The sequence below is a fragment of the Pristis pectinata genome, chromosome 10, assembly GCF_009764475.1.
Source record: "Pristis pectinata isolate sPriPec2 chromosome 10, sPriPec2.1.pri, whole genome shotgun sequence".
NCBI classification, from domain to species: Eukaryota; Metazoa; Chordata; class Chondrichthyes; order Rhinopristiformes; family Pristidae; genus Pristis; species Pristis pectinata.
The window spans coordinates 49,356,752-49,500,930 of NC_067414.1; the positions used below are offsets into that span (position 1 = coordinate 49,356,752).

Genomic DNA, 144,179 nt, shown 5'->3' on the forward strand with positions numbered 1-144,179 from the left:
GCAATATCAAAAACATTTACGTATTTCTCCATGGATATTTACAAGGATCACTGTAGACAGTTCAAAATCTTTGGGATGCAAAGATGTTACGGTTAGCCAGCTTCAGTTTGCATGGTTTATAAAATTTCAAATTCTGTGATATTAAACATTTTATTACAATAAAACATGACATCATGACAGTAATATTTTATTGTACCAATTATTAAGAATTTTATTCTTACAAAAATTGTGTACTATTTAAGTTGTTAATATTCTTCATTAAAAATGCTATTTTTGATTGAGTGAAGCTTTAGTGATTATAATATTTTATGAGGAACCTTGACTTAAATTAAGCCTGACAAAATTGATGAATTCTGCACTAATTGACCTCATTCCTCATTTATACTGTCAAATTAATGCCAGGACTAATCTGATACAGATTCCACCAAGGAGAAATTCTGGCAATACAAATCACATCGGAATAATGGAGATAATATTCTGACTGGAGGCAGTACTTATACTGACTGTCACTATAAAGGAAATAGTATTGTAGGCATAGAAGATCATTTCGACAACACTAATGTTAATTTACATTGTGGCTTGACTTTGCACTAAAGCTGTTGTGTTGTGGAATAAGAACGTCATTTACACAAGTTCCTAAACTTACAGATCTAGTTTTGCCAATGACATACACAGTATTAGCTGAGCCTTAAAACTATCAGGATGCAAAGGGATATGAATAGATGAAGTGAATGTAAAAGATCTGGCAAATGGAGTTAAATCTGGGAAAATGCAAAATTATCCATTTTAGCAGAAAAAATAAAAATGTTTATTATTTTAAAAGTGAGAGGTTGCAGAGATCTGAGATAGGGAGGGATCTGACTGTCCTCATGCATGATTCACAAAAGACTAGTATAAAGTTACTGCAAGTTATTGCTTCAGTTCTGTAGGGAATGCAGTTATACAGCATAGAATCAGGCCCTTTAGCCCACCACATCTATACTAGCCATCATGTCTATCTACACATCCCGCTTACCTGCATCAATTCTATATCCCTCTATGTCCTGCTTATTTAAGTACCTGTCCAGATGCCTCTTAAATGTTGTTCCTGTTCCTGCCTCCACCATCTCCTCTGGCAGATCATTCCAGATACCAATTACTCTGTGTGAAAAATTTACCTCTCAGATCCCCTTTCAACCTCCTCTCTCTCAACTTAAACCTATGCCCTCTAGGTCAATGACAACCTTATCATGGGAAAAAGACACTGGTTATCTAATCTATCTATGCCTCTCATTATTTTATTTCCCTCTATCATGTCACGTCTCAGCCTCCCCTGCTGCAGGGAGAACAGTCCCATCCTATCCAATCTTACCTGATAACTCAAGCCCTCCAATTCAGGCAACATCCTTGTGAATCTTTTCTGCACTCCCTCCAGCTTCTCCTTCCTGTCATGTGGTGATCAGAACTGCACACAATATTCCCAGTGTAGCCTAACCAACATTTTATATAACTGTAACATGACATCACAACTATTATACTCATTTCCTTAGCCAATGATGGCTAGCAAGCCATCTGCCTTCCGTATCACCCTGTCTACCCGTGTTCCCATTTTCAGGGAAATATGTACGTATACCCCAAGATCTCTCTGTTCAGCAAAATTCCTCAGGGCCCTGTTATTCACTCTTTCTGTCCTGCTATGGTTTAATTTCACTTCACATTTGTCCACGTTAAATTCTATCTGCCATTCCCTTGCCCACTTTCCCAGTCGATCTATATCCTGTCGTAATCTTTAGACAACCTTCTTCACTGCCCCTATACCCACCAACTTTGGAATCCTGCAAACCTGCTATCTCACCCTGGATCCCAAGTGTTCTAACTTCCACACCAGCCTACCATGCAGGACTTTGTCAAAGGCCTTACTGAAGTCCATGTATACACTGTCTACTTTCCTGTTCCATTCAATCCTCATGTTCACCTCTTCAAAAAACTCAGTCAAATTGGTGAGACATAATTTCCCATGCACAAAGCCAGATGATTATCCCTAACCAGCCCTTGCCTTTGCAAATGCAAATAAATCCTGTCCCTCAGAGCCTCTTCCAATAACTTTCCCAACACTGATATAAGGCTCAGCTTGGTTCCAAATATCTGTCAATCTAATTCCTGAACCTACTTATTAAATGAGCATCCACAACCTCTGGAGCTGGAGGATTCAAGAAGTTACAGTCTATTGGATGAAATAATTTTTCTAGGAACTACTTCCCCAGATTTAGATTCCATCTAGAAAGAAGCAGACTCTCATTGTCTGATGAAGGGTCGTTATCCTGAAAAGTTAACCGTTTCTCTTTCTACTGATGCTGTCTGACATGTTGAGTGTTTCCAGCATTTTATGTTTTAGATTTCCAGCATGTACAGTTTGTGACTCTAATCAACTGATCAATTAATTCCTTCCAGAATCTTATCAATGAGATCATTTTCAATTCTTCTCAACTCCAGTGAAAAGAGGCTTATTATAATTCAATAAAATTATAAATGCTGCAAGTATTCAGGAAATCAGTCAGCATCTGGGAAGGGAAAAGCAGTGTTAACTAACAGTCTCTCTTTTTAGGAATACCTGCTCATCTCAGGACTCAATTTGATGAAGCCACACTACAATGTATCCAAGGCAAGCATATACTTTTGTTTAAGTAAACAGACCAAAAATGCACCCAGTGCTCCAGATGTACCATCACCAAAGCCCATACAATTGCTGCTAATCTTTTACATTCTCATGTTCTAATCTACTTAGTACAAAGTTGAATCTTGCATTTATCTTCTGAGACACCTGATGTGTGCAGAAGCTAATTTTCTTGTAGATAGAATAATGTCAGAGCTAATCCAATACAGATTCCAACAAGGAGAAATTCTGGCAATGGAAAGAGGCCAGTAATGGAACTAGAGCCAGCTGTGAGAAGCCCAGACTAGGGATTTTTAGTAAATGACAAGAAACAGAATTCCTTGTTCTGTGGTGAAATACCATTACTTGATGTTTAAAGGTTGTGGTAATCTTAATGTACCAGATGACACCAGTACGCTTTCCTTTCTCCCCCCCCCCCCCCCCCCTCCATGCAAAGATATGACTTATTCTGGTCTTTAATACTTCCTTTACTGACCTTTGTTTTTAAGCCATCAGGATCTGGAGCTCACTGCCTTTAAGGTGGTAGAGTCAAAATCCTCACTCCATTTGAAACATATTTGGATATGTCTTGATGTATTGCAACTTGTAAGATTACAGACCAGGAGCTGAAAATTGGAAAGCTGTGTTCCTCTTTCTCAGCTGGTTCAGACATGATGGGATGGATTTCTTTAATTCTACACCACCAAGTAAATTACTAGAAACAGTATTAATATCCTTAATGTATTGGCTTCTAATTGCATTGTGTCACTTCGGTTTTACGGAATATTATTAAGCAAATTTATAGTGGAGGCCTATCTAATTTTTAGTTACTGATAAAAACAACTCCATGAGCAGATTGAGAGCTTTGATTCATTTATTTACCTAGTTCTCCTTAATTTGAAAAGGTTTGTGAATCCTCCACTCGTGTATATAGTTTGACAATTGAATGGTTTATTCAGGACTGTTAGAAATGTATCAAGAAATGTAACAAGAAATATCAAGAAGTGCCACAATATCTTAATATTCAGTAAATTATCTATTATTTCATGCTTATAATAATTAAGTGTTTTCTCTTTCCTTTTTAAACTAAAACAATATCCAGGACTTACCTGTTCTGCATTTATGAAGCAATGTTAAATTCTTCTGTTGTTTAATGCGTAATAACACCACCCAGTATAACGTTGAGCTATACAAAGCAGAAATGTGCAAGCTTCAAATCCTGGTTGGGCTGAGTTAGCTGAACTCTCTCAGAACAGCTGTTCAGTTGTTAAAACTGGTCCCTTAGGATACAGAGGAAAAATAGCTAAGATTCCCATTTCTAATCTTGTTGGAAAATGGATGTGTGTAGCTGTTGGAAGAAGAGGATTGCACTCAGCGATAGTGTTCTCCAAGATAAATAAATCTGGTGAAAAGACCTATTTGGGCAAGATAGTGGAGGATTGTTGGTGCCCATGGAGCCGTATACCAGCAAGAGTCAATGCCTTCAGGAGAGAGGGGAAATATTAGGGTGGGAGAAGCAGCATGAAATAATGGCATCAAGTTTCAAGGAAAAGCAGAGGCAGCAATTAAGGTCTTGTCCATGTATGATTTGTGTCTGCTCTTTGCTGATCACCATTTGCTGGTATTTTGCATGCTGTGTTACTTCATTGTATCAAATCGCAAAGAGCAGGTCAGGCCATAGACAAATGCGTCTAATGGCAGGCCACCATGGCAGCATGAGAGGATCTGCACTTTAAAACTTAATGCAGTGTTAAGTGAGTCCTGAGCAACTCTTGCTGGTATCCATTTCACAGCAATCATGGTTTATGTTACAACCCTTTTTAAACTTCTAATTGCCCTGTTTTGCTGACATTCATAGACATACCACACTTGAAATGAAAACACAACAGAAGGGTCAAGAGGAGGTTTTGAGTTAACAGAGATCTTCAGGTGAAATATTTAAGCTAACACATTAACCCTTTGAAGCCACCTTTTGAAAACAGAAAAAAGATTTCAAGAGGTGATGTTTTCATGAAACTGTGCATTTGCAATTCTATTTTTTTACAAGAAGGGAGATGAGCCATGTGAATTTTGCCTCATTTTTTCATCTCAATTTCAAATTACAAAATTATAATTCTTTTACATCATCATTTTGGGGCAAGGACCACTCTTGTCACTTTTGTGAGTTCATCTGTGTTGTGATTGTATAAAGAGTTTCACAGCCCTCCCATGTGCATATAAGTAAATGAGGAAAGGCCTTTTTCTTTGAATGAACATCTTTGTAGATTTAACTGAACACATAGCTTCTTACAAGACATTCTCTCTCAGATAATGTCAAAGAACAAGTATCATTCTGTTATCTTTCCAGAGGCTATAATTAAATATGGGATAATAAATAGCTGGCAGTTAACTCCTTGGCTGTAATTCAATCAATGAGCTCTTGTGACATCATAAACAGTGAATGTGAAATTTGAGTGGTTTATGATCAACAGCAGAACTCCTGTGGTTGAATTAGAGCCTGAAACTCACTGACAGCTGTTGGTTGCAATATAGACTGAATGGGTCCTTTTTTAATAACATTTGTTTTCTACTTTCCCAGCCATATGCACCCAACATATGCAATCTCTCAGCAGAGGTAGCATGATGTTGGTTAATGAAGTTAATTGAAACGTTTGACCTGAAGGTATGTGGAATCATGTGACAGATACCTTAAGTACATTTTGGCAGCTGCATTACTAGTAAGCAAACCATTGAGCAAATGATGTATACTATTCAAAATTAAAACTTGATAAAGTATATTTTTAAAATATTATTCCTATGTATGTTTTCTGTATTTGAATATAACCAAGTAATTTCTTACATAGCACAAACTTTTTATCCAGTAACAAAGATTGTGTGACAAAGTTGATTTAGAATTTAAACTTTTTGCTAAATGTGTCAAATTGGTTACAATTCATATAGCAACTAACCAGAACCAATTGCATTTCCCTCTAAATCATATAACATCCTCAAATGACAGAAGTCTCATCTGTTCTACACATTAAAATGTTTCACTGCACGTGATGTTGAGCCAGCTGAAAAAGAAACAAGGAAATTCTTTCGTGCTTTCACAAAGAAGGAAGTGGCACAAAACAAGCCAATCTAATCAATTAATGAGATGATCAACTGCTGTCTCCTTTCTTTACCCAGAGAGTGGGCTTTTTGCTGCATAACAAGGAAAATCTTCTTTCTTTCACATAAGTTGATCTTACCTGGGTGGGCCCAACTCTGTTTCTGAGTTCTGCTGGATTGGGCAAACTGAGAACTGGGCAAGATTATTACTTTAGATCTGAGGCATGCCAAATTGGGGCATGGAACCTGTGGCTGGATTTAGAATTTAGGGGATGAAATTGGGTTAAGGTTGAGAGTCCAAGCTGAATGCAGGGAATGATCCTGAAAAGTACACCCAAAGCAGATCTTCAGTGAAGCAAATTTCAATATCATTCAGTTGCATAGCCAGTGGCATCTCTCAGCTAGCAATTGTCTTTGAGACCACTCTGAAGCCAAGATGAGCACTCCTTCCTCAGGTGAACATTTTTAAATGCTGGAAGTACTCAGCACTCAGGCCGCCAGTTCTGATGAAGGGGTCTTCGACCTGAAAGGGGTCTTCACTCTGTTTCTCTTCCACAGATGTGGTCTGACCTGTTGGGTATTTCAAGTATAACCTGTATTTATTTCAGATTTCCAGAATCCACAGGCTTTTTTTATTTTCATTTATTTTTAAATCTACCTTTTTATTGGCTTCATCACGGTGACTACCATCACAGGAACAGTATACATGCTTTTGTCATTTCCAGAATCGACTACTCCAGCACTCTCCCACTGGTTTCCCATCTACCACCTTCTATACTTACAACTTTGACAAAACTCTATCCTACATGTCCTGCCCTAAACCCTGCTCCAATCATTATGCTGTAAACCTCCACTAACTCTAATTTTTCCAACTCATTATGTTGAATGTACATATCCTCAACCATCTCTATATACACTGAAGGCTTTTTAATATCAGCTGGTGTTAACAAGTGAGAACATACTTTAGGAAGTATGGATATTATGAGTGACTGATTATAATATCCAGAGGAACAGATGGACCCACATCTTGAGAACACAAAGAACTCTTCGTGAAGCATGAGTCCTGAAGGAAAATAGCCTATAAACACTGTGCAATGCATTAATAATGGATACAGCTGAAATGAACTTTGAACAATGCAAGCTGGAACAGAGAAAAGCAAAGATAGATGGAATTTACATTAACTCCCTTGTGTGCCTCAATGATACATGAAGATTGATAATGCAAATGGTCTCATCCATAAGTTCACTTATAGACTTGCTCCAGAGAAACAAAGGACTGCAGATGCTGGAATCTAGATGAAAAACATGATGATGCTGGAGGAACTCAGCAGGCCAGGCGGCATCCATGGAGAAAAGCAGGTGGTCAACATTTCGGGTCAGGACCCTTCTTCAGGACTGAAGATAGGAAAAGGAGAAGCCCAATATATAGGAGGGAAAAGCAGAGCAGTGATAGGCGGACAAAAGAGGGAAGGCAGGGTGGGCACAAAGTGGTGATAGGTAGGGTCAGGGGAGAAGGGAGAGCAGATCCACAGGGGGATGTGTCAAAGGTAAGGAGGAAAAAAAGAGGGTAGAAAGAAGAGAGATAGGCTAGGAAAGGGAAGAAAAAAAGATGCATGGTTGGGGGTGAGTGTGGAGATTACTTTGTGGGAGAATTCAATGCTCGAGCTGTTAGGAGAATGAGGTGCTGTTCCTCCAGTTTGCACTGACATAGACTTGCTCCACCCTACTTCTGTAATCTGTGTGGAAGAAGCCTGCTTCTTTTAGCATGGCAATGCTTTTTCAAACTGGGTAACACGTGATCTTTGGAGAAAGCTGAATTGGAATCCATCAGCAAGGGCATACCAAGAGAGACAAAGATTCATCCACCAGTCCAGCCACTGAGAAGTGAGCCCTCTCCTTCTACCTGCTTTGTCATTAAGTCAAATTATTACTCATCAGCCATTATTGTACACTCGCATTCACTGGAAGAACAAATAAAGCAATATCAGTGTCCTCTCCCAGGCTGATATCCCCTGTATATCTGGCACTGAGTGTAACTAGGCCCTTGAGGCCCTAGTTACAATCAGTGAGCTACATTTGCACTCTTAACATCAGACTCCAAAAAAAAAGAAACTCCATTCCAAGCTCTGTCATGGGAAGAAATTACCAGAGGAGAAGATTCATGGATGTGCTCAAAGCCTCCTCGAGGAAATGCAACAGCCCTATTGACTTCTGGTGATCTCTAACTCATGACATCTTACAGCATTGAGAACAACAAGGCTAATCATTGGGAGTACATGGAGGCCCCTGCATAAGTGGTGGAAGGAGTGGGTCTCTGGTGCTGTAATAACGTTACACTAACTGCTACACTACCATGCCTGAAGGTTGTCTGATGTTACAACAGGATCTCGATCAACTGGGAAAGTGGGCAAAGGGAATATCAGATAGAATTTAACTCAGACAGGTGTGAAGTAATGTATTTTGGGAAGTTAACCCAGGACATGACATACACAGTGAATGGCAGGGCCATGGGGAGCACTGTTGAACAGAGAGACCTTTGGGTATAAGTGTATACTTCCCTGAAAGTGACAACAGGCAGACAGAATGGCAAAGAAGGTGTATATTGTATTTACCTTCATCAGCCAAGGCTTTGAATACGAGAGTTGGGACCTTATGTTACGGTTGATCACACATTGATCAGGCCACACTTGGATTATTGTGTGCAGTTTTGGGCACCACACTGCAGGGAAGATCTGTTTAAGCTCGAGAGGGTGTAGAAAAGATTTATAAGCATGAAGCCTGGATTGGAGGGCTAGAGATATAAGGAATGTCATAGGGTTATAGTGTTATACAGCATGGAAATAGGCCCTTCGGCCCAATTCATCCATGCTGACAAAGTTGCTACCTGAGCTAGTCCCATTTTCCTGCATTCGACCCATATCCCTCTAAACCTTTCCTATTCATGTACATGTCCAAATGTCTTTAAATGTTATAATTATATCCACCTCTACCACTTTCTCTGGCATACCCACCACCCTCTGTGTGAAAAAATTGCCCTTCAGGTCCCCCTTAAATCTTTCCCTTCTCACAAATCTATGCCCTCTAGTTTTAACTCCCCTACCCAGGGAAAAAGACTGTGACCCTTCACCTTATCTATGCCCCTTACAATTTTATATACTTCTATAAGGCCACTCCTCAGCCTCCTACGCTGTAGGGAAAAAAAAACCCAGCCCTTCCAGTCTCTCCATATAACTCAATACTGCAACCCCGTTAAACCTTGGCAGCGATCACACGCTATTGCCCCTAAAGGGAAATGAAAAGGCTTAGTATAACTGTTGTTCAGGGCATGCATGCAGGTTATTTTACTGGGGGTCAGCACAGCTACCGTTAATTCTAGGAAGGTGAATGATACCATTGAGTGGGAAATCTGTAAACCAATTATTAATAATAATGATCAGAAAACTAAGACGTGAACTCCCAGATTTAACTGCCCGTCCTGCCTTTGCAAGGAGCAAGTCTTTATAAGAACAGGAATGGGCTTTTCAATGCTTTGAACCTGTTCTTTTGCTCAATTTCAGCATAGCTGATTTGCTTGTCAACTACCTTTTATCTGCCCATCTTCTACATTCTCTGAAACTTCTACATAATGAAAACTTAATGACCTCAATCTTGATTATTTGTATTGATAAAGCATTCACATTCTTCTGAGAAAGAGAATTCCTGACTTACTTTGTAAAAAGAAATTCCTGATTTCTCTCCTGAACATCCTATTTCTAATTTTAAGATTGTTTCACTTTGTCCTGGATTCATCATTAAAGAAAATAGCTTTTTCATGTCAATTGAAAATCCACAATGAAGTTCCCATACGATCTTCTAAATTTATTGGGACGTAACCCATGTTCATATAATATATCCCCTTAACATAACCCTTCAAGCCCTGGTATTATTGTAGTGAAGTCTTGGGTGCCTATTGATCTTTCTTGAGGTGTATTTCTCAGTATTGAATGCAATCATCCAACTGAGGTTTGAGTTAATCTCTGTATAACAGAAGGAGAACTTCCTTCCCTTTTATATTCCAATTCCCTTCAGATAAAAAGACATTACATTAGCACGATTGGTTTCTTTTTGTGCCTCAGACAATTATATCCTTGTATACAATGAATACCATTGACCCAGCTAAATTAAGACATTGGCTAGGGGATTAAAAATCTGGGTAGGAAGGCACAATGCTTTCGTTCAGACGATGGTATAAAACCCATGATATTGGACTGGCTGCCTGTTATGATCAAGCATAGTTTTATGAAAGTTTTATGAAACATTTTATGAAAGTGAAAAGCAAAATAATGCAGATGTTAGAAACCTGAAATAAAAACAGATAATGCAGGAAAATATCAACAGGTCACGAAGCACCTGTCACGAGAGAAACAGAGCTAGCATTTCAAGTCAAGGACCTTTTATCAGAACTGAAAGAAAGATTGAAATTAATCTTGTTTTAATATCCAGAGAAAGGGCAGAACAATGGATGTGTCTGTGAGAGGGCAGGAACCAAGAGAGACTGTTGACACAAGTCGTAGTGGTGTCAGCTAAAGAGGGTTGTCTATTGAAAAGCAAATACTCTGTCTGCAGGACATATAACTAGGAAGAGACTAATTAAAATTCTAGGGAGTTGAGAGGTAAAAAACAGAATGCTGGAAATATGAGTTACAAGTTTGAAATTGCTGACTATTTGAAATTATTGAATTTATTGTTGAGTTGGGAAGGCTGTAAGATGCCTGATCAGAAGCTGAGTGCTGTTCTATAAGATCATAATGGGTTTCACTGAAACAGTGTATGAGGCCAAAATCGGAGAGGTAACTATGAGAGAGGGATAGAGAATTAAAGTGACAGGAAACCGGAAGTTCAGAGTCAACAAGCAGACTGAATGGAAGTATTCTGCTATCCACATTTCTGGACACTACAACATGAACACCAAATGCAGCACACTAAATTGGAAGATGTTGTTTTACATAGAAGAGGTGTTGGGTCCCCTGAATGGAAAGGCAGGGTGTTGCATCTCCCATGGTTGCATAAGAAGCTGCCACAAGAAGGGGAATGCGTATTGATGTGGATGGAGGAGTTAAGCTGAGCATCCAGGATAACCCAAAGTGGCTACAAAAATATAAAGACTGATTAAGTGATTGGGCAAAAGGTGGAAGATCAAGAAAAAAGGGAAAATGTATAGTTATCCTTCTTTAGGTGGAAGAAGGAAAATCAATATTGTTTTAAAAGATAAATGGCTAATTAGTGTTTATATTTAGAGGGATATGAAGTCTGCAAAGTATTCACAGAAAGTTAGAGATAATGCAAATGAAATGCTAGCCTTTACTGCAAGGAACTGAACTACTGTAGATGATTTTGATCTCCTTACCTAAGGAAGAATATACTTGCCTCAGAGAGGAATAAAGGTTCAGTAGTTTGGTTCATAAGAAAAGGGGGATTTCCTATGAGGAATGATTGAATTGGACTTCTCTGCGGTTTAAAAAGAGAGACAACATCATTTAAATGTTTAGAATTTTAGAGGGGTTGACAGAGTAGATGGAACAAGGCTGTTCCTCTGGTTGGAAAGCCTAGAAGATAGTCTCAGGATAATAATTTACAACTGAAATAAGGAGAAATTTCTTTATTAAGAGGGTTTCTTGTCATTAAAATGCTTTATGCCAGAGTGTGTGGTTGCTTTGTGATTGAGTATATTCAAAAATAAATTTGATATATTTTGCAACATCAAGGAATCAAAGAATTGTAGAGTTTGCATGTAAGTTCTGTCATGACTTACATTGAGTGGCGGAGAACGTTTGAGCAGTGAAAAGGCTTTCTCCCAATCCTATTTGTTTTGTTCATCTATTATGATATTTCCACTTGAAATGAGAAAAGAAAAGCTATGTAAGTGGGCTTCTGAGCCAATATCACATAGTTACACTATCATCAAAAATCAAACATCAGCCAAGGTAGAAAAGTAAATTTTGTGAGATGCCAGTTTTAATAGAGTCAATATTGGTGAGAAGTCCAAGTAGAAGAATCAAGAATAGGCTCGTGTGCCCAATTAACAGCACCTCTGCTTTCTACTTTGTACAATTTATACTTTGAAACAATATTGGTTTGAGATAAAATTGCATTCACCCAGAGGAATGAATAAATGCCTTTACATATATTGCAGAACCCAAGTGGATTGTGACCAAAGGACTGAAAGGAAAGACGATATATCTGGTCATTATAGTAACTTGTACTGATGCTATGAGTTCAGAGCTTTCTCTCCATATTATCTCTGTTACTTATTTATCTGTTGCTCTCACACTCTGTTCTTTACTGTCACCTTTCAAGGCACTCCCTAGAAATTGTGTCAAGGCAGCCTAAACTAATTTCAAGTAGAACTTTCGATCCTGCTTTAATTCAGTGCCAGGTGGAACAGCGCAGCCCTTTGTGTCTTCTCAATAAATTACCATGTTTACACAAATTATTTGTTAATAACTTGGGACTTTATATAGCTATCATTATTTGATTTATGTCACAAAATTCTCCAAGCTATTATAAATTTGTTAATAGAAAGGAAACCAATATAAAAAAGTAAAGAAGTCTCAAACCTACTTTGGAAAATCAACCCAATTAGCCTTTACAGGAGTTTAAGCCATATCTGTTTGTTGCAAGCCTAAAGCAAAATAAACAGACTGGAGCATTCATTGCCCAAAAGAAATAACATACTGAAACTAAGAATACACATCTATCTGGAGAAAGTATAAAAGTACCTGTTCAGTAGCCACTGCACATATTACGTTTGTATAAGAGCTCTGTTAGTGTGCTGCCACCATAAAAATAAAGTCAAGGAAACAATTAGATTGCTGACTGCAGCTTTTTTAAAGATCCCCTACTCTCCAACTACTGGATTAAGACCAACTTTAAATTGTAACTTCTTACTTTACAATGCAGCATCCAGAAAAAATAATTAAAGGATCACCTTAAGCCCCTGATTCAGAAACAATGTGACAGCCTCACCCGAGGAATCTGATATCACTAGGATTCTGCAGACAGGAATTTCTAAAGAAACACCATCCATCATAAAGGTTTTTCCAACAACAATAATGGTCTACTGTGTAAAATACATTCATATGTGTTGTATATCGCTTGCAATTTTTTTAAAGGGCCTTAGTAAATTTCAAAGTTCAATTTCTGTCTCTGTTAACGTTTTCTCAGAAATTGCAGCCAGAACAATAGGGAAATGAGCAGTGAAAGTGATTGCGAATATGAAGAAAATCTACACAGGTATTATTGCTATATACATTCCCCTGCAACCAACAACCATGAAATTGAATGGATATAATTCACATCTTTTCAGATTGAATGAAGCCACTTTGGAAATTTGATCAGGGATGTCCTGTTGCAAAATACCAATGCAGTTGAGGGAATTTCTGTATCTTTTGCATAAGCCATGAGATCATTCCCCAAGCAAAATTCTTTGGCGTGTCGTCTAGGAAGCACATTGTTCTGAGGAGTGCTCATCATTTGTCACTCCCCAAATAACTGATTAGTAGCTGCTTATGTGAAATAAACATTCGTATCTCTGTGTTTGTTTCTATAAGTTCCCATTTCATCAAAATAAAATGGATCTGGAATTTTTCAACACCAGTGAATACATGTTAAACTGGTGATGTGCAGAGAGCCAACACATATTTTATATGTGGGTTCTTATCTACAAAATATCATTGCGCATGAGGACTTGTGTGTTCTTGCTCTTGCTTGATCAGTGGGAGTGGAGCAAGACTGGATTGTTTGTTGCAGGTGACAGGTTGCAAGAGGTCTATGAGGGGTAAGTGGCAGGGGTGGGGGGCGGGGGGGGGAAGAGAGTCAGTACACTAGTCAAAGACAAAGGGAATGTGGACCTCTCTGGTTCAGTTTGAATATCAGGGATAAGTCACCATGATCTCCTGGTGGAATGCGTAGGGTTTGCAATCCAATGATGGGGGCTTGAGATTGACTTGGTAGCGGCAGGGGATTAGCTGGGGTTGTGATCAGACCGTGATAAATGACAGATAGTTGTGGGAAACCCACAGTGAAGAGTAAGTTCTTAATTTAAAGAACAGCAACCTACAGCCAGTTCTAAGCATTGAATTCCATGGGTTGGGACTTGCTAGAGCAGGTCCCCTTTAAGGTTTACCAAAGCAGCCCACACATTCATAATGAAGGGTGCTTCTGCCTGAGTTGCCATGCATAGGCAAATGAGTTTCCTGGAAGTGGTGTCCACTCCTGTGTAACACCCAACTGGAGGCCACAATGAGAATCTCAGCACCCTTTGTGCATTAGTGCATCATACTCATGGAGAACCAAGCAGTAATTTCAAGCACTTTGTTATCAATGTGACAGGTATCCAATCATATTCAGTGATTGGTTTTCTGATATAATTATAAGACATAATGAACATAAACATTACCTTATCTGATAGGATTCCTGGCCAAGTTGCTTCAGTGAATAAATGTTATCAAAATGAAACATGGCAACTAATCTTATTGCTGTCAGGAACTACGGTTAACTCCCTTGGGTACTTGAAGGCTGGTAGGTTTATTTTCCTCTGTGACTGTATAAGTGTTCAATTGTATTAAACAGAAACAAACTAAACATTTTATGTGCACTGCAGACCTGTGTTTCATTTGCTGTCAAAAAGACCAAAAATAAATCTATTTTAGGCATGGATTTCTACAAAACTCCACAGCTGCAACTTTGTAACTTTACTGGGAGTGGGATAGAGAAACTATTTAACTCAGCTACCAGAAAAGATTCAGATGTGGAGCAACACTGAGAAAATTTCTTAGTCAAACCTTCTTATTCGATACTTGCTATGGTCAGCAAAAAGCTGGTCAAAGGTAAGTCATAATGAAATTGTACAGGGTTGTAAATTGAATTCTAAATTTCACTAAGAATGCAACTTCATTGCAATCAAGAAATTCCTATATGGATGTGCCAGCAGCGTTGGTAGTTACAAGTGAAAGGGAAGCAATTGTGGATTGAGGCAGTCGCTCATCGCTCTTATGAGACCAAAACAGCTAGCTGTCTTGACCTGACCTAACTGGAAGTAGGATCACAACTTGACAACTTGGTAGCTGTGGCATGACCTAACTCTCATATCTAACATTTAACCATCTTCTATGGCAAATCAAATGTCAGTGAAATTAAATTTAATACAGCCTCTGCAGTACTGATAGAAAGAGGATGAGTATATAGACAAACAGCCATAAGTTTATTCATTTTAGTGTGTATTTCACCACATTCCTATACTTGGCGACAAAAAATTGGCTGCTCCAGCTTTCATCATGCTCGAAAATGCACTTAATTAAAATGCCAGATATTCAATTTGACCAGCAAAATACTCTGCCTAAAAGAGCAAATGAGAAGCTGGATATCCTGCAGGGAGTGAATCACTCCTTGACCCCCCAAAGCCTTTATACTATCTACAAATCCAAAGTCAGATGTGTGGTTGAATAGCCTCCACTTGCTTGAATATGTGCAGTGGCAACAACTTTAAATAAGGTTTGACAACATCCAGAACAATGCCACCTGTTTGATTGACATCCCATCAACCACATTGAACATTCATTCCCTCTACCAGCAGAGCACAGTGACAATATATACCATTAACATACTGCATTGTAGTTACTCATCCAGGCTACTCTAACAGCAACTCTGCCATCAAGAAGAACATGGACAGCAGTTTCTTGGAAACCACCACTACCTGCAGACTCCCCTCCAAGACATACACTATTCTGACTTAGAAATATATTGCTAGTTCTTCATCATCACTGTGTCTTTATTCTGGAAATCTCTGCTCAACAATACGTTGGAATACCTTCACCAAAGTACTGTGGTGCTTCAAGAAGGCAGCCCACTGCCATCTTCTCGAGGGCAATTAGGGAAGGGTGATAAGTTCTGGTCATGCTGGCAATGGCCAGATCCTGAAAATGAATATCAAAAAAAACAAGGTGATAATATGATAGAACAGGTACATTTTTCATCCATTCCAAATTTCATTCTATTAATTTCAATGAGATGAAAGGTGGGCAGGTTTAGTAACGGTAGCCAATCTGCTCTGCCTGATTACCACTCAAAGAGGAAAACTGGAAAGTTGCCCCTATGGAAATAAAAGAAAGTATAGCTGTTTACAAGTTCTCTGGAATTAACAAAACTAAAGAGGATCATAAGTGCTTTAGTGAAATGAAAGTTGTCCTGTTTTCTAAAAACTAACTAGGAAGAAATTGGAAGTTCATTTATCCTTGGCCAGAGTGACTGGTATACCAGAGGCAGTTAGACAGACACAGAATGAAAGCATTCAGAAATAACTGACATGAAATAGAAAATGAAACAAAATTTGCCAAATAATGAAAAGAACATGAAACTAAAGAGTAAAATTCAAATTTCTGCTAAGTGATTTTCTTTATCTTGCACTAGTGTTGCTAATTAGCAATACCCTTTCTCTTGATTTCAGTTTTTAATACTCAGGTTTATTGGAAAACTGAATTTGATTTGCAAGAACACTCTGAAAAGACCTGTTATCTTTAATCTCTAACATATTAACAGATCTGGTTCATGTCAGTAGAGGAGTTCAACAAATACAAAAAAAAACAACAAAAGTATAATATTCTTTCTAGTATTCATCATCCAAAATGTCCCTAAAATGATTAGTGAGAAAGCAAGTCATGGCTCTATTTACATTAAGCTCTGCTGAGCAGCATGAAGGAGACTGTAAATATAATAATTAAATTGTGCTAAAGATGGTGCACGCAGGATGATACACAGTTGATATGTAAAGGCCTTCCCACATTCACACCTGACTGCTTTTAATTTCATAATGTAAAAGAGCAACAAATATGAATAGTGAATAAATCTACTAATAAAAGTCTAATTCATCAATCTGACATTTTAAATTTATTTCAAATACTATTCAATGAGGGTAGAAGGCAGGAAGTCTCAGATCAGTGTTTATTGTGTACCATGTCTGTCTTTCTTCCTTGAAATCCACAAGTCTAAAATGTTATACTTTAAAACTCTCACAGTGTTGACTGAAGGGGGATAATGACTAAACATGTCCTTGTGATTTGTAGGATGATAAAGATTTAGGTACGTTTTGCAGAATTCCAAATACATGCAGTATGATTCAGGTAATCAGTAGGACAATGTGCATCAACCTGATTGTGCTAAATCTGCGCTGCACAATCTTGCCTGTTCATGCCAATGCAATCAAGATGTAGTATTCATTAAGAATTTCATACTCTGGGTTTGGAAGGGCGGACGCAGCATAGGAATAATGGGTTCAACAAACCAAATTGGAAAGCTGCCACTAAGGACAAGCACAAAGGTGACTAGTACATACAATTGTGTAGTTTGAAATTTATTTTGACTTAGATGTCAAATATTTACCTTTGTTTAAAAGTTTGCAACCATTAAACCTAATTCACTCTCTTCAAGGAAATGTGCAGATTGGGTGAAGAAGTAAGGCTCAGAAGTATGGAACTCTGCATGGAAATATGGTCATTGTGTAGGCTACCTTTATTCTTTAATCAATGTGTGATTGTAGGATAAGATAGACTGTGAAGGTACTTTTTTTTGTGAAATTTGTATGATGGCAGGAAGAATGTTAGAAAGCCCACTGGATCAAATTAATCAGGAGATGAAGCTACCCACTCATGTTATGGTAAACTCATGTTCTTTATCAAGTCTTCATGGTAAATATTCATTTTGGTGAGCACTGTGAAATTATTGCCAGTTATACCTCAGAACACGTTTGCTTCTCATACTCAGATTTCTGCAACGTTTTAGTATAGATATTGATCATGGCTTGTGGAAGACAAGATGAGGTCTACTGCAAATGAAGTGTGTGGCCGAGTCACATGGTAAACTGTCACCACGGGACCTTGGTCTTTCAATCCTCACACCATATGATATCAGTCCAGGCTATCATTGCCCCAGTTATTGCCATATTGCCAAGGCAATGACTCGGAACAATAAATTATACCCAGATGGCCCGTCCACAGAGGGCAACTCTACATCGCTGCCTGCCACCATTCCCCCACCTCATTCTCCTCCCACAGAAGGGCTTAGGCAAAGGCTGAGCCCTTGTGGTGACAAAGTTACAGAGTGTGCAGCAACAGCAGATGATAAAGTCTCCAGCCATCTTTGCAGATCACCCACAGCAAAGGAAATCTCATTCTGAGGACCCTGAACCACTCGGCTTCTGGTTGTCCCTTGATTATGATAATCACCAGGCAGAGCATGGACAGAGGTCATAGAGGAAGGAATTAGCCCTGTCCACCACATGCCACCCCTCTACATGGCATGTTACTGAGATATCATGGGCATTGCAGACTGCCAAAGAATAAGGATCATGATATCTCCTTGGTGGAATGGATTTCACCATGGGAATTTTCTTCTCATGTTCATAGATGAATGTTAACATAATTCTAGAGTTCTTCATCCTCAGGGAACATGAAACACCACAAGAATGCAGTGTATCTCTCCCTGAACCTTTGGAAATCCCACAAACTTCACAAACCTGTGTCCCCATTCTGTTCCACTGTCTCTGCCAAAGGAAAAAGAGATAAAGTCCCCTTTCCTTCAGTCGAGGCCATCCTATTGCTGCAGTAATAAGCAAAGTGGGATGTAAGGTCAGGTCAGGTCACAGGTCAGCTGTCACTGTCTCAAATAATCCAAAGCTTGGAGGCTCGTGTTGACAAGGACCTTGATCTCGACACGAGCAATAGTCCAGGATCCAGGCACAGTTATGTAGGCAGGACTCTACCTGCAGAAAGTCACTGATCTTTTTCATCACTTACTTGAAACCATTAATACACTGCTCCTCAGAGAACTGGAGACAAGTGTTGGGTCTTTCTCTCCTCCTCCTGGGAAGACTGCTATGCCTCCAATGTCTGTCCCTTAGCTCCATCTGGAGCAGCATACTTAGCAATAATAGAGCACTCAGTGCTAACAAGGGATAACTGGACAAAACAGTGTAACTTACCCATGCATCTGATACAGTTTATAGTTGCTTCCAAGATTGATGCAGCACAATGAAAAGTGTCTCCATAGTCCTTTAAATAGAGCTATGAAAACCTTGTTCCTTTTCAACACTTCTTGATGTTTCCGAAGCAGATTTTAAAGTTGAGAGCACCAACTTTACAATCATTTTTGAAGAAAGTTTGTGACAAGAGAACTATTTGCAAATGTTTATTTTATACAGGAACCTAGACTGTGGCCAAGAGTAGCCAGGTAAATTGGTGGAACAAGAAACAGAGAAAAGCAGGACATGTTTTGATTTAATAAGTAACTTTTTCATATCTCCAGGATATTCTAAACTACGTCACAGCCAATTATTTACTTTGAACTACAATTGCTTACAGATAACTGTGGACACAGGAGACCAGTAAGATGCTAAACGTTGTAACTTGTGCTTACTATTGTCTTCTGAGACTTTGAAAGGAGTTTCCAGAATTGATTTTCTCTGAATAGCCTAGGTTTTTTCTGTCTGATTTCAGTTCTATCGTCAGGAGATTATTTTGATATTTGCAGACATTTGCTTGTGTAAGTATTTGGCCATAGACAGGGATTGTATTCCAGGAAAGGGTGCCTTTAGCATAAGGGTATGGTTGCAAATTAATGTCCTTTTCATGTCAGAAGCCACTGTCTGTGAGGTTGAGAAATCTTCAGCATTGCTGGAAAACCACCAGCAGGCTTGCTGTGGCCAATATCAGGAGATAAAATGTTTACCAACTGACTTGCTTAAATTTCAGGAAGAAAGAGATTGCTCCAAGACCATCAGGTGGTCAATGTGTAAAAGGTAAGAAAGAGTCCTAAAAGATGAGTTGCAATATTGATTTTCTACTTAATGTTACCAGGACTCATTTAAAATTGAAGTTGGCCACTTACAGCACCACCAACAGGTGTATCCGGTACTGCTGGCATAGGTTAATAACTTTTAGAGTGTATTTTCTTGTGGAAAAATGTTGATAAAAGAACTTGAATGCACTTTTAAATTGACTATTCAGATTCCCTTTTAATATTAATACTTGGCCAATAGTGAGAAAAAGTGCAAAGTAACAATATTCCTGGTAAACTTTTGATAAATGCACCATTGCTAAATTATTTCCTGCTGATTTAGTAACAATAAGACCTGGGAATTTGAAATTTCCAGGGGAGGACATATGTCTTAGAGTATATATCGCAGCTGTTTAATTGGTTAATAGGAAACTAAGCCCTCAGTCATAACCATGAAATACCATACTTTAAGTTGATGAGAGTGTATCATAATATCAACGCCTTCTCAGTTTTCACATAATCTTTTAACTTACAACAGAGAACATCCGTTATACATCAGCCTTTACATATCTTTAACCATTGTACTGACAGAGGAAGATTTCTCCCAATGTGCTGGATGAGAAGAACTGCTAATGTTTTCAAAAGTACTTCTTCTATTCATTTCCAATTAGTCATTTAATTATCTGACCTTTTTAACATTAAAGGTCTTCTCTCACTGCCTCATTAAGCATCATTTCCTTCACTGGAATGTTTAACTGTTCAGTTCAGCTGTGATTAGATCCTGAAATACTCAGGTACCCATTAGGGTGTGCAGGAATGGTCCTGATGTGGTGGACCCACCACCATTTTTGTCATTGGCCCACCAGAAGAAACTTCATTTAAGCCTAAGGTGAAAGGCTGGGCTAGACATGTTGGCCATGACAATGAGTGGGAAGGATAAAAGGCATAATTTGTCATGAATCAGAGGGAAGGACCAATATTCTTCACTGGGGATCAGAGGGGAAGGATTGACATGCTTCATCAGTGGTTGGAGGTGAAGGAGCAGCATCCTTCATCAGGGATTGGAAGGGAAGGAAATGTTCTGCTTGTAGGAATTACAGGGTCTGGAGTCAGGGAGTGATCGGATGGGGAATTCAGACTTTGGTACTGGGATTGGGCTGGAGACCAGGAGATGTTGAGCTGCATATCAGTGCATGCAAGACGTGGAGGTGGGGTTGGCCCAAGTATACTTCTTCATGGGCACCCTTAGGAAAGCATGCTCCAGGTGAAAAATTAAAAGGTGTGTTGCACAATGACTTTAAAATTTTTTGTTATGGAAGTCTCATTGGGATTATAGTGGTGCTCATGACAAGAAGTGCAGATCAGATTCTCAGTGACAAAAAATGAATAGGAAATTGTCATTATCATGTTTCACTCCAGAAAAAAAATCAATGTTGAAGAATATAATACTGAAAAAGCATCATTTTCAACTGCATTTCCAGGCAACTATATTTTATTCCGATGGTAATGCAAGGGGAAACCTGCTATGTCACTTTAAAACCAAAAGTTATTATTGACTTTTTTTTTGGATCTATTGATGAATAGGACAGATTAAATGACTTTCTTTTGCTCATTTTTTTTACATACAGCTGATTAAGCCATAAAGGGTGTGTGGAAAATCAAGAAATCAGGATTAGATTGACAAGTTTTTGAGAAAATTGGTCTTGATGTGATCGTCTGAATAGCCTACTTTTGTGCTATAAATTTTAATAGTTTTATCCCTTTGTTGAATGGGCAGAAACCTTGACGAAGAGTAAAGCACAGACACTGACAGATGGGACAAAGCTTTTACAACGTAATTTGATTAGTTTAGTTTGCAACAAACACATTGCTTTCAGGCTTGTAATTAGTCTGAATTGCTTCCAGTTACGCTTTAGCAACTTACGGATGTGTCCTCTTTTGTTGATCGATGTTCACTTTCTCTATTTTTATGTACATTTTAGTTTGTCGATGTGATAGTCATCCCCTTTATTTTAAATTGACTCTGTAGTTCAAAATTTCAACTGACTATTTATGTGATAAAAAGACCAGGCATGTCCACGTATGCATAAATACCAAAATATTCATATAACTTTTATGATGCCTGAAAAAATAAAGTATGAAGTTTCAAGGAGAGATATATTGCATAGTATGTGCATGTTGAGCAGTAATGTACAGCTCATTCATTCTGCCCTAACTAATAATGTGAGAAGAACTTACAGAATATTGTTATATACTCTATGTAGTTTGTATTATTCTTTCTGATTACAGAAAGCAAAAAACTGTAAATTGATTTATGATGAGAATGCAACTTGCAATAAGAATGATTGTATACCTTTTGTGCTAAGATGTTGTCTTGATGTGGGTGGTAAAGAGAAATAAGTGAAATGGAATATAGCAAAAAAATTCTGACTCCTTGGGAGCTAAAGTGGGAAGGGCCAGCTTAAATCACATCATTGCTGTGTTAGTAAGAAATTATTATGTTTCTGAAATAAAATAACAGTGTTGAAATAGAATATGCCTCTGGAATGTGACCATCTGTTGACAAGTTGTAAGAAGATCAAGGAGAATTTCATATTGGACCTCCTGCACCTCTTGGATCCTACGTACATGACTATATAATTCAACCACAAACAGGAAGACCTGGGCTGCAGATGGTGATGCTATTGTGCAGCTTTGGTAACTGTCTTCCAGCTGTGAACAATAAAATGAACAAAAGTAGAAATAGCTGTGCCTTGAGTGAGCAACAGTTAGAAAATTAACAAAGTTTGAATTGAGCACAATTATGTTAATGCTAATGTGATTCCTTCTCATAAATAATGTTTTAGATATTTTGTGAGAATGGGAAATTTGAATTTCATATTTTGTATGAAGCATTGAATGATAGAAATTCACATTTAGGCACTTCTCAAAATTCTTATTGCAACAAGCTTTCTCTTACAAGTTAGCAACTTTATTAAAATAGCAGACAAACTAATTTTGAAAGTGTATGTAAACATTCAAGCAGGGTGTAATTTCTACAATCATGAATCCACATGCTCATCATTAAAGACCATGGGAGTGATTTCAGTTTACAGATAAGTTGGACATGCACCCAAAGGAAATGACTTGGGCTTCAGGCAAATTTTCATGGTTGCCACTGGTTTCAATTTGGCTGGCGAACTATCAGATTGAAACTTGCTGATTAGTGAAGCAGATCATCCTTAAAGGACATAATACAAACTTTCCAAGAGGACAGAGAGCACCAAAGTGGGACACCAACCGACAACATGACTTCGCCTAATGCCTGAGTTTCTGCAATGCATTGATAGAGATACCAGCAGACACTTCCATTTGCAGGTGCCAAGAGACCTTTTTCTAAGGTACATGGTATTCTAACAAGAGCCTCCTTATCACAAGTTGCACCTTCTTCTGATCTGGGTGTTATCATTCTGCAACCTTTGACTTTCTAAATGGTCTTTGTTCATGTAATTCTTCTTTTTCCATATTTATTGTCTAGTTAGATAATTAAGCAAAAATCGTGGGATATTCTGACCTATTTTAATATATTCTAACATTACCTGATGGACATGGAGCTAAGGGGGCAACTGGTGCATTCCTTCTATTTTATCACCATTCTGCATTTTCACTCATTTATCATACTGAAGATGCTCTTCCAAAACTGGCCATTTTGGTGATTCTGAATCCGGCGCAGTATCCCAAGATGTGTGTACACATTGGATTTAATACCAAGCATGCATTCGCTTAACATTCTACTTCACCTCCAGCATTTGATATCCACAAAACATAAACTGTGTTTGGCTCTCACACTTTGCCAGGCTTTGAAGCAGGAACTAAACTACTTTGTCTTGATGATGAAGTAAAAACACATGCAATTTCCCAACCTTTAAGCTTCCAGTTGCATTTCCATAGATTAATTTGAAACTGTTCATTATTTTAAATGTTTGTTGCATTTAGTTAAATTTAATATCTTCAGTGCTAAGAAAAACCCTCAATTCTAAAATCCCTGGGACTTCTAGCCATTACACCATTGCAATTCTCCATGACTACATCAGCTCCTTCCAGTTATATTAACACAGAGGCAGAATATCCAAGGAAATTCAGATATATTGAAAATCAATTATAAAACATTGATAATGACAATAGCTTGGTGTCCTGAATGAACTCCTGCACACTAGTGTTGCGGTTAGTGTAATGCTATTACAGTGCCAGCAATTAGAGTTCAATTCCCACCACTGTCTGTAAGGAGTTTATGCATTCTCCCCATGACTACATAGGTTTCCTCGGGGTTCTCAGGTTTCCTCCCACATTCCAAAGACGTACAGGTTAGTAGGTTAACATGAGTGTAATTAGGCGGTGCGAACTCATTGGGCCGGAAGGGCCTGTTACCATGCTGTATAAATAAAGTTTAATGTTTAAGTTAAGTTTAAAGTTTACAACCATTACTTATTCCATTTTACCTCATGCTATGAGTGATGTTGTCCTGCTCTTTGATTACTAACAGTTCAGGTACATGGTTAATCCATTTTACATGCAGATTAACAAATGGAGAAAACCACAAAGCCTCCTCCTCTCTGCAGTATCTATTTTCATTTTCCCTGTGGTTTGCTGCAGCTTTTTATATCAATGTCATTTTGAGTAATTAAAGCATACTTATCCTACAGTCTGATAGCATGCAGCTAGCCAAGAGATCAGTCAAGTTCAATAACTCCATAAATGCATCCTCCCAACATCAGAGTCATGCATCATTATCACACATGCTCAATAGATTTATATCTCACATATGAGTAGCAGATGTTCTGAAACTCAGTGTGCTGTCCCCTAATAAGAACCACGACACTATCGCGTGGAACACCATTAGTGTTTCCCTAACAGCATACAAACGGTAACAATAAAATTCTTCCCCTAGTTTAAACAGCTGTTTATGACAATCAAACCAAATGGGATAAAATCTTCAATCTGCCTTATTGTCAACTAATTTAGCCTCATAATTTGCAGTCAAAATAATTGTGAGGGTAACAGCATTCATTATTATTTATGTGAAAATGTCACCACAACAAGAAAGGGGCTAATCCACAGTTAAACTCAAATATCCAAATATTGCTGTCTGAGTTGTGCTGATTTGACATTAGATTTACAAAAATGGTATCTCACTGGCTCATCATTGAAATGTATTGAATGGTGTGGTTTCTTCATCTGTACTGTAGCTGTAAATTAAACTCATCACATAACACAATATCTTTTCTAATGTCTTGATAATTATTGTCTATAATCCTTCTCCAGCACTGAAGATTAACAATGACAAGTATGGAATTCAATTCTTTCAGGTATTAAATTCAGATGGAGATTTACAAATACAAAATCCTCCTAGAAAATTTATATAAAATTTTGTCTATTTTTGCTCTCAGTCTTAATCCACATTTCACTCTTTTTATTTTCCTTTCTATACTTAACTTTACATTCAACTCATTTTTATCAGTAGCATATTCAGAGATATTAAACTTAAGTTAAAGTAACAAACAAAAGAACATACAGAAAGGAATAGAGTATATTTTCCATGTGTACCAATCCCAGATAGATAATTGTTCTAGCCAGTTCAAGAGTCACAATGGAATCTTAAAGCAGTACATGCACAAAATTACATGAGTCAAGTATGTTGCATCTCTTCTTTGGCAATGAAAAACAAAAAAGGAGCAAATATATATTCAAATAACTGGTTTCTGTGTACAAAGTATTCCAGATATCTGGGTCAATGGACTATCTTTCTGGATCCAACCCTGTACCTGTTCCTCTGATCTTTCGCCCTCCTCCTGCAGGACCTTATGTGATCTGGGGGTGTGTTGTTGATCAAATCACCACCACTGTGTGTCTTGCTTGGTGTCAGTCTCATGGACTTCATCCTCACTGATGTACTGATAAAAGGTCTTTTACCTGAAAGAGTATTTCTCTTTCTACAAATGCTGCTTGACCTGCTGAGTGTTCCTGGCAGATTCTGTTTTTATTTCAGATTTTTGTTTTTCATCCTCACTGTTCCTTTGACTGTGTATGGTGGCAGTCTTTGGCATTAGCGTGCTAGTAGTGTGCCTGTCTTCTTTTAGGCACTTAAGGATCCTGCCTTGGTATAACATTCATCATTCCCATCTGTTAAACTGCATTACTTCCAAACATGAGCATATGCAAGGAATATCTCTCTTATGGTCTTATACATCAATAGCACTTCTTGATCATTTTCACTGCATAGCCCTGAGATTGATTGGTTATTTCAGGAGAACGTTATACAATACTCCTGAATAAAATGACCTGTTACTTGACGCCCATACACCAAATTCTTGGTGTGAGTACATCTATTCAGTGTTCCTCCTTTAACACCATGTGTTCAACTGGAATTTTGAATCGGACCCTGTCTCTGTCACTGAATGTGCCATCTTTCTTTCTATTGAATTTTCAAGATCTGGGTGTTTCTGAAGAGGGCAATATTTATATCCCATCCATAATTGCCCTTGAAAAGAAGAGGTTAGCTCTTTCTCAACATCCTTTTGATGAAGGTAGTCCCACAATGCTGTTGGACAGAGGGTTCCAGGATTTAGACTCAGCAATAATGACGGAGCAGAGATATGTTTCCAAATCAGAATAGCTTGCAATCTGGACAATCCCTGCAGGTATTGGTGTTCCCTTGCACCTGCTGCCCTTGTCTTTCTTGGCGTAAAGATCATTGTTTGGGAGATGCTGTCAAAATAGCCTGGGCAAACAGCTGCAGTGCATTTTGTAGATGGTACACACTGTGCCGCTGGGAATGAACATTTGTCATGGTTGATGAGGTGCCAATCAATCTGGCTGCTTTTTCTTGGATTCCATTAGGTTTTTTGTCATTGATGAAGCAGTCGCAGATGGTTGAACCCACAGCAGTCCCCTAAGGTTCTCCAGCAATAATGTCTCAGTGTTTGGATAACTGATCTCTGCTGGAGCTGTACTCATCCAGGCTAGTGAAAGGTATTCCATCACACTCCTAACTTGCATCTTGTAGGTGGTGCAAAATCTTTGGAGTGTCAGAAAGAAAATTGTTCACCAAAGGATACCCAGCCTCTGACCCACAGTAGTTACGTAGCTAGTCCATTTCAGTTTTTGGTCAACGGTGACGCCCAGGATATTGATGCTGGGGAAATCAGCAATAGCATCAAGTGAATATCAAGGAGGAGTGATTATACTTGTCTGGCACTTCTGTGGTGTGAATGTTTTGAATCCATCCATCCATGTTGTTCAGGCCTTGCTGCATGTGGGAATGGACAGGTTCACTCACCGAGGAGTTGCAAATGGAATTGAACATTGCAATCAGTAGCGGACATCCCTACTTCAGACCTCCCTTCTGGAAGGAATGTCATTGATGAAGAAGTTGCAAATGGTTGAACCCATAAGAGTGCCCTGAGGAGCTCCAGCCATGATGTCCTTGTGCTTGGGTGATTGATCTCTGACAACTACAACCATCTTCCTTTAAGTGAGTTATAACTCCAACCATTGAAGTGCTTCCTCTTGATACTCATTGATTTCAGTTTCACCAGGTTTCCTTGATATCTCAATCATCAAATGCCTTGATATCAAGGGCAGCAATCTCACCTCGCCTCTGTAATTCAGCTCTTTGGCCCACGTTTGGACCAAGGCTGAGATGAGGTCCAGAGATGAGTGATCCCAAAAAATCACTGGTGAGACCCAAACTGAGCATCAGTGAGTAGGTGCCCCTTGATAGAACTTTAAAAGTAAACTGGCCTGTAATTAGTTAGATTGGATTTGTCCTGTCTTTTTCATGATGTGGAAATACCTGGGCGATGTTGCATATTGTTGAGTAGATGTCAGTGCTGTAGCTGTACTAGAACAGCTTGGCTAGAGGTACAGCCTGTTCTGGAGTGCAGGTCTTCAGTACTGCAGCTGGGCTGTTGTCTGGTTCCATAGCTTCCACTGTATTGAGTGCTTGCCACTATTTCTTGATAATCATGTGGAGTGAATTGAGTTTGGCTCGAAAATGGCTCTGAGATGGTGGGGATCCCAGGAGGAAGCCAAGACGGATCACCTATTTGTCACTTATGGCTGGACAAGGTTGTGAACGGTTCAGTTTTTCTTTAGCAGTCACATGCTGGGCCCTTCTATAAATGAGGATGGGGTGCCTCTTCCTCCCATTAGCTGTGTAATTGTCTTCTGCCATGGGAGGACTGCTGAGCTTCGATCTAAACCATTGATTGAGATTGCTTAACTCTATCTATTGCTTCTGTTTTCACTGTTTGGCACACATAGTCCTGTGATGCAACTTCACTAGACTGGTATTGGTTTATTATTGTCACGTGGACCGCAATACAGAGAAAAACTTTTGTTTGCGTGCCATCCAGGCAGATTATGCCATACATAAGTACATTGAGGTAGTAAAAAGAGCCTTATTTTTAGGTTTGTACAATGCTGCTGGCAAGCCCTTCTGCACTTATTGAACCAGGGTTGATCCCCTAGCTTGATAATAAAGGTAGTGAGCAAGCCACAAGGCTACATGTTGTGGCAGTGTATATTTCTGCATATATTTCTGTATATTTTGGTGTATATTTATGTTTTATTCAACTTAAAAACCCACTCTGAGGGACTGAACATTTTCTTTTCTGTGAGTATCTACTCTATGACAGCTAATTAGTTTCAGCCCACATAGTACTCACAAGGCAACAATATGTACATAAAGAATAGATGGCCACATGGTATATTTCTTAAAGGGATACACACATAGTACAGTAATATACCACAAAACACAACACAACTTGCTGGGATTTGAACTCCAATCTCTGGACTATTGGTCCAGGCATCTGGATTACTACTTGGGCAATGACCACTGAACTACCACTGTACCTGTATCTCATCCACTCAGTGGGATTTTGATGCACTGTTTGTAGAAACAACTTTTAAATTCAATCCATTGCCCACAGATTTTCCCATATGTAGGTCTTTTCTTTCTCAGCCTCTCATGTTACCATTCACAGTGTTTGCAACATCTAAGCAAGCTTGGCTGTACTCTCCTTAATTTGCTTTTTGGTTCATGCTTCACTGCATGCTTCTCCTTTTGTTGTCCATCCAACATTGCTGGCTTGGTTTTGGATAGCTCTACAGCATTGCATATCTGTGTGCACTTTCCTAGAGTTAACTCACTCTCACATGGTAGCTCGTCCCTTGGGCCTCTATATCCCACAAACAATCTGATCTTTTATAATCCATTTCTGCAAATCTGCAAAATTACAATTATCTGCTGTTACCAAAATAAGAAGTACTTTCTCTGCTCTGGATTGCAAGAAGAGCATTAATATCCAACTGTTTTGTTCTTTGGTGGGTTGCAAAGTGCTTCTAATACAACTAATATGTTCTACAGGTTCTTATTTGGAGGCTTATAGTATGGTACATTTCACTGCCCCTGTGGTCACTGATTCAGATAGATTCAGATAGATTCAGATTCAGATTAGTTTATTGTCATATACACCAGCGTGCAATGAAATGCTCACATGAAGCTCACAGTGTAAACAGTGCACATGATGATAATAAAAACTAACAATAAATACAGCGATGAGCTCAATAACAAGGGAATGGTGCAAAGTGTAGTTGTGCAAACTGAGGTTGTGCTAAAGTGACAGAACTGAAGAGGTAGAATAAATGGTTTGAGAACGTGTCAGTACCACCGGGAAGGAGATCTGAAAGAGCTTACTGGTTCAGAAATCTAATAGTAGTGGGTTCTTTATATTTGTCTTTTTTGCTTTATCTTCTACAGCCAGCTCGGTATATAGTGTAAAGTTTTATCTCCATTTTCTCCGTTCATTAGACTGCCTGGAATTCCAATGGTTTGGGCGAATTTATTTACTTCATGATGTGCTATTTCACATGAATCAAACAGCTTGTTGGCTGTCAGTGTATGTGCATATGCTGTCCTTATTTTCTGGTAAGAAGTCTAAATTGCATAGTTTCTTTAACCAAAACTTCTAACACCATACATCAATACCACTTTCTAAGATATTGGAGGACAACTGTTAAGATAAACAAATAAATTGTGTTATTAAACATAAAAACCCACTGTGAGGGACCAAACATTTTCTGTGAGTACCTACTCAAGACAGCTAATTAGTTTCGGTCCACATAGTACTCACAAGGCAATAATATATACATAAAGAATAGATGGCCACATGGTATAATTCTTAAAGGGATACACGCATAATACAGTAAAGCTCTCATAATTTGCCATGTGACCATTCAGTAACCCACAATGACTCAGCATTTGGCTCACCAGGCAAGCTTGCCTTGTTCCCATCCACTCACATAGGCCCTGGCACCCCTTCCACTCACTAACGCTCCAGATCCCACACTCCCCCCCCCCCCATCCACTCATCCGGGCCCTGGTTTTTGTGCTCCCCATCCATTCACTGGGGCCCCAGTTCCCACGCTCCCTTTAAACTCACCTGTTTCTATTTGCCGCCCTTCGTTTAAACTTACTAGGTTCCCTGGAATATTACTGTGTAACATCTAAAAAAATGAGATTTAAAATTGTGTTGGAGTATTAATAAAATAACATCCAATAGTTCAGAAAATCTACCAGTTAAACACCACCAAAGTCCTGGGTGTTCTGAATTAGCAGAGTCATGTGTATTACGTCACCCATTCTAACTTGCATGTTCTACTTAACCCTTGTGTTATTAATTTTGTTATCTTCCATTCTGATTGGCTAAACAAATGCACAGTTGCTTGCTCTATTCACCAAGGTTTCTGTTGCTGTTTCATTAATGTAACACTTATTATTTTCCTTGTTCACAATATTTTAATAATAACAGAAAAGTCATTGCACTCATATTAAAAGTGCTTATTTTAAAAGAGAGCTGACAATAGCAAGCATAATAAGTGAGAATATATTAAAGGTATTGCCACAACTATGAGAGAAGTTAATAATAAAGTGCATGGGGCTTTGCAAGCACATGTCAGTGAGGGAAGGCAAAGAAAAAGTAACTTTGAAGCATAATGGAACAAGGCACATGATGCCCGCTAGCTATAACTCCAAGCACTAGCTGTACCACAACAGATTTATTTACCTCAGCAGGACAGAAGAGTATGAGCAGCTTTGAGGTTATAATATCAGAAGGTAACCTGTGAGGATTTGTGGCAGACTGGCCACATTCAAGGCAAGTGTTTTCTTTCTTCAGCAAGCAAATATCCAAAGGGATGTATGTTGGAAAGAGGAATATCTGTTACTAAAGCAAAGTACTGAGGATGCTTGAAATCTAAAAGCAAAACAACAAAATGGAAGAAGTCAGGTCAGGCGGCATCTGTGCTGAGAGAAACAGAGTTAATGTTTCTGTTCTGATGCAAGCTTATTGACTTTAAAGGAAGGACTCATCGCTGAGTCCAGCAACAAAGCACTGATGTGCTGGAGAAGAGGGCCAGATGCATTTCACATATGGCCCCTCAGTTTTTGCCTAAGTCAGCTACAAACTGGTAAACAAATAAGCAGCATTGATTTGAGTGGAACAATCTAGCCTATGTAGAAAGATAAGTTTAGGAGAGACTTTACCTTTTAATGTGCTTTATTTGATTATTTCAATTATTTATTGGTACTTTAAGATTTTGTTAATTCTTTATTGATATCTTTGCGACTATTTTTTAATTGTCTTTGACTGTCAGAGACAGTTAAAACTAGTCTGAAAATCTTTCAGAGTGGCAAGCTGTAAAGAGACTATCAGGTTAATACAGGAGCAGGATGCACCACCTGAGACTGACAAGCCACTTGCAGCCTGCTCCACTACCAGGACACCACCCAGGTGCAGGGGATGGTCAGTTCATTCAGCCCTCACATCCAGAAAAGGTAAATCTATGTGAGGACTGCAGGAAGTGGGTTCAGGCAGCTGGCCAGGTTAGCATGAAAACTGTTTCCCTTACATCCTTACTTTTGTTTGTTCCTAAAGTGTCAAGGCCACCTTCTGGGAATGTTTGAAGGTGCAGCATTGGGTATCATATGCTGGCAGAGTGTTTGGTGCCTGGCAGTCACTATGCTTAATGGGCCAAAACAGTCAATGCGTTTATATGGTAATATTACAAAGTACTCCAGAACAACATGTATGCATTTAGATAGAGGAACTATTGGCAAGGCCTGTAGGGCATTTGTGGAAGCATGACCTATTAAGGATGTGAGGAAAGACATGCAGATGGTGCTTTGTTTTATCTCTGCTTGTCTTTGGTTCCACTGCTACACATCTTTTGCATCTGTCTATCTGCCTGTTTGTGTTCCACTGCTTCATAGATCTTGTTAATGCACCCAGAACCAACATCTCACAAGAAACTGCCTGTATTCCATACCATACAGGGCTCACACAAGCAGCATTTTAGGTTATTTTGCAATTCATATGTTTTGCATGTATTTTCAGGAGAAGGCAAGTAAATAACCATGGAGGGAGAATTTAGACTGAGTAAAAAAAGGTCTTCGGGCCCAAATACTTGGAACTACTTTTGAGAACAGCAAGCTTGACCATTTAATGAACACAATCTCACAGCAAAAGTATGACATGCAATAACCATCATCTTACCTCTATTGGGAAGCATCCTATTTTTAAACTGTATTTTCTTTATTTCTAGGGGATTTACTGAAGAATTAATTGAATCTAATATACTGAAGAACTTCATAACATTTAATATATACACAAGCATCATGAGATATTGAGATAACATTTTGGAATGGAATACAGGGTGAATCAAACAACATAATTGTGGGATAAACTCGGGCATCATTGGGTAGATCGGAAGATGCCAGCAATTGAACCAGTCCTAGAAGTTCCACAGTTCTGTGGACCAGAGAATAGTTTCTCATTAGTTATTGTTGGGAAGATTCTGTGCACCCTTCAAAGACTGCTGGGAGCCGTGGTAACTCGACACCTCTCCAGTAATACATGACATATGCCACAGCCACAGTGCACCCTGAAGCAAGTAACAACTACACAGTCATCTGCAAGAAAACCACTGAGGTGAGATTGCCCAGACACTGTATTTGTGAGCTGGAGTTATTGAACCTTAATATTGTGTTTACTGGAGGTTCTCTATTCCAGATTGCATTGGCTGGGTGATTGTCATGAAAGCCAGGTGATTGAACCTGTAATGTTACTACAAGAAAGTTTTATTGTACCTGTATCTCATTGTCCATCTCAAAGCAGCAAAGGGACCAAGGAAATAGTCACTTCTCAGAGTAAACACCACATCTGTTAAGCATTAACAAATCTGTCACTAAGTTCACGATTTCTGCAAATATATGTGGAAGTCCTGACCTACTGATGTTAAGTGGCAAATGCCACTGGTACCATTCTGAACCACCAGCATTAGGTTGCAGAATTTGGCCTGCTAATTCTGTTTCTCTAACATACAGGTTACGTCCAGCATTTTCTATGTTATTTCAGATTTTCAGTACACACACTACATTTTTCTTGAGCTTGCATGTGACATGGTGTTGACTGAGCCATGACCAGATTGGGAACTCTATGTGGAGAAACTAGAGGCTGTAGATGCTGGAATCTGGAGCAAAAAATAAACTGCTGGAAGAATTTAGCAAGTCAAGCAGCATCTGTGGAAGCAGAAGGGATGCGTCGATGTTTTGAGTCAAGACCCAGTGCCATGACTGGGGTGGGGGGGGGGACAAAAAATGGGACAATGTATTCTTTGACAGTTTCTGGCAGACTCCCCTTACTGACTGTTGGGAAGAGCACAGAATTCTACAAGACCCATATGCTAAAAGCGGTCTGGGTACCTTTTTTTACGAGTGCAATCTCCCTGATTTAAGTGAAGACTCAGAGAGAATAGACAGACGGCTTTTATGAGACCAGCAGAGCTCTTCATCTGCCCCAGATAACAATGCCCTGGAGAAATGCTAGAAACTGCAGCCAAACAGAACTACAATGAGGTAACTTACTTAATCATAATTACACTTGAGGTGTGATAACATCTGTCTTGCTTGTTTCCTCATTCTCCTGCAAATTCCAAAGCATTACAGAAACTCCCAAAGGAATTCCCATCCCAAGAAAATAGATCTTGATTTTATACAGAACAAGTTAATGCCATTTTACACCTTGTTATGGTAGGTATGTAGCTAACAAGTTTATAGCATAACGAGCCTTCTTTTCCATGTTTGTTGTCTGTATTTAAAAGGGTGCTGTAATGTTATGTTAAGCCTTCTAACTAGTTCATTGATTATATAGCGAGATTTATTATTTCTTTGTATCTATGCTTTAATATCTCTCAGAGAATTGTCCAAGAGGTTTGCTGGTGTCACATTCACTTTTCAATTGGAAAACATATCAAATTCCCCCATCCACTAGCAACACAGAGAGGGCAGGAGGCCTTTATTAATATCCACGATATTAATAAAGGCCAAAAAAGGCTGTGCCCTGGATCCATGCCTGAAATACGCTAGGCCCTTTTATCGTTCTTATTAGGTCATCTTGTGTCTGTCTGAGGTTACATTGACAAAATTGGGCTGCTCCAGAAACCCTGGACAACCAGCGCCAAGCCAATTGAACTCAAAAAAACGTGATCTATATTGGACCATCCAATCATCCTTATAAATACTTAGCTAAATGTGGAACAAGAAGAGGGTGCCTTGTTAAGCTGACAAACATTGCTGGCCTCCACTTTCCCACCTCTTGATCACCCACTCTCCTAATTCTAAACCTCAAAATCAATCAATTTCCCCCAGTTCCCAGGAACTCCCAGTCTCCCTCTTAACTTCTTTTTCCTGATCTACCTTTCCTACCCAATCACTGCCCCCATCATACAACTGTCCACTCCCTGCTATTAGGGAGGGGAGGTACACCAGTCACCCTTCACTTTTATTCAACCCCCCCATTTTTTTCTTACAGTTTCCCCACTCCCCCACCCTTCCTTTTAATCCTTTCTCTCTCTTTGAAGGACTCATTTCTTGAAGGTTTCATTTTCAGCCAACAGTAGCTGACAATTGAAATTCCAGCAAGAACTAGGAGCTGCCCAGTAGGAAAATGCAGATCACAAGGTCTTGTATGGAGGTGAGGTTTTTCAGATCATTCACAGCCCTCAGGTTTTGATGAACCAATTATTCAGTCGTTGTTAGAAATCCTGCAAAGGCTTCAAAATTCTTTGTCAAATGCAAACTAATTTCTTCATATTCCCTTCACACCATTTAACTGTAACAATTGTATCTCCACTTGATTCTCAGATCTCTTAGGTGAGTAAAAGTCCCAACACATAATTTTAATTACATCCACCCGCAATAATATCAATTATTTTGAGTGAATGCATCAAAGGAGCAAAGGAATGAGAGATTTGTCTTGGTCCCAAAGATGGTGGAGTGTTTGCTCCATGCACCAGTCCTTGCCTGTATGAAAACTACTCATAATGTGACACAGTTTCATTTGAATGTAAACAATGAGCCACAGGTGGTCAAATGGATGTCCAGTCGTTCCTTGCTGCTTAAGACATGTGAAATCATACTTTGGCAGAAAGCTGATCGGATTTATTGTTTTTCCTGTAATTCTCCTTCAATGCCTCTTTACAGTGAGTAGGTAAGTGAAATGGAATAGTTTTCTCCATGTCATCGGACCATTTACTGAACTTAGGCTCCATCTAAATACCTACTGTAGCTAACTACTCCATTCTTTATTTCATAGTCATTTCTGGTGTGTGAATTGACTTTATTCAGATAATTGATTATGATAACCTCACTCTGCATGAAGAATGCCATCTTAACATGCCACCTTGACAGTGACATCTTAACAGGGCTAAGATGGTAAAATAATTAGTCAGAGATAAGTTCGTATGAAGGGTCTCGACCCAAAACATCAACTATCCGTTTCCCTCCACAAATGCTGCACGACCCACTGAATTCCTCCAGATGTTTGTTTTTGCCCCAATCCCAGCATCTGCAGTTTCTTGTGTCCCCACTTAACAGAGCTAAATATTGGCCTCGTCATTAACTCCCATTCTCTTCTTCATTCAGCGTAGACAGGTTCTTATTTTAACATCTCATCCTAAAGACATCACTTCCAAATGTAGGCATTCCTCAGTATTTCACAAACATGTCAGTCTGGATTTCTTTTAAATTTGTCAGCCTCAATGAGATATGACACTTTCAATCAATGTTACTGTTATTTCAAGAAAACACAAAAGGGCACAGAGTAAAACGCAAACACAAGAAAGGATCTTCACAAATTTCTATAGATAGAAATACAATATAAAAAACTCCATCAGTAATATGAGGATATGTTGTGCCACTATGGGGTCACGTCTCTTATTTTTCTAGCAGGTCATTTGTTCCAAGGCCTGGATAGTATTGGATGGGAATCTAGCAACTAACATCAACCGCTCACATGGACACAACCTCTATTTTAGTTTTAGTTTCTCCTTCTGGATTGAATAAATACCATCCTAGTGGGTTAGAAGATGTTCTTGTTTGTAAAAGGCATGTATGAATCTGTCTCATGTATTTTCTGTAACTATTGGCTCCCCCTCTAAAGGGCAGAGCTGATAGACTCTATAATAAATCTTAGCACCCTGCGAAACTCTTACTCTCCAGCTTTCACTGCACCAATTTCTTTGTCCAAATTGTTACCCCCAGTTAGAGATGGATAGTTCTCTGATTTTCAAAAGACTTATTCCACCCACAATCTTGGTTCTTCAGTCAGCCTTTGCCACCTTAACTGTTTTCTTATAACCACAGCAGTCCAATCCTTTTACACCTCTGGACCAGTTTGAAATGTTCCCTGTAGAGAAGTTAAGTTTTAAGTCATAAAAAGAAAAAATGATCCCCCCAGTTTTATGGTTCTGAAAACAAAGCCAAAAACCCAAACATTAATATCGATTTGCAGGAGTCAATTGCTAATTCCACTATAAAAGTACTAGAAACTGTATATACAAGTTTTAAACCTGTGCTCAGCTGACAAAGAAACCATTCATACATTGTTTGTAATACAAACAGGAGCCACAACAGAATGAAAACCATATAATTTAGCTTCTATTTATCACTTATTAACATGGGTAATTTATATTCCTTATACTTCTGCAGAAGCACGGCTTCCTTGTGAAATCATTGATGAATACCACATTTGAATTTTTGGAAGTGAATTGATTTGGTCTTGGGCCCAACACATTGATGCAATCATGAAGAAGGCACGTCAGTGGCTCTACTTCATTAGGAGTTTGAAGAGATTTGGTATGTTACCAAAGACTTGCAAATTTCTAAAGATATACGGTGAAGAGCATTCTGCCGTTCCATCACCACCTAGTATGGAGGCTCCAATGCACAGGATCAAAAGAGGCTGCAGCGGATTGTAGACTCAGCCAGCTCCATCATGAGCACAACTGTTCCCACCATCGAGGACATCTTCAAGAGGCGGTGCCTCAAGAAGATGGCATCCATCATTAAGGACCCTCACCACCCGGGACATGCCCTTTTCTCATTACTACCATCAGGGAGGAGGTACAGGAGCCTGAGGACCCACACTCAATGTTTTAGGAACAGCTTCTTCCCCTCCGTCATCATATTTCTGAATGGTACATGAACCCATGAACACTACCTCGTTATTCCTCTTCTGCACTATTTATTTATTTTTGTAATTTATAGTAATTTTTATGTCCTGCTGCCACAAAACAACGAATTTCACGACAGAAGTCAGTGATAATAAACCTGATTCTGATTCTGATTCCTTGTTTCTCCTTCCATTTTATGCTCTCTTTCATCCAACAGAGCAACTTTTCAAGGCTTCAAGCACAGCTAGTAGAGCCACTGCCTCACTACACCTGAGACTCTTCAACCTGACGTCAGGTGCTATCTGTATGGAATTTGCGCATCTTCCCTGTGACTGTGTTGGTTTCCTCTGGGTGGTCTGGTTTCCTTCCACATTCCAAAGACATGCAGGTTAATAGGTAAATTGGCCACTGTAAATTGTCACTAATGTGTAGATGAATGACAGCTTCTGGGGGAAGTTGATGAAATGTGGGGAGAATAAAAAATGGGATTAATGTAGGATTAGTATAAATGGGTGGTTGATGGTCAGGGCAGATCTGGTAGGTTGAAGAGCCTGGGTCCTTGCTGCATCTCTATCCTATTCTATGACTCCTTCAAGATGGATTGATGAAACTTACTTTCTGTTTGGTTCCTTCTTAAACTTGAATAAATCAAGGAACAAAGCAAAATGGATCAAGAAATGTATAAAAGAAATTCTACAAGCACGGCATATACAACAATAAAACAATTTATATTTCTATAGCACCTTAACAGTCTGACATAGCAAAAGCTCCAAGGTGCTTTACGAAAGCATTATTGAACAAAATTAGCAACTGAGAGGCTTATGGCAGATGACCAAATACTTTGTAAAGAGGTAGGCTTTAAGGGGCATCTTAGGAGAAAAGAGAAGTGGAGGGGCAGAGAGGTATAGCAAAGGAATTCCAAAACAGGGGGTCTTAACAGGTCAAGGCAGTAAATTCAAGCATAATCAAGAGGCCACCATTGAAGAAGTGTAGAGATCTCAGATAGAGGAGAATAAAAAAGGGAAAAGCAAGGCCATTGAAATTTATGGAGAAAAGCATGAGAATTTTTAAAAATGAGATGTTGCTCAACAAAATGCCAGTGCAAATGGGAATATAGAGTTGAGGTTACAAACAAATCAGCCATCATCTTACTAAATGGTGAAGCAGGCTTGAGGGACCGAATGGCCTGCTCCTGCTCCTAATTCATACATTTGTATGTAAGTCAGAAAATATAAGGGTGAATGGAGAAAGAGATTTTATGCAAGTTAAGAAACAGGCAGCCAAGGTTTAGATAAACTCAAGTTTACTGTTTGAATGAGGGAATCCAGGCAAGAGTGTATTGGAACTTTCAAATCAAGAGTTAAAGAGGTATGGATGTGGATTTCTGTGGGATATTAGCTGAAGTAATGCCAAATAGCCAGTGGTGTTGTTCAGAGGTAGAAATAGGTGTTCTTTGGTCAAGTATGATGCCAAGTTTGAGAACAAGCCATTCTGTTTCAGGCAATAGCCAGGAAGAGAGATGAAAACAGTGGTTAGAGATTGGCCACAAATAACCTCTTCCGTCATCCCAATGTTTTGCTGGAAGAAATTTCTGATTGTGTAATGCTGGATTTCAGACAAGCAATCTGACAACTTAGAGAGAGTGCAGGTGTTGAGACAGTACATGTGTCAACAGTGTACATCTGGAAATCAACAACTGTTTTGGATGCTGTTGCAGAGAACAGCATGTAGACGAGAAATAGGGTAGAGCCAAGGATAATCCTTGGATGATGCCACAGGCCCAACAGAATTTAATGTGAATTTCTAAAACAATATGTTCTTTTTGTTTAACTCACAGTTCAAATTAAACTGAAAGGAACTGGACCAAAAGAAACATGGCTATTTCTATCTAAAATAATATGGCCATTTTCCACCAGACTGATGAACTAATCTAAGCTGAAAGAGTTGGTACTTCCCGAGACTCAACAGAAAATGAGTCATAATAATTTATTTGCTTCCACTCAGAATGCTTATGTTCTCCAGAGAGATGAGGGCAGTGGGTTTGAGTGTAGATATTCTCCATCCACTATGTCTGCAGTAATGTGCACATAGTGAAAGCAACAGCATTAAATGCACTGTTATATTATTATACATCATTCACAAAGGAAGTTTGTTAATATCAAGCAATGTTAGGTCATTTTACATGAGATAAGATATAATTTTCTAAATGTAGAATTGTCAATGTTTGCACAGATAGGGAGGAGGTAAATTTTTCTGAGATTATTTGAAAACGAAACAAAAGAATTGCAAGTCTGAAAATACAGTTTGCAAAACTTTGCAGTTTTAGTGAAACTTGTGAAAGACTATTCTCAGCAGTAATAAGTATAAGAAGAGAGTTATAGGATCTTTTTTAAGGATGTTTTCAAAATGGAAAAGAAATCCTTGCACATAAAATAAAAGCCTAAAAAAGTATATATTCACTGAATAATTGCAATAAATGAATAATGATAAAAAATAGATATTTATGCTAGTGGATTAAAAATGATGATAGGTTTTTACTTCTATATCAGTTTGTATTAATTAACAACATTATTTCTCCAATATTCCAGTTGCTTAATTTCAATTTGCTTACCTAAAAATCCATAAAGCATATTTTTCAGGAATTCTACATTTCTGATGGACTCCGGGAATCCAACACTACCTTTCTTTAGATCACCTTGTTTTTGATGATGTACCGGGTGTAAACCTACCTAAGCTGATGTACAAAGTATTTTTATGTGTTGTTACCATCTAAATTCCAGACTCCCATGTTCTGTCGGGAACTTTCCACCAATGTTGGAATTTCTCCTGGTATCAAATACAATAAAAGAGAAGGATTGAGGTAACAAGTCTTCTCAACAACTTATATTACTTATATTGCTTATATTCACTACCTCTCTTCAATTTCGGTACAATTTCTCACGTTCAGATTTTAATTGTCTGTTTTTCATAAGTACACTTTAACATGTGATCAAAATTCAGAAAAGTATGAAAACAGAATAAAATCCCTTTGTTTTAGTGCGTCTTGCTTACCTACTTCTGATAATCTACTTTTCCATAAAAAGGTATGCACATGAAGAAAATTACAATCCCAATTATAATTTAATAGATGATATTATATGTTTTATTTCAGCAAATGTTACAGTTCATTCTCCACCTCTATGTTGATTTTGAAGCACTGGTTTGCTTTAAAAGAATGTTATTGTTTTATTTATTGAGGTATAAAGATGTGATAAAACAATGTAATATGCATTACAGGAATCAAAAAGGAAGTCTATTAAGTGGATGAAATTTGTCAGTTAGCAATTCAGGCCAAAAGTGATCATAGAATTTATTTAGGTTTATTATGTTGATAGCCGTGGTTATATTTTCTCCATAATATACAATGATGGGAGAAGGAATTAAGTAGCAGAATTAATAGCAGTTCCTATAATTTATTATAACCCACAAATAATGGAAATTGTCAATATGTATGTTCAGTTATTTAAGAAAGTAACATGAGAATGATAATTACATAAATATCTTAATTAAAAGGAACTAAGAAAAAATCTGTTAGGGGGTTGCTTTGCTGGAGGATGAGTAGGTTAGCATGGGTTTGGCCCCAATGCTGCCATACATTGCAGAAGTTGGGTTATGATAATCTTCAAGAAAGGAGGCAAGTCTAATTGCGGCTCAGAGACATCTCCCTACTGTCGGCAATGGGGAAAATCATCATGATCCTCCTCCACCACCTCCTCTGTGTAGTTGAAGAAATAATTGTAACGTGGTTTCTATCCACCTGGAGTTACACTGCACGATAAATCCTAGAAAAACTGAAAGCAGACCCAACCACTGTACATGAGATTTTTCAACCTGCTTAAGAGAAGAAGAAACGGACCTAATCTAAGTCAATCTGATTTAAATGTTATCTTAAAGTCTTGGGAAGGAATTTCAGCAGTGCCCATCCCATTGCAGCCCTGTTAAATGGAACAAAAAATGTTAGATGAAAGTGCACCCAGGACCTCAGATTAAAAATGAACATCACAAGTCTAATGGAGCAACTTTGCCTCAAGGCATGAGCTAATCAATCCTGTCTGGGTCACAAGTGGAATCCCACTGGGATCTGTATTAGGTTGGTTGCTCTTTTCCAACTTTATAAATTCTATTCATAAAAGAATCCTCACGAGCTAATGAAACAAGTATATGTGTACGAGTTTAGATGACAAATAGTTTCCAGGTGCCCAATGGGGATTAGTTCTGTATCTGGCAGATGTCTTTCAAGCTGCATTTTTCATTTGAGGAAGTGCAATTCCAACATTGCAAGGTTGCATGGGAGTAACCCTTGGGATTGTAGCTCATGAATTATTGAAGAACAATGGCCAATGTCAGAAGGCTGTTGCAAAAGTGAATAGTGTATAAGGATGTGTGGCAAGGGGAGTTCAATATAAAACAAGGTTTTGACCTTTGATAAGGTGTCAATTTGGATTTCCTTATATGTTAAGAGTAGCTGCTAAAAGTTCAGACAGGGGTCACTCAATTTTAAGGGATTTTTATTACCAGGCAGGGAGTTTATAATTTGGAAAAGTGCAGAGTTTGAGGGAATCTTATTGAGATTCTCTTATTGAGAATCATAGGATTAGATTTATTTCCCAAAGACAAACTAATTGGGCTACATGGTCAACAGGAATTGAGAGCTTCAGTAAAGCAAGACTCCCAACACAAAAACAGAACTGTGAAAATTTGTGCAAGGGACCCAGACAGCTGCCACAAGGTATTTATTCTGTAACCTGCAACATCCACCCCCACCCTTCTCCACCACCACTCTATTAAACATCTCAATAACTTGGCAGGATGGATGCTGGGGCTGATGGATACCCCAGACAGGCACGGCTATAGAATTTCATCACACCTGAAGAAGAGAGATATAAAAAAGGCCAGGGGATCATAGGGATGATTACAGAGGTATTGACGCTGAGTTTCAGGTGTCTGGAGAAGCCAGTATGCGCCTTCTGAAGAGTCTTTTGCACTATAGCAATAAAAATAATTGCTGGAAATAGACAAAAGGTCTGTGGAGAGAGAAAAGTAGAATTAATTTCTTGGGTCAACAACCTTTTATCAGAACTTCTGTGAAGGTCTACCTACAGACTGCTGTACCTCAGCCACTGCCTGGACAGCCTGTTTTAGCTGACTTGTTAGCACCAAGACAGCTATTTCTTTTTTAAAAATGTAGATGTGTTGACATTTTGAAAGAGGGGAATATATACTGCTCCCACTAAGATACTCAAAAGAGGTTGGTTCAATGCTTCCACTAGGTTAGATGGTAATTTATTTGGTCCACTATTCTGTCCACGATGAATCCCCGTGTTTTGAAAGTGGAACCCAAGGTCTGCGTGCCAGCCTTATCAGCAGGACTGGTAAGGAAGGCAACAGTGATCCCTGTTGTGAGGGCCTACCCACAGGATCCATGCAGCAGCTCAGTGCAAAATAACTCCAGACTTTCTGCTGTGGGAGTGAATTTTCTTGATGGCGTCAAAGCTGTTCGTAAAAGGCAAATAGTTTCCCTCTCATAATCAGGCCCATGAGATCTTCATCTCTGCCCTACTCAGGCAGCTGAGGAGGGAACGTTCAAAGCAGAGTTCTCTTCCTGGTCATTCCTCCCACTTTCACCTGCTGATTCTCACTTGTGTTGTTCCTCAGTCTCACAAAGTAAGCCAAGCAAGTTGCCAATCTCCACTGGTGCTTAGAAGGGACGGTCTATGTGACTATTCATCCTCAAGAGGATTGCCAGTCTCCAGCTGTGTTCTTCTGTCCAGTACAGACATTGACATGGACCCAAGGAAAAAGAGAAAGCAGGCAGGAACTCTGATATCACCAAGAATCCAGTAAAATAAAGAATTATATTTAAACAGCAATTTATGCTTTCAGGACATCCCTACACTTTTAACAGCTAATAATGTACTTTAGAAGTGTGGATACTATGCTGATCTAGGAAATGCAGATCTCTATTTACACACAGTGCGGTCCCACAAACAGCAATGTCAGAATTACCAGGTAATCTGTTTCAGTGATATTGATTGAGGGATAAGTATTGGGCAAGATGCTGTGAAAAGCTCCCCTGCTTTACCTGGAAATAGTGTTTTGTAACCTCTCATGTCCATTGAGAAAGCAAACTGACCTCTGTCGTCTTTTGCTCAAGTTCAAGTTTATTGTTGTCATAGGCACCATACACAGGGTACAAACGCCAGGAAAATTCGCTTTTGCCGCAGCAGTACATTACAAGACAAGGACAAACATAGGTTAGCATAAACTTAAATTAACATAAATTATACATAAACTTACGCATGTGCAAAATAAACAACAAAATAAACATAACGGCACGAGAGACACAAGAGATTCTGCAGATACTGGAATCTGGAGCAACGCACACAAAATGCTGGAGGAACTCAGCAGGTCAGGCAGCATCTATGGAGGGAAATAAAGGTCGACTGTTTATTTCCTTCCATAGATGCTGCCTGACCTGCTGAGTTCCTCCAGCATTTTGTATGTGTTGTGTAATGACACTAGTGCAAGATTGAGAGAGAGAAAAAAATATATAGTCCAAGGTTCAAGAACCTGATGGTTGCTGACTGTCTTGAGAATGCAGGTTGATGTATGAGGACTGATGAATGTTTCCAGAGGTGAATGAAGAGTTTACAAAGTCTGCTGGTTTCCACGATTGTGTCCTGTGCTTTGGTGCGGATGAGAGTTATGGTGTTGGGTAGTTTAGTTATATAGAAAGAACATGGGATAACTGGAAATGACTAGGGATGGTGCAGTTAGAAGTGGAGAAGCCCCTCAAACAATGAAAGGGTGTATTGTCCTAAGGGGCCACATGGGTGGCAATGGTGCTATGATGCTATGGTTACAAAAAAAGTCATTGAAATTAGAACATAGAACATAGAACAGTACAGCACAGAACAAGCCCTATGGCCCACAATGTTGTGCTGATCTAATTAAATTAGTAATCAAATGCCCAACTAAACTAATCCCTTCTGCCTAAGTATCCATATCATTACATATCCCGCACATTCATGTGCCTGAGAGCCTCTTGAATGCCCCTATTGTATTTGCCTCCACCACCACCCCAGGCAGTGCATTCCAGGCACCCACCACTCTCTGTGTAAAAAAACTTGCCCCTCTCACCTTAAATGCATGTCCTTTGGTATTAGACATTTCAACCCTGGGAAAAATATTCTGGATGTCTACTCTATCCATGCCTCTCATAATCTTATAAACCTCTATCAGATCTCCCCTCAGCCTCCGCCACTCCAGAGAGAACAACCCAAGTTTGTCCAACCTCTCCTTACAGCACATGACCTCTAATCCAGGCAGCATCCTGGTAAATCTCTTCTGCACTCTCTCCAAAGCCTCGACATCCTTCCTATAATGGGGTGAACAGAACTGAATGCAATACTCCAGATGCGACCCAACCAGAGTTTTATAAAGCTGCAGCATAACCTCCTGACTTTTGAACTCATTGCCTCGACTAATAAAGGCAAGCGTGCCATATGCTTTCTTTACTGCCCTATCAACCTGTGTAGCCACCTTCAGGGAGCTATGAACTTGGACCCCAAGATCCCTCTGCTCATCAACACTGTTAAGGGTCCTGCCATTAACAGTGTACTATCTCTTTACATTTGATCTCCCAAGGCATAACACTTCACACTTGGCTGGGTTGAACTCCATCTGTCATTTCTCTGCCCATATCTTCAACTGGTCTATATCCCGCTGTATCCTTTCCCAGTCTTCTACATTATCCACAACACGACTAATCTTCATATCATCTGCAAATTTACAAACCCACCCATCTAGATTTTCATCCAGGTCACTTATATACAACACAAACAGCAGAGGTCCCAGTACGGATCCCTGAGGAACGCCACTCGTCACAGACCTCCAGCTGGAATAAGTCCCATCGACCACTACCCTCTGTCTTCTACAGGCAAGCCAATTCTGAATCTAAATGACCACTTCATCATGGATCTTCTGGGTGAGCCTCCCATGAGGGACCTTGTCAAACACCTTACTAAAATCCATGTAGACAACATCCACAGCTCTATCTTCATCGATCACCCTCGTCACCTTGTTGAAAAACTCAGTCAAGTTAGTAAGGCAGGACTTGCCCTGCACAAAGCCATGCTGACTGTCCTAAATTAAGCTATGGTTTTCCAAATGCTCATAAATCCTATCCCTAAGAATCCTCTCCAGTAACTTCCCTACCACTGACATGAGACTCACCGGTCTATAGTTACCAGGATTACCCCTGTTTCCTTTCTTGAATAATGGAACAACATTAGTTACTCACCAGTCCTCCAGTACCTCGCCTGTGGCTAGAGAGGACACAAAGATATTAGTCAAAGGCCCCAGCAATCTCATCTCTTGCCTCTCTCAATAACCTGGGGTATATCCCATCAGGCCCTGGAGTCATATCCACTTTAATGCTCTTTAAGAGACCCAACACTACCTCCTTCTTTATTTCGACGTGCCCGAGTATATTAGCATGCTCCACACGTCCTGCTCCTTGGTAAATACTGATGCAAAGTACTCATTTAGGACCTCACTCACATCCTCCGCTTCCAAGCACATGTTCCCTCCTTTATCCTTGAGTGGTCCTACCCTCTCCCTACTTATCCTCTTGCTCCTGATGTATGTGTAGAATGCCTTGGGAATTATTGAATGATTTGACTAAATGACAATAAGAATGTAAAGAGTTTTGCATTGTGTTTTTTTCTTCTGTATATATATTTTTTCTTATGAATTAAGTTTATTTTTGAAATTAAAAAATAATAAATAGTGGTTAAGCAACAAGGTGGCATGAAAATGTGAAGATCCAAGGCTAGTGACTTTGATGTGGTGAGGAAAAAGTGCTAGGAGGTGTTACAACAAGCTAATGGTAGGCCGTGAAAAGAGAGTGGTGTTACTGTATGGTGTGAAGAAACAAAGGAAGAAGCAAGTGAAATGATAAAGAGAAGTTCTGCAGATCAAGGGTAACAGAAGTGTTGTCAAGTGTTGTTGACAGCGATGGTGAGATGAAGAGCTGTATTCAGTCCTGCTCTTTTGAATCTAAACTCAAGTCCTTGTGATAATGCACAGGTCATTGACATCTTGAGCCACCTCAGTCCAGCCCTGTTGTCAGTCATGTGGGGATGCTCCTGTGGCTGTGGGAGTAAAGTACCTTCCTCCTTGGTTTGACCTTCTTGATCAGGACCTCCAGGAAAACATCAGAAATAATGGGGAACTTCCCACCTTTCAGCAGGTCAACAATGAACTCTGACACCATTGTAAGGTGTGCACCCAGCTTTAAATTGAACATAGAACAGAACAGCACAGGAACAGGCCCTTTGGTCCATTGTCTCCCAACCATGACGCCAATCCAAACTAATCCCATCTGCCTGCACATAGTCAATATCCCTCCATTCCCTGCCTATTCATATGTCTGTCTAAATGCTTCTTAACCTTCCCTGGCAGAGCCTTCCAGGAACCTAGCAGTCTCTGTGTAAAAAAAGCTTGCCTCACAAATGTCCTTTAACCTTTCCCCCCTTGCTTTAAAACTATGCCCTCTAGTATTTGACATTTCCGCCCTGAGAAAAAGACTCTGTGACTATCTACTCTATCAATGCCTTTCATAATTTTATATACTTCCACCAGGTTGCTCCTCAGCCTCCAACACTCAGAGAAAACAATCAAGTTTATCCAGCCTCTACTTTTAGCTAATATACACTCCTATACAGGAAACATAAGCCAGGACATTCTCTCTTCTCTCCTCTTCCATCGGGTAGAAGATACAGGTGCCTGAGAGCACCTACCACCAGACTTAAGGACAGCTTCTACCCCACTGTGATAAGACTATTGAATGGTTCCCTTATACAATGAGATGGACACTGACCTCATGATCTACCTTGTTGTGACTTTGCACCTTATTACACTGCACTTTGTCTGTAGCTGTGACACTTTACTCTGTACTGTTATTGTTTTTACCTGTACTACATCAATGCACTCTGTACTAAATCAATGTAACTGCACTGTGTAATGAACTGACCTGTACGATCGGTTTGCAAGACAAGTTTTTCACTGTACCTCGGTACAAGTGACAATAATAAACCAATACCAATACCAATACATCCTGGTGCAGCTCTTCTCCAAACCCTGCACATCCTTCCTATAGTGAGGTGACCAGAATTGCACACAATATTCCAAATGTGGCCTAACCAAAGTCTTATACAGCTGCAATATGACATTCCAATTTGTGATGAAGCCGAGTGTGCTGTGTACCTTCTTTACCACCCTATCTACTTGTGTTGCCACTTTCAGGGAGCTATGAACTTGCACCCCATGAATCCTCTGTACATCAACATTCCTAAGTGTCATGCCATTTATTGTATACTTTCCTCTTGCATATGATCTCCCAAAATGCATCACCTCACTGTCACCTGGATTAAACTCCATCTGCCAGTTCTCCACCCAAATTTCCAACTGATGTGTATCCTGCTGTATCCTTTGACATCCTTCCTCACTATCTGCAACTCCTGCAATTTTCAAGTCATCTAGTGAAAGAGAGCTACTTTCTCATGCAATTTAGTGGGCGGCTCAATTAAGTTCAACATTTATGAATGGGCATGGGTTGGGGTAAGTAGGAGTAGGGGTGGGGATGGGGCGGCGGGGGGTGGGGGGGGTGGTAAATCCAAATTACCTGGACCCGTGATAGAAATCTGGGTGAAGTAAGACAGAATCTTACAATAATAATTGAGGACTTGCCCAACCACCCATCCCCCAACAACTTCCCTCCTGAAAAACACTGAAATACAATACATGCACATAAAGATGAATGAACAAAAATTTATTTCAACCTAGCATTCCAAGTAATCTGGATCATTTCCTGCTTCACATTAAAGCTTCTTCAATTTTTTTATAATATCTCCTTTCTCATGGGCCCAGTGATGAGAAACTAAAGAAGTCAAGAGCAAATTGCTCAAAAATTATTACCATTTAGCTCAAAACCCAAGTGGCAAGTGATAGAGACAATGATTTCTGTATTCTGGGCGTGAACTGAAAGATATCAGTGAAACTTCAAAATGAATAGACTACTTCCAAATGATTTCTACCAAATCATCAAGATATATTCCACTGAGAAAATCACCAAAATTGTTTAACAAAGAAATGGAAAACAACCTAAAAAAATGTTGTGGAGATGAGAGATTGAAAAATAATTTTTATCAGGTTATTTTTCTCCTTGCTCTAGAATTTATATAAGATAGTAATAGCCACAGGTTGAAGAGAGCACTGCTTCAGGTGGGACACCTCTGCAATATTACAGAAGTAGAAAGAAATATTATGAATATTGGAAAACTAAATATGCACCTCCCAAGCTGCTATAGCACAGTTACAACACTGGCATCATGAACCAGGTGAAAAATTGCCCAAGTATGTCCTGTGCTATCCAATCTGGGTAATGACTACCCAATCAATCAGTCAATTGTCCACAAAGTGATGGAAAATGTCATGAACAAGGCAATGAAATGGAACTTACTCACCAAGAACCTGCTTTCTGATGCTCTGTGGGTTTTGCCAGAACCACTCAGCCCCAGCTCTCATCATAGCATTGATCCAGACAAGAAATAAAGTGGGGTAAGACTGATTTTTCTTGGTATCAATGCAGCATTTGACTGAGTGTGGCACCAGGGAGACTAGCAAAAATGATGTCAATGGGCATTAAAATGAAAGACCAGTGCTTGGAGTCTTACCTGGCACAAAAAGAAGATGGTTGTGATCATTGCAGGTTAATCATCCAAACCCTAGAATATCACTGCAGGAGCTCCTCAGGGCAATGTCCTGGACCAAACCATCTGCAGCTCCTTTCTCAATGTCCTTCCTACAATCATTGGGTCAGAAGTGGGGATGCTCACTGATGATTGCATAATGTTCAATTTTCATTTGCAACTCCTAGAAAATAAAGCAGTCCATGCCTGCATGCAGCAAGATCTAAATCACTTTCAGCTATGGGCTGGTAAGTGGAAAGTAATGTTTGTGTCACACAAGTGCTGGGCAATGACCAACTCCAACATGAAAGAAGATGGCTACCAACACTTGGCATTCAATTGCATTACTATCACTGAGTCCCCAACAATCAAGACCCTGGGGATTATTATTGATCAGAAACTCAACTGAATGAGCAACATTAATATTGTGACTACAACAGCAGGTCAGAGACAGGGTAACCTTCAGCAAGTGACACACCTCTGACACTCCTGTCTACCATCCACAAGACACATGTCAGGAATGTGATGAAACACTCTCCACTTGCCTGGATGAGTGCAGCTTCAGAAAGCTCAACACTGTCCAGGACGAAGCAGCCCTTCTGATTGGAGCCCCATCCATCACCTTAAATAATCATTCCCTCCACTGCTGCCACACTGTGGCTGCAGTGTGTACCATCGACAAAATGCAGTGCAGTTACTTGCCCAGCCTACTCTGACAACATCTACCAAACCCATATCTTCTAACACCAAAAAGACAAGTGCAGTAGGTGCATGGGAACACCAGCACCTGCAGTAAAAATGGAAAATGCTGGAAACACTCAGCAAGTCATGCCGCATTTGTGGAAAGAGAAACAGAGTCAATGTTTCAAGATGTTGAAGACAACTTTGTCAGAACTGTGCAAGCTCTCTTCCAGCACACAGCTTCCTGACTTGGAACTGTTACGCCAATCCTTCACTGATGCTATAACTCCTGGATTTCCCTCCCTGACAGTATTGTGGGAGTATCTTCACTGAAGGACTGCAGTGGTTTAAGAAAGCAGCTCACCACCACTATCAAGGGCAATTGGGGACAGGCAACATATATTGACCTTGCCAACAATACCCAGATTCCAAACAAAAAGATATACGAAAATGAATGTGGATTTGAGAAATGGGGAACTACAGATCAGTGAGCCTGATATCTGTTCTAGGGCAAAATACTGGAATCCATCATTAAGGATGCAGAAACAGGGCACTTAAAATAATATGATTATGATTAAACAAAATCATTATCATTTAATGAAGAGAAAACTGTGTTTGACCAATTTATATTTTTGAGGTGATAGGATAAATAAGGAGGAACCTGCAGGTGTTGCATTTCTAAGAGTAGGAATAAACTGGTTGCTTTTAGTTGGCAAATGGTTACTACTGGGGATCAGTTTTAGGTTTTTAAGTATTCACAATTTATCTTAATGATTTAGACAATAAAGCAGGTTGTAAGGTATTCAGATTTGCTGATGGTACAAAGATGGGAGAATGAGCCTTCAGGAGGACACAGAGTTTCAAGACAATATAGTGGGTAAGTCAGTGAGCGAGAAAATAGCAAATCTATAATGTGGAAACTTGTGAGGTTATCCATTTAATTGCAAGAACAGAAAAGGGAGTATTTTTAAATGGTAAGCACTGGTGTACAGGGAGATTGATGTATGCTGTTTCATTAGACACAGAAAATGAACATGCAGGTACAGCAAGCAATTAAGGAGGAAATGGCATGTTAGCATTTCTGAAAAGGGGGCTGGAGTACACAAGTAAGGAAATCTTCCTGAGATTGCACAGGACTATGCTGATAGTTTAGTTGGAGAGCTGCATGCAGTTTTGGTATGTGTAATCTGCGAAGTGTAGATTAACCAAATTAATGCATGGGATGAGGGATTGTCCTATGAGGAGTGTTTGAGTAAATTGAGCCTAGAGTTGCAGGAATTCAGAAGGAGGGTGAAAAGTTATTGCATTAAAACATACAAGGCTATAAAAAGAATTGAAAGGATAGATGCCAAGAGGTTGGTTCCTCTAGCTGGAGAGTCTAAAATGGGGAGCATAGCCTAAAGATAAGAGCATAGCCATATAGAATTAAGGTACAGAGAGATCCTTCAAATTCTCTATCCTGCAAATGGTCAGTGTTTGAGTATATTCAAGGCTGAGATTGACACCAAGGGAATCAGAGGAGTTGGGAAAGTGGACGAGGCACTGGTCACTCAGAATCTATTGAACAACATAGAAAGCATGAGGGACCATATTACTTATTTTATATGCTAGGGTGTTATATTTTTAAAACAAGTTTTTTATAAGTTGCAGGTATTGGAAATTTGAAATGAATGAAGAAAATACTAGTGTACTTAACAGATCAGACAGTATCCATGCAGAGAAGAATAGAAACACCAGCCCAGAGATACAGGCTAAAATAATGCCACACAGGGGACCGGAGCCAATTCGTTTTGATATTGTTGGGGGATGATTTCTATTGGTAGACCTTAGCAAAGCTTTGTCGATGTAAGAATGTAATTCATCATCTTATCTACAGTTGTATGTATCAAGGCATGATAACAGAATGCTTAATTTACCAGAGCAGTAGCTAGAGCTCTGTACCATTGATCAAGAGAGTTCAAATCCCACCATAGAACAAGGGAATTTAAATTCAAGCAATTACATGAATCTGGACTTTCTACAAAAAAGTTAACCTCAGTAACATTAACCATGAAATTACTGCAATGTCATTAAAAACCTATCTAATTCACAGGTGTCTTTGAGGGGAAGAAATCTGCAATTACTACCCTGTCTGGTTTATGTGTGACTCCAAACCCATTAATATGATTGACTTTTAACTGCCTCCACAATTCAAGTGCAATTAGGGATGGCCAATAAATTATCAATGTTCTCTATATCTGATGAACAAATAATTAAACACACACAGAGGCAGATACTCGGCGGAGATCTGTCTGAACCTACTGACAGATATCCTGTACTCTAAAGCTTAGGCTAGGATGAGGCTTCTGCTTGGCAGAGCACATCTCTCTCTGGAACCTAAGCTACATTGGTAGGTTTGCTCACTACTGGAGTCCAATGGGGCAACACCAACTTCTTCAAATTTTCCAGCTCTCATTGTGGGAAATCAGAACACTTAACCCTTGCAAGATTGGAACAGGGCAGCATTCCCATTGAAATGAATAGGAGAAATTAGTCTCCAGGGAAAACGTTGGTAGAGCTTTTTTATTTAATTTGTTTTTAAGTGTATATGTGCTTTCAGTCATTTATTAACCCGCTAAATAACTTTGTTTTTACCCTCTCCCCCAAATGGTTCCTGAGTAATTTTGAATGCTTGATTGGACAGTCAATAACCGGGACAGCTTTGACAGTTGGTGAGCAGGATATTGGCGCCTTACCAGCTGTCAAAGGTGTTCTGTCAGTGCGGTGGGTTCATTGCACTGGGGAAGATCCTGAATTACTAAACGTTTTGCTGGTCTTACAAAACACCAGCGACCTACACAAAATGAAACACACTGGGGCAGGGGCATGCAGCCATTGATCACTGGGTCAATGGGAGGTCTGCTCTGTAATTTCAAGATACATGCTCAGTATTCTGAACCACCACCATAATGATGTGGCTGGAGCTCTTAAAGTGGCAGTCTCAATCTATCTGTTGCTGGAATTTATTGGATTGCGTGAGGTGAATCAATTGAAAGTGTATTAAGATGGGTCTGGGAGCATAAGGATCGTGGTGGCAAAGGGACCTGAAAGGAAGATCAGCAGGCTCACGGAAGCCCCCAAATATAAGTAGTCCCATGGAGACACAAGAGACTGCAGATACTGGAATCTGGAGCAACAAACAATCTGCTGGAGGAACTCAGCGGGTCAAGCAGCATCTGTGGAGGGGGGGGGGGGAAGGAATTGTCGATGTTTCGGGTTGAATCCTGCATCAGGACTAAGAGTGGAGAGGGATGATAGCCAGTATGATGTGTGGGGAGACAGGGCTGAAGGTGACTGATGGACTGGATGGGGTGGGGGGGGGGTGCCAGTGAAGGATGACAGGCAGATTGAGCCAGGTAGAGGGGGGGGAGGTAGGGGTGGAGGCAGGTGGATGATGGACAGAGGCAGACAAAAAAAAGAGGAAGATAGAGCCAGGAGGGGAGGGGGGAGGTTGAAGGTGGAGACAGCTGCTGGATATGTGGCCCCTCACTTGAATAACCTATCTTGTCCATCATTCCAGATGAAATGACATTATTGATATCTGCTGTAACAAATTCCTCAAGAAAGATCTCAGTAATGGTTCATTACTTCATATCTCAAACAACTGGCGCTCCTGCCTAGTGTTGAGACTTGCTTTTGTGTGCGTGGCCCACACTGTTGCCTTGTCACAGTTATGCAGACCAATGTGGCAGTGCCAGCATCCAACATGCATGTCGTGGTCCTGATGCAGGGTCTCAACCTGAAACGTCAACTATCCCTTTGCCTCCTCAGACGCTGCTCGGTCCACTGAGTTCCTCCAGCAATTTGATTTTTGCTCCAGATTCCAGCATCTGCAGTCTCTTATTTCTAAGCTTGTTATGATGATTGACGTCAGCACTGTGATCCCTAATTGGTTCAGTGACACACCTGAGATCATGCAACCAAAGTCTCACCATATGCCTTGCTGACCACAGGTACCAAATGCATTTGATCATCATTTGCATGCTACAAAATGTGTTATGCCACTTTTTTTTAGGCCATTGCTTTGAATTCTAATGAAACATCATTAACCTGAAACATTAACATGATTTATCTCTCCCTCGGGCTGCCGCCTGACCTGCTGCTTTTTTTTACCGTTTCCTGTTTCTATACCACAAAATTATCAGGTCCCAACAAAATCATAATACGTTGACTGTTATATTGTCAATTCGGTTAAGCTGCTCTTGAATTTGTGTTTTTTTTAACAATGGAAGAGTAAAAGCTTCTTTCCTGTATTAACGGAGCAATGGGCATCAATGACCTTCTTACTCTTAATTTCATGCGTGCAGGACTTCGAGGATACAATAACCACATAGGTTTCATAAGCGTTCTGTAGGCCATATAACCCGTTCATTCATTATATGATTAACAGGCAATTTAAGTGATTGCGGATTGCTGGACTGTATTTGTTCAGCTGTTTGGTATTGTTTTGCTATTACTGCCAACAATTTCCTGTTTCATGAATCCCGACGCATCAAAAGTTCTACCAGGTGTCCCTTTAACTGGTCAATATTCAGATTTTGAAAAAGTACTCGGAAGGATTCCTTTGCACGGGGCAAGGTTACGTTCCCTTCTTCTCAATGTAAGTATGTTGTGTCCACTTTATTAATGGTTCCCCATCTATTACAGCTGGAGGGGGTGGGAGGGAATATTCTGCTGAAGGTGGAACGCTCTGTTAGTTATGTGGCACTCATGAAATACTAACTAATACTTTCTTAAATGTATGAAACGAGGCAGCATTCCTACCAACAGACTTCCAAGAATGAATGTGTGCGGTTTTGGGGGAGTTAATGAAATCAGTACAGAATTCAATCAGCAGAAGGGGCGAGGCCAGTCCATATTTACTGAAAAAAAGACAAATATAGTAGACAGAGCCTTATCCTAGCTAGTGGAGGTTCACTGCGCCCGCTCACGTCATATGATCTGCCGGGTCCTGTTCCCCTCAGTCATATCGCCCTCAAGAGTGCGAAGGACAGCCGCGCTGTGCTGAGAGAAATCTCAGCGCTCAACTGCATACACGCTTCACACCCACTCTCATTGAACGAAAGAAGCAGCAACTCTGTAAATAGCCTACAGATGTTCAGCGATTAGAAGCAATGACTGGGGAGGCTCCGGAGACGTTTAGCGCGGCACCGTAAAGCTGGCATTATCGAGAACCTCTGGCACAAGGAAGACTCCGCAATCCCCGTAATACTGGAAAGGGCTTGGATTGGTTTATGCAGAGTGGGGAAAGTCTGAAGATATTTTCCATTGCCTTTTTCTTTAAAAGTGTTAAGGGGAAATGGCAGAAAACCAAATCTGATAAAAAAAACTGAAAGGCCTGTTTAGTTAAAAAATGGTTCTGTTCTTTCAGTTAGACTGCTGATCTAAGATTTTTTTTCTGTGATTTAAGGATCTGGATGAACTGCAATCAGATAGCTAGAACATTATTCCAGAAAGGCTTACCCAAGTTTTGAAAAAAAAATTGGCATTTGTTCAGACTGCTGAAAACTGGATGGCTGTGAAGGTGTTAAATGTGACAGTTTTTAAGGGGTGTCGGCAGAGCAGATGTTGACGGGACCTGGTCTGGGGCTGTCCAAGGCGTTTCTTTTTAAAGAGGTGAGACCCGGCACTCCGAGTTCTATGAAAAGGGTTCCAAAACACTTGGCTGCAAGATGTTACATACAACTCGGGCCAGTGATTCCGGGGCCCTCCATCAGATCTGTCTACAAGTTGTAGCATTATAGATTTGACTTTTTTTTTGCTCGCATCTGCATCAATAGCTAGTGCCTGCTTGTACGGCCGAGGAATATCCTGGAAGTTCCCCTCCGAGTGTGCTCCGAGTTACTGCAGTAGTTGCTTTCAGGAGCCATCACCCGCAGGTTACTATGCAATTTCAACTGATTTCTGTGGTTCTAATTTTATTAAACTGTATGGAATACATTGGCAGCCAAAACGCCTCCAGAGGAAGGCGCCACAGACGAAGTAAGTTTGATTTTTTTACTGTTACACCTGTTTAAGTTTCCAGCTACATTTATTTTCTTTATTCCCCTGTTCTGTACTCAGATTCCCTTTCAAATTTTGTCGTCTAAATTGAGATTTTGGTCGCAGTATTAAGACACTTTGAGCAACTTCAGTTAACTTTTCTGTCAGTAGACACTTCAATACATTGAATATAATCATCTCTAAACAGCGTGTAATCTTTAAAAGATGCCCTTTAAAAAAATCAGTGTGCATTTAGTTTCCGTTTGCCGTTCTCCCATTCCATTGAAAAGAAATTCCGTGGGTGAGTGAAATTTCGCCTTTCGTTCCAAACAGCGGGATTCCTTTCACAACGAGGTGCTTGTCGATTACAGATCAGTTTCAACGCTGGGCAATCCAGCGAACCAATGAGTCGGGGTAGATGTGAAACCAGCAATTTACTATTTTAGTAACTATAGAAAAAGCAGTTTCGCGAAAAGATGGCAGAGGTACATACACTGAAGTGGGGGGCGATAGACAGTGTGTCACTTTGTTAGAAATGTTTAATTAAATAAAATTAACTGCATATTGTGGGTCCCTGTGCTCTTCTCTGGAAGGTTCGATGGGGTGTGAAATTGAGACCTTCTTGAGTACCTGCGAAGGGAAAATGTTCCCGGTCCAAAGGACAATACACATTGCCACCACCCAAATGCTCACAGCATCCTTTCTCGCCCGATAATATTTAGAGAAAAAAAAACTTGCAGGTCAAGGGTACGGGTAATCAGTTCACCAAATTCGGACCAATAAGCGTGTATTCCTTCATCAGATGGAGCTCTGCGGCTGAGAACGTTTTTGTACTTGACACTTCGCTTATCGCCCTGAGATCGCGGAGCTAATGTGCTTCTTCTGTTTGACTGCAGAGTATTTCTTTGGTCAACTACATGTAATCTGAAACTTACTGACAGACACTCCTCGCAGCTGGACTTCTACCCCTTAGTGCATTGTGGAAACTGAAATAGAATATATCTCGAACACGTTTCCATAAAATTAAGATGTTAGTCGGGATGTTTATTTTCTTTTAGACAAAAATATTCAACACTCAACCTTTTAATGTCATTCAATATCAATATGCCAAAAGGTTGTTGGTTAAACACAAGACATGGTGTGTTGAGGAAGATCCGAAAGAAAAGATTTTGCAGATGATTATTACATATTCAGAAAGGTATTTATAAAAATATTAAATATCAATTTCTAAATAAAGGGTGCGTTGGTTTTATGGATCGACGATTTTAGCGCATCTCCACGCACGGCCCACTGAGGAATGATTGTTGTTACAGATTTTACTAACTGTAGGAAGAAAGAGACCCTTCAGAATGAAATCAGTGATTAAAATCTGGATAAAGTCTTCCGTACTCTTTAAGCTTCCCATCTTCGTGTGATCATCTGTGATCACATGGCCCACCTCGAAAAATAAACTGAGCGCCTTTCTCATGTTGAGACTATCGCAAGAAAACACAATTGTAAAACAACCGGAGCTCAAAGGATGCGGCCATCTAATAGCCTTCACCCTCCCCCACAGCACATTTTGTTTTTTTTTGAAAAAAGACAGTCCATCTGGTATGTGCACGTTATCCTCTGGTAGTGTTGCGTGTGAAGATGTTTTAATTTTTTTTAACATATCTTTGCTTTGAGTGTCTCAGAAACACACAACTTACTAGAATGTACTTACGTACCTAGTTCCACGAAAGAAATAGTCTAGCGTGCCATTAACAGCAAACCAGTTCCACCAGGTAATGGTCTGGGAAGCCAGACCTATAAACTGCTCCATCGTGCTCAGGCGAGCCTCTGTGTTTAAGATCACCCAATATCCTTGTGTTAAAGGGTAACATTGGCATCCGTGTGATTACTGAGAACAACGGGGAAGAAGCAAAGCCAAGAGAGGCGAAGAGGTAGACCACAGAGTGTTGAATACACAAGGCCAGCATTGGAATGTACAAGCATGGGCAGCGGGAGGGAACCCAGTTAAAATATAATTTAACAATCCTAAAACTCAGTTACTCCAAGTGGGTGAACGTTTGAATCTTGATTTCAGTGGGCATGGAATGGGGGAAGGCAGCGCCCGGGGAGCAATTGTTCTAAAGGGAAAGAAGAAGGTTCACTGACCAAGAGAATGTTAGTGAATGAAGCAAAGAGCTGAGATTGGACTCAAGCAGTCCATCCACAAGGAGCCAGTGAGCGATGAGACTAAACCCTTACTACATGTGACATATTAGTTTATAATCCCAGCCACACTTTAATTGCCGTACGTCTGGGAACATCATTCGCCCTCAGGGTTTACATATCATATGCTATGGAACCCCAAATGAGGCTTAGTTGAGAGCACTGATCTGGAGGAACATTTTCTGCCATTCGCCCGTACAAACGAAGCAATTTCTCAGCTCTTTACTGCTGTGGCACCAGTGTTACAACAGCATGCTCAAATGGTGTATGGGACCAGCCGCTGGAGTCCTATTTCACATTCATCGCTCAGTGCTGGAGGTTCTCCCCGCCCATGTGCTAAACCAAGCAGCAGCGAGTCTCGGGAAATTCCTGCAGAAAGAGCGAGCTCGCCTGTTGCTGCGAGACGTTCCAGCGGCCTGGCTCCGCCAGTAAACACCGCTCGAAGGCCTGTCCTTCGCTCTTTCTCATACATATGATACTTTGAAACCAACACCTACTGCGACATCTTGTGTTTGAAAATGTTATTTCTAAACGTGCTTCCGTGACCGCCGAGAGGAGAGCCTGATGTCAGGGACATGTACTATTACCACGTTACTAGCCACTCCCTGAAAAAAAATGATCCGTTTATATAGAAACCTGAAATCCCACTAAAGTGTGTAGGAAGCATTTTGTTTAATCTACTCTATAATTAGTCAATATTAGACCATTGCGATTCTGGCGAGGAAAACGTCATTTTGTAACACAGCTAATAGTTTACCAGAGATTTAGCTGTAATGCCGGTATTTACAAGTAATTCTAACGTTTGTAAAGGTAACTCAACAACAGTCATTATTCGGGATCATTTTCTTGCCACCCTAGCCAGATCAAGTGAAAGGGGAATGATCACTTAAGAAATTGGAAATACATTTAATGTGTTAAAATATTTAGAGTCAGAAAGCGGGTTGAATCTGATTAATCTAGTCTTATTTTAGGTAGTTTAATTCCAGGTTCGACCACATTGTATTTAATTTTCGCGGTGCAGGGTAAAGGAAACTCGTTTTATTTTAGAATTTAAAGCCCAGCGTTCAGCGCTCACACACATCCTCGAAAGATGCTGGTTTTAAAACCCCCTCCTTTATCTGCGTAGGTAATCTCACAGAAGGAAGAACGGGTAGGCACTTCTTTTCCTTTACTTGAGTTAATTTTCTAAACCAAATCAAAACAAGTTTTTGAAATGCGATGGATATTTTGACCGCAGGCAACTCCGGGCACCCCCAGTTATACCTGCGGCTGAAGAGGGCGGGGGCAACCCTCATTAGAAGCCGTGCTCCCAATTCTCTCATCTCATCGTGTGCGAGTTTACCAGTGTGAGGTCGTTCAGCAGAAATAGATCTGTGCTCTTATGTTTCCACTGGAGAACGCAGCAGCTTTTGCTGGTTTCTTTGATTAAATAAAACACTTAATCTTTAAACAATCCAACAAAACTCGCGGAATGGACCGGCCATTTACTAATGTTTTGATGTTAACATGGCCGTTTAATCGTTTCTGCAATGATTAATTGGACGAGGATACCCTCCAGTCCTTGGTATTAAATGGCTGTGCTTGGTCAATGTAAATATAATGAACCTGCGGGCGTTTGAATGATGGCGCTCAGCAACAAGAGGTTAGCCTGGGGGGTAAAAAAAATCATTCCCAAATGGCTGAAGTACTCGATGAGAGGAAATTGTCTCCAATCCCATTGGATTTGCCTGACACTGAGCCGATGAGAAGATACATTAACATCACAGCTGAGATTCAATTGTCTTCAAAGCACTGGGAACCGAAACACAGAGTTACACTGAAATCCCAATCTGTGAGGCATAGTTCCAACAAGAATTTGGTACCGATCTACTTACATCAGGGATGTACCCACATGGTCAAGATAGCGTTTTATACTCTATGGAAGAGCTAATCAGAAATGGGGAGTGAAAGGTTGTGTAAAAGCAGGGGTTCACCTAACCTGCCACTTAACTAACGAGTGGGGGTGGGTCGCACCATCTTCTCCCTCAAAAAAAGCTTTCAAGTTTGTCCATTTGAAACAAGAATATTTACCTCGACGCCGTGTGGAGGGTCTAAGTAAACTTTCCTGGGTAAGGATTTTCGTGTCTGGGTGAGTGGTGCTAGACTTGGGGAGATATTTCTATTAAGATAGAGGGATATGTGGGAGGAAGGGGTTAGATAGTCTTAGGAGTGGTTAGAAGGTCGGCACAACGTGGTGGGCCGAAGGGCCTGTATTGTGCTGTATTGTTCTATGGTTCTTTTCACCTATAAACTCAAGAGGCTCCATCAAGTTTTCTTAAAAAACAAGCGATTTATTTTTCTTCTGTAAGGGATACTGTGGTGTCAACGCTTGCCTAAACCCTGTATACGTTTGCATTTATGTGCTGTGAATGTCAGACGGGTGTTTGAGAAATATTCCCAAGATAACGTCCGTTTTCTGATGGCAAGGTATCCGAACCTTTCCTGGTGATTTAAATTGGGCGCCATTGGCAGGAGAGATGTAGAAATCAGCAGCCCCGCCCAGAATCTCACTTCAACCTTCGATCCACGAACGTTTAGCAATAACCGGCTCATCTTAGTTTGAGTGCAGGATCTAATTCAGATGTGTTCACTTACAAATATGTGTAAACAGGAATGAAAGGCAGATTAATGAAAAGGCACATTCTCTTGTCACCGAAAAAAAACTGTTCTAAGGAGCTGGACTTCATAAATAACATGCCCACAGCTGGTTTGGTTGTGTTAGAAGGAAACATTTGACGCGTGTTCATTTAAAATGTCTACTGTTTTTTTACTTTTTTACAACCAGCGTACAGTGACATTATATGATTCCTAACTTTGTTCAGATGCTATTAGTGATCCGCCTTCTACATACACGGATGATTTAATGTTGGGTTGGGGTAAAAATTCAAACGGATCTCTCCCCACCCCACTCTATGCCCAAGACATTTCCCCGTGGGAAAGACATTTTTAGCCTTTTCAAAACGCAACAGTTGTATCACGTTGTCGTATTTCTTCTTTGTGCTGCGTTTTGATCCGCTTATTGCTTCCACTGACATTTTGGACGATAAAAGTGATTCATAGCTTTCCTCCTCAAGCCCTGGGATGGTGAGGTCCAAACACAACAACAGTTCCTATTACAATAACAACACTGATTTGTTTTGTATAGGCTGAACAGACAGTGTCTGTGGTTTTCGGGGCAACGTTCAGAAATTACATCGACATACCAGGCTGAAATATCAACAACTTTTGTTTTATTCACACAAAAATGGGCTTTGGTTTAGATAAACTAATATCTGGATTTTGAAAAAGCGAGAAAACCACCCAACTGTCATCTTCATACACCTTGAACAAAGCACGTATAAAAGAGGATATGTTCATTCATTAGTGATCCACGCAAATTTGGTGATTCCCACAGCCGCTGTGTATGCAGGATTCAGTGTCCTGAGCTCGAGAATGCGTGCTTCAGATTGAACCCTTAAAAGGTTATTCTCACTTGCTTCTCCCAGAGGGATAGCCACATGGAGTTCCCATTGGTTTAGAAAAGGTAGCCCTAACTCTGATGCCGTAACTTTTGCATTGTTACCGCGTTAATTGTATCATTTTCGCCCGCAAGGTAATTTTAGTGCCAATGTGCTCTATAACCGACCAAAGTAAACAAAAATCTTACGTTCAGAGTTTTCTCCAGTTAATGTAAATTTATCGACGGGTCAAAATTGTGACTGCAGGCATGATGTTTGATGTGTAACTTTTGTTTACATTTGCTCCCAGTAATAAATACACGTGAATCACATCATTTGCTAACAGTGTTGGTGCTTTAAACAACCTCTGCTCTCTGCTGGAACTCGGCAATATAAATGTGATGGGTCCACAGAGACCTGAATCCACAAACCGTTTGCTTACGCTGAGCATTCACTTCCAGATACCGCGCTCTCAATTGCATCGCATGAGATCCCCAGAACAATCGGCCTATTTAAATATGCCTAAGGTTATCCTGAAAAGGGATATTGCTGTATCTGCCTAGTAACTCTTACCGCAGGGAGACAGGAGAGCCTCGCGTCAGGGAAAATTATGGATATTTAATGCAAATCAATTTCAATTGATCGGTACTGTCGCCATACAATTATGCGTGGGAGAGGTGGACGCGAACAGCAGTAAATTTTGAGATTGTGCATTATGAACATCACCCAATTACACCTGATTCAATTGGGACCAGCAAAGTTCAGTTGGGGCCAGCTTAAACCTCAAGGAGAAACGTTGAGCGAAAATTAGTGCACGCCTTTCAGCTTTGCTGAAATTTTAATTGTCATTTTTACGTCGAGACAAAGTGGGAATTGGATACAGAATACTGGGCTGAAACGCTTTCCGGAGCCCACTCAAGCTAAGTCGCGCGAGACCCCTGCAGGAAGCCAATGCAAATTGCTTGAGGTTAGAGCTGAGGGAGAGTCTAACTCCACCGTGATGTGATAAGGTTCTGAAAATGCGCTGAGAGTTGGCTCTGCACTGAAGATTAATAAACCTAGTATTGCGCCTTTTTTTTAAAGAATAGGCCATATACTCCCTGAAGCCTGCTCCGCTGTTCAATAAGACCACCGCTGATGTGATCCTGACTTCAGCTCCGATTTCCTGTCTGTTCCCCATAACGTCGTCTGCCCAATAGACTTGTCTGCCTCAGCTTTGAATATATTCAATGATGTAACATCCACAACTCTCTGAGACAGAGAATTGCAAAGATTCAGGACACTCTGCGAGAAGATGTTCCTCCTCGCCTCCATTTTAAATGGACGAACCCCTTATTCTGACATTCTGCCCCCTAGTTTTAGACTTTACCATGAGAGGAAACATCCTCCCAGCAGCGTTTTGAAGTCTGGACAAACCTATATCTAAGCATGTGGTATGTAAGCATAATGAAAAAGAATTCTTTACTATAAGCACAGTGTGAGATAGTTCCTTCTGGCCTTGAGCAAAAAAAGAGGTTTAATTTTCCTGGTAGTTTTATCACCTCTGTTTCCTGAACCATAGATCTCAGGTGAGAGGATAGGCTATTTACAAACTTCATAATTATTGCCAGTGGAAATTTATGACCAGCCGTTCAAAATGACAAGAAGTGCAAGCTTTTTAAAATTTCCTTTCTTCAGCAAGTTATCTTGCCCTCTCTCTTTGTAGTCCACCAGACGCTGTAAAACTATGTGCCAAGGGCTCTGTGTTTACTACAAACATACTAAATATCCATTTCTTGTTCAATTTTTTAATTTGTCCCTTTGGATTGGATTTCTAAGAGTTGCTACATTATACTTAACCGAGTCTTTTTTAATTAAGTTGAGGCATTATTTGGAAGTTGATGTTCCCAGGAGACAGTTCTAAAATATTAGACTGAACCAACAAGCCAATGTGGAGCTCATTTCATTGAGTTTCTGCGACGAAAGATTTATTTTGGCTTTAATTACCACTTCATCTGTAGGTCAATCTCCAAATTATCCATGTAATTCAAAATAAATTTCAAATGAATAGATGAGATAATTATCTTGAAATAATTTATATGAAAGGGAAGCCAGAAAAGATTACAAAATTCAAAATGTTTTACGTCTTAAATTGGACCTGTATACTATATAGTATTTTTACTATACAGATAACATCTTAGGATATGGTTAGAGCTCCTAATGTGAAGTATGATTCCAACCATCAGAATGTTTTCCTCTGGCTTTCTACTTACTTCTGTTTCACCAGACTCCTCATACTCAGTCAATTGCTGCCTTGATGTCAAGGGCAGTCACAAATCTCAATTCTGGAATTCAGTGTTGTTTCCTGATGTGATGCGATCTGCAGATGAATGATCCTGGTGAACACCAAAGTACACCATGAGCAAATTATTGAAAATGTATCTTGATAGCACTGCCAACACTACCTACCAACACTTTGGTGATGATTGTATGGTAATTAGTTGATTGGACTTGTCTAGCCTTTTGTGACAGGACACACCTAAGCAATTTTCACATTAGAACATAGAACAGTACAGCACAGGAACAGGCCCTTCAGCCCATGATGTTGTGCCGAACTAATTAAACTAGTAGTTAAATGCCTAACTGAACCAGTCCCTTCTGCCTGCACAACGTCCATATTCCTCCATTCTCTGCACATACATGTGCCTGCCTAAGAGCCTCTTAAACACCTCTATCGTACTTGACTCCACTACCACCCCTGGCAGTGCATTCCAGGCACCCAGCACTCTCTGTGTAAAAAAACTTGCCCCGCTCATCTCCTTTGAATTTATCCCTTCTCCTTAAATGCATGCCCTCTAGAATTGGACATTTTGACCCTGGGAAAAAGATACTGGCTGTCTACACTACCTATGCCTCTCATAATCTTTTCAACTCCTATCAGGTCTCCTTTCAGCCTCTGCCACTCCAGAGAAAACAACCCAAGTTTGTCCAACTCCTCCTTATAGCACATGCCCTCTAATCCAGGCAGCATCCTGTAAACCTCTTCTGCACCTTCTCCAAAGCCTCCACATCCTTCCTTTAATGGGGTGACCAGAATTCAATGCAATACTCCAGATGCAGCCTAACCAGAGTTTTATAAATTGTTGAATAGATGCCAGTGTTGTAACTGTGGAGTGTAAGTCTTCAGTACTGCAGCTAAAATGCTTGCCTTAAAGATCATTTAAAATGTTGCCATTGGCATTCAGTAAATAGTTATGGCAGAGATAAGGCATTTTCAGAAGCTACTCTTGTTTTGTATTAGAGTAATAATAGTAACTGTGTTGGATATTTTATCTGGGCCAAAGTAGAGGAAAAGACTTTGCCTAAGACATACATACTTAATAGATGTACTAAAGAGACCAACAGCAGTGAACTAACTATTTTTTGTTTTAATGATTTGTTTAATCTTTCTGTGTTATCTAATTAGGACACGTTGCAACCCCATATTCTTTATGTCACTAAGACTACCTAACTCTATTTCCAGAACTTCAACCGCCTCTACTCAGCCTCAATTCATCTGCTGCTGAATCCCACAATGATGTCTCTAGTTTTGACTGCACCCAAGCTCAATGGGCTGGCATCTAATTCTCCATCCTCCATAAATGTGATGTGAACTAAAACACTGCCGTCTATTTTCTAAAACACAAATAACCTTTCAACTCATAAGAACAACAAAATATAAGAAATAGGAGCTAAAAATATCTCCATCACTTCAATAAGATCACAACTGATCCTCGATCTCATCTACTTTCCCACCCAATCTCTAAACCCCATGATTGCCTTTGTGTCCAATAATCAGTCTCAACTTTGAAAGTACACAATCACTAAGGCCTCACAGGTACAATAATCCAAGGATTCACAACCCTCTGAATGAAAACATTTCCTCCTATGGTCTTAAATGGCTAGCCACTTAACCTGAGACTTTGACCCCTGGTTCTAGACTCTCCAGCTGGGGGAGCTAACTTTGCAATGTTGGCCATGTCAAACTCTCTTAGTACTCTTTTGTTCTTGTTAAATTCTTTTAAACTCTAAAGTAGGCCCATAATACTCAATTTATCCTCATTAGGCAACCTCTTCATCCCTGGAATGAAGCTTCATTGTGTCAAGGTAAGTGCGTTGTTTTCAGTAGGAAGGGTAAACTGCAGAGAGTTTTGAGGTTGTGCACACCAGATGTGGTCTCACTAAACTTTACATAATTGTAGCAAGACTACCTTATTCATTTATTCAAACCTTTTGCAATAAAGACCAACATAGTATTTACATTCAAAATTGCTCATTGTGCCTACATGTTAATTGTGTTTGTGTACAAACAGATCTAAATCCTTTTGAGAACCATATTTCATTCTCTCACTATTTTAAAAATAATCTCGCATTTATATTGTGCTATAACTGCCTCCATTGCTTACTATCTTTACATTGGAACTCAGCCCAATATCGGGTCAGTTTTAAAACTCACACCCCTGTTTTCAGATTATCCCATGGCCTAATTATTCCTACCTCTATTCAGACATAAACATCCAAGATCTTTGCAATTCCTGCATGTTGGTAATTGGTTTATTATTGCCACATATACAAAGGAATAATGAAAAACTTTGCAAGCCATCCATACAGATCGTTTCATCATATCAGTACATTGAGGTAGTATAAGGGAAAAGCAATAACAGAATGCAAAATATCGTGTTACAGTTACAGAGAAAGTGCGGTGCAGCCAGACAATAAGGTGCAAGGCCATGATGAGGTAAATTGTGAGGTCAAGAGTCCATCTTATTGTACAAGAAGTCCATTCAATAGTCTTAGTCTCAAGCTGTCCTTGAGCCTGGTGAGATATGCTTTCGGGCTTTTGTATCTTCTACCTAATGGGAGGAGGGAGAAGAGAGAATGTCCAGGGTGGGTGGGGTCTTTGATTATATTGGCTGCTTTACCCAAGCAGCGAGAAGTGTAGACAAGAGTCCATGGAGGAAAGGCTGGTTTTCATGATGTACTGAGCTGTGTCCTCAACTCTCTGCGGTTTCTTGTGACCTCGGGCAGAGCAGTTGCCATACCAAGTCATGATGCATCTGGATAGGATGCTTTCTATGGCGCATTTTTTTATTCTAAAATAAACTTTATTCATAATAAAAGACAAACTATATACAATTATAAAACAGTGCAAGCCTTTACATTCTTGTACAGATCATTCATTAGTGTTACCTTTTTCTATATAAAAAAAAGCACCGATGCCACACGTGTGGGTCCCTGGGGGCTACCCAGTCCCGTATTTACAATATTTAGGGGCTTTCTCGCCTGACTCCGCCCCTCCCTCTCCAGTGGCAGAAGAACTCTAAACTGTAGTCCTTCCCCACTGAGCCTTTGCGTTGGCTGCACCCAGCTTCAGTGTGTCCCTCAGCACGTACTCCTGCAGCCTGGAACGTGCCGGTTGGCAGCATTCCCCTACGGACATCTCACAGTGCTGGAAGACCAACAAGTTTCAGGCAGCCCAAAGGGCATCTTTCACTGAGCTGATGACCTTCCAGCAGCAGATGATGTCCGTCTCTGTGTGTGTCCCCGGGAACAGCCCGTAGATCAGCAAATCCTCTCTTACGCAGCTGCTGGGGATGAACTGTGACAAGGACCCTTGCATCTTTCACCACACCCTCCTCACCAACCCACAGCCCACAAAGAGGTGGGCAACTGTCTCATCCTCAGCGCAGTCCTCCTGGGGGCAGCGCGCACTGGGAGTGAGGTTCCAACCATGCAGGAAGGATCTGACTGGGAGGGCCCCTCTCACCGCCAGCCAAGCAAAGTCTTGATGCTTGTTGATGAGTTCTGGCAATGATGCATTTTGCCAGATGGTCTGGACAGTCTGCTCAGGGAACCACCCCACAGAGTCCATCGAGTCTTTCTCCTGCAGTATCTGCAGGACGTTCCGTGCTGACCACTGCCTGATAGACTTGTGGTCAAAGGTGTTGGTCTGGAAGAACTTCTCCAGGAAGGACAGGTAGTGCGAGGAACAGGCCACACCTGCGCCAAGTACAGCAGCCCTGAGAGCACCTCACACCTGATGACCAAGTTCTTCCCGGTTATCAACAGGGAGCGCCGTTCCCACAGTCCCATTTTCTGCTTCACCTTCCCAATCCACTCCCAATTTTTGTTGCACGCCCCAGCTCCTCCGAACCAGATCCCCAGCACCTTCAGATAGTCAGGCCTGACTGTGAAGGGGACGTAGGATCGGTCGGGCCAGTTGCCGAAGAGCATGGCCTCGCTCTTCAAGCGGTTAACTCTGGCCCCTGATGCCAACTCAAACTGGTCACAGATGCTGATCAATCTGCGAACTGACCTTGGGTCCGAGCAGAAGACGGCGACCTCATTCATGTACAGGGAGGTTTTCACCTGGGTGACCTCACTGCCTGGTAACGTCACCCCTCTGATGCTCTCGTCCTTCCTGATGGATTCAGCAAAGGGTTCTATACAGCACACAAACAAGACAGGGGAAAGAGGGCAGCCCTGCCTGACTCCAGACTTGATGGGGAAGCTGTCTGTTTCCTACCCATTGATTTGGACTGCGCTACAGATGTCTGTGTAGAGCAGTTGGATCCAATTCCTGATTCCCTCCTCAAAGCCCATTTTGGAGAGCACGTCCAACATGTACGTGTGTGATATCCTGTCGAAGGCCTTCTCCTGGTCCAAGCTGACCAGGCCACTTTATAAAAATTGGTGAGGGTCAACATGGATATGCCGAATTCCTTTAGCCTCCTGAGGAAGAAGAGGAACTGGTGCACTTTCTTGGCCATGGCGTCTCTGTGGCATTTACCCCATCACACTTGGGTACTTACACATCCCTGATTTTCATCACTCCAGCATTTAGGACAATGCCTTTTTATTCCTAGGAAGTCTAGAAGTCCTCTCAATATCCTCTTTTTAAAGTATGTTAATTAAAATCTTTGACCCAACTTTTAATCACCTGTTCCAAAGTTGCCAATTGCCAATGTTTCTTTTTTGATAATACTCTTGTTAAGCACATTGCTGTTTTACTACTAAAGGTTCCATATAAATGTTTTCTTATTCATTCACTCATGGGATTAGGATATGCTGAATAGACCAACAATTTCTGTGTATAATTAAATGCTCCTTTAACTGAGAGGCTGTTGAAGCCAGAGGGCAGTTGCTAAGTCTGGAATCACAAATAGTCCATATTTGTAAAATTGGCAGATTTCCTTCTCTAAAGAGTATTAGAAAACCACATCAATTTTACAACAATATGTTCACTCCAAGTCTCTAGTATTGATTTTAGTTATTAATTAAAGATTTATTTAATTACCTTAATTTAACTTCTCCTTCTAACCACGGCCATTATGAGATTTGAACTCTTGACTCTGAGTTAACAGTTAGGCCTTTAGATGTTAGTCCATTAACTTAATTACCATCCTACTATTCTTCAGAAAGTTGTATGGTTTGTCACTCAATAGATAATTGGAAATACTGGTTGAATGCAGTTTTATCCAATGCTATATTGAATATATTTTTGCACAGTGAAAGCTTAGCAGCATTAGTACTTAATAAAGGGCATTTCAATAGCAAAAAGGTAAAGGTGAAAGTGACCCAGGAATCCTGAAGTTAATGCTGAACATAGGGTACCAATGAAGAGCAATAATCAATTAAACCCACAGGTAAAGTTCATAGTAAACTTATTATAAAGCAAATCTTCGGCATATTGTTCAGTGCTCAGCTTATACCTTGAGAATAATTTTCAGTTCTGGTCAGCAAGACAAAAGGGAGATATTCAAGGAGAAATTGAAGATATTTGCCTCTTCAAGATATTCACGTGTTGGAGACAATGAAGGGAAGAGACATAAGCTGATTCCTAGAGTTAAATAACTGTGTTATGATGAAGATAGACTGGAATAATTTGGATTTCCCAAAATAGCAAGGATGAAATGAAGGGGTAATCTTATTGAGGGATTCAAGTTTGTATGAATATCCAAGTTCAGAATATTCAAATAATTTGTAAGAAATACAAGTTCACACCAATAACTTGCATATTCAAGGCTGACATCAGGAGATTATCCTTTCCATAAATAATGATTAGCATATAGAAAGACATATTCCAAGTAGTGGAGGTGAATACAGTGGAATAGTAATATAGACAACTTGATGTTGGAAATTGGAAACTATCAAGAACTTTGGACTGAGACATATAACATTCTGATTGGTCTCCTTCAACCATAATTGCAGACTAAGCAGCAGTCCAGACCAATTCACAAGGATGTTATCGGAATTGAAGGGAGTTATAAGGAGAGGCTCGATAGGCTGGGACTTCTTCCAATTGGCAAAGGAGATTGAATGGTGACCTTATAGAGGTATATAAAATCATGGGGCGATTAGAAAAGGTGGATGGTTACAGACTTTTTCCCAGGGTAGGGGAAGCTAAAACTGGAGGGCATAGATTTAAGGTGAGAGAGAAAAATTCAAAAGGGACCTAAGAGGCAACTTTTCACACAGAGGGTGGTGGGTATATGGAACGAGCTGCCAGAGGAAGCTGTAGAGACGAGTACAATTACAGTGTTTAAAAGACATTTGAACAGGTACATGGATAGAAAAGGCCTAGAGGAATATGGCGTAACACAAGCAAATGGGACTAGTTCAGATAGACATCTTGGTCAGCATGGACAAGTTGGGCTGAAGGGCCCGCTGTCTAACTCTATATGTTAATGTTTTAGAGCTACCAATTTACCAGCACTATATGGTTATTAACAGCTATTCATTACATCAGCAAAGAATGATAACAAATATACTGATAGCTTGTTAGAATTTTGATTATAAAGTATAATAAGTTGAACATTTAGAGAATGTTAATAGCCAGTTAGACAATAATTATTGTTGTTTTTTTCCAGCGAGTACAGGTGTGAGCCAAAGTTGCCCGAAAGGGTGCAATCGATGTTCTGATTTTAATGGATGTCTGTCATGTAAACCCAGACTTTTCTTCTTTCTGGAGAGAAATGGGATGAAGCAGACTGGAGTTTGTCTCTCTTCTTGTCCAAGTGGATATTATGGAGTCCGAACACCAGAAATGAACACATGTGCACGTAAGTGTTAAAAATGAATAGGTGCCACCAGAATTACTGTTGTGTCATTTACTGCTCTTTCCCCAGCACCAAAATATTATCAATGCAATGGGAAAAGCATTTTGGGATTGAAAAAGTGGACTGTGGATGCTTCATCTATCACTGAAGGTGATAACTGTTGTAGGTGAAAAAATTCTAACTACATTCCCATCAAGTATTGTTAAAGTGTCAGCGGAACCATACAAATTAAGCATCTGGAGGACTGACAGGGTCTAAAGGAGATAGCATTTAGTCATGCTTTCTACTTTATGAGAATTCCTGCAAACAAAGTAACTACTAAGAAAAGCAAACATTTCAAATTCAGCACTACCACGGCCCACTGTGACAAAGCTAAAAACACCCCTCAAAGGAATAAAATGTGTATTTCAAAGCAAAGAAGTTTCATTTGTCAGCATCCAGTTTAGAAATACCTTGTTTACTTTTAACGAAGCCACTTTAGTTAATTTTTCTTTTTATTTCTCTTATGCTACATGTGACCATTCTTGATATAGAAACAGAAACTGTGGGAGATATTCAGCAGGTCAGACAGCATCCATGGAGATAGAAATGCTAAATCTGTTTCTCTATCCTCAGCTGCTGGTTTACCTGCTGAAATATCAGCAGCATTTTCTGTTTCTTGATTTCAGATTTTCCAGCATTTGCTGTTTTTAGCTTTTCAAAGGCTATTCTCTGTCTGGACCAGTACAACGAACGATGGAGGCAATGTAACACAGCACAGCACAGCACAGGTGTTCCCCATGGATCAAATTAAATCTCTACAGTCCTACCACATCTGGTTACAAATAGTATTGGACAATTAAACAGTTAACGGGAGGAAGATGCTCCGAGAACATCCTCAAAACTCAACAATAGTGGGGGCCCAGCATGTGTGTGCTAAAGAAGAGGCTGAAGCATTAGCAACCATGTTCAGCCAATGATCCATCATAGCTTCCTCCTGAAATCCCTATCATTAGAGAGGCCATTCTCAGCCAACTTGAATCACTCCATTCAATAAGAGTGGGACAACATTTAGACATGAACTGATAAGCGGCAAGAAACTTGCTCCAACAAGAGATAGTCTAACCACCTATCCTTGTATTCAGTGGTGTTCAAGTCACTGACTCTCCCACTATCAAATCACCATTGGTCAGAAATTCAACTGGACCAGCTACATAAACACAAAGGCTGCAAAAGAGGCTGGGTATCTTGTAGTGAGCAACTCACCTCCTGACAGCCTAAGGTTTTTCCATCATCTACAAGGCACAAATCAGAAATATGATTGAATACTCTCCATTTGTCTGGATGTGCAACTCCAAGAAGTTCTCATGAAGCCCAGCACTATCCAGATCAAAGCATCCACTTGATTGGTACACCTTAAATCCCCCTAAACATTCAGTCCCTCCACCACCAGCACTCAGTGGCTGCAATGTGCACCAGCTACAAAATTCCATTACTCACCCAGACAAATACAACAACAAGTGCCATACCTGCAATGCCTACCATTAGGTGCATGGGGATACCACTGCCTACAGGTTCCCCTCCAGGTCACACACAATACATAGAAATATATTGGTGATCCTCCATCATTGCTGTGACTAAGTTCTGGAACTCCCTCCCCAGAAGCAATGTGGGACCACCTTCACCAGAAGGACTGCAGCAATTAAGAAGATGGCTTACGACCACCTTCAAGGGTGTAGAAATGGGGCAAGAAATGCTGGCTTTGCTGCTGATACCCTGATATCCAAAGTGATGTAAAATAAAAGTCCTTCTCTTCAATCAGTCTTTAACCGTTGTTTACTCCATTATAATCCACCAGCTCTTTAGTTGCTGAGCCCATGATCATGAGCACCTGGATGACTCAGCCTGTGGGTACAGAAGCACCTCTTACCAGTCTGCTACTGCAGTCCATAATTGTGTTCCACTTGCTCTTGCAAGAGATAGATAGATACTAGATATTTATTTATTAGTCACACATACATCGAAACACACAGTGAAGTGCATCTTTTTGCGTTGCTGAGAATGTGCTGGGGGCAGCCTGCAAGTGTCACCACTCTTCTGGCGCCAACACAGCATGCCCACAACTCCTAACCTGTACGTCTTTGGAATGTGGGAGAAAACCGGAGCACCCAGAGGCAACCCATGCAGACACGGGGAGAACGTACTAACTTCTTACAGACAGCGGCGGGAATTGAACCTGGGTCGCTGGCGCTGTAATAGCGTTATGCTAACCGCTACACTACTGTGCCGAAGAGATTAAATCATGAAGAGCAATGTATATGTATGGTGCGCCTGCAATGGCTGAATAGCTTGAAATGTGTTTAAGGAGTGATACATGTGATCTGTGCATGTGACTGTTGAAATAAGTGCATGAGTGTAGCAAGTGGAACTTCAAGATTTGTTGCTGTTTCCACTGACATTTGACCAGATGGGTGAGATCAATAAACCTCTTCCCAATACTGGGATCAAGGGGCATCACCAAGCTTATTGATCTATCTGGCCACCTCTGCCTTTCATCACTTGATGTCCTCATGGACCCTGAACAGGCAGGACTTTTCTTAGTGCGTCCATCTTTACATTAGGATCTCAACATCTATGACAATGATATTGGGTGCTAGTTCCAGGGTCTGCACTTGTCAGAGCTCCCCAAATTCACACTGCCTTCTAGCAGTGGTTGGATTCACTGCCCACCCCACCTTTAAGAGGTACAGGCCTGACATGTATAAGAACAGGTTAGTTTTAGCTGTATCACAGGACAACTGAAATTACTTGTGCTTAATGGGGAATTCTTGCACAAGATATGTGCGCAAAAATGACAGAATATCAGTGCTGGGACAAATTGGCTCAGATCCCTAATGCAATAGATAAACACTGTGCTACAAAACAGAATTTTCCAGCCTGTAAGTAATTTTTCAATGCCTTTGGTACAAACTTCAATGTACTGGAATGTGAATTCACTCTGCCTTCTGCAAGCAAAAATACAAATGATCTTTTTCCATTAAAAATAGTGATATACATTTTAATATACTTCTGTCAGCTTTGAAGTATTGTTTATGTGCCCAACACTTTTTCAGGTTTAAGTTGGCAGTTGTATTAAATAATATGGGGAATAACTGAGGACAGTTGCAAGCAGTAAACTGAAGTTTAAATGGGAGTTTTAGGAGTAGGAGAAACCCTAAACAATTTATATTGTAAGATTAGATTACAACATCGAATTTAGATCTTGGCATTTTCTTAAATAAAAGATGAATACCACATGACTATTGAAGTTTCAAGGATTTCATTAAATGCAAGCAACAACTGTCAGGACTTTTCACAATGGTTTTAATGGAGGATTAAACAAATTATCAACAAGATATAACCTGCAATTAATTATCAGGACTTTCTTTCCACAGTGCAGTCAAACTGTAAACCTTTTTTTTTAACAATCCCACATTTTATGTGATGAGATCTAAAAAGGAAAGGAAATTTTCTTGTTGTACACCAAACTAATCTTATCCCTTTCCACTCATTCATTTTAAGTATTGCATTCTGTCCATTTCCATCTCAGTTTTTAAGGCTCCAGAGTTCATGGTAGTGAGTTGAGACAGATGTTATATCATGAGTTAATTATGCAATTTCAGAAAACTGGTTCCACTTTCTAGTCAGCGAAATCATACAAATATGCATTGCTATGAAATTTGCTTTGAATGTTTGTTTGAATCCAGGTTCCTAGCAGCCAAAAACATAGCTATCAATAAGAAAAAAAAGACATAATCCCTTCCACAACCTCAGGGTGCCCTCAGTACTTTACAGAAAATGATGTGCTTTTGTTTAGAGTGTGGTCACTATTGTAATGTTGTAAAGTACAACTTGCACAATACTGTGATCTGAAATATAAACAGAAAATATGGAAACACTGGGAAGTAATGTAGCATCTGAGGAATGAGAATTAAAAGTTGAAAGTTTAAGGTCAATGACTTTTCATCAAACCTGGAAAAAATTCTGATGAGAAGTCCTTAACCTGAAATATATGCTTTGTTCCAACATATGTGCAGTGTTTCCTGAATTTCTTTTTTGTTTTGTTTCATAGTACAGCAACTTTAAAATAGTAAAATTAACCCAAGGCATTTCACAGAAACAACATAAAAAATGACACCATCACATTAAGAGACATTAGGACAAGTGACCAAAATAATGCTCAAAGAGATTAGTTTTTAAGGAAAGTTTTGAAAGAGTGAGGTTGAGATGTAGAAAGTTTTAGGGAGACAATTTACAATATTGAGAGTTGAAAGCATTGACACCAAGGGTGTCCAATGAAATTTGGAGATGTACAGGAGGCCAGAATTGGAGGGGAGTAGAGATCTCAGAGGGATTTAGGACCAAGGGAGCCCACAGAGATATGGACTGGAGAAGCCACAAAGGAATTTGAAATAATCAATGAGAATCTTAAAATCAAGACATAATGTAAAGTGGTGGTGTACAACGTATATCCCTGGACCATGTCTGGCCCATGAGATTTTTTTCTTTTTCCTTCCATAGTGAGCGGTGAACCAGTCGTGTTCACCATTTCCTTACCCACATGGTCACCACTTATCTGATGCAAAACTTCCAGAGACAAAATATCTCCAAAGCCAACTCCTGTGGCAAAACTCAGCACATGACAGGGCTTTCTACCATCCCTGACCCCAGAAATGATTTGGTAGCTGGTTAAAGAACTTAGAATATTTGTGAGTGTCCAAAACTTGGAAGCAAATTCAAAAACTATTTAAAAAATAATGCTATTAAAAGGTTTTCAAAAATGACTTCCATACTTTTTAAATTATTGTTCTGTCAAAAAATTGGATTGTGAAAAACAATCAAATTTAAATATATTTAAATAGATATAATTGTTTAAAATTAATAATTAAGTACACTTAGGTTGACCTAGTTAACAAAAAGACTGGCCTGCACTTACAGCCGTTCCTCTCCACTGAGCTGCATGGAATGGCTACACCTGCACCCGCAGAGTTTGAGCACCAGATTTCCCAGTGTAACTGCTGGAAAACTGTAGGAAGTTGACTGCCTGCTACTTGAGTCCTTAAGGACCCCAGCTTCAGCAGTAGTCTTCACAGCCTAAGAGTGGAACCTCAACTTTCATGTGAGAAGCTGCTTGAATTGGCAGTTTGGCCCTCCCACAAAAAAAGAGTACACAACTGCTGTAGATCCACTGGGTGAAGCAGAAGTATTTTAATATGTAATTGAATGAATTCAGGTGAATTTTCACAAATTTACTTGCCCTGTACACACTGTCAGGTTTGTATTCCACTGATAATAAGTAAAAATAAAAACATATGCTAGAAATACTCATCAGATTAGGAAGTATCAGTGGAGATAGGAACAGAGTTAACATTTCGGGGCAGTGTCCTCTGCATCACTTAGTTTATGTTTGCATTCATTTCCATCCATTCCCACATAATCCTGGCAAGATGTTACTCATATATTGAAGTAGATTCCAAACAAAAGAACTTGGTAATTTTTCTTTTAAAATCTCATTCAACATCCAAAACTGTTTACATTGTGGGTTTTTTGTTTCAGTTATTAAACCTTTATGTTTAAAGTGCTTTGTCAATTGTATATTTATGATCTGCAGGCTTTGTAAAACATTAGAACAAAATGGTGTCTTTAAATATATTGCCATGAATATGCTTCATACCTTAAGAGAGATAATGCATTACAGCCTTTTCTTTATTTCTTCATTGAATGTGGGCATTATCAGAAAGACCAACACTTATTCCTCATTTCTAATTGTCCCTGAACCAAGTGACTTGGTTGGGCCACTTCAGAACCAACCAAGTTGATGTTATTGATGTTATTATGATTCTGGAGTCATTTAGGCCAAATCAAATTTCTTTCCCAGATGTATTCTTAATGATAAGTTCCATGGCTACCGATGCTGATATTTATTTTTTATTATATTCCAGATTATTTAGTTAACTGCCATAGTAAGACTTGAACAAAAGTTAAAATTTCTGGAGTACTGCTAACTACTGTAGCCCAAGTACATCATCTCTGTCACAATGTCTGTTATAAAATCCAGCCTTTACACTAATGCATGTTATAATGTTTTTTTTCCAGGCTTTGCCATGACTCCAAACAACATTAAAGCAATTTAAGTTCAATTTGTGTTAAATTGTCCAGTAAGTTAAGTTAGTCTAAATTTAGCAGCGGTTAGTGCTGCTGCCTCATAGCACCAGGCACCTGGGCTTGATCCTGACCTCCAGTGCTGTCTGTGTGGAGTTTGCATGTTCTTCCCATGACCATATGGATTTTCTCCAGGTACTTCAGTTTCATCCCACATCCAAAGATGTGCTGATAGGTTAAACGGCCACTGTAAATTACCCCTTACTGTTGGTAAGTTGCTAAAGAATCAAAAGGGAGACGATGGGCAGGAGAAAGAATAAATTTTAGAGTCACGTGGAAATACAGAAAGGGGAAAATGAGACTGGGACTCCTCTCTCTGGGACTGGCATGGACGCTGTGGTCCAAAAGGCCTCCTCCTGTGTTGTAATATATAGGTAAATTATTGCTGTATTGGATTTGCATCAGATCATAACAGAAAACCTGTAACTGCCTCTTATGTTTAAACAATTGTTTTTCAGAATGTACAGCTGACAACTGTGATACCTGCTTCAACAAAAATTTCTGCACAAAATGCAAACCAGCATTCTACTTGCATAAAGGAAGATGTTTTGATATCTGCCCTGAAGGGTTTGCCCCAAATAATCAGACAATGGAATGCACTACTACTGGTAAGCAAACAGCAACTTATGTACAAAGGAAAAGAATGATTGATGTTTGTACAGGGCCTTTTATGCTCTCAGGATGTTCCAAAGTGCTCTAGGAACTAATTTAATACTTCTGATGCAAAACCACTGCCATAATTTAGGAAATACAGAAGCCAATTTACATACAGTAAAGCACTGCAAACTGTAATGATATAACAACTAGATTATTTGTTTTATTGATGTTGGTTGATGGGTAAATATTGGCCATGCATCCACCTGAGAGAGTGGATAGAAGTCTTGGCTTAATGTTTCATCTAAAGAACAGTCCCTTCATACTGTGTGACTCCTAATGACCTGTTGGTGGAAAGATACATGTTTTAAAATGTGTTAAGAATATATAATTTTCTTTCCAGCAATGTATTATTTCAAGCCAGCAAAAATTGATGGCTAACAATACAAAATTGTAGATTGAGCCCTGTATTAAAATGAGGAAATAAGCAGGCTAAAAAGCATAAAGGAAAAAAAAGGAATGTTAAGATAGTAGATAATATCATATATAATGAAGACTGAGAAAAAAGTGGGAAATAAGGTTAAAAGAAAACTGGAAAATGCAATAACTGAAGAAGTACAGAATGGGGGGAAGGGGTATAATGAAACATAGAAACTGGTGGACGAAAAAAATACGTTCATTTGGTTTCCCTTTTACCATTCTGACAGTCAAGTGATACAGTGAAAAATGACATTATTTATTAATCATAACAATCAATCTCTGTCAATTAGTTTACATCATAGCAGAAGGAAAATGTCATAGTTATCGAATCATCGAATATTTACATCACAGAATCTGGCTATTTGCTCCCTTGTGTTTTTGTTAACCAACCTAATTCTGTCATCCAGCACTAGTTCTGTAGCCCTGCAGATCATTGCTCTTCAAGTCCACATTCAAGTTCTGTTTAAATGAGATGTGTTCTGCATTTATCAGGCAGTGAGTTCCAGACACTTTTAACCCTTTAGGTGAAATTTATTTTCCTCATTTCCCCTCTAATCCTTCTACAAATAACTTTAAGTCTATGCCATCTGGTTTTTGACCCTTTTGGTAAGGGACTAAGTCCATCTAACTTACTCTTTTTTGAGCACTCCATAATTTTATGCACCTCAATTGTGTCCCCTTGGATCTCATTCACTTTTACTTTTTCATGTTCCATGCATGCCCTTGTCAAAGCCTTGCTCAAATTCATGTAAAGTACATAAAGTGCGCTGGAGAAACAAAGGTCTTCAGATGCTGTTATCTAGATGTAAAACACAATGATGCTGGAGGAAATCAGCAGGCCAGGCAGCATCCCTGGAGAAAAGCAGGTGGTCAGTGTTTCGGGTCAGGACCCTTCTTCAGGACTGAAGACAGGAAAAAGGGAGGCCCAGTATATAGGAGGGAAAAGCAGTGCAGTGATAGGTGGACAAAAGAGGGGAGGCGGGGTGGGCACAAGGTGGTGATAGGTAGATGCAGGTAAGAGATGGTGACAAGTAGGTGCAGGGGAGGAGGGGAGAGCAGATCCACTGGGGGATGGGTCAAAGGTAAGGAGGAAAAAGGGGGGGGTAGAAGAAAGAGAGAGGCTAGGAAAGGGAAGAAAAGAAGAGGCATGGGTGGGTGTGGGGTGTTTGTAGGGAAGGGGGCGGTGGGGATTACTTAAAGTGAGAGAATTCAATGTTCATGCTGTTAGGCTGCAAGGTTCCAAGATGGAAAATGAGGTGCTGTTCCTCCAGTTTGCGCTTGGAATTCTGGCAATGGAGGAGGCTGAGGACTGACATATCTGTGATGGAGTGGGAGGGGGAGTTGAAGTGACTGGCAACAGGGAGATGCAGATTCCCTGGATGGAAGTGATGGAGGGGCAGGTGTTGCAGCTATGGCAGGAACAGTGGAAACCTTAATATCATCTCCCTTAATATTATCTACTGGACAGAGATTCACCTGCACCTCCCTTACTATCATCTACTGCATTCGGTGCTCCAAGTACGGCCTCCTCTACATTGGTGAGACCAAGCACAGACTAGGTGACCGTTTCGCAGAACACCTGCGCTCCATCCGTAACCACGATCTGCATCTCCCCGTTGCCAGTCACTTCAACTTCCCGTCCCACACTATCACTGATATGTTAGTCCTCAGCCTCCTCCACTGCCAGGAGAATTCCAAACGCAAACTGGAGCAACAGCACCTCACTTTCCGTCTTGGAACCTTGCAGCCTAATGGCATGAACATTGAATTCTCCCACTTTAAGTAACCCCCACAACACCACCTCCCACACCCACCCCCAACCATGCATCTTCTTTTCTTCCCTTTCCTAGCCCAACTCTCTTTCTTCTACCCCCCTTTTTTCCTCCTTACCTTTGACCCATTCCCCCAATGGCTTTGCTCTCCCCTCCTCCCCCACACCTGCCTATGACTATCTCTTACCTGCATCTACCTATCGCCACCTGGTGTCCACCCCGCCTCCCCTCTTTTGTCAACCTATCACTGCTCTGCTTTTCCCTCCTATATATTGGGCTTCCCCTTTTCTTATCTTCAGTCCTGAAGAAGGGTCCTGACCTGAAACATTGACTGCCTGCTTTTCTCCATGGATGCTGCCTGGCCTGCTGAGTTCCTCCAGCATCATCGTGTTTTTCATCAAGTGCACTGCCCTTAGCAACCCTCCTTGTTACCTCCTCAAATAATTTAATATAGTTAGTCAGGCACAACCTTCTCTTAACCTTCTAAATGGTTATCACTGTCCTTTATAATTGACTCTAATAATTTGCCCACTTTTAAGAATATTACACCATTACCAGTTCTCCAATCCTCTAGCAGCACTCCTGTAGTCACGATCGGTATGCAAGACAAGTTTTTCAGTATACCTCAGTACAAGTGACAATAAGAAACCAATACCAATACCAATAATTGAAAAAATTGTAGCCAGAGCCTTTGGAATTTCTTCTTTTGTCTCTGTTAATAGTCTGGGATATATTTCATCCAGTCCTAACGATTTATACATTTTCAAAGATCATATACTCCTCTTTTACCGTAGTAGACAGTTTTAGTTTTTAACATTGTACTGAACTGTACAGATCGAGAATATATGAGATTTAATCATTGGTCTACTACATTTATCTCATTGTGATTTGTTATATGGGACATTATAATTAAAATCAGTGTAGTTCAATTTCTGCTCCTTGTTCAATGACCCCGGTAAAAAAATACTCATGTGGAATATCGGGAATAGATTTTAATTGAATAGTCTATTGACATCCAATATCCAACCACACAGTTTGGTAGAAGCAATGCATCCATACAGTGATATGACACAGAAAAGAGGCCACTTGGCCCACCAAGTCCACACCACCTATTAAACATCCACTTCCATTTATACTACACTTATCCCATTTTATTCCCTTTACATTCACATCCATTGTATGCAAAGTTCCCACCCCACCATATATTAGCAGATTCGGCAAACCAAGGAAGCTGGGGGTGTGGTTGGTGCTGAAGTAAATTTGACTGAGAAAGAAGGAACAAGAGGATACAGAACAACTTTGGTTATTTGTTTACAGTGCATTGTGAAGTAAGCGAGTGGAATGCATGGGGTCCCTGTACAAAGCGAGGGAAGACATGTGGTTTCTGGAAAGGCAGTGAGACAAGGAGCCGGGACATTCTGCAGGAACCTTCAGCACATGGCAACTCTTGTCCAAAGACCACCGAGAGAAGGAAATGTACTGTGCAAAAAAAGCGTTGTCCACCAGGACAAAAAGGTAAGAGGATTTCTGTGAGACCCAGCAAGAAACCATGGGTTATCAAAGTAACTAATTCCATAATTTTATAATATTATGACCAGAAATGCCTCAAATAGCTGAAGATACCAATTATTACTACCAGAGATTATTATCAGACTATTATTATCAGGACTGCATGCTGTGTCAATTGTGAGTTAACTAAGAAAGTAGCCATTTACTTTTTCAATTGAATATCTAGTAATTTATTACTCTTTCAATATTTAACTGTAATACTCTCTGTACTTTTGCTGATGAAAGACCACATAATCTCAGGCTTATGGCAAACATATGTGAAATGTTACGCAAAGTAGGAATCCTGTTGAAGTGGCCTCAACTGAATATATTTATTCAGTATGCAAACCCTTCAGGGAAACCAGATAATTGGCATCATGCTTCTCTGAATGACCATATACACTTTGTTGTCTGTTCAGATAATCCAAAATAGTTTAGCTGCTTAAGAGTGTTATGAAAATTAAGGCTGGGAATAGCTTTGAAAATGAGAATTGTAAGGTTCTTTGCATAGGGCAGCCAAGAAGCATGTTTTGTGAGCAGAAAATGTAGAGTTACCTGAGATGGATTTTGAGAATAAAACGATTTGTGAATACCATGGGAAAAAGGCAATGGTAACGGAGAAATCTGTGGAAGAAATGTAATGGAAATTATACTACCACGATGGAGGGTTTGCTTGAAGCTCAGGGAAAGCATTTAGGTGCTGAATCTGGCAGCTCCAAGCTCCCTTCAGCTGTCAGTTTTCCAGACCCTTGAGAAATCCATCGCACAGGTGTTTAAAGAGCTCAGAACAAACTGATGATAGGAAGACAGATCCCAAACCTCCCAGCCTCCCAAAATCTGAGGAACAAGGCCTCACTTCATTGACCCAATCCTCAGACAGCTATTTAATGCCCCAAATCTTCCCCAGTTAAACTGCAAGCTTGCACTTTAAAACTTGGTTAGTGTCAGGTTTCACATTCCCATTATTAACCTTTCAACTCTCTTGGGGCTTAAAATTTCACCTGTCCCTTCCCACCCCATAAGTCTGAAACTTTTTATCAGATCGATTTTCTGACAACTCTTTGTATTTAGTGTTAAAAATAGAGCATTTTATTTTTACTTCTATCTGTGAATTGTTTGAGTCAGTTTAAGAAATCCAAACATTTCTGTGGGTCAGAATTTTACACTTTTTCCAGAGGCCTTGAGAAGGTCCCTGAATTTTCTTTGCCTATTTGAAGAATGCAGCATTACAAAGAAGATTATCCAAGGTGCATCAAGATGCTACCAAGGAAACAATTCAAGGACATGTTCAAGACCTCTTTGAAACGTGTAATATTCAGATTCATAAGAATGCCTGAGCTGTGATTGCTCAAGATGGAGAAGGAAATTTCTGGATTGCATGGAGAATCTTGAGTCTGGGCATCACAGGAGCCCAACATAAATGACAAAAGGAGCTTTTCACCTCCCAAACTACCCGTCCACCCATCCTGCCAAGAACTTCATGGTAGAGTTCGAGAATTTCACATCGGCTTCATCAGCCACCTCAGAATCACAGAACCAGAATGGAAGCAAGTCAACCTTGAATCTGAGGGACAACTTAATAAGGAGAACACTGAAGCCCCCCCTGTTACGTACGGTTTTAGTTCAACGAATTGCACCTGGGTTTAGGTTATTCGTGACTGCTTTAATTTGTTTTGATGAAAACCATCTTAAGCCACATCTTTTGCTGAAATTAGGATAATGGACACTTTCCAACAAGGCAGAGGGAACCTGTTAAAGTCATTAGTGCAATATGATACCAAACAAATAAAGGAAGTCTTGAACTTGCACCTGAGCATTGCTAGGATATGAGAGGAGAAAATCTGGATTTTTGTATCTATACCTGCTATAAGGACCCAAAATATAATAATTTTAGACTCTCCTATTGTGCTGCTCAATTAATAGCCCAGTCCTTCGAGCATGTAATTAGAAAGGGAATGGTTCAAAACCATTGAATCATACTTCACCCTTGGAATTAAATTCATATAATAAATGCAACAATTCAATAATTGCACATTCAGAAGCTTGAGGAATATATTTACACATCTGTTTTGTCCACACTAACATACTTTGTCAAATAATTAAAATTCTGATCAATTGAACAAAGACTTCAAAATAACAATTTTAGGAGTCTTCAATAAAAACCTCCTACATAGTTGATTATCCAACATCTGAAATAATTATAGAATAAAAACAGAAAATGCTGGAAACACAGAGCAGGTCAGACTGTATCTGTGGAGAGAGAAACCTTTCAGCTTGGTCTTCAGAACCAAAAGTAATTCACTGATGGATGATGGAGGAAAGCAAAGTGTTAATATCCTTACACCAATCAAAAAGAAGTTTTAAACAAAACAGACTACTGAACAATTTTTTTTCTCTCTGAATAGACCCAGGGTATTTGTTTGTTTTGTATCTCAAATCTACACTTGATGTATGCCATGCAACAATTTTGTAAACAGCAATAGCTTTTCCCAGAACTTGCCCTGCTTCAACTTTTCTATCTTTATCTACTTTGCCAGAACCAATTAATGGTTCACTGCAGCACCTTGTGCTGAGCTTTTTACTTTTGATCTTGCTAATGAACTCTTGCAATGGCACAGCCCCTGAAGCTTCTGTAAACTTGCCCTCCCTTAATGTTCAAGCAGACTTTTCCTCCAAACAGCCTGCCATCAATGTTTGTGGCCAGCCCCATTGTTCTGTGAGCACCAAGTCACCATTCACATGTTGCATTTGACATTTGGCTACTCACATAGGACAGTCTGTCACTGGTCCCAGATTTAGAGTGTCTTTTTCTCTGGGCTAACTGCTACTTTTCTTTGGAGGTTTGTTTCTCAATGTCATGGTTGCCTCTGCAGGCTGTCCCAGTAATCTGCCACCATCATGAACACTGCCCTCCACAAACTGCAGATTGAACTGCTAGACTGCAGACTAGACTGGCAAAATAGTTGAAAATTAATATAGATTTTTTATTAACAGCAATAATTTGTAAAAGTCACCAAGCATATTCACATCTGGGGAGATAATAAAATTATCAACTTTCTATTTGTTTATGTATGTTTGTTAACACGGGGGGAACATACAAACTCCTTGCAGACAGCGATTGGAATTGAACCTGGGTCACCGGCACTGTAATAACATTGTGCTAACCACTACACTACCGTGCCTGCCCTGTGTTGTGGCTCCTGTTGAGAGGCAGGTGTTGTCATTCCTCAGCTGTCAGCCACCATTCTTCAGTAAGGACTGGGGAAGGAATGGGGGACACTTGACACTTGAGAGCTAGGAAGGTGGAGAAGAAGAGTACTGCTTCACTCTGATCCAGCCCCAGGAGCTGGTCACACAGCTGTGCCTTACCAATTGGGTGAGCTGACTTTCCAAGACCTGCAGCCAGATGTGAGACCTTCAGCATTGATCCTTCTGGTAGTCCCCCCATGCCACTGCAGCCTTCTCTCCGCCATCTCTCTCTGTCTCCTTTTCAGACCAGCAGCCAGTAAAACGAGAATCACTGTGTATGAGACAGAGAGAGAGTGCCAGTAAGAGTCTGTGTGTGTGTGTGTGTGTGTGTGTGTGTGTGTGTGTGTGTGTGTGTGTGTGTGTGAGAGAGAGAGAGAGAGAGAGAGAGAGAGAGAGAGAGAGAGAGAGTCGGTGTATGAGGAAAAGTCAGTATGTGTGGAGAGAAGAAAATTGGTGGGTTTCTGTGTTTGTGCCAATATGTGCAAGGGAGGGAGCCGGTCTGAGAGTCACATGTAAAAGAGAGAGTCAGTGAGAGAGCATGTCAGTGAGGGAGAGAGAGTGTGTGTCAGTGTGTGAGAGAATATCAGTGTGTATGAGAGTGTGCAAGAGAGTCAGAGTGTGTTGAGAGTCACAGTCTGTGTGCAAGGGAATCAGTGTGTATGTAAGAGAATCAGTGTGTGTTAAAGGGATCCGGGGTGCGTGAGGGAGTCAGTGTGTGTGAGAGATAGTTGGTGTACGTGTGTATGAGTCAGTGTGTGCGCGCAAGCGAGTCAATGCATATGGGAGAGAATCAGTGGGTGTGCAAGTCAATTTATTGAGACTCAGCACTGATGGCCCAGACTTGCACTGATGGCCCAGACTCAGCAATGATGGCCCAGATCAGAAACTGGCAATTGAACCACATGGGATAATCACAACTTAGGTGAGTCCTTAATCACAATCCAATACTTGCTTCATTTGTTGGCTCACCAGCCCTTACCATTTGATACCTGAACAGTCAGCAAATTGAATCAGTGACTCTTAATACACACTTAAAGCTCTGAAGGTACATCCTTTGCTGTTGTTATCCATTCTTATTGCAGGCCCAGTTCTGGCATTGCCACACTGACTCACCACTGTGATGCTTCACCACAGCCTTTGGCTCTATGCCCTTTGACTTTCTCTGGGTTTCCTTAGCATTTGACACCTGCAGGCTTCAGCCAAACTGCTGCCTTACGTTCACCCAGGAAGGTTATCACCTTTAACCACTTGACTCTCTTTTCAAGCTCCACATTCCTCATCAGATGAACAGTTGTCAAATTTCCATCTGCAGTGGCACCTGTGCATCACTACCTACTCTGCTCTCACCTCAGCTGCCCTTCTGGAGAGAGCTGCCTGTATTCACTGCACTCTCACCACAAGTTGTACTTCCACCCTCATAGGTGGTAGGAATCGAATCTCTGTTTTTCAATGCAGCCTCTTGCCCTAGTATGTCAGCGTCTGCTAGCTGAAAGAAATCTTTATGCCTGTCAAGTCCATCTGACCATTGTTCATCAAACGCAAGTGAGTCCTGGAGTAATGCATACTTAAAGTTGCTTCCTTAAGCAATAAAGTTAACAAATGTACCATGTCCTCACGTTCCTCAGCTGCACAGTAGATATCATTAAAGCGTTTCTGTTTCCACCCTTCACCATCTGATTCTACTGTTTGTACACCATCCCATTGGGCTTTTCCATAAATGTCTCCAAGCCATACAGAGCCTTCCACCTTGACTGGCAGTAACTTTGGGAGTTTGCAGTTCTTGGTGCTGCGAGACTGACCAGTATTTCACATGTCCAGCCACCAGCAACAATATCACCTTCCTCTCCCCTTGTAATGCAGTTTCTTTGTTTTGTGCCCTCCCCTGGGATGTCAATGATATTGTTTGCCCTCAGGATCATTTCCACTTGCTTCCTGTACAGGGCAAGTGGCCGAGTCTACTCAGATCCCTCAAGCTCACTAATGTATCCAGCGCTGCACAAAAAGTGCTGGAGGAACTCAGCAAGTCAGGCAGCATCAATGGAAGGAAATAAACAGTTGACGTTTCAGGCCAAGACCCTTCATCGGTCTAGGCCTGAAACATCGACTGTTTATTTCCCTCCATGGATGCTGCCCGACCTGCTGGGTTCCTCCAGCACTTTTTGTCTATTGCTCCAGATTCCAGCATCTGCAGAATTTCTTGTGTATCCAGCACACCCACTGCCTGACATCGTCACTGCTATACTTAGTGAATCCTAGTTTCTATTTTCTTCACACCATGGGCAGCACAATGGTGCAGCTGCTTCACAGCTCCAGCGATTTGGGTTCAACCATGACCTCTGGTGCTATTTGCGTGCAGTCTGTACGTTCTCCCGGTGACCATGTGGGTTTCCTCTGGTTGCTTTGGTTTCCTCAGATATCCCAAAGACAAGTGGTTTGAAAGGTTGCAAAGAAAGCAGAAAATGATGGAAACACCCAGCAGTTCAGACAGCGTGTATGGAGAGGGAAGCAGAGATAACCTTTCAGGTCGAAAGACCCTGAAAGCTCCTTTTCACGATGCTGCCTGAACAGCTGGGGATTTCAGCATCTGTAGTTTTTATGATTTTCTATTGGTTGGTAGGTTAATGGGTTAATTACTTGTTGAACAAGTGGATGGTAAGAGACTTAGGTTGGAGCTTCCATATTTTCTTACAACATAAAAGGTCATTTAGCTCATCGAATCTCTGCCAGCTCACAAATCAATCCCATTCCCCACTAATTTTCCTAACATATTCTCTCCATAATCCCATCAACTCCTCCCCCAATCTCCTGGATTCTACCACCCACCTGCACTAGGGACAATTTATCATAGCCACCTAACCTACTAACCTGCTCACTTTTGGGATGTGAGATGAAACTGCAGCACCCAGAGGAAACCCACACAGTGTAAACTCCAGAGAGCATCAGAGGTCAGGATTGAACCTGAGTCACTGGGGCTGTCAGGTGGCTGCTCTACGAGTTGAACCACTGCACCACCGCACACAGGTGTAGTGGACATGTGGAGAGAATGTGTTACGGGGAAATATGTAAGGGAATGGGATTGATGAGAATCCTCTGAAAAGCCAGCATAGAGTCAATGGGCCAAATGGCTTCCTTCTACATATATTTATGTGTACATAATGTAAGTACGTGTACGTACTGTGTAAATATAAATGTACATAAATATGAGATGAGTTCTAGTTGTTGCTGGTTTTTCAATCAACAACATCTCAAACTTAACAGAAATGTAGTTCCTGAAGATTCCTTTGTGTTGCTTCTTGTATAAGCAAACAAATACAGATTGAAGCAGTGACCCTGAACTAAACAGTCGTGTCTTATATAATAACGTATCAAAGTCATACCACATAGTACACTCAGTTCTTAAAGGCACAGTTACTCTTGTATACCATTTGCTGTCCTGGGCGCAGACATGCACCCTCATGCTCCTCTATTCGCTCAGCATGCCAGCCACCACACAAATGCCATATTCTTAATGATGTTCAGGAACAGGGGCCCCGACCTTAGAGATTCTGTAAACAAAGTCCCATCCAAAGGCCACATATGCCTTACAAGGCATTGAGGAAACTCCAAGAAATAAACAAGAACCAGCACAACTAGATTCTCTGTTGATTTTTTTTTTGGCAGTTCCACTGGCCCCCCTCACAGTTAGGGTGAAAAATCATTGGAGCTTTCTAAGAAATTTAGGGATCTTTAGTTGATATTCATGTGCTCCTGTGGAGCACTGAAGAATTGTTGCACTATTGGGAATTTTACAGATGCTGTGTTAAACCAGAACCACACCCACTCTACTCAAAAAAATCTCATCACAAAAATTTCAAAGAAGACAGGGGAGTTCTACTTGGTGAACATTTATCCCTCAATCAACATTACTCTGTGTCATCATGCTTTGTGCAATTCAGTTATTGCTTTTCCTGTATTACAGTAGTGATTACATCTCAAAAATATTTAATTGGATATAAAACACTTTGGCACACCATAGCATTATGATGGGAGCTACACGAATGCAAGTATTTTTCTTTTACTATACACCTTGTCTTTTAGCTGCTTGGTTCCTACTGATGTGGAATCAAATTTAGTTAAGAAGAATTGGGTGAAAAGTAAAGAATCTCTGTACTAACAACTCATTTCACTCAACAGCTAGTCTGTGTATGCTAGATGTGATGATAAGATCTTAATTAGTGGGAAGGATTAGTGATGGAGGAATGCTAGGGCTGCTGCACATGGAAACAGACAGTGACAAAGCTACAATGGGATTGGATTTTTAGATATTTAATAATAGTCCTGTAAGCAGGTTAACTTTATTTCAAAATTCCTTCACTTTATAGAAGCACATTTCACTGCATTGATTTATTACTTATGATATATTGCCTGAGAAGCCAATATTGCTCAAACCAATTAACTCTAAGCATGGGTGACAATGAATCAGAAAACTTTGCAAATGTAAACTCACAAACATTTGAAGTTTAGCCTAATTGAAAGAATATATTTGGCACTAGTGTAGAATATAAATTTCAAAAATGTCAAACCCATTCACTGAATTCTCCTTTTGGAGCTTGAATGCTTTTTAAAAAGCTCTGTAAAAGGAAGTTAGTCATTAGTTTTTTTTCCTCTGGAAATTCAGTGCTTACCAATCTGCGGCAAATCTAGTCCAGAGAAATCTCAGCACAATTTATTTCCTTTATCTGAGATCATCTCTGAGGTTTTGAGCTGACACCAGTTGAAATGATTTCAAGTTCAGTACACATAGAGTCCCTTAGTCTCCATTACAGTCATTCGAGGACCAGAAATTCACCCTTACAGAATTCACAAATCACTATGCAAATATCTGAGAAATAGAATAAAATTCACTCTCACAGAGCTTATGTGAAAAAAGGTAAATAAATAATGCGTGCACAGATGATGCCACTCCACATTATGTAAAATCGTGACATGGACCGTTTTCTAGCAACACAGCCCCCCATAATGCAGGGGTTAGCTGTACTTTCACAAAGCAGCCAGCATACCCTCTCTTTGGAACTTTAGACTTTTGACACGAATCACTTAGACAATTAATAAAAATAAAGATACGTGTACTGAGCAGTTTTAATTGAATTCATTCCCAAATTTAGAAATAATCTACCTTCAAAAAGGCTTGATGTAAACATGGTTGGTGCAATTAATTTTTTACTGCACAACCCATGTTCTAACTTACCAAAGAAATTAAAAGAACAGGGACTTGCCTGGTCAAAGCCAAGTTGCTTCTTAGTAATCTAATACTTTTTGATAAGAGTGTAGATTACTTTTTTGCCTCAATAAGATTTGACAAATGGGTCCCTGGCTTATATTCCTAGTACTGTGTCAAATATTGCTGGAAGAGCCAGGGAAACCAGCCAAGAGCTCTCAAACCTCAGAAGTCATACATTAAGATAGATCCTATTCAATCAAAAAAGTGTGTAATATAAGGCAGCAGCCTACAAAATCATAATAGTAAGAAATTGCAATTTGATTGTGCAGGTTTGAAATATAATGAATTAAATAAAAACAGCCACTGGCAGGGTTCAGCTGAGTTATTTCCCAAAGGCGCAAAAGAAAGTTAATAAATCTTGCAGCTGCAATGCCCAGTGTTTAACTTTTTTATGGTGTAATTGGCAATGAATTGTAAAAATACTAAAGGGTGCTTTATGTCTGTAATTTAACCTTACTGCGGTGCAGTTCTTGTCTTAAATTTCCCCTCAGCATAAAAGAAAAACATCTGAATTCCCAGGCGAGACCCTGGTCCAGTCAAATTATGATTAGGTCAGAGTGCTTACAGACTGGAACTGGAGTGTGCTGGTAGCACTGTGCAATATCGCAGCTGTAAGCATAGGTAATGGACACCAATGTAGCTAATGACCTTTCTCTCATGATTATCCAGCAGGCTGCAGCCTTTTAAAATTAACTCAAAACTAATTACTGTATCCTTTGAGCTGTAGTGTTTATATTTCACATAGGCGGAAGGGTCAAAGCTTGAACTCACCAAAAGTGAACTGCATGCAACTTAAACTCAGCATGTCCTCAGGGTTCTGCTGTTTACCTCTTATTATTTTTGTCCAGAATATGCTTTATTAATTTTGGCCTGGTATATCTTGTTTTAAGTTTTGAATCTAATTATCTGAAGAGCCACTTAGACCGGAACAGATCTCAGTGAAGTCCTTCTTACGGGGCTAAAAAGGGGTCAGCGTGCTGATTCTCTTTCTCTTCAAATGATACTCTAAGCTGTAATGTATAGGGCATGTCTTAATCCTTTGCTATGTTGAACACTTCCAATGTCCTTGAAGTTATCCATTACACGGTGAGATACGGATTTCTGCATCTTGGCAAACCATGTAAAAAGGAAGTTAAGAGCTCACACTTCTAAAATATTTCTTCCTATCATTAAGTCTGCAAGTCTGGGTATCCCAATACAGAATGGCAATATACTAACATTTATGTTTAATTTCTAGTCCTGGAAAGAGCGTTGCAAAGCCATCAAAAAAATCCAAAGCAAAACATCATGGTTTAGAAAGGTGAAAGATTCACCCTTAGTAATTATTTAAACAATGCATTGTTAACAGCCAAGTATCTCTATCCCAGGACTTTCTGGATAACTGTGTTTAGAAACAGGAAATAAATTCTTATTTTTATTAATTTTAAATAAAAAAGGAAAACACTTTGATCATGTTACTGGTTTCAGTAAGAATTACTAACAGAAAACCCTCAATGAATAGGAACTAGTATGTTTTGAGTCATAGAGTCAAACAGTTCAGAAATAGGCCCTCCGGCAAATAAAATGAAATTAGTGTAAATGGGTGCTTGATGGTTGGTGCAGACTTACACTAATTTCATTTTATTTGCTCCGCATTCCTTTCTACTCCTCCCAGGCTAACCACTCCTGTACAAACTAAGGGCAATTTATACTGTGCCATTGTGCCAAGCTAGGGTGAGAAGATGCTTCAAGAGATTGTTGTAATTCTGTTACACAACAGCGAAAAACCCATTGTACTAAAAGAATCAAGCATGTAACAAAAACTGAAAATGCTGGAAATATTCAGCAGCCAGGCAGCAGCCAAGGAAGAAGACAGAGTTAATGTTTCAGATCAAAGACCTTTCATTAGAACTGTGTGAGTGGTTAATTGTCAGTTCTTCCAATAAGCTATGAAATTGACCACTATGCATTTTAGAAAACATATTTACAATCACAAAACTATATGTTTAATCTTGTGCATTATGAATGAATTAGTGAAATATCATGAAATTGAATTACTTTATCCTAATCTTTTGCAAAGAAAATATGTATACAATGTTTTATGTGCACAAACTTAACCTTTCTGCCTACTAACCTCTGCAACTACATCCTTCCTGATGAGAGTGTAATGCCAGTGGTGGCTGGATCCATTGCCAACTGAAGAGCAGAGAAAGATATTAAAGAACAGTAAATGCAATAAATCCTGTTGGGCTTGCAGTGGTCTTTGTGAGACTTGGGTAGCCTGAAGCCTTTTTGAGGCACTTGCTGTAATTTGTATATGCAGAGATGACAGTATGATACATGCTGGTGCAGCCATTAGTGCTGCTCTCTGACAGCTCTTGTGCCCTAGGTTCAATCCTGACCTGGGGTGCTGTCTGTGTGGTGTTTGCCCATTCCCCCTGTGACCATGTGGATTTCCCCCAGCTGCTCTGGTTTCCTCCAATATCCCAAGTATATGATGATAGATTAATTGGCTACTGTAACTTACCCCCAGTGTAAGCAAGTGCCAAAAGAATCAAAGAGGAATGATGGGCATGTGAGAGAAAGTAAGTTTCAGGGGTACAAGAAAATATAAGGAGGGGGAGTGGGACTGATGGGATTCCTCTGCTGGGATATAGCAGAACCCTGATGGGAAAAATGTGTTGTAATATAGTAAGTCACTATTGTATGCTAGCCAACTGTTACTGATGGGTACTTAATAGTCAGCATGCATACAGTGAGCTGAAGGGCCTGTTACTGTGCTGTATGACTCTATAACTCCGGTGTACACACCTTACTGCCAGAGAGCACCACCTACTTGGAGACACAAGGGACTGCCGATGTTGGAATCTGGAACAAAAATCAAACTGTTGGATGAACTCAGCGGGTCAAGCAGTATCTGTGGAGGCAAAGGGATGGTCGGCATTTTGGGTCGAGAGCCTGCATCAGGACTGCTGATCCAGTGTTGATGCAGGGTCTCAGCCTGAAGTGAAACATCAACCATCCCTTTGCCTCCACAGATGCTGCTTGTCCCACAAAGTTCTTACAGCATTTTAATGTAGGCACCACCTAAGTGTTCTCCTTCAGTGGAAGTACGTTCACGATATACATTATCGAGTTGGAAGAGGGGACTGAGTGTAGTTTATCTAAGTTTGCTGATGACACTAAATTGAGTGGAAAAGCAAATTGTGCAGAGGATGCAGAAAGTCTGCAGAGAGATATAGATAGGTTAAGTGAGTGGGCAAGGGTCTGGCAGATGAAGTACAATCTTGGTAAACACGAGGTCATCCACCTTGGAAGGAAAAATAGTAGATCAGATTATTTCAATGGTGAAAGATTGCAGCGTGCTGTTGTGCAGATGCAACTAGTTATCAAGAAGGCAAATAGAATGTTGGCCTTCATTGCTAGAGGGATTGGATTTAAGAGCAGGGAGGTTATGCTGCAACTGTACAGGGTACTGGTGAGATCACACCTGGAGTACTGCGTGCAGTTCTAGTCTCCTTACTTGAGAAAAGATATACTGGCTTTAGAAACAGTGCAGAGGAGGTTCTCCGGGTTGATTCCGGACATGAGGGGGTTAACCTATGAAACCGGCAATGCCAGATTCAGTGCAATGTTATATAGGGAAACTTTCCAATTCTGTTCTCTGATCCTTGCAAATGAAGTTCCCTCTTAAGTCACTTTCACAAACACTATTACGCTGACCTGCAATGCTGTTTTAACATAAAATAGTGCCATTTTTAAACCAATGTTCCTGTGCTAGATAGACCTGGGAAAGTTTTTTGCAATTTAAATGCTGGGCAATTGTTGCAGCTTCAGATTCCACTGCCGGACTCTGTGCGGAGACCGATGTTAGAACACAGTCAGACAAATGCTAGCAAATAAGTGCCAAAAACTTTGGGACTTCCTGTTTGAGCTCGTTTTCACAGGAGTCCCAAGCTACATTTTATTGCAAAAACTGGGCCTTTGTCTCATCTGAACATGCCAGTATGGACTGTGTACTCAGGTCTTTGCAGTGGGGCTTGAACCTACAACTCCCTTATTCAGCCAAAAATGCCATAACTGAGCCAAAGAATGTCAAAGCTTAGCAAGTTATACAATTTTGATTGAAATATGTGATAAAATTCAGATATCCTAATCCATATTGTGCAAGAATAATTCTGGTACGATAAACTGAGCTACAGAAATAAGTTAGATATAACCAGAAATAATCTAACATTCACTTGTAGGCAGAGATTTAGTACTGCAGCCAGTTTAATATCCATACTTCTGCACTCTTTATATTAAAAATATCAAATATCTGTTTACTTTTTCTGCCCTTTTACAATGCAAATTCATGCATACACATTTATAGTGGAAACTATCTATGTAAGTATGGGATGCTGTAGTGACTCCCTCCAGCCAAGGTAACCTCTCTACCTCCACTGCCATCAGGTTATTATTACTCTTCAACAAGTTTAAATTAGCCATTTCTACTACTAATGCCCACAGAAGAAATTATAATAGAAATAGAAAAATAAAGATGGAATGTATTTCTTTAAATTGATCTATTTTTTTCGTACAATTATACCCTGTTTTATAATTTGGCTCCGTGCAAAGACAACACCAGGTCCAGACTTCCTTTGTTCAAAGCCGTAAGAAATACATTGGTCAGAAAAAAAAGTTCTCAATCAGAATGACTAGTTTGGAAAGCAGTATCCATGTACATATTTCACTTTTAGAAATGTCTTCTGGATTGAAAGTTTACTCTATTAAAGACTAATGGATTATCTATGCCTCTGTGACTCTATGAGAATCATACATTGTCAACCATGAGTTAAGGTTGCAATTATCCCGATTTTGCATTATGTCCCTGCAAAGCTAATATTAGAGCCAAAAAATCTTGATGCCAGACATAATCATAGACTGCAATTAATGTGATGTGGACCATTTGCTTCACTGCATCTTCAAAACTAAACTGAGAATCCAATTGGGATTAAAAGGAAATGCTCCTGGATGTGGAAATCACAATTAAAGTGTGGCAAGATCCCTGTGAATGAAGGACAGGATGCTCCAACAGAATTGTAGCACTGTACAGACTAGGATTCTGCAGATGTTAATAGGCACTTATCTCTAAACTGTGCTTTTGCATATACTAACTGTCTTGGACTCTGTTTGTATCCTATAGTAGCATTTGTGTTGCAAAGAAGCAGGATAGGAAATGAATTGCAAGGTTATTCAAGCATTTCAATATTTTGTTCAAGCTCCTGAAGGGTTTTACATTATTTTTGCATTTGATATATCCTGAACCCACAGAAATGTCTAGATTTTCCAATAGCTCATTTATTTTAAGTAATTTAACATTGTCATAAAATAACACTGATTTGAAAAAAAGACTATTTAAACTTGCCCAATTTCTGAGTAGCATTGCTGAGTAGAGAACAGGGTTAAAGCTCCACAGCAGGAACACTTTTCACTATGCAGAGTATTACACTAAAAGCTACTATATTTTCTTCCCTGTTCTCCTTCAATTTGGTTGTGAATAGTCAATGTAGCAGAACTATTAACCACCTAAGATCTCATGGCCAGACTCAATCTTTGCTTGCAAACCAGTAACAAACACTTAATGATGGAATTTCCTCAGAGTGGGCTGAAGTGGAATTTATTTCTCTCAACAGACAAGAGTTAACTATTACCCCTTGACTAAACTGAGATAAGCTAACTTGGCATTTGTAAGGTTCAGCTCCTGAGAACGGCCCATAAGTCAAAAACACCCATTTTCTATAGCTGCCAATATCATATTGTACATACCCTTGCTATAATTCTTTCATTTCATTGGATAATCACCCTAACACTACTCATAATTAAACAGATGGAATATATTATACTGTATCCAACCATTAATGAATACCATGAAACATTTTATTACTGTTATTATTATTACTAGCTTAAAAATGTTTTAAAAATATATGGGAGAATTTGTGTAAAGTCAGATTCCCGTAAGTTAGGTCATTTGTAATCCAGGGAACCCCAGTACAGGCAAAATTACTTCCATGAAAATAGCTCTTCATGCATAACAGGATGTTTGTATTTTGATAAAGTGTCATCTGGAATATTATCTAAATCATCAGGAAAGCTCTCTCCTCACCAGAACCTTCTTGTGTTGACAAGTTAAGGAAATGCAGACTGTAAAAGGGTTTAAACTCTTCACTAAATTGACAGGGTGCCAGCAATGCAATGTCCTACACATCATTGAACATCATTGAGCATCGATCATGCACACTATATTCCAAAGCTCTGTTGTACCTCCAAGGGTGAGAGAGAACCAAAGATTGAAGACTTTTTACACATTTCATTTCACATTGTATTTTTCACTAATATTCGGAAAGAAGAATGTTGCTGAAAACTTGAAAAATAAAGAAATGCCACACTATTTTCACCTAGGTTTTGCTGGGGATTGCTGGAGAAGTTATCTATGTAAGATTCTATATAAATGCAGAAAGCCTGGTCTTTCTGGTCAAGCTTGGTCAGCAATTTGCTGGCTGTGGCCTTCCACTGGATTTTGTTGGGAGCTCAACAATACAGCAGGAGCTTGCTGAGATTCCCTGGCATTTATGCCAGAGAATCTGCACCTAGTAGATCTGGCTCTAGGATCTATGAGCCATTCAGGCCACGTAGGGAGCTTTTACAGCTGTGAGGAAGAAAGGTAAGAATAAATACTCATGTTTACAGTATTTTTAAAAATCATTTAATGGTACTTTTACTTTTTTATAGTTTCCAAATTTCTAAATTGCTTATTTCATTTTTAATAGTTTATAAATGTCAGGAACATTTAAACATATTGTTAAAAACCTTGACAGTTTGACAGCAGGCCAAAGCTAGAGGTGCATCTGAGTTTTCAGAAGAGTTTCAAGGACCCACCCGCATATCTCAGCCACATCACTTGAGCCCAAGTACCATGCAGAATCTTGCCACCCAGCTCCAGGAAGGTCTCAGCTGGCAAGATTACTTTTCCAAGTATGGATAAGATAGTCACGCAATATTGAGATAATTCAACAGAAGTGCAGCCGTGGGCCTTGCTCAGCAATATTCAGCTTGTTACTTCACACACCAGAAGCACATTGATTGAAATCTTACCTAGGATGGCTTCTTCCAAACCCAGCGTAGATATTTTTATTCCCTGCAATGAATTCTTAATTCTATTTGCAGGTACTTCAAATTAATATGGGGAAGTGTTGCCAGTGTATCATGCATTTTATACTAATGCTTGAATATCTGCAAGAGATAAAAGTACAGCCTTTTGCATATTTGATAAATAAACCTCTAAATCTGCATTATACTCATAAAAAATATAAACAGTTTTAAATCCTGATACATCCCAGCTGCCTGTCTTTGAAAATTATTATTCATAAACTTTATTTAAATTATGCCTTTTTATGTCATGTTACAGCTGTTCACTGCCCTATTGACATTTAATTCAAATAAATAATGACAGATATCAGGGTTTTTCACCATAATGCTGTCTCCAGTATAAGGCATTGTTTACGATGATCTCTTATTTAGAACATTGTAAAATATTTTGCTTAGGCCAGCTGTATGACAGTTAATAAGAATTCTAGGTAGAAAAATTATGTAAGTTTTCATTGTAGGGGAATCGGCCCTAGTGTGAAGATCATTTTCCATAAATGCCTTGTCACTGAGACATGCCAGTTATTTTATAATGATTTTATATATGCTTTGAGGTGTACAAATCTGGAATAATTTACAAGTAACAAATTAGATGGATTGCTTCCCTTCCTCAATGATCCAATTCCAGAAATGAAAAGTTAAAGAACAATTTCCAAGACTCATTACAATCTGGTCTTTGATTTCAGGGCTTTGCTTCAGTACTGGAAGTCCTCTATCAAATCAGAAATGAAAAATTTAAGGGGGTCATTTCTTTTGTTTTTTGTGTTAGACATAAGTAGAATTCTGTTCGCAAAGGTGTGTCTGTGTATATATTTCTAACATCTTTGCCCAACAGCCTAAGTAAGACATTGGAGATATTTCTGGTCCCATGGATAAAGCAGGATGGAACAGGGCAAGTCTGACATCTGTCTTGAAGGCCAAGCTCCCAAGATTTCCAAGATTAGTCACAGTTATTCATTGTGAGTCTGTAACCTAAATTGTGTTGGTGATGGAGATTAAGAAATAGCCTTGAAGACCAAAATAATAAATGATCTAGGTACTTACAAGGTTGAACATTATTGCAGCTGATACAGTTGCCATATGGCAATTGATTGGCAAAAGAGGCAAAAGCAAAAGCAATTCTAACCAATTGAAAGAATGGCATAAAATCTGAACGCGTTGATCCCTGAAAAGTATTACATCAAATGAAATAGGCAGCCCAGAAAGAGAGTGCAGAAACCAAACATCTCCCCCCACTAGCAGAGTGCCTGAATCAGACCATCTAATCCCAGCAGTTGGTTAATCCTTCTCAATTTACAATTCAGTTTTCCCATGAGGCATTTATTCCTGCTGTTTTCACCTGATTGTTTTTGTTAATTCTTTACCCAAAATGCAATTTAACAGTAATATTATAGTAAACCTGCACAATTTGCTTCAATATGTTTAAATTCATCTTTCATTTCCATGAATGAGCTCACCATCTGAAAAATAAGTTCATGAATGATTAAGTGGTTCAAGGCAACAAGTGCCCATGAGTGTGGCCACACTGCTGGAGGGCTGCACTGGCAACCATCCAGTCAAAGTATGTAATGACCTGATGGTTGTCCAGACAGTTAAAAATGAAAAGAGTTTGATCATGTTCTGACAATGGGCAAGGATAAGCAGTTTCTTGTGTTACAAGTACGCTATCTAGTGGAGCACTAAGAAACTGGGATAACAATTGAATTCTGAGTTACTATTGCAACTGAAAATTTTCTGAAATATTGTGACTATGTCTAATGCTGTGCCATTGATAATTAGGTACACAATAGCAGCACATATGTTGATAGCATTACATGTGTTAGATCAAGGGACTTCTTAGTGGTTGCTGCAGGCTGCACAAAGAAAAACAATTAGAGTAAGCTACAGCAGGAAGATGGCCTGGAGCTTGCTGTGTTTGTTCAATGTAGATGTGGGGATGTGTTGCCATCTTCCTGGATGGAAGAACTTATTAGGTCTTGGCCTGTAGCAAAAGAAAATATCCAAAAAGCCATAAAGATATCTTCAATATGCATACTCCTTAGACTCCAGATTTGATTTCTTATGTACATTTATGTACACATGTGTTGTATCATATTCTGTGTATTATGACTAATGTATACTTTTTAAGACAATGTCATAGATCTGTCTGTTTCACATTCATATTGGGATGAAGTATGTTGTAAGGAATCTTATTACTAGTAGGCAGCCCAGAAAGAGATTGCACAAACCAAACATCTAGCAGAGTGCCTGAATCAGGCCATCTAATCCCAGAGCAGATCAGTTGTTGAATCTCTCATCAGTGAGTCGTGTGAACCAGTTGGTTAATCCTTCTGGAGAGTACATTGATTGGCTCTCTAATTGTGTAGGTATGGCACAGTGGTCTCATTAACCTACCACTGATGAGCAAATCCTGCTTCAGGTGACTAGCTCTGCCCTGCTGCAGTATCAAACAACTCACTATATAAACTGACCTGCTGAAAGTTGGGTTGGATGGGATCATAGAGGGCAAGGCTCAGCTTCACAGTGGTCTAAATTATTCATGTGGGGACAAGAGAAACACGGTTGGTTCACAAAATTAGAGTACTTTGGATTACAACTGCAAAGGAAAAGAGGCCAACATACAATGTCAGACAATTGGACTGCCTGGAGGCATGCCTGAATAAAAATGACAACAGGGTGTAGCAGGGCAGTAAGTCAATTACCACAATGTTAACATAAGAGACTGCAGATGCTGGAATCCAGAGCAACAAACAAGATGCTGGAGGAACTCAGGCAGCATCTATGGAGGGAAATGGACAGTTAACATTTCAGGTCCAGATGAAGGGTCTCTACTCGAAACATCAACAGTCCATTTTCAGCCTGACCCACAGAGTTCCTCTTGCTTCTTTTACCACAATGTTAACTCTGCTATTTTTCATTTACTCTGAGCAGAAATTTGCAGCTATTAAAGTGATACTGGGAAACGCCATATACCTTGATGAAAGTCCCGGTTAAGATTGTGAAGTGGGCACCAAACTGACAAATGGAATTCAGTTTGGAAAAGCAAGAGGGAAAAGAGGGCAAAAGAGTACGTGATAAATATTATGATAGTAAGGAGTGTAGGGGAATGGAGGGAATGTATGTCCTTGGATCTTTGAGGGTAAGATGATATATGGAATAACTAACTTTATAGGTCAAAGCATAGAATACAAGAGCAAGGAGGTCTTGCTAGAACATGTTGGACCTCAGCTAGAGTAATGTCTACACATCACAACAGAAAGGATGTGAAAACACAAGAGAGAGTGCAGAGGAGATTTACCAAGATGTTGCCAGACTGGAGAATTATAGTTATTAGCAAAGACTATCTAGACTGGGATTGTTTTCTTTGGAACAGTGATGAAAATTAATTGGGATGTATAAAATTAGAAGGAGCATAGTCAGGGGTAAAGGTCAATTTCCCTTAGCAAGGAGGTGAGTAACTAAAAGGATAGATTTAATTAATTGATAGATTTGTCACAGGGACTTGACAAAAATATTTCATTCAACAAGTGTCAGGGGCCTGGAACTCACTGTCTAAAAAAAATCATCACATTTAAAATAGTACCTAGATGAGCACTTGAAGAGCCATAGATGCAGGTTTATGAACCAACAGCTGAGAAATGGCATTTGCCTAAAATTCATTTTTGTTCACCGATGGTCATTATGGTCTAAATGGGTTCTTTTTGTGCTGTAAATTGCTACGATTCTATGAATAAGATAAATGAACAGGTCACCAGTTTAACGATAATGGTTGATGGATAATTGTTGCCTGATACAGTGGATCTTACTTGCTTTTTAAATTGACCCCACATAAAATGGAAAATGGGGTGTGAGCATATCTTCTGAAAGACTTCATGTCTAATAGTGTAGCATTACCTCCATCCTTGCTAGAATGGATTATGTTGTCATTATGAGTGGATCTTAATCCACATTCTTCTCAATCAGAATCAAGCTACCATTGAGCTAAGCTTGGCTTTTACCTTTGGACGTTGGTTCTGATTGCTTTGAATTGCTTTTTCTCTCCATTATCATCTCCAGGCCTGTAGGGAATTTCCTACAGCTCTCCCTTTCATAGCTGTTATGTTCATATTTTGTGTTCTTGCTCTCTAACTGCCCTTATTTCATGGCTTTTCTGTTCCTTTGTTCATGTTCTCTCTCTGATTGGTCTCATTAACCTATTAACTAGATGACTTCATCTACAGTTTATTCCCATGACAACCCTGACCTCAGCATATCAGAAATGTCTGATTTATCCTAACAATCCCTCCTCCAGCCTCTCCGCAACTTAAAACTTGTTTTCTCTCTTTTCCAGTTCTGAAGAATTGTCTTCAACCTGCAACTTTATCTCTGTTTCTTTTTCCACAGATACTGCCTGACCTACTGAGTGTTTCCAGCATTTTCTGTTTTAATTTCATATTTCCAACAACTGAAGGTTTTTAAAAATGTTTTAAAAATTATTTATTAGTCACATGTACATAGAAACACACAGAAAATGCATCATTTTGCGTTACTGAGAATGTGCTGGGGGCAGCCCGCAAGTGTCGCCACTCTTCCGGCTCCAACATAGCATGCCTACAGCTCCTAACCTGTTCGTCTTTGGAACATGGGAGGAAACCGGAGCACCCGGAGGAAACCCATGTAGACACGGGGAGAATGTATAAACTCCTTAGAGACAGCAGCGTGAATTGAACTCGGTCGCTGGCATTGTAATAACGTTACACTAACCGCTACACTACCGTGCCGCCCTTTTCATGGTAGGAAGAGGAGGGGTTGTGATTCCATTATGTAACAATAATCACAATGAAAGGAATAGGGCAGGAAGCATCACAAGTGATAGGGGAAAACACTTAGAAAGTGTTCGGAATGCAGTACAAGATTAGGAGACAGTCATTTAAAACTGTAATACATGTAGGTATTCTCAGAGAGAGTAGTGAATCTCTGGAATTCTCTATCCTGGAATTTTGTGAAGGCTAGATCATTGGGGATATTTGATAAGGAAGTAGTATAATTTTGAAAGATTAGGGAATTGAGGGCTGTGGGGAACTTTCACAGAGGAGTTGAGGCCTAGGGCAGATCAGCCATGATCATATTGAATGGTGGGCCAGGCTTGAGGGGCCAAGTGGCCTACTCCTGCCCCTACTTTCTTATGTTGCAATTGCCTTGAGGCTGGGGTATACTAATCACTGTGCTGAAAATTCACAGAAACCCAGAGCAGTAGCTGTTCCAGAGAAGAAAACAGTGAACTAGAAATTCTATCACATAGCTTAAAGATTTTATCCACCACGTTATGGAATTTTATCTGGAAACTTATCTGTGAGTGCGGTTGGGTACTGGAAGTTCAAACACACTCCTCCACGCGTATGACCCATTGACACTAAAAGGCCATTGAGCATGTTTGAAGATATCAATCAACACACAATAAAGGTAAAAAGCAAAAAACTACAGATGCTGGAAATCTGAAATAAAAACAGAAAGTGCAGGAAACACTCAGAAGTTCGGACAACGTCTCTGGAGAAAGAAACAGAATTAAAGTTTCAGGTGGAAGATACTTTATCAAAACTGATGACAGATCATTGATCTGAAAAGTTAACTCCATTTCTTTCTCATTAACATTTTCTGAACTGCTGAATATTTCCAGTATTTTCTGTGCTTATTGCTCAATTAAAGTCAATCCTGTGAAATTCTACTAAGTGTTGCATAAGTGAAAGTCTGCTCCAGCATTGTTTCAATGATCCACAGTTAACTTATGCAAAGGATCTTCAATTAGGCAGAGAATTGACTCTTTCAATCAAGCAGCTATTAGCAAGACCTTTAAGCGTACTATTACTAGGATTCACCTGACCACCATTTTCCTTCCACTGAGTGTCCACCTCTGACATCATCAAGAGGCACATGGCGGGTAAACCCATCAGTGAGATGTCACTTAAGGTCAAATATGCCCCAAAGAGGAATACTAGGGGAAGTGATGGTTGGAATCTTCCTCTTTAAAGGTCTTAACCATGATGGGAGATCAGGCAACAAAGGTTGCTGTTACAGCACGTTTTGTGGAAGTTCACCTCTGAAGACCTGGGATTCATGTGCACAATAGAATGTCACTCCCCACCTATGCACATCAAGCTGGCATGGGTCCACAACACAGTGTTCACAAACTAAAGAATTTCTGTCTCAGAGTAAGTGAGTTATTAAACTGGAGTCACTTGTGCCTGAAGGAAAAAGGAATGCCGCCAAGTTATTTTCACATGCTAAAACTAGTATGTACTTCATAACCTGGCAGAGATGTTCATATGGATGAATGCATGATCAGAAGCGCAGAGAGAAAGAAGCTCTGAACATGGTGGAATAACCTAAACCCAGTAGGTGTGAGGTACTGGCATACACCAACTCCAGCTTGACATAAATGGGCCAAAGTTGATTTATGAGCAGGACTGCATGCAGCTGGGCTCAATTATCATAACATCAGGTAATCAGAAAAATTACAGCCCTAATAAACCTCCACTGACAAGAAAGTTAGAGCAATGATGCTCACAGAACCAGTATCAATAAAGGTGTCTGCACACTCTTTTATTTACTTTCTTATCCAAACTGAAATAGCCACCACTTTGTACAGTCAGGACCTCCTACTTGAATCTAAGAAAGCAGGAGGTTTGGGTCGGAGGGGTGGGTGTGCTCTATCTGCCTGATGATTCGGTGGGAGTCACTAAGGCACCAGGAAGTGCCAGAGTGCTCTCATTTCGTCATGAACTTCCACTCTGTTATCTCTGGCGACTGCCTGAAGTGGGCCCCAGTAATGTAAATATGTGAAGAAGTATCTCAGAGACCTCTGCTCCCAAACTTCCTGCAACGACATCAGCTAAAGAGGAAAAGCCTAGCATGCTGATTCCAGAGCAGCTGTTTCAGTGCTATTAGCCTTAAAAGATGGGTTGGTTGCCAGGGAAGATCTCTTTTACAATTTTGAACAAAAATCTGCCCCTTTTGCACAAATTGAAGGAAATTATGTTTTGTACTGTGTCACCCTTCCTCTATTTTCTGATTGCTGTGTATTTGGAGGCAGATGATAGGAAGCAACAGAAACCCCCTTCATAGATATCAGAAATATTTCTCCCAAACAGTTGAGAGACACATTGTAAGAATCCTCCTCACCATTACATTACGGTCAGTCCAGTGTCATCCTGCTCCAGCCGGCTCCTTCCTCACACCTACATCTGTTTTCCTTGCTCCTCTATCAAATGCTTGGTGCTACAGCATAAACCTCTTAAACCAACTTCCTTCAAAGCAGATTATGGGAGATCTGATCCACTCCTTGGGATGTGGTTACCACACCAACCATTGCACAACAGCACCAATTAATATACAGGAGATGTAACTTCAAGTAATTGTGAAGACACTGACATGCAATTCAAGCATATATTCATTAAATAATTCATCATTCATCCGAAAGTGTGCAGAGAGTAATCCTATCACAATATGTCAACATAAAATCTTCTGGCATTTTCTGGGCCTTTAATTGTGGCTGCCACTATAATGGTTTTAAAGTTTTAAAGGCTTGGGGTGTGGCTGAGCAAAATCAGTTATTTATTACTACAGCAATATTACACGGAGATCAGGTCAGGTGACATAACATCTTTGCCTTGTGATATGGGAATCTGGACTTCTAATTATGCCTGGACAATGCCGGGAAAAGGCCAGACCTACTATTTGAACTGTAGGCTAACCAAAAATTTGTGACAAATTTGCATTAACCTTTCTTTTATATAATGTATTCCTTATCATGTGTCATGTGCAGAATTATGTGAAAGGATAAGTAGGGGTAAAGTACCAGAGGATGGTAATGAAGATGGATTGGAAAGAAAGTGGCAAAGGCGGAGAAAAGGATTTTTTTTTAAATTCAGGATATTAACTGTTTGCAAGGTCAAAATAATCATTCAGTTATAGACGCCATTAAGAAAATATTAATGAGCTTTCTTTCGTGAATGACAGGAATCCATGTGGTGAATGTAGACCCACATTAGGTTGGGTGGGTATTTTGAGCCTGATAAAAGAACAATGAAAAATGACCAAGTCCAGATTATGAATGATTTAAGTGGAATTTTGATGTAATTATATTCCCATGCACCTGCTGTCCTTGGCCATTCAGACGATGGTTGTTGAAGGGGAATGGTGTGGGATCATAGTTAGAAAATGTTGGGAATGGGTGATGCTTTCTAACGACTACTGAAGAAGTCTCCATAAACTTTTGCATTGTATCCTGCAGTCAGTTTACTGATGAGTGAAGGAGTCAGTGATTATGAGGTGGATAGTTGCCAGTCAAGCATATTACTTTAATTAGATGGTGTTGAGCTTGTTGACTGTTTTTCAGCTGCAGCCTTTCAGAAAGCTGCAGAGTGTTCCATTACATTCTTGACCTGTGTCAAGCAGATGATGGAGAGGAGGCATTGGAAAGTCAGGAAATAACCTGTACACTACTGGCCTGCTCAGGTAGTGGCACTATTTATATTGTGCTGCTCCTGTTGAGTTTTTGGTCATTAGCAATCCCCAGAATATTGAAGGTGGTGAAGCTGTTAATGGCAGGCAATTGATTATTCAAAGGGAGATGGTTAAATGCTTATTGTTGAAGATGATTTGAATGATATTTGCCATTTTTCAGTTGGATGTTGTTCAAATCTTGTTGCTTATTATCTGAGAAATTTTTAATGGAGCTCAACTATGTCACCATTAACCTTCTGATCTTGTGATGGAGAGGTCATTGATGAAGGTATTTGTCTTTAGAACAATGCCTTGGGAAATTCCTGCTGCAATGGTTTGGGCTGAGATGATTGACAGCCATTCAATACAGCCATGATTTTCTGTGTTAGTTGTGCCTACAACTTCAGAAAGTCGCATGCACAACTCTCCAACCCTTAAATCTATTGAGCACTAGGATTTCTTGATACCACACTTGATCAAATGATGCCTAGATATATCAAGGGTAGTCGCTTTTGGCTCATGTTTGGAGGTGTAAAGGAAGAAGGCTAGAGGTGAATTGCAATTGGCATGAAAGAGATGAGGTCAAGAATTGTTGAGCAAGTGAAATAGATGAGGAAATGCAAGGAGAATGGAAAAAAATATAAAGACGGGGATTTAAGATAAGATACGGAAGAAAATGACCATACAAATCATAGAAGAGATGAGGATAGAGAGTGCAGAAAATTAAAATGACATTTTACGTGAGTGAAAATGGTAATTGTGATGTTGTAGAATTAATAGCTACTATTAATGTCTGTACTCAATACCATGCTTATCATCCTCTGAGCATACGAGAATTTAAGATGCCCATATGCACCTGATCATTAATATGATGACTGAAGTTAGTAGCTTCAGGCAACTTTCTGGTCATATAATTCAATGAAGAGAAATGGGGAGAAGGCAAATGTCCACTGAGTCTCTTCCAGAAATTACACAAACTCACCAGGCTAAAAAGGGAATTTGGACAATAATGCTATCTTATTGAGCAAGAACGTTGGCTGATTTCCCTCCACTCTAACCCAGAAACATTGAGGCCAATTCTAATGTCACTGGATACATAGAAATCAGAAATTCCCTTTTGCAATAGGTTGTTATGACTAAGAATCAATGGAAATTTGAAACTAAGATTGTTAGGTTTTTTATATAACAAAAAGTTGCAAGGATTACCAAACCAAAGTAAGTCATGCTGTAATTAAATACCAGAATAGTACTGAAGACCTGAATGGTCTATTCCCATTTCTTTGTTCCATATTAAAGATTGAATCAGATACTGTCATCACCTCTCTGATTTCATACCTTGTTCTATAATATCGGCTTTCCCTCTGTGATGGAATAGACACACACTTGAGAATTAGACTCTCATGAGAAGTAATGGAGAGCACATGTGGTGGGAAGAACATTGAGTAGAGGGAAGGTGGGAGATGTGTTGGTGGGTACACTGACTCCAAACACATGCACTTCCTTATACAAACAGCAGATTCAGTCGGTTGTGCTTTTGGTGCTTATAGGAGCCTTTCTGAATCCTTTTATCCATTGCTACAGCAGTGTAAAAATAAGCTGTGAGACATATTCTTGAAGCAGTATTGAAATATTGCAGGAGTTTGTAACTTTCACAATAATTGTGACGGAGAAATAGTTTATGTCGACAGAATGAAAATGGAAAAGAAGAAAGAAAAAGGGAAGCATAATTCCACAGCTGATAAGATTTGAATGGAGGACAAAGACATATCGGCTATGACTAAAAACCTCCCCCTTTATCTTGACTGTTCTAAATAGTTTGCAGTATGCTAAAAGTCAGAAGTGCAATGATCTCAGGGTCCTTTTATCATTAATGACTAAGAAATGCCAAAACCCACCCGAGGGCCTCAGGATGCGCCATTCATTGTGTTTGGCATTTTTTCCCCTTTTCTTGTAGTGCAGCTGTGAAATGTAATATCATCATTATACAAAAATGTCAAACAATAACTGTAGCTATGTCTGAGTTTCATGCGTTGTCGAGTAATGATCAAGGTATTTGGGTTCCTTTACCGTGGGATAAGGGTGTTTGAAGATGATTTTTTTTAATTAAAATGCTCTGACAGCTGTTAATTTGCACAACATGATATGAATTACATTTGCAAACCAATTGTCTCATGACACAAATAAAATTTAAAAACTTTTTGTTCCAGCAGGGATAGGGAATATTTATTATTCTTTACTCCCTCTTGAACATCTCCCAGCCACAAGGAAGCATGGGGCATTAGCACTCTGGCCTAAAACCACTTTTGCTGCGGTTCTTGATCCAGCCATCAGAAGAATATAAATAATAACTGTAGACCAGGGAGAATGTGATATGTTACTTACTTAGAATGCTGGAAATAATACTAGATTGCCCATTTGTTAACACACTTTCTAACTGGCTATGTTGTTCATTGGCTAAGCCCACTGAACACTTGAATGGTATGGGGGTGGTTTTATTCTTTTCCAAAAAAGCAGCAGTTTATTAATCCATTGGACTAATATGTATTGAAATAATTGAGATATGAAACAACTACCACTGAGACTAAAACAAATATATTTATCACATTTAACCTGGTTAGGATTGAGATGAAATGGACTTTAATAATTGGAAGGATTGTGGATCTTTGGATATCTCTTCAGTATTCAAGCTGGAAAATTGATAGACCTTTTAATATGAATGGACTGAAAAGAATTGGGGATAGTGTGGGAAGGTGAAATTGAGGTAGAAGATTAGCCAAAATCTCTTTGAATGACAGCGCAGAATTGTGGGGAAACCCTGTACCACTATAATTTATTATGTAGATTTTAAAACTTAATTGGTAGAATTCATGATAGAGCAATTTCTTCATGGTCTGATAGAGGAATATATGTAATTTTCCATACATATCTTTTCTCTTTCTAAGTGTTCTTTATGTTAATTTGGATTATTGATACTAATCCATGCATTTTTATTTTAGGAAGTAAGGGTAAAGAGCAAAAGAAACCAGGGAAAGAAATGACACAAGACAAACAAGGCAAAGGTAACAAAAGAGGCAAAGAAAATAAAAACAACAAAGAAAGACGAGTAAGGAAAGAAAGACCTGAAAACAAAAAAAGGAGAGGACCGAATAAGAAACAGATCCCCACAACCGTGAGCACTGTTCAATAAAACCTCACCTGGTTGCTGAGATTTCTGATGCTGCTATGTATTAACAAGCTAACCTATAGAGGTGCACTGTATAATGGATCCAGCGCTGGACTCCTATTTCTAATCCATATACCTGATCTTCATGGACATTGCTAATCATTTCAAGGACTACAGTTGAAGCTGAAAGTGTAGATGTACCTAAGTTTATACAATGTTATGCATAATTAACCTCTGCCCTGCCAAATAAATTAGAACTCCAGATGATTAGCACAACAAATATCATGACTAGCCCTTTAAGGGTTAAAAAAACAGCCAATTATGCTGAGAAAAACTATTACATTTTAAAGAGATATCTTTAGCTTCTGCGCCGGAGATTCCTCATCAAATGTGATATGCAGATGTGCATGTACTGGTTTCTGTATAAAATGACAACAGGATACTTTTTTTCTTTTAATTATTAACAGATTGCTGCCTTGTAATATAGAGGAATGTAATAAATGTCATTTGAAGCCCAGAGAACCAACTGTTACTTTTCTTTTAAAGTATGTTTTTAAGTTTCTGTTTATGACCTCTGTAAGAAACAGTGCACACACCTAAGCAAGTGTCATTGTTGTCAACAGATGCCACTAAACCGCTTAAAAGCACCTGTATTTCAAATAAAAAATATATTTCCTTTACTCAGTCCTCAGAGTATATGTTTATGATGTGGAAAATTTTTCTATATGTAGCATTGCAGTATATATTTTGGGGAAATATTATTTATTTACTAGTTTATTGCATTTCTTTAGGAAACATTTTGATTGACAAGATTAATAGAAGGGTTCATCACCCCATCTAACTACTTGTTAAGCATTCCCAATAAGGACTTCTTAAAAGCCAAAGAGAATACATGTACTTGCCAATAGATCAATATTGCTTTGTTTGTCCATTTCTGTCTTGCTTAATTAGCATTTTTGTATTTCACTGAAAAATTAAATAATAGAAAAATTACAAATATCAAAGTTATAATTAAAGAAAAAAATCAATGTTTTGAAAGAATCCATGAGAATTAGTTGCAGATATTTTTTGCTGAGTTGAAAACACATTGTATGATAGCAATAACATTACTGTTTCGATGTGAAATTCATTGGGATGCTGCTTTAAAAGAAAGTATTTTAAATGTCAATAGGAACATTTTATATCAAATAATGAATCATTTATTACTAATATTGCAAAGTACCATTTCATGCCCTATAAATATATCTCATTTTTACATTTTCTAGTGGTGTACCGGAGATGCATGGGAAAAAAGATTGCATTCTGTGTACAGCTGAAAGTGTTGAGATTCATAACAATTAAGATTCACCCAGGTTGGTACTTATTCACTGATGGGGAGTAAAATTACTAAAAGTCAACCAGCATGTTTTTAAATTCTTGTTTTACCAAAAAAAATGAGAACAGAGACTTTAAGATGCTGGTCGAACCCGTCAATTGAGTTTAATGGAAAAATTGCCAGAAGCATTGATACTGCTAAGAAGAGGCAAACCACAAAATTCCACCATGAAATAAGCTAGATGGACCAATTGCCTCCATTATCTATATTTTATTGCAAGAAATAAATAGGTTCTTAATCCAGAAGTTATTTCTAAGTATACTGCTCAGTGGTGGAAAAATCCTTCTTGCATTTCTGGATTTTTGTTTTCAGTTTTCTCTCTTCAATACACTAACATCAGTACCATTACATCAGCTCCCTAATATCTCTACCAAGAGGGGTGGAGTCTTCATTTATACATAGTGAGTGACAGTAGCCTAAGCAAATTCTAGTCTGACATCAATTCTGTGCAAAGCACATAGAACCCTCTCTCCCATCTCTGTCTCTTTCACAAACTCACAAACATACAGAGAGACAGACACAAACACACACACTCAGAAACACACAGAGAAACACATGTACATACAAAGGAGGAGTGACTGAACCGCAAATGTGAGCATCTACTCCAGTGTATTTCCTCTTCAACAAGGTTGTGGAGATAAAATGTAACATCCTTATTTGTCCTTCACCAGATATCAGCTAGATCAGACAGTGAGTGAGATCAGACCAGAGTGCTTGATTTAGATTTAGAGCATTTAATTTACCAAATACACTTTGTTCTGGCGTTATAGTCTGCTGATACTTTGTTTAAACACACTTTGTGAGTTTTCCATAAAAGGTAGGATTATTGTCACATCTTAACATTTTTAACAAAGTTAAATTTGTTTTATTTTTCATTTTCTCCCATGTTTCCAAATTATCTATAAAAAAGTATTTGTGTGCCTTTTAATATTTTATTCTCTTATTTTAAATATTTAAATCTAGTTTTTGTCATTTACCTTCCAATTTATTTTAGGACATTTATTTTGTACCATTCCCAATTATATGTTTATATTAACCATGACTTTCATTAAAGGTTTTCATAAAGATTTCTTGTGGAACAGGTCTGAAAAAAAAATTAGTTTCATCATTCTAGTGTCCAGCTGAATTGATACACTTGTATGTTTGATGTAGTTTATGTTATTTATTGCAATATGTGTTTAAGAATAAAGAAGGAAACAAACCCAAACAATTTTTCAAGAAATCTCTCTAAGAATACAATTTTCAACATGTCTTTTTCTTCTCACCTGATAATGACCTCAGTTTGTTCCCCAGACAACATTAATGTAAACTCTCATTATCTCCAATTTTTTACCTACAATAATAATCAATTTAATGTTATTTTCATTTTGTGAAATTTTAACTTGCTTTTAATGTTTCCCCTCACACTACTAAATTCAAGTAAGGTTTCTTTTCTAACCCTTTGTGTAACATTTCATATCCATTTTGAAATTAGTTCCACCATTTTACCTGCCTCTACGAAAAATGCATTCTCCATTAATACCCATGGTGTTAAATTTTACCATTGAAGTTTCATACTTAATTTATTAATTAGAGAAGGCACAGTGAAGAAGGAAGCTATTTGTCCCATGTTGTGCTTTCTAGTGTTTCAATGAATATAGTCTCATTTTCTTCTGCTGCCCTTTCCCCATATCTTCTGCAAATTGTTCATTTCTGTTATAATTGGTGTTATAATCTCAGCTTCAATAACCCTGTATAATAAGGTAATTTATATGCTTACAACACTCTATCAAATTATTATTTCAGTTTATTATTAGTGAAAATTATTAACAACATAATCATTGTGCAGCATGTATCAACCCGATAAAGCATTTTACAGCATAGGACAAGTTATGCCACAGCAGTGAACAGAGCACAAAAATTCAGCATAATATTCCACTGTAGTGCTGAGGTAGTGCTGAATTACCAGAGGTGCCATTTGATCTGTGACCTATGTCTTGTCTAATATGGCAATATCTTGAAGGATAGCAGGGTAGCTATCCCCGCTGTCCTAATTAACAACACAAAAACAGAATATCTGGTCATTTTCAATTTGTTTGATCAAGTGAATTGACTGCTGTATTTCCTATGTTGCAATAGTAGCTAAAATTCAGTGGTATTTCATAGGCTGTATAGTGCTTAAGCAAATGCTTTTGCTACAACACCACCTTGAAAATATTGTTTTACATTGTCTCAACATATTTCATTTAGCACAGACCTCAAATGGTACCCAAGTTAATTCACCTAACGATGCCGTGGAAATAGAGCTATTATGCCTGAATATATTATGCCTATGTTCTATATGTCAGATAATTATCTGAAATTTAGCAGAGAAATTTGGCATGAATGCCGGAAATCTGAAAAAACAGGAAATACTGATTTCATGAAATTCCTGGCAAGGTCACCATTTGATGCCTTCCGTACATTCCCTTGAGAAGGTGGTGGTGAGTTACTTCATTGAACCACTGCAGTCCTGGTAAAGGTAATCCCAAAACGTTATTTAGGAGGGTGTTCTAGGATTTAGATGCAACAACATTAAAGGACCAATGAAATAACTGGATTCAGTTAGGATGGTGTGTGACTTGGATGGGAATTTGTAGGAGGCGGTGTTCCCTTGTTTCTGTTGCCCTTGCCGTTCTTGGTGGCAGAAGTTGGGAGGTACTGTTGGAGTAGCAAAGGCAAATAACTGCAGTGCATTGTATAGATGGTACACATTGTAGCCACCATGTGCATTATGGAGAGATGGAGGGAAAAAGTATTTAGGGTGATGGATGGGGTAACAATCTGAGGACAAACTTATACTTCAATATTTTAAGTCAATAAATTTTCAACAGGGCTTATCCTTGAATCTTGTGCTCAAACAATGATTCAATTTTTCTATTATTATTGTGCCAAACCAATAAAATTTTTTTCAGTTACACTCATGATTTTAGTTTGCTGGATACAGCATTAGGTCTGGCTGACATTTCAAGCCAAGCAGGAAAAGTTTTTATAGGGACAATACTGCTAGTGTTATCCAATTCAGGCACAGTTGATTGTTAAAATCATTGAATATACATTTGAAGATCAAGACCCTCAGACCTGGCACAAAACTACAACTAGTGATCCCTGCCCTCCTACACGCTTGAGCAAGACACTGAAAAATTACCAAACAATGCTGTCTTTACAAATCCTCCAAATTTACTGGAAGAATTACAAACTTCAATGTCCTTTTCCAGGCCAACATTCCCAGCATTTACTTGGGAATCTCTGGCCCATGACCAATCAAAGTGAAGAAGGAGCATTCTGGATAATATTGAGAATCTTGAGTCTATGCATCAGGAGCCACACAGAGGCCCTGCGTAAGGCAGAAGGAACAGCACAGTTCACAAACCATCCACACAGTCACCCACAAGGAACCACTTGCGCCATCTGTGGAAAAGTCTACAGTTCCCACATTGTCTTCATCGGTTCCCATTCTGAACCACAGTTCCAGAGAGGAAGCAAGTCATCTTCAGTCTGAGGGCCTGCCCAAGAAGATAATTTTCTTCAGTGGATCTTCCACTTATTCCAATCATCCCAGAAAGGGAAATGGTTCTGGGGTCATGCTGTAACAAGTCCATGTATCATTATCCACTATATTCATCATTCTCCATAAGCAAAGTGCTCCTTCCAGAGGGTACTGACTGCCTCCCTGTCCTTCATTAGCTTTTATTTGTTCTTGGCTGTCAGTGGGATGGCTGTAGATACCTTGACCGAAATAATGTTACCCATGCCTGTTGTGGTTAACAATGAGTGGCTGGATCTCCTGTGCCTTCCACCTACCATCTGTTGCTTGGGGCACAGGTTTTCTGCTGGATCTCAGTCTTCAGGGGCTTTCGGTGTTATGTTTTTTTTCCCCTTGAGGCATAATGGAGTTTCCAATCCAAGAACACCGTATGTTTGCAGCAAATTAGCTCCTGGATCTCCTGGTTGTTCTCATCAATCCTGGTGTCTTCTGGTAGAGAAGTGAAGATTCTCCTCGCAAGTGCTAATCATGGTAGACTTTAGGATAATCCAGGTTCTGTGGACACACTGCGGCTGCTATTGGTTGGAAATCTTCAGGTTATCTGTGATTGCTGAGACCACCAACTTTCCAGGGTCCTTGACACCTTCAACAATGATTATTTTATGGCAGTCATTGCTGTTGTTTTCAGGCTAGGCTGAGAGAGATAATGGAGTGGATTAGGTGGTGATCAATCCAGCAGTCACTGATACCTGTCTTGATGTGCCTGATGTGAGTATCCTTGCAGGCTCTTGCATGGATGATGACATGATCTAACAGTTGCCAGTCCCTGGATCAGGGATGCTGTCATGAGGCTTATACTGGTCTGGCAAACAAAGGAGTAATGTCATGCTAAATGAAGATCCTATAACATAAGCCACCTTACTATCAATGTGAGACCAATATTTATGGGAAGCAGGGAGGTGGTGGGTAAGGCTAACCAAATGGCTTAAAAAGAATGCTAACTAAATTTTTGGTCCAAATGGAATATAAACTATGCTATTCCCAATTATCGTATTCCATCCATGTATCAGAAATCTCCACATTAAAATTCTATTTTAATTATGTTCTATTGGTAGTGCAGTGACTTGGTACAATTAATTAATTTTGCAATGCAAATTTTCAAGGAGAAATGGGCAGGCATATGTAAGCTTCATTAAGATGGAAAATGTCTTTAAATTAGCTTGAATTCTTTTTTATAAGTGCCTCCATCTCACACATATTAATATAGAATTTATGTGAGCCTGGAATTTTCTACCAAATCACAGCATTAAATATGAATGCCTTTATTAATCTGTAAAGCAACTCTCACCAAGGAAAAGTGATGGCATGAGGGGCAAATTGTTGAGCAACTTTGCTCCCTGTTACCCTCGCACGAAACGGAACTTATTGTCGATCCATGTGTGTTAAGCTACCTCTATGTTTACAATGTGAAAGAAAATTAAATGTTCCAAGAAGGCAAAGATTCTGCCTTTATTATGTAAGCATTTTGATAAGGGAATAGTTTATGTTTCAATGATCTTCCACTTTGAAACCAATTAATGAAAATTATTGGGCATGTACCACATAAAGATCAGAACCAGAATGTAACTTAACTTAAAGTTAATCTTAAATTGTAAAGGTAGTTAAATATCGCACAGAGAAAAATATGCATTAGAGAATAGACAAGTTATCGCGGTTTCTATTCGGATATATCTCCTTATGGTAACAAATGTAATAATGGAGAGGCTTCTTTACTTCATATGTTTTGGTCATGTCTGAGTCTGAAAAAATACTGGATAGAGGTATTTCAAACCTTTTCTGTGCTTTTTAAAATAAATTTTAAGCCAAATCCTCTAACTGCATTATTTTGGGATTGTTGGAGAAAAAGATATAATTCTGGAGACTTCCAACTTACACATATTGGTCTTTATTTCTCTTATAGCCAGGAGGGCTGTGTTGCTTAAATGGAAGGAAGTTACTCCCCCACTCATGTTCAATGGTTACGGGATGTTATGTCATTATCTAAATTTAGAGGAGATTTGTTTGTTCTATTTCTGGATCTATTTTGAACTTACAAATATTATGGGGACCTTCTTTGAACTACTTTCAAAACCACTGATTTGGTGCTTAAAGTACAGATATTGGCCAATACTATTATGTCTTTAAGGTTTTTTTTGTCTTTTTCTTACCAAAACAGCTTCAGTTTGGTAATGGGGTTAGATTTTTTAAATAATAAAATTATTCAATTTATTAATATTAGTTATCATTTTTGTTTATCAATATGAAGCACCTGTGATTCAAGTGTGATTCAATACAATGTATTTTGTAACCTTTTGTCTTTTCTTTTGTTTCATGTACTTTGTATTTTCTATTTGGAATTAAATAAAAATATTGAAAAAGAAAGAGAACAGAATTAAATGATACAACTAACAGAGATCAAATTACATTTCAAATTAAATCCGTAACAAATCTACAAATATTAATCTCATTTTAGAAGGGCAGATGTCATGAATGCTTGGGACATGTGTCTCAAATACTTACGGTACATTCATTGAGTTGAACCAAAGAGGACCACACGTGTGGACAAGAAAAAAAATTGCTCGAAATTTCTTCTGCAGAATCAGGAATTGACTATGTATGAGATTTGGTCCCACCTGCTAACTTTATGCAACAGATCTGCTGCACAAGGTTTTGCAAAACACAAGGGTAAAACTTGCCTTATGTTGACACACCATTGTGTGGCCTTTTCAAACTCATAGGTGCAAGTGCTAAATCATATGTTCTAAACACTGATTGTGTTCGTCCTACTTAGAATGTAAGGCTTTATGCAATACTGCCACCAGGTGGCAGCATAGCAACCTGAAGTGTATGCAAAGCTGCACAATCCACAAGAATGCATACCTTGCATTGCTTACGTCACTGAAGGTATGTTCAGCAATGGCCAATGTTCCTTCAAAGAGTCATAGTGTTTAAGTCACTTCCCAAACACAGCAGAGTCTAGCGGATTATGAGTATACAGCCGATCTCGACAATTGCATATCCAGCAATGTATCAGAAGGCCAAAAGTACTTCATCAACTGTGGAGCACTTTGGAACATCCTGACGTCATGAAAGATGCTATGCCTTCTTAATGAAATACACTAAAAGTTTATCTCTGTGCCTTTGATTAATCCAAAATTCAACTCATTGATTCTTTACAAACAAATTTTATTAAATATACAAACATCAAAATACTGCAAAAACTAGAAGTTAATAAAGAAAATTGCTGTAACCCTTTTGCAGGTCAATGAACATCTAAGCAGAGAAAGAGGTAGGGTTAATCATTCAATTTTACCATCATAACCCAGGTTCTATGAAGTCATTGACTTGAAACATAACCCTCCCTTCCTCTCCTTGCAGATGCTGCCTGATCTGCTGAGATTTTCCAGATTTTTATGGTTTAATTATCAATCAAACAGTTGGTTAGAGGACAAGAATGAAACAAAATGAATAACCTAACCAGATGTCCTATTATTTTTAAAATTAATGAATAATCATAATTCACACAAGAGTATAAATGTCAATGTTGAAATAGATGGATGTATATGTTGAAATAGATTGAGAGATACTGTGAAGTACTGAAAAAAATCCATATTTTTCATGGAGATGCAACTTGGTTTGTTCTAGTCAACCAGGATTCACCCTCATTCATTGTGTGGACCACTAAGTGAAAAGTGAAACTATTATAAAATAAAACAGAGAAAATGCTAAGTTTTAGCAGGTCAAAACAGAATTAAGGTCTCAGGTAAATTTTCTTTGATCAGAAGTAGAAGAGGTTTAGAGATTTAACAGTTCAAAAGCAAATACAGCACAAGTAGTGTCTCGAAAAGAGTAGACAGCAGAAGTACTTAAATGTCGGCTGCTTACAGTGGTAAGATAGAGTGGACATGATTGGTTAATTCCTGAGTTTGTCAAGTCTGGCCAGCACATTACTGCAAGTAACCAAGTTTGAATTAAACTAAAATCTCTCAGTAGCTATTCTACAATCTTTGCACTTCTGGTGGCCAGATATGTCCTGGAAGATGTTGCTGCAATGTCTTTCACAGGTTCTCAGAGTCATAGAGAGATACATCACAAAAACAGAACCTTCAGCCTACCGAGTCCGTGCTGAGGATAAAATAGCAAAGCATAAACGCTTATTCATCCATAATCGCTCTTTCTGGTCCAGTCTCAGCACAAAACACATCAAGCAGCTGCTGCTATGCAATCATGATATAGCCTTTTTTTTACTAATTAATATGTTTTCATCAATTCTTGAGTTTTGTCTTGAGTAGTTTCCTTTTAGTTACCATTTTACGGATTTTTATTTAAACGTCTTTATGAACAACTCTACAAATCAGAAAAATATAACTAAAACAACATAATACAGGAGTTGGTCAGTGCATTCACCGCTATTTATTAAATCAAACTGTTATGATTTTAATAACAGGGTACTGTCAACTATCTGACTCTAAATGAGCTTATTTCATGAAACTGAAAATAATACTCTCAGAAAATTAGTGATTATATATTTTACTCTTATGAGATCTTTGTGCAAGCTACTTTTATTAGAGATGTGGGTCAATTTATTTTTGTAAGGTATCTATTATTATAGTTAATAGTAAGTTGTATTATGAAACATGAATTCTCAATTGCTTTTTTGTTTTCAAGGATGAATCAAAAGGAATGTTACAAATTACTCTTAACTACCGAGTAATATAATTTAATCATATGTGAGAGCATAGTTCATGTGAAACCTATAACCAAGCCTAAAATGAAATACTGGGAACAATATAGCGCTTTCATTATATTGTTTTGAAGAAGGAATGTCTCCTTTCTTAAACAAAATCCTGTTAATTCAAATAATAGACACTATTACTTTCATCTTGTCTGAGTTTGATCACTAACTGCCTGTACTAATTGTTACAAGATTCTGACATTAAAATAACTTGAAACTTCATCAAAAATACTTTTTTGAATTCACATCAGGAGCTGTTGTCTTCAGAGCAAAATAGAGCTGTTTATTTATTTTTCAGCCTTTTCTCCAACAACTTTTCTTCACCCCACTTCTGAAAATATGAGTCTTTGCTCGAGTACATTGCACAGATGCTCATGTATAAGTCTTAGTTATGCGACAATATGCCATTTAACTGTGGGTTATGCAAAGATTCATAGGTGTAGGATAAAAACTGTATGCCAAAAGTACAATCTTAAAACTTATCTAGGAACAAAATTTGTATTAGGTCCCAACCAATCTGCACAGACTAAAAAATGAGAGCAAAACCAGTCCTCTAGTTTTCTGCCCAGTGCTTCTGTTATTTTCCACTGATGAAACAACAGATTGACTTTCTGCACACCTTCCCATATCAAGGGAGCACGTCAGAAGGCACTCTTACGATCAACTGAGAATTTCACCCTTGAGCCCTTCCTGGGCCACAGAGGAATTCTTGCAAGTGACAGCTGGTATGAATTTCACTAATGGCTCTAATTAGATCCCATGACATTTACTAAGGCTCATTAGGCGGTGGATTAACCAGAATTGTACAGGCTGATATATATGGCCTGAGTGGGTAGCAAAATTAAGAGAGAAAGGAGTTACTGTGACACATTTGGCAGCATTATCATTTCTAGCTCAAGAAGCAGAAAGTTATGGGTTCAAGTCACACCAGTGTTTAGAGGAAAAAATTAATCAGTGCAATGCATCCAGAGTGCTGTGTTTTTGGAGATACCTCTAAGATGAGTCATGAGTTTTGCCTCCATCTGATGTCTCAGATGGATTACTAGTCTTATCTTATACTTATAACAACACAGAAGGATACCATTCAGCCACTGAGTTCATGCCAGCATGTACTTGGGATGGGGGAGGAAACTGCAGCACCTGGAGAAACCCACACAGTCACAGGGAGAAAGTAAAAACTCCACATAGACCTTTGGTCAGGATTGAACCTGGGTTCCTGACGCTGAGGCAGCAGCACCATTGCTGTACCACTATGCTATACAGAGCACTATTTTGAAGAGAAAATGGGCTATTCATAGTGTTCTAACCAATATTTACCCTGTTGAGGTTGCATAAAAAAGATTAACTGGGCATTATCACTTCAATGTTTTTGTGACTGACACACTTTCTAACATTGATTACTTTTCATTGGGCTTGACATACTTTGGGATATTCTCTGCTGGTAGGTATCCCTGCAGCTGTGATACAAGATGCTGAAGGAACTCAATGTTTATGGTGGTAAATGGGTGTCCATCAAGTACACTACATTATCCAGGTTGACGGGGAACTTCTTGAGCGTTGTTGTAGCACCCTAGCAAGCAAATGTACAGTATTCCATTACACACCAGAGTTGTGGAAAAGCTTTGGGGGTATCAGGAGATGAGTCATTCACCACAAGAAACCAAGCCACTCTGTCTAGTCCTTGAGTTGCTGACTGATGGTGACCACACCGCTCAGCCCTGGATGTTGATGGTGGACTTGTGGAGTCTATTGATAGTGGCAGAACCTGAATTGAGCATCTATGATCAGGATATTGATAAATACATTTTACTAAATAGCTTATTTGATGTTATCTCCTGAGTAAACCAGGATAAACATGGCACTTTCCCATGCAACTGCATGAAATGCAGCATCTGTTCTTTTACATCTTCTCTCCTTACTATTCAGGGACCCAAATAGTCTTTATCAATGAAGCAGGGATTCACTTTGGCTTCTTCTAACCTACAGTACTGCATTCAGTGTTCGCAATGTGCTCTGCTTTACATAGGAGAAACCAAATGCAGATTGGGTGATGACTTTGCAGAGCATCTCCTTTCAGTCCGTAGGGATGACCCTGAGCTTTCAATTACTTATCCCTTTAATTGCCCATCCAACTCACATTCCGATCTATCTGTGGCTACCCACACTGCTACAATCAGATGACAAAACAAATTGATGAAGGTGGAGTGGTGGATGTGGTGTATATGGACTTTAGTAAGGTGTTTGACAAGGTTCCCCATGGTAGGCTCATCCAGAAAGTCATGAGGCATGGGATCCATGGAAACGTGGCTGCATGGATTTCAAATTAGCTTGCCCACAGAAGGCAGAGGGTGGTAGTAGATAGAGCATATTCTGCCTGGAGGACGGTGACTAGTGGTGTTCCACAGGGATCTCTGCTCTTTGTGATTTTTATAAATGACTTGGATAAGGATGTGGAAGGATGGGTTAGTAAGTTTGCTGATGACACAAAGGTTGGCAGTGTTGTGGATAGTGCAGAAGGTTGCTGTAGATTACAACATGATATTGATAGAAAGCAGAGCTGGGCTGAGAAGTGGCAGATGGAGTTCAACCTGGAAAAGTGTGAAGTGATACACTTTGGAAGACTGAATTTGAAGGCAGAATACAAGGTTAGTGGCAGGACTCTTAGCAGTGTGGAAGAACAGAAGGATCTTGGGGTGCACATCCATAGATCCCTCAAGGTTGTCACGCAGGCCAACAGAGTTGTTAAGGCATATGGTGTGTTGACCTTCATTAGTCGGGGTATTGAGTTCAAGGGCCTCCAGGTAATGTTGCAGCTCTATAGAACTCTGCTCAGACCACACTTGGAGTATTGTGTTCAGTTCTGGTCACCTCATTATAGGAAGGATGTGGGAGCTTTAGAGATGGTGCAGAGGAGATTTACCAGGATGCTGCCTGGATTGGAGAGCATGGCCTATGAGGATAGGTTGAGTGAGCTAGGGTTTTTCTCTTTGGGGAGAAGGAGGATGAAAAGTGACTTGATAGAGGTCTCCAAGACGATAAGAGGCATAGATCGAGTGGACGATCAGAGACTTTTTCCCAGGGCAAAAATGGCTAACATGAGGGGGCATAATTATAAGGTGATTGGAGGAAGGTATAAGGGGGATGTCAGAGGTAAGTTTTTTACACAGAGAGTAGTGGTTGTGTGTAACACACTGCTGACAGAGGTTGTGGGGGTAGGTACATTAGGGACATTTAAGAGACTCTTAGATGACCATATGAATAATAGAAAAATGGTGAACTATGTGGGAGGGAAGGGTTAGATAGATCTTAGAGCAGGATAAAATGCCGGCACAACATCGTGGGTCGAAGGGCCTGTACTGTACTGTAGTGTTCTATGTTCTAACTGACTACCTTTCAGGCTTTCAGAGAACCATGGAGTGGGTGCTGAAGGCCTTTTCCAGGGTAATTGTATTCTTCGATAATATCCTGGTTATGGAAGTCTCAAGAAGTTTTGGGCAAACTGGAAGGGCAGGCCTATGTTTAAAGACAAGAACATGTACTTTCTAGGCAAATGAAGTGGAGTATTATGGACACCACTTGGATTCCAAAGGGCCTTTTTCCCTGGGAGTCAATGGCCAATACAAGAGCACATCCGTTTAAGGTGAGTGGAGGAAGGTTTAGCAGGGATGTCAGAGGTAGGTTTTTTACACAGAGAGTGGTGGGTGCCTGTAACACACTGCTAGGGGTGGTGGTAGAGGCTGATAAAATTAAAAGACTCTTAGATAAGCACGTGGATGTAAGAAAAATGGAGGGTAATGGGCTGTGTTGGGGGGAAGGGTTAGGTTGATCATGGAGTAGGTTTATATAAGTCAGCACAACACCGTGGGCCGAAGAGCCCGTACTGTGCTGTACTGTTCTATGTTCTAATGTATACTTAAGGAACAACACCTCATCTTCCATTGCAAGCTTCAGGATTCAATATCACATTCAACAATTTCAGCTAAATCATTGTCTCTGTTTGTATAAGAAATGGCCAGTTCTGCTGTAGATTATCCATCTGTAATATTAACTCAGGGTTTCTCTCTCCACTGGGTATTTCCTACAGCTCTGAACTGCATTTCACAGCTTTTATGTCCCTCTATCTGTTTCCTCTCCCTCTAACCTCATTAATTTGTCACTAACAGATCAAATCAGCAATCCTGACCCCTCCCTATCAAAGAAATTCCCTTTGTCCTAAACCTCCCTCTCGCACCTTCTCTGAAAGCTTTTCTCTCTTCCTCGACAAATGGTCTTGAACTTGAAACATTAACTCTATTTCTTTTTCCATAGGTGCTTCCTGATTGCTGAGTGTTTTTATCAAGTATAAGCAGGGTTAGTTAATTATGGATAAGACATTCCTGACACAATTGGCAAAATATATTATCAGGTAGATACCAGTCTTGTAGCTGCATTTGGACAAGTTCACTGGATGTCTGGCTAACTTTGGTACATAGAACATAGAACAATTACAGCACAATTCAGGCCCTTCGGCCCACAAAGCTGTGCCGAAAATGTCCCTACCCTAGAAATTACTAGGCTGCACTTGTCATCAGGACTACAGCTAGCTCAGGGTCCACTGAATTTCCTGTGTTCAGTGTACTACTATCATGTTGATTGGAATGCAGTAGAGTGTTTAAGTAGTATGTCCAGCTGACACCTTGTAAAATTTAAAAAGGCTGATTATTCTTATCTACTTAAGGCAGAAGCATGTGGCCCCATTTAGTTCATCAGCTGGTCGGGAGAAAGGATAAGCCATAAATTATGTGCTGCTATTGAGAACAGTTTGGAACCTGCAATCTATGTATGAAGTGTTTTATTTAATGTATTCTTCATGGATTGTCCATGAGTATGTCTAATTAATTGATGTAGGCTAAGGAAAGCCAATGGATAGAGAGGAAACAGTTGATCATTCCATTATTATTTCTAAATCTTGTCAAAGGGGACATGATTGTTGGCAGGCTTATGGATATCTTCCCACAGGAAGGTGATGCTGTTTCAAAACTATTAGCACTGTTTGGATGGTCCAGTTAGTAGTAATTCGAGACCCATAAATGTATTTCATTTCTCAATTTTCCCAGTTAAGATGAAAGGTCATTGATCTGAAATGTTAGTTCAATTTTCTCTCACAAATGCTGCCTGACCAGCTGAGCTTTTCCAACATATTTGGGTTTTAAGTCAGACTTACAGCAACTGCGGGGTTTTATTTTTTGCTTTTAGATCATTGTTGCATGCTCCTGATACCGACTATTTTTTTATTATTTAAAAAATGCACATGCATAGAGTTTAAAATAATAATGCTGCACAATGTTTCACAGTTCAGTCAGTATCTGTGGAAAGAGAAACAGAGTTAAAGGTCTGAGACACTTCATCAGAACTGAGTCTTTGATTTGAAACATTAATTCTGCTTCTCTTTTTGCAGATGCTATTTGACTTGCAGAGTGTTTTCAACATTTTCTATTTCATTTCAGATATCCATTTTGTGCAGTTTTTCTTTGAATTTCATTTACTGCACAACATTTCATTAGATTCCATGCCTAGAAAATGTGTGGACTTAAAGCCTGTTTAATCAGAACACAGCCCACAGAGTCTCGTGTACTTTCTCCAACTTGCAAACTTTTTAGGCTCTAGCTGAGTCATTTGGAATAATTCCTATACAATGTAATCATGTTAGTTGACTAGTTGACCATAGGGATCAGTCCTGAGCCCTCCAAATTTATAATGAAGACTGAATTTATAATGAAGACTGTATAAAAGACAATGTAATATATCAAGATTTGCTGATAATACAAAATTAGGTGAGAAAGTGAACTTGGGGAGGTAACAAAGAATCTGCAAAAGATATAGACAGGAAATGTGAGTGAGCAAGAAAGTGACTGATGAAGGATAATCTGGGGAAATGAAGTTACAGAGTTTGGTAGGAAGAACAGAAATATCGATGCACCATAGAAAGCATCCTATCTGGATGCATCACGGCTTGGTATGGCAACTGCTCTGCCCGGGACCACAAGAAACTGCAGAGAGTTGTGGACACAGCCAGCACATCATAGAAACCAGCCTCCCCTCCATGGACTCTGTCTATACCTCTCACTGCCTTAGTGAAGCAGCCAGCATAATCAAAGACCCCACCTGGGTCATTCTCTCTTCTCCCCTCACCTATCAGGCAGAAGACACAGGAGCCTGAGGGCACATACCACCAGGCTCAAGGACAGCTTCTATCGCACAGTGATAAGACTATTGAATGGTTCCCTTGTACAAGAGATGGACTCTTAACCTCACAATCTACCTTGTTATGACCTTGCACCTTATTGCCTACCTGCAATGCACTTCCCTGTAACTGTGACATTTTACTCTGTATTCTGTTATAGTTCTTACCCTGTACTACCTCAATGCACTGTGTAATAAATTGCTCTGTACGAACGATTTGCAAGACAAGTTTTTCACTGTACCTTGGTACAAGTTACAATAACATACCAATACCAAAAAAAGAATGTTTTTTTAAATAATGAGAAACTTGTAAATGATTGTGTGCAGACCATGCATCAGTAGATGCACCTGTAAAACAAGCAAAAAGGAATATAAATATTACTTTTTAAAAATTTTTTCTTTATTTACAGTGTGGTAACAGGCCCTTCTGGCCCAACGAGTCCACGCCGCCCATTTTAAACCCCAAATTAACCTACCCGTACGTCTTTAGAATGTGGGAGGAAACCGGAGCACCCGACGGAAACCCACGCAGACACGGGAGAACGTACAAACTCCTTACAGACAGCGACGGGAATCGAACCCCGATCGCTAGCACTGTAATAGCGTTGCACTAACCGCTACGCTACTGTTGTATAGGGCTTTGCAAGACCTCATTTGGAAGACTGTGCAATTTTTGCCTTCATAGCTAAGGAAGGATATATTTGCATTGGTGTCAATGCTTCCCCGGAGCAAGGTCTTATCTTATGAGAAGACACTAAGATTGGAGCATTTTCACTGGGATTTAGAACAATGAGAGTTGACCTCACAATTACAATATTCTTAAAAGAATTGCCAAAGTTTATGTCATTTCCTCCCAACTCTCCATCACACTTTCTCCCCATCTTCATGGCACTCTGTGGTGCTGCTACAGAGAGATCACTTTAACATTGCTGACCTGTTTCCCAGCGGGGACTGCACAATTGAGACAGGGGCTATGAGCTCTGGTAGCAGCTGTTGTCTGTGAACATACAAGTGGGTTTGTAATGCTTTTAAATGGGAAACTAGTGGGAGCGTCAATAGTAAGTAAGGATGGCCCAATTAAGTTGGTGACACATGAATCCTGATGCAGAGTTTCAAACCGAAACGTCGACAATTCCTTTCCTCCCACAGATGCTGCTTGACCCACTGAGTTCCTCCAGGAGATTGTTTGTTGTCCAAACAAAAAATAGGTGATTTTGTTTGGCAATGCCCCATCTGTCATTAGGAGAAAACTTAGTGCCCATTTCATGCACCATAGTGGGTGAAATCTAGTTTCTAGGTGTTTATGCTTTATCATGATATGATACAGAATGTTACAGATTATTATTTCTAAATCTTGTCAAAGGGGACATGACTGTAGGCAGACTCATGGATATTTTCTCACAGGATACAGAACATCCCTGTTCAAACCAGAAAAGATAACACACCAAAAACAAGAAGCTTATGATGTAGCTGGTGTGTATAACAGATTGGCTGACATAAAAGAAATGCAGCAGCTTTAATGGATCTTCTTTTCTGTTGACAAGATGTAATGAGTGGTGTGCAACAGAGACCTTTGCTAGAACTTCAACTTTTTACATTTGTATAAATGATGTAAATGAATAAACAAAAAGTAGTGTTGCTAAGTTTCCTGATGACACAGATATATGAAGGAGAGTAAATTGTGTAGAAGACATAAAGAGACTACAAAGGGATATAATCAGGTTAAGTGGACAAAGATATGAAAAATGGCAAAGATATGGTAAGATATCCAGCATTTACTGTTTCTGTTTTAAATTTCCAGCATCTGCATGTTTTGTTTTTGAATTTCATTTGACAAATGGAGTATTTTTGTGGGAAAATATGTAATTGTCCATCTTGGCTAGGAGCATAAATAAAAAGAGCATACAGATCCTCCTCAGGTTATGGTGGGGTTCTGTTCCTGAGAATTGTTCATAACCCAAACAGTTCGCAAGTCGGAAATGTGGCTTCCTGGCACTATATTTAAATAAAAATAAGGCCAACCAAGGGCAACATGTAGTTAAACCAGGGCAATTAACTCTATCATTCTGATATTGCTGCAAACTGAGCTCCCACACTTCAGAAGATAACTGCAGCCCCACAGCAGCAGGCAAATCCATCCCATGAGTCTCCCAAATGCTTGTTCATATGTACAGGCTGTACGTAACTTGGGCATTTGTAACTTGGGGATGACCTGAATTATCCAAGTGACAAGAGATTGGAGAGTTTTCAGATGCTGAGGGATCTTGATTACCTTGTGCATGATGTGCAAAAGGCTAGTATGCAGGTGCAGCATGTAATTTGGAAAGCTAAAAAAAATTATCACTTATTCCAAGGGGAATTGAATACAACAAGGTAGGTTATGCTTAGTTATATAGGACATTGCTGAGACCACATCTGGAATACAGTGTACAATATCTGTTTCCTTACTTAAAGGGTATAAATTAGTTGGTAGCAATTCAGACAAGATTTAATAGACTAATACCCAGAATGGGATGGTTGACATATGAAAAACGGTCAGACAAATTAAGCTTGTACCCACAGGAGCTTAGAGTGATAGGTGACTGAATCAAATATGATAGGGTGATCAGGGAAAGGATGTTTCTTCTTGTTGGATGATCGAACTTAGGGGTCATTGTTCAAAAATAAAAGGTCTTTTTAAAACAGCGACGAAGCACAATTTTCCCCCGATAATGTGTCTTTGGAACCATCTTCCTCAAAGGATAGTGGAAGCAGACTGAATATTTTCAATAGTAAAAATAGAGAGATTATTGACAAACCAGGTGACCAGGGATAGGCAGGAACATGGGACTGAGGTTACAATCTTATTACATGGTAGACCAGGTTCGAGGAGCCAAGTGGCCTCCGCTTGTTTCTATTCTGTATGCAGATAATCTAAAGAAAAACTGGTAGCTCGTTAAAATAATAGGCTAGCAGGGCACAGCTCCACCTCTCCTCCCCCCCCCCGAACGGTAGGTAATGCCTCCACTTACGACCATGTGATGTCTTCCGAGCCTCGCACCGCCACCTATTGCACCAAAGGGGCGCTACCGCGTCTGGCTCGGCCTCCGTGTGCGCGCTATCGCCCTACGCTCTGCGGAGCTGACGTGCAGAAATCGCGACAGCGCTGCGAAGTTGGGCCGGTGACGGGCGAGTGGCATTTGTTTGGGCTTTGGTGCTCGGCGGGGTGCGTGTGTGTGGCAGCGGTCACCGCGGCGGAGCGGTCTGGGTGAGTGGCGAACGTTGATACATCGGCCAGCGAGTCCTCTCATTGTTTAGCTCATAAAGAAATAACCCCCCCCCCCCGCTGGTGACGACGGCATTGGGTGCTGATGGTAGCTGCACTGCGAGTCCTGGGGCGGCCGCGTTCCATTGGAACGCATTGACACTGGCCGCGAGTTCCAATCGAACGCGGTCTGGGGGCTTCACCTTGTATCCGACAGGCGGCCAGGTTCAACAACGTTGCAGGGTCCCCCTCCACTTCCTTCCCTCCCTCCCCCCCTCCCTCCCTCCCCTCTAGATTGTTTGGCAGCCTCTCCTAGTCCAAGTTAGCGTCAGCCTCCGATATTTGCAGGGCTGACGGGCTCGTTTGTCGCCGGAACCATTCCCTTAGCAAGTCTCCGACCAAAAAAAAACAGGACACGTTTCCCGGCTTCGTGAACTGCGTGGCCCTGGCCTTCTGTTGAAGTGCTGCGAATGTTCTGTCAGTGTGTTCTTGTACTCCATTTCGAGCATTGGCTATCAATTAAAAGTTGTCCGACTCCCACAACTGCCTTGGTTACTCTTGCTCCCATCTTGATTCTGTAAGGATTTTGTTATTTTCTCATGTCTCGCCGCTGCATCTGTTTTGGCGATATCAACTTCCGTGCAAGTGGTTTTGATATGTTTTTCCCCGACGTAAGGTTTCTAACCGCCGTGGTTAACGGAGCATTTCTCATTGGCCTTTTCATCTACAGCGCTTCAGCTTTAAACTCTTGCCCCTCCCTCCCAAAACCAGTTTAGGTGCACATTCCAATCACCAGTTTTACCGATTTGATGGATCATCTGCCTTTTTTTTGCCACTCGGTGTAATGGCTGTATCAAATATATTTCCCCTGCTCCTTTCAACAATCTAATGAAGCTGATCTGCCCATGACACTAATTTGCCCCTCAGTCACCCTTGTTGCATTTCTAGTGTATGGACAATTGCTACCGTTCAGGATGTTGCAGATGAAACAGCAGTTTTTGCAATTCCTTCGAGGTGCAACATTAAGTTCAATCATTTCAGATAACCAATCTGTTGAGAATTCTTCTGAAAAGCAATAGTTGTTCATTATTCTGCTGTCACTTTTTACTACTTCCCTGTACCCACCTTGTTCCTTTGTGCATTCATCTTTGTTGTTTAATGTCTTGTGACTTGCCTCCTATCATAAACCTTGTCTTTTGAACTCATCTGTTGCATTTCTAATTTTCCCCAAATTTTGATGAAATATCATCTTGTGAAACAATAATTGTTTGTTTCTCCATAGATGCTACCTGATCTGCTGAGTGTTTCCAGCATTTGTTTCTGCTTGTTCTTGTACTTTCCAGGTGGGTTTATTAAGCCAGTAAGCTTTTGGGGTGCTGGAGGTGGGGAAAGATGTTTAGATATTCTTTTATTTGTGCATTTGTTTTATTGTAATGATTTCAAAAGAATCTGCAAAATCCTCCCTTGAAGTTCTCATCTCTTTGGTCTTTTTCTGGAGGCTGGGCTGCAGGAGCCTGAGGTTTGGTGAATCTGTAGAATTTTAAAATTCAAGCTGGATATCTGGCTCTGCACCTCTACCACTTTATCAATCTCTTGCTCTCACTCCCACTCTGGCTCTTTGCTTACCTCAGTTTGGACTTGAATGTATTCACAGCTGCTGTTCCATGATGAACCTTGTACTAGGTTTTGGAGGAAGGATTTGTGAGTGAATGTGAAATCAAGGTCTTGTTTACTTTCTGCCTTTCATTTTCTTTGTGGGTTTAGAATAAAAATCAGAAACCTAGTTTGTGGATAGGTATTAGAAAATTATTATTGTATTTGGAGGGGGAAAAGAAGTACCTCTTTTAAGATTAAAACAGAAGCATGAAGGAAAATTAGAATGAGAGTCATAGAGCAAACAGCACAGATGCAGGCCCTTTGGCCCAACCTGTCCATGGTGACCACATTGTCCACCCAGCTAGTCCCAATTTCCTATGATGTGAGATTAAATAAGAGTGGATGACTAGATACTTGTTTTTGGTTGCTCATTTGTGGATTAATATATAGTTTCTTAAAGTACTGATATTTAAGCTTTAATTCAGCCCTATTTCCACCTGTTCGTATCACTCCCAGTAAAGGAACTAAATTTTTAAAGGCCTAGATTTTTCTACTTAGGCAATTACATCTGCTTCCTGGCTTTTTCCCACCCTATTTCTTTTTCTTTCCCCTTGTCTTTCTATCTTCTTGCACCCTTGTGCTACCACGGTGATCCAAAGATGCCACTAACGCAGTTGAACTTCTGGGCCCAAGGTCCTTTGTGTGCTGGCAATGAGCTCCTTGGAGATCGGAGAGCTCCACCAGCATGGAAGGTGGTGTTAATAGGCTTTTCTGAATTAATGACTGATATTTGTGTAATGTGTCTTGTTTACTAATATTTAAAGAGTAGAACTGCTAGGATCATGGCTTGAACTTTTGATTAAGGTATTAACAATAAATCTGTTCCCATGTGAACAACATAGCTCTTTCTGTTTTATATACATGGCATTCAATATTTCTTTGAATCACAGGACACTATTAAGATTGCACTGCTTTCACAGTAGTACAGTTTGTATACCATAGCTGAGGCAATACTCTTACATACAAATATAACGTACAAGGTTTTGTAGCTTTGCTTGGGTTTCTTCATATTTGTTTAGTGGTATATCATCCTTTTTTTAAAAAAAAAGCAACTTTTATTTATACAGCACAGTAACAGGCACTTACGGTCCAGTGAGTCCGTGCCACCCATTTGGAATGCACTACCTGGGGTGATACATTGGTCAAGTTCAAGAGATTGTTAGATAAGCATATGGAGGAATTTAAGATAGAGGGATATGTGGGAGGAAGGGGTTAGATAGTCTTAGGAGTGGTTTGAGGGTCAGCACAACATGGTGGGCCGAAGGGCCTGTATTGTGCTGTATTGTCCTATTTAAACCCATGTTAACCTACCCGTACGTCTTTGGAATGTGGGAGGAAACCGGACCATCCGGAGGAAATCCACGCAGATATGGGGAGAACTTACAAACTCCTTACAGACATCGATGGGAATTGAATCCCGATTGCTGGCGCTGTAATATCATCACGCTAACCATTACACTACCATGCTGCCCCTTCTGAGAGAGATTTATTGCTTTTGTAGTGGAAGGAATGTGCAAGTTGTCAAGTTTGACTTTGAAATATGGTTGGATGGAGGGGGAGAGAAGCTATTCCATTGATTTTCTTTACAAATTTAAATCATCATTATTCAAATTGAAGGTGGTTGTCCAGGCACCTCAGAGTTGTGATATGTTGATGTTTGAAGTTGTCACTGCACAGATGTTTTACTCTATTTTCATTAAAGTATTCTCACTGCTTCAACTCTACCTCGATTGTCTACATTCACCTATTTATACAAATGACTATTTTGTTAATTAGTGTTCTATCTCCTTATCCCTTTCTTTTCTCCCCATTCCTTGGAAAATGCTGTCACCTTCCAAATGACTTCCAAAATTTTGAATACTTTCAGTTACATTTTCACCTCTTTCACAGTAGTGTGGTGATTACCTACAACATAAATCTTTCCTCATCCATCTTGGCCTATCTGCAATCTCTGGCACAGTTTATCCAACCATCTTCCAACACCACTCCTCTGAGTGGGACTCACTGGCCTTGTTCCCTATCATTATCTAAAAAGCCATAGATAATCACTACCAGCGACTTGTCCTACACCATTATCTCTGGTATTTTCTTGGCTTCTATCTCCTTGTTAGCAACAGAAACTGAAATAATATCAATTTCCACAAGTATGTTGTCTCTTAGCCACACCTTTCCACTTCTCTCAGCTTGACTAGCATATAGGACTGGCTGAGTAGAGATTCCTCAAAGTTTGGGTGCTCCTAATAGTGTTGTCTTCTGTAAGCAGTGAATTCCAGCCTTCTTCCAGTGAATAGCATTTTGCTATATTTGACTTCTGAATATCTGGCCACTTTTTTTTCTGCACTAATTCTGAGACCATATTTTCACCTGGCATTGTATAACACCACCCTGCTTTGGCTCACCTGCTAACAAAGCTTTCATCCTTGGTTTCAAAATCTTATTTTCTGCCCTCCTTAAACTTGAGCTCCTCCAAATCTCTGCTGCTCGTATCCAAACTTGCATCCAAGTCCCATTCACATATCCGTGTACCAGCTGATCTTTCTTTGACCAAGCTTCTCGGGTCTGTAACGTATCTCTATCAAACTTTGTTAGACTAAACTCCTGTGAAATGCCTTGCATTGTTAACACTATAAATGCAAGTTGTCATCTACAGTAAATGATAGCTGCCTCCTGCCTTCCAATTTCACATTGTCTTCCTAAAGTCCTTTTCCAGGCTCTTCTGTGTTTGTCAAATGCCCTTCCTGCCCCAAACAAGTTTTGGGAATGTGTTCCCCATGTCTTGATCCATGATCCCCTAAATATTAAATGTAGTAGTACAAGCAGCATCAACTCCAATGGCACTTCACTTGCATTCATTCTCTGAACAACAGCCATTATCCTAAATTTGTTTTTGCTCTGTCAATCCACTTTCCATCCACATGGAAATACTTCTGTTTTTACCAGGTGCCTGTCTTTTTTTATATCTCACCTGTTTCGAGAAACACTTCCAGAAAATCCAGATGTACTACAGTACCAACTTCTTATTCTATTACTCACTTCTCTCAAAGTCTCAAACATGGTTCGCCTTTATCAATACCATTCTAAACTATTGTTTCTAAATGCTTACTTTTTTTTATTACACACTGGAGGATCACTGGAATATATTTTACCCTTTAGTCTGTTGTCCGAGGAGGGAATTCAGAAGAAATGTCTTTACCCAAAGAGTGGTAAGAATATGGAACTTGCTACCATAGGGTGTGGTTGAAGCAAATGGTGTAAATATTTAATGGTGGGGGGGGGGGAGTGGATTGAACAAAGGAATAGCAAGTTTATGCTGATAGAGTTAGATTAGGAAAGATGGGAGGAGGTATGACTGGAGCATAAATGCCGGCATGGACTGACTGAGCCTGTTGAACATCCTGTTTTATCCAACTCAGTCTGAAATCTAATATTTGAGGAGCACAAATAAGAATATTGAGATGTGGTACTAACTAAACTAGTGAGTACAGCATGTGTAAGTAGAACACTGGTTTACAAGCTGAAATGTTGTTCAGAGGGAGGCATGCTCAAACTGCAGAGTGCTCTGGATCACGCCCAAGTACTCCATCCATTTTTAGTCACTGAGATATTTACATTCAGGTGCTGGAGGTAGTTCAGACTGGAATCATGGAGCTTGGCCCCCACATCAGAGAACTGTTTAGATGAAGAGGTACAGAAATTCTGTTCTTTTGCCTTTGAGTAGAGCTGACAGCAGACATTGAAGCCTGTTCTGTAGATGCTTCAAACTAAAATGCAAGAACAGAACAAGAAGTTGCATGTTCAAGCTGATAAAATGTGAATTTAGAACTGACATCAGAATGCTCATCAAGATTAATCAAACCACTGACTAGGTTTCCAGGTAGATCTTCAAAATATTGTTATTCTTGGAAAAGATGGGAAGCTGGAATGGGGGTGAAGGTAAATTGCTTTAAACTTTACTCAAACTTATCATGCATTTTTGAATCTAATATCTGTTAATCAAATGCATCCTTTTGATCAACATTTAAACTTAATAGTTGATTACAACATATTATGGGAGAGCTAGTGACTTTTGGGAAGTGGAATCCACATTGTCCCGACACCAACATTCTATCAATGGAGAATTGTTTCTTGGACTCAAATTGGAATTAGTTTATTATTGGCACATGTACTGAGATACAGTAAAAAAGCTTTTGTTTGCATGCCATCTAGTCAGATCATTCCATAAGTACAGGATACTAACAAGTTATAGATTTGCCTTGCGTGATAATACATTGGGTTAGAATTTGGAGCCAGAATTAACTTTATCATTGAACAGGTAACTTAAATTTTGTCACACAACTTATTTTCTGAAAGACCTGAGGTTATTTAGTTACTGCCAGATATGTTATTTTACATTTATCATAGAGTTCTACAGCATAGAAACAAATCCTTTGGCCAGCCACACCCGTGCCAAGCTTTTGCCCACCACCGTTAATCCTAGTTGCCTACACTAGGTCTGTATCCTTCTGTCTTGCTCATTTAAATGCCTGTCTAAATATCTCAAGCCTTGTGATTGTATCTGACTCCACCACACCCTCTGATAGTGAGTTCCAGATATCAACCACTCTCTATGGGGGGGGGGGGGAGAGAAAACCTTTTCCCTCAAATCATCTTTAAAACTCCTTCCTATCACTTGAAAGTAATGCCCTCTTTTTGATATCACTACCATGGGAAAAAGATTCTGACTATCTACCATATACTTCTATCAGGTCACCCCTCAGCCTCTTTCACTCCAGGGAAAACAAAGCTGCTTCAATCTCTCTGTGTAACTAAATTCCTCCAGCCCAGGTAACGTCCTAGTGAATTTCCTCTGTACCCTCTCCAGCACAATTGTATCCTTTCCATAGTTTGGCAACCAGAACAGCCTGTGATACTAAATAGTGGTTAGACCACACTTTGAGTAAATTGGCAACATAATGTCCCAACTTTTATATTCTAGCCCCGACCTGTGAAGGAAAGCATGACGTGTGTGTTCTTCACCACCCTATGTACCTATGTTGCTATCTTTAGGGAACTATGGACTTGAACCCCAAGTCCCCTTTGTTCATCAGCATTCTTTAGAGCCATACCATTTACTATACATGTCCTACCCCTATTTGATTTCCCTGTTTTACTGCTCATTTACCTATTTCAGGATCTCATTTAATATTGACATCTTGTTCAAATGTTTTGAAAAACTGATGAAAAACCTTATCTGGAGCCAAAGATGATATTAGAAAAGTTGGTCAGCAACTCATTCAAATATCGGGTTCTAAAGAAACCTATTAGAGGACAGGAATGTTTATGGTTGAAATTCCTGAGCGAGAGGGATGCAGCTAAAAGTAGAATTGCAAGCAGTGACAAAGGATAAGGAAGAGGTTAGGTCAAAGAGATTGACCAGAGATGGGCAGGGGAAATTTGGAAGGCTGGTTACAGGTCCGAAGGAGTTGGAGATGGGAATTGGCTAGATTTGAAGGAATTTAAACAATAATAACTTGTAATTGTATGTGCTGGACCATTGCTCAGCTGTATTCCAAATCTTTCTGACCAATCTTGCTGGCTAGATCAGGTTGACTGGTGAGATTTTTGATATTGGAAGCCAGTACAGGTTGCTAAGGACAGGGAAGTACTACGCACAATACCATGGCAAAATTTCCAATAATGTTGATCTCTATCGCATGATTCTCTTGCAATTTAATTTGTTTGAGCTGGCTCAAACATGACAGAATACTTCTACAAATATTTGTGACATCTGTAGTAAAAATCTCCACATAATGTAGAATCATTTTCTTGAACCAAGTCTTGTTAATTTAAATTTAGAATCTGTGAAATCAGAAAATTGGAAAAGCTTGGCACAACCTTTGGCAGCGTTTGTTCCTGTGGCACCTTGAAGCAGGCATCAGGAACTGGATCACAGCTCTGGTTTACTTTAGTGTTTAAGAAATAGAATTTATATTGTGGTTTCTCATCATAAATAATGACACTTCAGAGGAGAAATGGACTTTTTAAAAGCTATTGCATGCCATCAAAAAACATTATATTCTGCCTCTTGTATAGCTTCCCATCCCAACAAAGTTAATTTCCTTATTCAGTAACTTGTTTAATTTCTTAGTCCTTATGTATATTATGTTCACCTATGATTTACCAGATGGTTTTGATGTTTTGCGGTTTATTTGACATTGTCGCGGAATTTGTATTTAAAAGATATGGGATTGCAAATTCTAGCTGCAGAAATGGCTAGGGATACCAAATCTGAATCCTTGGCACATAATTATTTTAGTGAAAATATAAATTCATTATCATTTTGTCAGAACTGCCACTGAACTGGTTCTGAAGAACTGACTAAAATTTTGCACACTAGTATTCCAAGTCGTCGTTTTTAGTGAAATTTGCAAATGCAATGTTAACTAGAACTTGGATGAATTTATTTTGGATAGTATCCTTTTTGAAGAGATTTTGATTGTATTTCATGGAATGTTCAAGCAATTCCATTGATTAGATAGCCTTCAGTTATTGTCTTGCTCCTGAAGAAAGCCTTGCCCAGCAAGAATACCCAGGAAATTCCAGAGGCTTTAATTGACCATTTTTAATTGACCAAGTCTGTTTAGGAAGTCAGAAAAAATATAATAGTTTACTTTTTCTTAAAAAAAAAGTGCCAGCTGGTACGTTGTGGGCTTGCCTTTTCTCCTTCATAAAACCTGTTGGGGGAGAAAATACTGTAGCTGCCGACTTTTAGGAACGTGAGTTGGTGGCAGTACATCAACTATGAAGTAACTTTTTGGCTTTCATAATAAGTTTGAAAATAAAGAATTTGCTCTAGTTCCTGTGCTTTGCTGTTCAAAAGAGATTCAAATGTTGCACTCCTTAAAGAGTTGTTCAGCATTTGAAACTTTCCGCCAACAACCCCACTATTTCACCACCCCCCAAAAAAATGCAACTTTTAAGCTTCAGTTGTTTTGTTGAGAAATGAGATGTTCTTCATAGTCCTCAAATAATGACTCATAAAGATCATGGCCCATGGTCTTTGCATCAATATTTTGGGAGGACTGTTGGAAACACTTTTATTTCTACATGTGTGTCATGTTGGAAAATGATTTGGAGACAAATTGCTGCTTGCATCTTTCAAACTGCAGCTCAGTTGAAATGCACAGTAAACAGTCATGAAGTAAAGAAACCAAGCAATTGGCAGTAGTGTGCAATTTGAAAATTATATGGGACCAGCACATCATAGAAGCAAATGACTTGTATTCCATTGCTATGGTGTAGAAAAGATTCTTCAAATTTCCTGGTAGTATTGGTGGGCAAATGCTTAAACAAATAGTATTTTGGCATATACTTGCATAAGATTTGTAATAATACATTTCTTTTTTTTCAAAAAAAAGTGTACTTCTGTTTATCATGTGAAATGTGATTTGCATTCACCTGTCATCACTTCTAGTGACTTATGGCTTTTATTTTGCAACATTGGAAATAAATCGTGTTACACATGATGGGGAATTTCACAGGAAAGAAAATAAGCCACTAATTCTAATTGTTTAATATCAGTATAACACAAGCTACCAAGTTAAATGATTGATTTGGTTTAATCTTTCATGTTCAGCAGAAGTTCATCCAAGGCATTTTAAAGGTAATTCACAATCCTCCATAATAGATAATTATTGACTTAAAAATAGCAATGCAAATCTATCAACAAATAATTTCAGAACTTAATTGTAAACCATAGATCCTCTATAAATATAGCATCTGGATGCTGCTTTTGTCCTGTAGCAATGTCATCTGTTTACATGTAAGAATCCCATATCTTTTAAATATAAATTCCACGACAATGTTGAAGCAGAATAGAAGCCCCATATTGACTTGTATAACATTGATTGGGGGAAAAAATGGAATATTATTTCAAATTGGACGACATCCTTGCATACCACTTTTGGCAAATGGGGTAAAATTCTGCAGTTTTATATCTACATTGCCGTAAGCTACACGAGAAGTCATTAGACATTAATTTCCCTTTGACTTGTAAAGTCATGTAGATCTCAGACTTGTCTTCTGAAAGTAAGATTTCCTGTGAGATGAGAGAAATTTTAGAGACTATGAAATGTCATGAGGTGCAAAAGGTTCTTTATATTTGCAGATTACTTCCATCTAACTGCATTCTCTCTCCAGAAACTAGTCCACCAGAATTCATTTATGTCCTCATTGGTTTTTGTCCTCCTATAAACTGATTTTATCCTGGTGGTAGAAATGTGTCCAGCTGACTGCCTCATTATACTTCTGCCCTTCTAATTTCTAACTTGTGACATTGAAGATTTTGCTATAGTGGAAGTTGTCTGAATTGGATGTGTGTTTCCTTTATAACTTCAAATTGCATTTATTTTCATTGTGAAAAGACCTTGATCTCTTTCCAATCACCATACTTCCTGGAGGAAAGAGGACCTGAATTTCATGTGATCGATGCAATTTCATTGAGTAGTCAAGAAGAGGAAATTGTTATTGTTTATTTTAATCAAGGTTACATTGCTGATACAAAGTCTCTGCTCTAATTTTTTTTAGGATGGCTAGCTGTGGAGATGTTGATCATGCATCAAACATGATTCCAGGAGGAAGGAAGTTGAATGACTCCTGCTCAAGCACAGCACCAACCCTGACTGTACCAGAATGTGCTATTTGCCTTCAGACTTGTGTTCATCCTGTTAAATTGCCATGTAAACATATCTTCTGTTTCCTGTGTGTAAAAGGAGCATCCTGGCAAAGCAGGCGGTGTGCACTTTGTCGACAGGAAATCCCTGAAGAGTTCCTAGACAAGCCAGCTTTGCTGTCCCCTGAAGAGCTGAAAGCAGCAAGCCGAGGCAATGGGGAGTATGCTTGGTACTATGAGGGCACAAATGGCTGGTGGCAGTACGATGAACGTACAAGCACAGAGCTCGAAGATGCTCATATGAAAGGCAAGAAGACGATTGAAATGTTGATAGCTGGATATTTGTATGTTGCAGACTTAGAGAACATGATTCAGTTCAGACGTAATGAACATGGCCGCCGTAGAAAGATGAAGCGAGACATAGCAGATATTCCCAAGAAGGGAGTAGCAGGTCTCCGGTTAGATTGTGACTCCAACTCACTGACTTCAGAAAGAGAGAACTCTGCAGACGGAGCAGATAGCACAGCTGGTGGTGGACCTGGATCTGCATCAGCATCAACACAGTCCTCTGTTTCCATGATGAGGCCGTCAGTTAGACAGGCACCCTCCCTAGTTGACCAGCCAGTAAGTCCACTAACACCTTCCCCAGATGTCAACGTGTTGCTTGTGAACTCCCTTGCTCAGTTGCAGCTCAGTAGCCATAGGATGAGCAGGAATCACAGAGGTGAGGGAGAAGAACAGAGTGCAGTCAGAGTGTCATATGATAACACTGAGTCTGCCACAAGCACTGATACGGAGGACGAGAATGCCAGCCTGCTTCAGGAATCTGCAGCCAACACCCTCGATGGGCAAATACTCATTTCTCCAAACAATGAGCGGGAAAATGAGATACCAGGAGATGAGCCATCTCCAGAAGGAGCATCCAGCAGTGGCATCAGAGCCAGGGAGCAGCATCCCGATGGACAGTGCACTGTAACAGAAGTCTAGACATTGGCAACTTCTATTCTTAAAGAAAAAATTTATAGAGATTAAGGGCAACTGAGGAATGGAAAATTTCTCAGCCAGAATTGCACTCATTTAAAACCAGAACTAATTTTTCATTTACATCATTTAGACATGACTGCCTTTTTCCTTTTGCAATTTGTAGGTTTCTTTAATGTAGAAATTGCACGTTATTATGGTAACATTGAATTTACTTTGTGTTTTAATATTTGTGTTGAATTTCAAAATGACTCACTCCCTTTGCATGTGGTGTGTTAAATGTGACATCTGAGCTCATTGCAAACACCAATTGTCCTGGAGGCCTTTCATTCCTCCTTTGTTAAATGCCTCTTGTGAATAAAGTAATTTTCCTGTGAGAGTTAACTGGTTCTATCAGACAGAATTTGGGTTTTTCTCTTTATGTAGCCAAACCAGGAATCATTGTTTTCCTTTTTGTTTTGTTTGTTTAATTTAGTTAGAAGGTACATTACTACAATTCCCTTTCAATATTATTGTAATTGAGGCTGGTAATAGCTGTACAAGTAACACTGGTTGACATTCAGTGAAGTGTTAGACAGTAGAAATAAGTAGTGAATTCAAATTTACATTATTCTGACTACAATAATAGTCAAATAAAGCTCGAGGCTTTTTTAACCATTGTCTTCACATGGTGTTCTGCTTTTGTACACATTTTTAAACCAAAATGCAGCTTAATTATAACTGCCCATTGCTTAAAACACTACTGTAATTTGTTTTGATGTCAGCTTTTCTCGCTAACTGATCTTTGCTATCTACAATACCAATCTTGTAACAAGTCAATTAAATTCTCTGTCAAAATAGAGAATTTAATTGACTTGTTACAAGATTGGTATTTTTCCCATGCTGCACCCCAAGATCAACTAATCCAACTTTGAAGGTTTTGCAGATGGCTTAAGCTATTGATTCAGTACCCAAGTATTAAAATCGGGAGATCCTATCTGGCAATCTTAACTAAAACTAACTGGCATGGTGTTCTTACATCAGAACCACTTACTAGAGCTTCTCAGTGGCTAAACTAATGTGCTGTAAGGCCAAGTTAAGCTTGCAAAACAATGGGTTTGGTCTCTGGTCTATCCTAATTTAGTAGGTCTTGGAAGGTGATAAAAATGGAATGACTTCTAAATAAATAGTGACAAATTAGGTGGATTTATAGAATCAGAATTAACAAGCTGGCTGTCTCAGAGATGGGGCATATCCCCTGTGTGTGTGGTGTTTTTTCAACAAAAAAGTCTACTGCACCCATGCATGGTCCCTGCCATCAGAGGCAAATGTAGTTCCCAACTTTTAATGGCCATGAGACAAAACCAGACAACTAAAATCGCATTAGCATAGCATTGCAATTAGGAAAGACAAGGGAATCATTAAGAATGCAGTATGTATTAGAGACACCTTAAAAAGGTAACATCCACTGGATTTTTTTTTAGTTGCTGCACTGGGAAAACTCAATCAACATTGTCGTTGTTGACTTCACAAAGTTGCAGCACAAGATTCTTCTCTACAAGTGCAACTCTTTTTACTAGTGGGACCATGTTGAGCTTAATTAACAAGTGGCTGGGAAGATAACAGGAAATACTTACAGATTTGGATATGTTATCAGTGGTTCATGGCAGGGATTGCTGTGAAGATAAGCGCTCTTCACTATTCTTCATTTGGATATTGGTGGCAAATTTACAGATGATATTCAACTGCTTTGGTGATCTCACAGTTTGGAAGACTGGGCTGTTGATTGGTAAATGACAAGTGCAGTGTTATGGATGTGGCCGGGCAATTAAATAGGTAGGCTCAGAGGTCACAGTTTCAACATTCACTGTAAAGAAGTAACTTTCCCAGAGAACAAGTGGATTGTGAACAGGCTGCCATCTTTGCAGTGAATCCACACTTGCTGAATTTCTCAGGCAAGCTGTGAACCTGTTTTCTGAGGGGAGCAGACATTAGCTCTTACAAAAATGGGGACTTCCAGTGCCAGGGTGGGCTTGACTACATCAGAACTACCAGGTGATTGAATTAGTTATTCACTAGTAACATTAACTCCTTTTTTTTCTCTCCACAGATGCTACCTGAATTGCTGAGTATTTCCAGCTGTAACCTGGTATTTCTTGTTTGTTTGATTTCCTCAGATCACATAGTTTTAAATGAAATGGAGAGCATCACAACATTTATTTACCTGTCATTCTTTGTATAATTGAAAAGAATCAAAACTTTAGCTTAATGCCTATTCCCTTGCCCAGTGTGCATCATCTACAATTATAAACATAGTAACTTACCAAGGCTTTGTTGTCAGCACTTACTCAAATGCATAACCTCTACTATCTAGAATGATAGGGCAGAAGGGTCATTGAAATGTTTCCATGTGCAAACTCCCTCCAAGTCTCACAGCATTCCAAAAATTTTTGAGTGAAAATGCTGGAACCTTCTACCTACTGCAGGAGCACTGTCATCAGAAGGACTGCATTTGTTGAAGGTGGTGGTTTCTCAGGTAGTTTTATTTTAAGATGTGGAAGAAGAACGAGCAATAAATGGTTGGCCTTGCCAGTAATACTGATAGCCATCAAATTAACAAGTGTAGAAAGCCAGCAAAGGAAAAATAAATAAATTTGCTTACTGATAATGTTAATTTTAGAGCTCAGTTGGAAAACCTGATGCTGTAGTAGGGTTGATGCTTTTATAGGAAAAAGACAAGAAAGGGATTCCTTATCTTCACTTCCACTACGGACTTTAGATTGAAACTCCTGCCTGCAAATGGGAATTGCAATTGGCAATTGCATTGTACATTTTCTAAACACATTTTCTCATGACAACACATGGCCCATTGCATCTGTGCCACATGCCAGCACTGAGACTGATCCTATTAATTCCATTCCCTGCCTCTTCCGCTCATTTCCTTATGACCTATTACATGTACCCATCAATTTTTAATTCTACCATCCAACTGTACTGTGGATAATTGTAAATCAAAGGGAAGATCTGGTGGTTATAAACATTAAGGGGTAACTTACAGCAGCCAATTTATCTGCCAATACATCTTTGGAACTTGGGAGGAAACCAGAGCACCCTGTAGATACTGAGGGCCAAAGCAAGAAGGTGTAAACTTCAGCCAGAAGACATACAAAGGTCAAGATTGAACCCAGGTACCAGGAGCTGTGAGGCTGCAAGGTTAAGGTACAAAGCTAGAATCAATTTCTGGTTTACTTATCAAAATTGACTGTGATACAAATTGGTACAAAATCTTAAGATGTCATCAAATAAAGTAAGCATACTGCATTTGAAAATGATTGCATTATTTTCACTGCAGAATCAAAATAAAAAGCTTTACAATACACAAAGGGAAATTGGAATCAGCAAATTAGAATAAAGATTTTATTTTAAATCAATACAAATACTTAAGTACCAATTTATTTTCTGCTGACTATTGACCCTTGTTCAGTTGAATCAGAGAGGGGTGTGTTGAAGTGTTGCTGAATGCTTGATTTTTCTAAATGCTTCAGGAATGATCACTTCCAACATGCTAACTATTCATTTGACAGTCCAAAATGATGCACAGACTTTGCTAGTAATTCAGTGGAAGAAAGTTAAACTAGAACAGAATAAAAGCAAAACAGGACTCTCTAATGCAATCAAACAAGCTCCAGGTGACCATAGCTTAGTCCCAGTTTAATTGAGATTAAGTTTTTATTCCCTTTTGAAGATATTTCTTTCGCCTTTTGTAAAAGGGATAGTATTTATTAGCTGATGCAGTGTTGGCAATGACTTGAAATTGTTTGGGGTGTATGATTTTCGGCAATCTATTATACAACAAAAAATGTCTACTGACTCTGAAAGCAAATTCCAAACTCAGAGTTTGATCAGCAGAGAAACTATAGATACAATTTATCTAGATTTTAAAAAAGACTGGTCAGTTATGAGAATCTTTTTCAATGAAAAAGGTCAGAGAATGTGGAGTCAGGGAACTTTTCCTGATTAAAAACCTAACATCCCAAAAAAAAGGCTGCCCCCATCATACTCTCAGTAACTCAAAAAGACTCATTTCACTGTGTGTTTCAATGTACATGTGACTAATAAAATAATAAAGTTGCATAAATTATGTGCACAAACCAGTCTTTTTCACTACAGCTGATAGTCACTGAGTTTGATCAGCAGAGATCCCATAGATACAATTTATCTAGATTTTAAAAAGACTGGTCAATTGAGAATTTTTTTTCAAAAGGTCAGAGAACATGGAGTCAGGGAGCAAGCATCAGAATGGATTATAGCTGACTTCAGGACAGCAAGTGAAGATGAAGGACAGCTATTCACAGTGGAAGGAGATGCGTAATGGTGTTCAACAAGATCAATGCCGGAATCACTGTTGTTCACATTTATATTGATTCAGACTGGAATCAAAACACTGTTTCTAATTTTGTAGATGTTTCCAAATTGAGTGGGTACAGTCAATATCAGGGATGATTGCAGCCATTTATAAGAGCATTGATAAGTGGACAAATGAAGTTCAACACAAATGAGATGTTTTGGTCAGATGAAGGAGGAGAATGCATCCATTGGCTAATAGTGCTGATGACGAGTTGGGGTATAACAGCAAATAAAGTTAATTTACTCGGAAAACAAAGTCTAAGTGAAGAAAGTAACATTTCCTAATAAAAATATAATTCATCCAGAAATTGCAGTGGAGGATAGTTAGTTACATAAGTTAAATGGATAAAATCAGCCTTATTCATTAGAGCCTCCTGGACGTGAGTTCTAAAAAGAATTTAAAAAGGAAGTTATGCTAAACCTATATGTAATCTTGTAATAATATTGCAACTAGATCTGTACAAGGTAAAAAGGGACTGGAGCAGTGCAAAGGAGGGTTTGACAATAAAAACCACAAATACAAGAGTATATAAATCAGGAAAGAATGAATAGATTATCCCTCATTTTACTTGGGAAATGACAGATCAAGGGTGACGTGAGAAATATGTAAAATTTGGAAAAGGTTTAATAGATGGATATAGAAAGACTTTTCACTTGTGGGAAAGAGCATAACTCGAGTCCATCACTAAGAGAATCATCAAAAAATACATTAAGGAGTTCAGAAATTTTTTTTAAATTATTGAGTGGTGAGAATGTGGAACCTGTGACAAAAAGAGAGTGGTTGACACAACTAGTAGAGATATAATTACGGGAAGGCTGGACAAGCATACAGAAGACAAGGGGAATAGATCTACATGACAAGACTGGGGTGAAGCATAAAAACTTGCATAGACTAGTTGGATCAAATGGACTGTTCCTATGCCATGTCTCAAGTATTCCATCATTACGATGGATCATCACTGTACAGAGATCCTGTTTGCCTATTACACTATTGTTGCACATTCTGCTGTTAATTAATAGTTAATTTTCATGCAAATTGATGTCAAACTTGTAGATCTAGCTTATTGCATTACCCTTAAGTTTTATTTGCTAAATTCCTCAGAAATTCATGCATAGATTGTATGATATTAATTTTCTAACCATGTTGACTTCTTTCCAATCTCTAATTTTAGTT

General features: G+C 39.5%; 2 protein-coding genes across 3 annotated transcripts; both read left to right on the forward strand.

Annotated features, from left to right (window-relative positions):
- Positions 1-54,622: 54,622 nt before the first annotated feature.
- rspo3 (R-spondin 3) lies at positions 54,623-108,791 on the forward strand. The gene is made up of 5 exons (XM_052024837.1): positions 54,623-55,572; positions 70,133-70,324; positions 76,960-77,109; positions 80,665-80,862; positions 108,046-108,791. Exons 1-5 carry the CDS (start codon positions 55,476-55,478, stop codon positions 108,234-108,236), a joined length of 828 nt encoding a protein of 275 aa, XP_051880797.1. The 5' UTR covers positions 54,623-55,475; the 3' UTR covers positions 108,237-108,791.
- Positions 108,792-127,188: 18,397 nt separating this feature from the next.
- rnf146 (ring finger protein 146) lies at positions 127,189-139,275 on the forward strand. Of its 2 annotated transcripts, XM_052024815.1 has the most exons (3): positions 127,189-127,335; positions 128,615-128,675; positions 137,554-139,275. In XM_052024815.1, exon 3 carries the CDS (start codon positions 137,555-137,557, stop codon positions 138,623-138,625), a length of 1,071 nt encoding a protein of 356 aa, XP_051880775.1. In that variant the 5' UTR covers positions 127,189-127,335; positions 128,615-128,675; position 137,554; the 3' UTR covers positions 138,626-139,275. The 2 variants fall into 2 exon arrangements, with proteins under 2 accessions (XP_051880775.1, XP_051880774.1); XM_052024814.1 differs by lacking the exon at positions 128,615-128,675 and having other exon boundaries at positions 127,198-127,335; positions 137,554-139,190.
- The last annotated feature ends 4,904 nt before the right edge of the window (positions 139,276-144,179 follow it).

Bases quoted from the DNA above. Each gene is read 5' to 3' on its own strand.
- rspo3 (XM_052024837.1), top strand. From the start codon at position 55,476: ATGCAATTTCAACTGATTTCTGTGGTTCTAATTTTATTAAACTGTATG. The intron at 55,573-70,132 runs GTAAGTTTGATT...GTTTTTTTCCAG, and splicing joins AGGAAGGCGCCACAGACGAA to CGAGTACAGGTGTGAGCCAA. The intron at 80,863-108,045 runs GTAAGAGGATTT...TTTTTATTTTAG, and splicing joins TTGTCCACCAGGACAAAAAG to GAAGTAAGGGTAAAGAGCAA.
- rnf146 (XM_052024815.1), top strand. From the start codon at position 137,555: ATGGCTAGCTGTGGAGATGTTGATCATGCATCAAACATGATTCCAGGA.